Source organism: Pleurodeles waltl, chromosome 1_2 (genome assembly GCF_031143425.1).
Source record: "Pleurodeles waltl isolate 20211129_DDA chromosome 1_2, aPleWal1.hap1.20221129, whole genome shotgun sequence".
Classification (NCBI taxonomy): domain Eukaryota; kingdom Metazoa; phylum Chordata; class Amphibia; order Caudata; family Salamandridae; genus Pleurodeles; species Pleurodeles waltl.
This window is the reverse complement of record NC_090437.1, coordinates 860,537,849-860,682,027: the sequence shown is the minus strand read 5'-3', so window position 1 is coordinate 860,682,027 and position 144,179 is coordinate 860,537,849.

Sequence of the window (144,179 nt, the reverse complement as noted above, 5' to 3'; positions counted from 1 at the left end):
GTAGCTTCCAACTGTGGGGCTATTATGGGCATTACTGCAGCGAGGAGGAGCTGCTGGTTCTTGGGTATAGCAGCTATATTGCTGTAGTAGGCAGCCAGGTCTGCCCTGAGGAGGTCATGAATGCAGTTGTGCATACAGTGACATGTTTGGGATGCCAGGTGTTGTGGCAACTCCCTAACTGCTGTGGTGAGATCCCTCACACACTGTTGTAGTCCTTGCAGTAGGAATCGTTGCACTTGCATTGCTGCTGACTGTTCTGCAGATGACATCATGCACATGCGCATCCCCTCAAGGCTGGCTGCCATATTTTGCATCCCCACCCGCACCTCCGTGGCCAGCTCCCGCTGTACTCCCACTACTGTCCTCTCAAAGGTGGTACCAGTGTCATCAGAGTCCTCAGCTGGGTTGGAGCTGGCAGGTCATACTACTGGGGTGGTGGGTGGGTCCTCTGTGATGCTGCTACATCTGTGCTCCTCCTTGCGACTGAAGGTTGGGGCTGGAGGGTTCCAAGGATATATTGGAGGGTTTGCTGACTAATGGTTGTCAGCTCGTCATCCATGTCATCAGGGAAGTACAGGACAGGCATATCCACAGGAGAACCATCGTCCTCTGCAATTAGATCTTGTACAATTAGTGTGTCTGTGTTGTGGCAGTTGTAATGTGATGTCACTGACTTCCTATTAGTGGGACATTGTAATGTTGGTTCCTGTTCATTGTTCCTGTCATTAATATTAGCATTCTCACAGGCCTATGCCCCACCTGCATCTCACATGTAGTGAGGGCACTTTAGGGAATTGTCTGCATCACATCCTCTAGGTATAGGTTCTGTCCAAATTGTGTGTTGCCACCTTCTTCTCCTACTCAACCCTCCCTCTACTTCCATTAGCATGGTGAGGCCTTGCAATGGCTGTGGGTGTTCTGATGCCACTTGCACCACACTTAACAATATGGGACTGACCCAGTCTATGATATTTCACATACACATATACGTTTCTGAGACCAAGCACATACTATGCATAGCATTGGCATGGCACGATACAGGTGTCATCATTGGTAGTGTGTCTTGTTGATGTTTGCCATTGTGTGCTACATTGCATTGCACAGATGGGCCTGGCAGTGTTCCATTTTCTCTCATAACTGTGCGGGTGTGTTTCACTAGCTAGACACATATGTCCTCCCTCTTCTGTTGTCTTAGCAGTATGACAGTTGAGATGTTGCAAGGTGGCATTGCAGCTATTGTAACACAGGCACGGGTTGGACACTGGAATGGGCAGCATGGGTGTGACATTACTGCTGTGTACTTCATAATGTAAGTAACAATACATGATGTTTATTGCGCCTATAGACATGAGCATTTGACAGGATTTAAACTTTGTTAGGAACTACAGGGATTGATAAGGTCGTCATCCTGAACTCTCTATTTTGGGTGTGTTTGATCCATGGGCACTTATCTGCCATTTGCTACTTGACCAGCACACACAGCACAAGTGGTAGTGGCAACTGTTGTCAATGGTAAATGCCACTTGCAGATATGGCCTGAGACTTGAAATTGAGCCCTAGTTCATGTTGTGACAATACCAGCTGTCCTGTGACAGCAGCCCAGTTTTACATTCTACCCTACCCTCCTGGACTGGCTTTGCTTTCCAACAGCCTTTGCATGGCAGAGTACCCCCATGCAAAGGTTGTTGGTGTAGTGTTGTGTTGTTTTGTGCCCCTGGTTTCCTCTGCACAGCCCATGCACCCGTCCCGTGCCATTTGCCTTTCCACTGCCTGATTTCCATGGCTGACATGTGTTGTGTAGTAGGTACGTACCTCCCCCTGCTTGCAGTTACCATTTGGGCATTTTTGTCCCCCATGCAACTTACCCTGCATCTGTGTTGTTTCCTGGTAGTCTCTGCTGTCCTGTGCTTGAATTCCTGTGACGGTCTCCTCTGAGCTGCCACCATCTCCTCCATCTGGTCCAGGGCCTCCTGCGGTGCTGGACTCCCACCTCCAGTATGCAGTGCTGCCTTCCTGTTCCTTGCCATTTTTTCCTTGGTCCTGCGCTTGCAGTCTTGTCAAAGTTTCTTGCACTCCGTGACTGTTCTACGTACCTCTGCCACACTGTTGATCTTGTCGACAATTTGTTGCCAAATTGCCTCTCTCCTCCCAATTGGCAATTTTGAGGTGACAACAAGTTGATGCTGGTGTTCCGTCACCTCTCTGACCAGTATTTCCTGTTCCTCTGCACTGAAACGACACTTCCTTCTCTTCTTCTCCCTCTCCTGGGAATTGTCTATGCCATCCTGGCTGGTTCCTGGTCGATTGTAGTCTCCCTGGGGTCTCTCCTGGCTTCTGGGATCCATTTTGGGGCTCCTTAGCACTGTTTGCAAAGTTTGCACAGCTTTTTGACGCTATTGTGGGGAAAAATGGCACGTATCAGGTTTGTGACGTCGTAAACTGGATTAGAGTCTTTTTTTCAGCTTTAACGTCGTTTTGCTTTACAATGTGGCACAATGGTTAGAGTTAAAAAAAGGACTCTAAACCATGCTTTGCACCACAGTGCGTCAAATTTATACGCCTGGGTGGAACAAAGAAATGGCATTAGCCGGTGTTAAGGATTTTGATGCAAAACTGCATTTGTGCAGTTTTACGTCAAAAAGTATAAATATGGCCCATAGTGATACAGGACAGCATGAAATGGTGCACAGGTTGCTGTTGGATGAGAGACTTCCCCCCGGTGTTTTAGCAGCTCACCGTCCAAGCAAAAATTATTCGGACTAACCCATACAAGCCTTAAAGTTACAAACCATCAATAATAACCAGATGACACAGCAGCACAGAGCCATTGACCACACAAGTCATAGAAGGTGCCCTTCTAACCACAGAGAACAATGGCCACCTTACACCTGATATTACTGCATATCTCAGCTGTGTTTGACACAGTAGACCAGTGGTTCTTAACATTTTAACTCCTGAAGACTCCTCTAAATCATTATTGGATTCTGGGGACTCTTTAGTGAATTATTATTGAAGTTTGGGGAACCCCCCCACTGAGTCATTACTGGAAGCTGGGGACCTCCATCTAAGCAATTTAAATTATTTGAACCTCAAAACAAAATACACACAAATACAGGCACAGCCATCATACAAATAAATGAATGACTTAGGGCTAGATGTATCATTTTTCCAAATAGTGATTAACTAATTTCAATCATCTGTGAATCGCAATTACGTAATCGCAAATTGAATGTATGAAACTGCAGGAGTTTCAATTAGCGATTCCCAATGGCTCGCAAATCGACCTACCTCATTGCTATTCATGAGGTAGGTCGCAATTTGCGGCCCATTGTGAATGGCTATAATCACAGGGATGGTGTCCTGCTGGGGTCATCAGACTACCATGTCTGTGATTGCGTTTAAACAAAGCAATCTTTTCTTTTTTTAAATGCACCCGTTTAAAAATGAAAAGTTTTTTTTTTCCTTTTTCAAGAGTAGGCAGTGGTCTGTGGGACGACTGTCTGCTCTTAAATAATGTTTTTGCATGCTTTCACAAAGTGGACCCCATTCCCTTTGTGAAAAGATTGCCACCTAGTTGAAGTAGGTGGTAAAATGCAAATGTTTTGCGGCCGCATTTCAGTCACAAAACATTCTTACATACCGCTGTGATTCGGTATTAGGAAGGGACGCCCTTGCCACGCCCCTTCCAAATACGGAATCGGTATGTAGTCGCAATTCCAATTTGCGATTTGGTGACAAGTTACTGAATCACAAATTGGAATTCATACATGGCAAAATTCATTTTTGGGCCGTTTGTGATCACAAAAATGCATGATACATCTGGCCCTTAATATTTTATTTCATTCATAAACAAATAAAACAAATCAAAATGTAACTTTCAACGAAAAGTTTGGGACTTTTCTAAATTCATTTGAGGCCACCTATCTTGCATACAATATTTTATTTGATGTACCTCTACTACTCCCACAAATCAATCTGAGGATACCAACTTAAATTTCAGTTTCTAATTTTCAAATTCCTTTACATTAACAGAACATTGATTCTTTAGTTGTATAATCCTATGGATCTTTTAAATTATTTAATTTTCTATGCAGTTGAACGTCCCCCCACACGAGTAGGCATCCTGGAACCAGATGTGTACCTGGACCACATGTTAAGAAACACTGCAGTAGATCATAGCACCCTCATCTACAACCTGAAGCCATGAATAGGATTTACTTACAATGTACTTCACTGGTTATTCGCCAACCTATCTAACCTACACCATTTCACTCAGATGGGAACCTCCGAGTTCCAGAACATCCATATCATCTGCAGAGTCAAACAGTGTTCAATCTTGTACTATGTAATTTTCAATCTCTTCATGGAGGGTCTTCGTACACAACTTATTGAAAGCAACATAAACATTCACTAACAATACACAATTCTACTGGAAAGTCTTCTCCATTTTTAAACATTGAATGCTTCAAATACTCCTGGCACCTCAGTCAGACCTGGGTATCTAGTACTAATGTTAAGCTCAACCCTGTTAAATCTAAATTCCTGCTATTTTGCAACAATCTCAATGGAATTACCCTGGTGCTATGATCCACAGACTGTGATGAAGCTTTACAGCTGTGAATCATTCACCTGGTGAAACCAACAGATGCAGTCAAGGTAGCAATCCCAGAGTGCTACAGAACTCTCACCATACTGGCAATGGTGGCAGTTTTTCTAGACTCTTAAGTTTCAGTTCCTCTATTTTCTGTTGCAAGAGTTGTGAATTCACAGTACCACATCTGGAATATTCAAAGACTACCTTCTTACAGAGTACTTTGGACAGTACCTAAGATCAAGCATTTAGATTTTGATATTTCCAGGTGAATACCTGAGTCATCTATTCCAGGATTATGAACTGTAATTGCACTTACCATTTGTACAAGATGGATGAAAAGAGTCCTCAACCTGTACAGACTAGTTTATATTTGTCTTTTGACTCATCTATGCTATGAGGGTATTGAGAGGTGTGGGGAAATTGTTGTTACAACACCAATGTATATTCATTATTTTACAGTGTGTGAGCTTGTTACATTCTGCATCATTCCAAGCACAAACTTAACTTGTGAATCGCAAAAGGTAGTTATCCAAATAGAAACAAATGTTGTAGTTTTGGTATTTCCTTTCATCCGTTACAGTGGTTTCATTCTTATTCAAGGTCTAGGAAGCCTCTGAGTTTCAACCATATACATAGAGTTGAAAATACAGAAATTGCCACCTGGTACTTCACAAGGCATGTTACTTAAATTGCAATGATGAAATATTAAATGTGTTATTTCTAGTTTTACATATTAACAAGACGGCAGGCCCAGTTAAACTCAGCTATAAGAAGAGACGGCATGAAGATATCATATGTCTCTGTTTCTCTATTTTGTCCTATTACCCCCTCAGTGAATTTACTGCTGACCAGAATGGCATTTTTGTTGCGGGGCTGACGAGTTCAGGGATGTAAGCAGATTAGCATCACTCATGTTGAGAATGGATTGGCAGGTTAGTGCAAATATGACATCTAGAGGGATTTGAATCCCAACTTTCACAAACTGCCAAGTCACTTGTGTATGAAAATGACTCTTTTGCATGATCACCCACATTTGTTTAGACTGATGCTGCTCTTTCTTTACTCTGTGTACTCACACTCTCTTGACCAGACCCCAGTGTATGTGCCCTAAAGGCTAACACTTGTTGACATTGGTTGTACTGCTAATTGACATACTTAACCCCTTCTGTGCCCAGGACGTAATGGTTACATCCTGAGGCACAGTGCTCCTGTGACCAGGACGTAACCATTACGTCCTGGGCACAGAGCCCAGAGGGAGCGCTAGTGCTCCCTCTGTGGGGTTCCGCCCCCACCCCCACCAAGGCAGGGATGGAAGGGGAAGCCCTTCCCATTCCACCCCCAAACTCCCCACTACTCCGTGATGTCAGCGCGCGATCACGTGCTGATTGTCACAGGGCCACCTCCCATCGCGCTGGAAGCTCAGCTTCCAGTGCGATCGGAAGAGAAATGCAATGCATTTCTCTTCCGATCACGTGGGGGAGGCCCAGAGAGGCTTCAAAAGGAAGGAAAGGAATTTCTTTCCCTTTGAAGTCTCGCTGAGCGTTTCAAAAGCCGGATTGCAAAGCAATCCGGCTTTTGAAATGCCCACTAGACACCAGGGATTTATTTTAAAAAATGAAACTGGCATGAGGGAGCGACCCCTTGGGGGGCATTTTTTTTAAGGCCTTTTCTGCCCCCAGGGGGGGGCAGAAACCTCCAGGCACCAGGGATATATTTTTTTCTTTGTTTTGTTTTTGTTTTCTTTTTTATTGTAGAGGTGGGGAGCAACCCCTTAGGCAAGGGACGCTCCCATAGGGGGCAAATTATATTTAGGCCATTTCTGCCCCCCTTGGGGGCAGATTGGCCTATTTTTATGAGGCCAATCTGCCCCCAAGAGGGACAGAAATCACTAGACACCAGGGAGTTTTTTTTTTTTTTGTGAATTTCACGTAAGGGGAGCGACCCCTTAGGCAAGGGTCGTTCCCCTGGGGGGCACATTTATTTTAGGCCATTAAGGGGGCAGATCAGCCTATTTTAATTAGGCCGATCTGCCCCCAAGGGGGGCAGAAACCACTAGGCACCGGGGATTTTTTGTTGTTATGTTGTTTTACAGATGGGGAGCGACCCCTTAGGCAAGGGTCACTCCCCTGGGGGGCAAATTGTATTTAGACCATTTCTGCCCCCTTGGGGGCAAATCAGCCGATTTTAGTTCAATCTGCTCCCAAGGGGGGCAGAAACAACTAGGCACCGGGGATCTTTTTTTTTTGCGCCAATGTCACGCAGGGGCGACCACGTAGGCAAGGGTCGCTGTCCGGGGGGGTGGGGGGCCAAATTTATTTTAGGCCATTTTTATCAGCCTATTGTTATTAGGCCGATGGGCAGAAACCTCTAGGCGCCAGGGCTAATTTTTTTTGTGTGTGTTTTTTTTGTTTTTTTTTGTGTTTTTTCAGAGATGGGGCGCGACCCCTTAGGCAAGGGTCACTCCCCTGGGGGGCAAATTGTATTTAGACCATTTCTGCCCCCCTTGGGGGCAAATCAGCCGATTTTAGGTCAATCTTTGGGGGCAGAAACAACTAGGCACCGGGGATCTTTTTTTTTGCGCCAATGTCACGCAGGGGCGACCCCGTAGGCAAGGGTCGCTCCCCGGGCGGGATGGGGGTCAAATTTATTTTAGGCCATTTCTGCTCCCCCACAGGTTGGCTCTTTGCAAAAAACACCTCTGTTTTCTGTGAAAAAATTTGATGTGTCCACGTTGTGTTTTGGGCCATTTCCTTTCGTGGGCGCTAGGCCTACCCACACAAGTGAGGTACCATTTTTATCGGGAGACTTGGGGGAACACAGAATAGCAAAACAATTGTTATTGCCCCTTGTCTTTCTCTACATTTTTTCCTTCCAAATGTAAGGCAGTGTGTAAAAAAGACGTCTATTTGAGAAATGCCCTGCAATTAACATGCTAGTATGGGCACCCCGGAATTCAGAGATGTGCAAATAAGCACTGCTTTTCAACACCTTATCTTGTGGCCATTTTGGAAATACAAAGGTTTTCTTGATACCTATTTTTCACTTTTTATATTTCAGCAAATGAATTGCTGTATACCCGGTATAGAATAAAAACCCATTGCGAGGTGCAGTTCATTTATTGGCTCTGGGCACCTAGAGTTCTTGATGAACCTACAGACCCTATATATCTCCGCAACCAGAAGAGTCCAGCTGATGTAACGGTATATTGCTTTCAAAACTCTGACATCGCAGGAAAAAGTTACAGAGTAAAACGTGGAGAAAAATGGCTGTTTTTTAACCTCAATTTCAATATTTTTTTATTTCAGCAGTTATTTTCTGTAGGAAACACTTGTAGGATCTGCACAAATGACCCCTTGCTGAATTCAAAATTTTGACTACTTTTCCGAAATTTTTAGCTTTCTGGGATCCAGCATTAGTTTCTCACCCATTTTGGTCACTAACTGGAAGGAGGCTGAAAGCACAAAAAATAGTAAAAATGGGGTATGTCCCAGTAAAATGACAAAATTGTATTAAAAAATTGAGTTTTCCAATTCAAGTCTGCCTGTTCCTGAAAGGTGGGAAGATGGTGATCTTGCCACCACAAACCCTTTGTTGGTGCCATTTTCAGGAAAAAAAACACAGGCTGCCTTCTGAAGCCCATTTTTCCAATTAAAAAAAAAAAAAAAAGAAAATTCACTGTATTTTGGCTAATTTCTTAGTCTCCTTCAGGGGAACCCACAAAGTCTGGGTAGCTCTAAAATCCCTAGGATGTTGGAAAAAAAGGAGGCAAATTTGGCGTGGGTAGCTTATGTGAACAAAACGTTATGAGGGCCTAAGTGCGAACTGCCCCAAATAGCCCAAAAAAGGGCCGGCACAGGAGGGGGAAAAGGCCTGGCAGCGAAGGGGTTAACTGAACTGTAAGGCCCTAGTGCATGGTACAAAGTGGTCCCAGTGACTGTTAGAAATGACCAGTGGAGTATAGCAGCCATTGTGTCACCCACTACAGTTAGAGTGCAAACATCACTACAGCTTGTCTGTGCATTTTTTAAACTGCAAATATGACCCGTCAAAATAACCTTTTTTTGACAGGTATAAACCCTCCTATTAAATAATAATGTCACCCCTAATTAGGCCTTAATATCCAAAAGGCTAGGTGCATGATATTTAAAAGTAGGTTTAATGTCAAACATGGCCTTATGAAGAAAAAGCCCTAAATGTGGTGTTCACCATAGCAGGGTTAGCTGTTCCACAGTAAAAGGATTAGGATACAACATTAAAAGTAATAATCTTCTCTCCACCTAGGAACCAGCTGCAAAGGTCATTCTTTAACTTTCTAAAATATTTAATACAAGCACTTTTAACTGGTAAAGTCAGATTTGAGCTAAATATTGTATAAAAGGTACATTTACTTTGCTAAAGCCCCCAGATCCCCATATGCATGACCTTCCCACTGTCACCCCAGAATTGAATAGCCCCTTTAATGAGGTATGACGTGCGCCCAGAGCTGAGACAAAGACCTTTAGTGTGGGGAGTAGTTCTGTCTCTCTGACAGGATGGCTATCTAGGCAGTGCCCAGGAACATAAACTAAAAGATGCCTATCCTGTCACAGGCAAATGTCTTCCCCCTTGTTAGAAAATGAGTCATTAGTTGTGTGGCCTTCGCTAGTAATGGGTCCACATTTGTTCTCCACTAGGAACCAAATACCCCATTGTAGTGCTTGACTTTCACAGGGTATCGAAGCAGAGCAGTCCAATGCCTACTCAAGGTAGGTGGTGTGGGCTAGTAATCATCATTCACAGGTACACAATAATAATATTCAATAACTGACTGTCCAGTCTGTGCCTTTTCATTTGAAAAAGAAAAAAGTACATTTATTACACACACACTACTCAATACTCTGCAACAATTACAAATATACACAAGCTGATAGAAATATTTCTGGATGATATTGCATAATCATTCATGGCTCTCACACAGGGAGCTTTATACCAACATACCACATGTCAGGAACCTTTACATATATTAAAATGTAGTATCTGAGTATAATGGGGAGTGAGAGCACTTAATACTAGCAATAAATCATATTTACTTTCATCACAAGTGACTTCGGTCTCATTTACTCAAACATGTTATAGATGTGTTGGAAAGTGGATTATTGGTAAGGGCAGATAAGGGCAGGTAAGTACCTACCCTTAGCAATAGGCCACCAAACCCCACTAGGTTCAGTTCGGTCTCAATAAATTAACCCCAGCTCAACCCTTGTTAGTGGGTCAACGAGCGACATGGCTTAACTTTGGAGACAAAGGACCTCATTACAACCCTGGCGGTCGTGGTAAAAAAATGGAATTATGACCGCGGGGGAAACTGCCAACATAGACAGCCACTTTAACACTCCGACCGCCAGGGCGGTACAAACAAACAGCATGGCGGTCACCGCCAACAGACAGGCGGAAAACAATGTACTGCGCACACCATTATCAGAGGCCAATCCGCCACATTTCCGGAGCGGATTCAATGTGAACAAAAACACGGCGTAAACTGGACTTGGAAGGGAAAACTCTCACCTCTACACACCCCACGAGGAACCAGGACGCCATGGAGCCGGAACTCCATATTCTACCTGCGATTGTCTTCCTGTTCCTCTACCAGGAGCACGACCGGCGGCGGCGACGACAACGGTGAGTACTGCACCTACGACACAGGGGAGGGGGAGGAGGGAGGGAAAAGAGAGTGACACACACATGTAAAACACGCAACACCCCCACCCCCACCCCCACCCTCACACACCACAACACACACACCAATACATGCTGAAACATTACATTTACACCCCCCAATCCCCCCTGGAAGAACGCAAGGACAAAAGGAAATGAGGTGAATGATTGTAATCAGGAAAAGTACATTAACCAAATATATATATACACTATTAACAAATATGTACACCAAGAATTCACGTCCATGTACTGCACCTACATAGTCCGTGGACCACTGGGCCCAAAATGCATGGGCGAGGCCCACACTCAATACCCGATCCAAATGGAGAGAACACTGCAGGGGCATCAGATCGAAATAAAACAGGCACCTCAGGGGGAAGGGAAGGGGGGGCACCTCAGCCGGATGAGTGCACGACGCCAGCTCCACGAGGGGGCTCCATGCCCATTGATGTATCCTGGGGAGTGTAAAGCCACAGTCTCTCAAGTCTCTCCAGTTGGTGGTTTGCCCACTGCTATATCCTAGGGAGTGCAAAGCCACAGTCTCTCAAGCCTCTCCAGTGGGTGGGTTGCCCACTGCTTTATCCTGGGGAGTGCAAAGCCAAAGTCTCTCAAGTCCCTCAAATGGGTGGTTTGCCCACTGCTTTATCCTGGGGAGTGCAAAGCCACAGTCTCACAAGTCTCACCAGTGGGTGATTTGCCCACTTCTTTATCCTGGGGAGTACAAAGCCGCAGTCTCTCAAGTCTCTCCAGTGGGTGGTTTGCCCACTGCTTTATCCTGGGGAGTGCAAAGCCACAGTCTCTCAAGTCTCTCCAGTGGGTGGTTTGCCCACTGCTTTATCCTGGGGAGTGCAAAGCCACAGTCTCTCAAGTGGATAACAGTCTCCACTGGTTCTGGAGGGGGCTTTGTGCCCAGAGTGCTTCATCCTGCCAAGGACCGAGGTAGTGGATGTCATTCTCCACTGGTTCTGGAGGGGGCTTGGTGCCCAGAGTGCTTCATCCTGCCAAGGACTGAGGTAGTGGATGTCATTCTCCACTGGTTCTGGAGAGGGCTTTGTGCCCAGAGTGTTTCATCCTGCCAAGGACAGAGGTAGTGGATGTCATTCTCCACTGGTTCTGGAGGGGGCTTTGTGCCCAGAGTGCTTCATCCTGCCAAGGACTGAGGTAGTGGACCTGACATTCCACTGACGGTGGGGCAACACGGAAGCTGTCCAGGCCTCTGGAACTGACCACCAGCCTCGTACGACTGACCACTGGGGATGGTAGCCATGTCTGTGGTGGTGCCACTGGCACAGGATGTGCCGTGGCCGCTGGCGGTGCTGGCGGTGGCCTCATCAGCGGCGGTGCTTGCAGCGCTCACTGGGCAGCGTTGCTGGTGTGTGGGCTCACTGAGTGTGCTGCTGGCGGCGGTGTCTTGGGCGGCAGTGCTGGTGGGGGGCTCACTGAGCGTGCTGCTGGCGGCGGTGTCCTGGGTGGCTGTGCTATTGGGGGGGCTCACTGAGCGTGCTGCTGGCGGCGGTGTCCTGTGCAGCAGTGCTGGTGGGGGGCTCACTGAGTGTGCTGCTGGTGGCGGTGTCTTGGGCGGCAGTGCTGGTGGGGGGCTCACTGAGCGTGCTGCTGGCGGCGGTGTCCTGGATGGCTGTGCTAGTGGGGGGCTCACTGAGCATGCTGCTGGCGGCGGTGTCCTGGGTGGTCGTGCCCATGGCAGCGATGTCAGTGGCGGTCTTGTCGGCCGTGCAGGTTGGCGGCGACTTCCCTTTCTTTCTCTGCCCCTTCCCCACCTTGGATGTTGGCGCAGCTGTCTTGCCACTCCCAACTGTTGTCCTGGCTGAGCCCTTGGTGGTGGCAGGTGTTTTGGCCTTTTCCCTCCGGGCTGTGGGCAACTTCTTTTGTTTTGTAGGTGGGGGAACGTCCCTGGCCTGGCTCCTTGGGACACTGGCTGCCCTGCTGCTTGGCGCATTCCAGAAGCAGGTTACTGCTGGCACCACTGTTCCCGGTGATGTGTTGGCTGAGGTGCTGGGTTGGAAACCGGAGAGTAGAGGCGGGCCCTAGGGGATGGAAGGGGTGAGGGGGGTGAAGGGAAGAGGTCAACGTTTGACAGGAAAAGTTTTTTAGACACACTGGGATGGGTAGATGGAGGGGGTTTGGGAGTGGAGGAAGAGGTAGTGGTTGTAGGAGGTGTTCGTTTGCTGACTTTGGGTGAAGGTGCATGGGCTCGAGGCTGTTGTGAGGTGGATGGCTGTTGGGTGGGTGTGTGACTGCGTTTGTGTAGTTTGGGAGGAGGGCTCACAGACACACTGGGAGAGGACACAGGGGATGTGTGAATGGTAGTGGGGGTGGTGAGTGCACATGAGTGGTGTGTGGTGATGAGCGTGCTGGTGAGGGACATAGTGGCCGAAGATGTAGTGCATCCATGTGTGAGTGGAGATGTGACAGGGAGGGAGGAGAGAGACGTGGAGGAGGGGGACACAGTGGAGGCAGTGGCTGTTGGTATGTATGCATGGGTATGATGCTTGTGTGAGTGACTGTGGGATGTGTGGTGCTTATGTTTGCCAGAGCTACCCTTGTGTGTTGAGGTGTGTGCATGCTGGTCTGATGGTGTACTTGGGATAGGCTGAGGTACTGGGGATTGGGTCTGGGTGGAGGAAATTGGAGGGGGGAGGCTGGACATAGGGACAATGGCTGCCATCAGTGCTGAGGCCAGAGTCTGAAAAGCTCGCTGTTGGGCTGCCTGACCAGAATGAATGCCCTCCAGGTATGCATTTGTCTGTTGCAACTGCCTCTCTACACCCTAGATGGCATTCGGAATGGTAGACTGCCCAACAATGAGAGATCTGAGGAGGTCAATGGCCTCCTCACTGAGTGCAGCAGGGCTGACTGGGGCAGGGGCTGAGGTACCTTGGGCGAAGGAGATGCCTACCCTCCTGGGTGAGCGGCCACGGGACATAGCTGAGGGGCAGCTGGGAGGGCGGTGCTGGTGGGGGGGTGGTGGCTGTACCTGTAGATGCGGTGGGCACAGAGGGGCCCGCCACTGCAAGGGAGCTCCCATCAGAGGAGGAGTCGGTGTCGCTGGTCTCAGCTCCTGTCCCCGCCGTGGAGCTCCCCTCGCCTTCGGTCCCACTGGTGAATTCTGAGTCTGTAGTCTCGCCCTCCAGGGCCAAGTGGGATGCAGCTCCCTCCTGCTCCGGTGGCACAGCTCCTCCGCCTGATGATGCTAATTCACACAAGAACAGGGAGACCACAAAAAGGGGGGGAAAGAAAGTAGATGGACATGTTCAGTGCATGCAGTACTGCTACAGTTGGCGGACGCTACAGACACAGCAGCCCTGTGCACTACGCCATGCACTTAGAGTTCCCTAATTAATCCCAGGGACATGGGGTACAAGGCCTATGCCCGATTGCTGCAGACATGGAAGTCACAGGAGCCTGACTAGGGGTAGATGGCTCTTAACACTGGTGGGGTGGGGTGCCACATAGCCTGCCTCACAAAGGGACCTTGCCTACAAAACTCGCCCTGGCCTAGGGGAACCCACAGACCACCTCCCCCACCCAGACACCTATAATGCACGCTGATTCAGATGGATGTGACGGTACTTACCCCCTTGTGGCTGCTGTGATGCCCTCAAGCGCCCATCCAACTCTGGATACGCTACTGCCAGGATCCGGAACATCAGAGGGGTCATGGTGCGATGGGCACCCCTCCCACTTTGGGAGGCCATCCCCAGCTGGTACTCCGCCGTCTTCTTGCTCCAGCAACGAATGTCCTCCCATCTTTTATGGCAGTGGGTGCTCCATCTGTGGTGGACCCCCAGGGCCCGGACATCCTTGGCGATGGCACGCCAAATATCCTTCTTCTGGTTGGCGCTGACCTACACGAATAGTACAGGGGAAAGGGAAAAACTATAACCATCCAGACCGTCACAGTCATTGGCCCACGTTGACACCCTTGCACTGACACACATCCACTCACTGTTGTTTCATGCACGCCTCATTCTACCCCCCCATCTCCCATCCACACCACTCCAAACAGGCATTGCCGATACAGCATGCATACAGTGTACTCACCTGTTTGTCTGGAGGACCGTAGAGTAGCGTGTACTGGGGGAGGACCCCATCCACTAGTTTGTCCAACTCCTCCGATGTGAAGGCAGGGGCTCTTTCCCCAGACACTTGAGCCATTGTCACTTCCAGACTGCGGTCACAGCAGCACTTGCAGTGTAGAGAAATGGCGGTCACGTCCGCGGCGGTGCGTACCGTGGGACGGAGGGCGAGGGGAGCTCCACGGCGGGGACAGGAGCTGAGACCAGCGACACCGATTCCTCCTCTGATTGGAGCTCCCTTGCGGTGGCGGGCCCCTCTGTGCCCACCGCATCTACAGGTACATCCGCCACTCCACCTACCAGCACCTCCCCCCCAGCAGCCCCTCAGCGTGTGTCCCGTGGCCGCTCACCCAGGAGGGTGGGCATCTCCCTCGCCCCAGGTGCTTCAGCCCCTGCCCCAGTCAGCCCTGCTGCCCTCAGTGAGGAGGCCATTGACCTTTTCAGATCCCTCACTGTTGGGCAGTCTACCATTCTGAATGCCATCTAGGGTGTAGAGAGGCAGTTGCAACAGACAAATGCATACCTGGAGGGCATTCATTCTGGTCAGGCAGCCCAACAGCAAGCTTTTCAGACTCTGGCCTCAGCACTGATGGCAGCCATTGTCCCTATGTCCAGCCTCCCCCCTCCAATTTCCTCCACCCAGACCCAATCCCCAGTACCTTAGCCTATCCCAAGCACACCATCAGACCAGCATGCACACACCTCAACACACAAAGGTAGCTCTGGCAAACATAAGCACCACACATCCCACAGTCACTCACACAAGCATCATACCCATGCACACATACCAACAGCCACTGCCTCCACTGTGTCCCCCTCCTCCACATCTCCCTCCTCCCTCCCTGTCACATCTCCACTCACACCTGCATGCACTACATCTTCGGCCACTACGTCCATCACCAGCACGCCCATCACCACACACCGCTCATGTGCACTCACCACCCCACTACCATTCACACATCCCCTGTGCCCTCTCCTACTGTGTCTGTGAGCCCTCCTCCCAAACTACACAAATGCAGTCACACACCCACCTAACAGCCGTCCACCTCACAACAGCCTCCAGCCCATATACCTTCACCCAAAGTCAGCAAACGAACACCTCCTACAACCACTACCTCTTCCTCCACTCCCAAACCCCCTCCATCTACCCATCCCAGTGTGTCTAAAAAACATTTCCTGTTAAACCTTGACCTCTTCCCTTCACCTCCCCCACCCCTTCCGTCCCCTAGGGCCCGCCTCTCCAGGTCCCAACCCAGCACCTCAGCCACCACATCACTGGGAACAGTGGTGCCAGCAGTAAGCGGCTTCTGGAGTGCGCCAAGCAGCAGCGCAGCCAGTGTCCCAGGAGCCAGCTCAAGGACATTCCCCCACCTCCAAAACAAAAGAATTTGCCCGGAGGGAAAAAGCCAAAACACTTGCCACCAAGTGCTCAGCCAGGACAACAGTTGGGAGTGGCAAGACAGCTGCGCCACCATCCAAGGTGGGGAACGGGCAGTGAAAGAAAGGAAAGTCACCGCCAACCTGCAAAGTGGACAAGACCGCCACTGCCACATGCGCCGCCCCCACGGGCACGGCCTCCCAGGACACCGCCGCAAGAAGCACGCTCAGTGAGCCCCCCACCAGCACCGCTGCCCAATGAGCGCAGCAAGCACGGCCGCTACTGAGGCTGCCACCAGCACCGCCAGTGGCCACACCACATCCTCTGCCAGTGGCACCACCGCAGACATGGCTGCCATCCCCAGTGGTCAGTCGTACAAGGCTGGAGATCAGTTCCAGGGGCCTGGACAGCTTCCATGTTGCCCCACCGTCAGTGGAGTGTCAGATCCACTCCCTCAGTCATTGGCAGGATGAAGCACTCTGGGCACAAAGCCCCCTCCAGAACCAGTGGAGAATGACATCCACTACTTCTGTCCTTGGCAGGATGAAGCACTCTCGGCACAAAGCCCCCTCCAGAATCAGTGGAGAATGACATCCACTACCTCAGTCCTTGGCAGGATGAAGCACTCTGGGCACAAAGCCCCCTCCAGAACCAGTGGAGAATGACATCCATCCACTACCTCAGTCCTTGGCAGGATGAAGCACTCTGGGCGCAAAGCCCCCTTCAGAACCAGTGGAGACTGTTATCCACTTGAGAGACTGTAGCTTTGCACTCCCCAGGATAAAGCAGTGGGCAACCCACCCACTGGAGAGACTTGAGAGACTGTGACTTTGCACTCCCCAGGATAAAGAAGTGGGAAAACCACCCACTGGAGAGACTTGAGAGACTGTGACTTTGCACTCCCCAGGATACATCAATGGGCATGGATCCCTCTCGTGGAGCTGGCGTCATGCACTCATCCGGCTGAGGTTCCCCCCCCCCTTCCCTTCCCCCTGAGGTGCCTGATTTATTTCGATCTGATGCCCCTGCATTGTTCTCTCCGTTTGGATCGGGTGTTGAGTGTGGGCCTCGCCCATGCATTTTGGGCCCAGTGGTCCCGGACTATGTAGGTGCAGTACATGGACTTGAATTCTTGGTGTACATATTTGTTAATAGTGTATATATATTTGCCTTCTTCCAGGGGGGTTGGGGGATGTAAATGTAATGTTTCAGCATGTATTGGTGTGTGTGTTGTGTGTGAGGGTGGGTGTTGCATGTTGTGTGTTTGTGTCACTCTCTTTTCCCTCCCCTCTCCCCTGTGTCGTAGGTGCAGTACTCACCGTGGTCGTCGTCGCCGTCGGTTGTGCTCCTGGTAGAGGCGTAGGAAGACAATCGCAGGTAGAATATGGGGTTCGGGCTCCATGGCGTCCTGGATCCTCGTGGGGTGTGTAGAGGGGAGAGTTTTCCCTTCCAAGTCCAGTTTCCGCCGTGTTTTTGCGATGAATCTGCCCCTGAAAAGGTGGCGGATTGGCCTCTCATAATGGTGTGGGCGGTACATTGTCTTCCGCCTGTCTGTTGGCGGTGACCGCCATACTGTTTGTACCGCCGTGGCGGACGGAGTGTTAAAGTGGCTGTCTATGTTGGCGGTTTCCGACGCAGTCATAATTCCATTTTTTTTACCGCCGGACTGTTGGCTGTCTTACCGCCCCTTTAAAACCGACCGCCAGGGTTGTAATGAGGGCCTTAGTGTTTTTTTAGTGCATAGAAACTAATAGCCCCTATCTGGTCATCTGCATGCACCTCGACCGGGGCAAAGTTTAAGGCCAACCGCGATGGAGCCCTGCTCGGCTACAGCAAGCGGGAGACCTCAGTCAAAAGTTTACATTCGGACCTAGGGGGTCATTTTGACCTCGGCGGTTTTTTTGAAAGACCGCCGAGGGACCGCCGTGCGGTTTTCCGCTCTGCCTATTATGACCGTTGGCAGCTCTCCATCCTTTTTCGGACAGAGAGCCGCCAACAGCCATACTGGCGGGAGGCGAGGAAGTGGAGGTTGCTCCACCGCCACGCCAACAGAACACCGACCAGCGAATCACGTCCAGTGATTCGCCGTGGCGATGTTCTGTTAGTGGTGTGGTGTCGGTGGAGCTGCCCCCATGGCTCCCTTCCCCTCCCGGAGGATCGTCGGGCGAGGTAAGTCGATCGTCCTGAGGGGAGGGGGGTGGGGGGGCATTGGGTGTTGTGTGCGTGCATGGGGGTGTGTGTGTGTGTATCTGAAGGGGGGTGTGAGTGCGTGCATGCTTGTGGGGGTGTTGTGTGTATGGGAATGAGTGCGTGTATGTCTGTGGGTATGTCAGTGTGGATGTGTGTGTGAATGTTTGAATGTGGGTGTGCGTGTCTGCCTGTGTGTGTGTATGTAGGCATGTATGTTGGCGTGTGTGCGTGTGAGTGTGTAGGTGGTGCCTGCGTGCATGTTTTGTGTGTATGAGTGATGTTATGTTGGGGGTCGGGGTGGGGCGGGGGTCCTGCCACCTTTGGGGCGTGGCAGGGGTGGTGGGGGGGCAGGGGAGGGAGTCGGGTGGGGGTTGGGGGTGGGGGAGACCCCTATCAGTGCCAGGGAAGGAATTCCCTGGCACTGATAGTGCTTACCACCATGGATTTTAATGGCAGTTCAAACCGCAGGAAATCCACGTCGGTAAGCCGGGTCAAAATACCACCGGCGGTATAGTGACGGCCACCGGGCAGGAGACCCAGGTCTCCAGCCCGGCGGTCGTCCCCGCCCGGGCGGAACGGAGAACCGGCGGATGACCATGGCGGTAACCGCCATGGTATAAATTCCATGAAGGGAGACCGCCAGCCTGTTGGCGGTCTTACCGCTGGTTCTCCGCCTTCCGCCAGGGTCGTAATGACCCCCCCTAGTCATTTTCTTGAAGATTTTCTTCAGCAGGACGAAGTCGCCAGTCCATTCCGACCTCCCTGGAGCTCTTCCTCAGATACGCGTTACAGGAAACCTCGATGAAGATTTCCACGTTCGGACTTAGACGATTTTTCGAGACAAAAATACTTCGACTGGGCCAAACCTGAATCTTGATCCAATGTCACTTGAAACCTCTTCGGATACACTGTGCGGGAGGTCCCGGTCAACTTTTTATGTTCGGCCTTAGTCACTTTTTTGGAGATTTTCTTCAGTGGAACAAACCTGCAGGTCAGGCCGGAGGGTGGTTGAGGCAAGCCGGCTAGACTCCCTGCGACGGTTCGGTACCTCTATAGAGCTTTTTCCAAAAAGTTCACCAATCTTCTCCACACTTCTAGATCTTCTTCCAGGAGGTCTTTGAAGGTACCTTAGGGGTCCACAGCTCACACCAAGGTTCCACAAACTCTGAGTTGCTCCTTGAGGGTGCGGACTCCAACTCCCAGAATGCACCTGGCTCAAACTTTCAAAATGGCAACTGGACAGTGGTCAGCTGGTTAGTCTCTTCAGGATTTGATGCAGGGGACTCTGGTTAGCTGTGTTTCACCTGTAGCAAAAATGGGAGTCCCTTTTTGAACCAGTTGAAGCCAGGCAAAGTCCTTCTGGTGGTGAAGCCTAAGTTACAGCTGGTGCTCCTGCAGAGTGCAGTGTCCAGGTGCATTTTAGGGTTCCAGCAGGGCAGTCCTTCTTCCAATGTTCTTCCTTGTAGAAACATGAAGTGTGCATGCAGCTATGCCATATTTATCCTTTCTCCTGGGTGAAGAACAGGGGGGACCTGGGTATCCAATCCTTCCCCCTGTGATGACCACTTCCTGGGAAGTGTGTCAAAAATCAATCCCAGGGAGCAACATTCCTCAAAAATCTAACATGGCTGAAAGTGATTTTTGAAGGTTAGATCTAGCTGAGCCCACCCACTGGTGTGGTTAAAAATCTTAAACACACCCTTCTCCTGCCCTCTGCTAATCTAATCAAGAGGGCACCTAATTGTCTGGGGTTGCAGGATGTGATGGAGGTGCTGGGCTGCCTTAAATGTCCTTCCCTGCCTTTGAAGCCCAATTTGCCCACTCTCCCCACTTCCTGCTTCTCCATCTGCTGAGGCAGATCTGCTCCCCCAGCCATATCCTTTGTGGTCAGCCTAGGCCACTTCACACCTCATTAACGCAGCCTGGCCAGAGCTGAAGTTGGCAACTTTCAGGAAGAGTTTTAAAACTATTCACCTGAACTAGTTATATTAAATCCAACAATTGTGAGTTGTGGGATTTATTATAACAATTAATTTGATACCAACCTCAAGTTATCTGACACTTAAGGGGACTTTATTAATTAAAATAAAGTCTCCCCATTTTAGCCTATGGAGGCCATTCACTACAGTGAGGGAAAAATTAATTTGGCTATTTTACCTCACCAGGGGCCAGATGTACGAAAAAAGCAATTTGCGACTTGCAAATTGCGAGTCCCTGCGACTCGCAATTTGCAACTCGCAAATTGCTATGCAGTACGGTGTCTCAGACACCGACTGCAACTCGCAATGGGGTCGCAATGACCCACCTCATGAATATTCATGAGGTGGGTCGCAAATTGCGGCCCCATTGCGAGTATAGGCACTTGCTAACATGGAGGCCTGCTGACGTCAGCAGGCCTCCATGTTAGCGACCTGCTTGTCAATAAAGCAGGTTTTTTTTTTTTTAAAGTGTAGCCCGTTTTCCCTAAGGGAAAACGAGCTGCACTTTAAAAAAATCCGAAACCTTTAGTTTCGGTTTTTCAGGGCAGGGAGTGGTCCCTTGGACCACTCCCTGCCCTGAAAAATTAATATCTGGTCCAGTCACAAAGGGGAAGGGGTCCCATGGGGACCCCTTCCCGTTTGCGACTGGGTTACCATCCACTTCAAGTGGATGGTAACTGCGAGTCCATTTGCGGCCGCTTTCGCGGCCGCAAATGGAATTGCATACCAGTGCGAGTCGCTAATAGGAAGGGAACACCCCTTCCTATTAGCGAGTCTGAAATGCATTTTGCGAGTCGGATCCGACTCGCAAAATGCATTTCTGCATAGCAAACCCACGTTTGCGAGTCGCAAACGTCGATTTTCGCCGTTTGCGAGTCGCAAACGGGTTGCTACATCTGGCCCCAGGACTTTTAAAACTATTTTTATAAGGTCCGGTCCCTGCTTATAGTTACATGGCACACAACTCTAGGGGCACATAGGGCACAGCTTAGAGGTGACTTATATGTTACAATAAGGTAGTTTATGACTTTGGAAGTACTTTTAATTCCAAAGTAAAATTTGTATGTAACTTTGGTTTAAAAGGAGCCAGCAAGGCAGGCCTGCCTTTAAAATTACACTGGGCACCTCAGCAGTGCATGTATGGGTGCACCTTCTATGCTGTGAACCCTAAACCTACATGCCCTACCATGTACTAGGGACTTCTAGGTAGATTGATACTGCCAACTTTTATTAGCCTAATTTGCATATCCACTGTACACAGAGCACTGGCCCTGGTACACGTAACCAGTACACAGGGCACAGCCAAGAGTCAGTAATCACCAGTATCTGTCCAAACGTTTTGGGGTTGGCCAGCTTAGGGGTGACTTATATATAACAATAAGGTAGTTTATGACTTTGGAAGTACTTTTAATTCCAAAGTAAAATTTGCATGTAACTTTGGTTTAAAAGGAGCCAGCAAGGCAGGCCTGCCTTTAAAATTACACTGGGCACCTCAGCAGTGCATGTATGGGTGCACTGCCTATGCTGTGGACCCTAAACCTACATACCCTACCATATACTAGGGACTTCTAGGTAGATTGATACTGCCAACTTTTATTAGCCTAATTTGCATATCCACTGTACACAGAGCACTGGCCCTGGTACACGTAACCAGTACACAGGGCACAGCCAAGAGTCAGAAACCACCAGTATCTGTCCAAAAAGTTTGGGGTTGGCCAGGGCAAAAGGAGAACATGTTTGACCTGTTTGTGCTATCAAGATTACTAATAGCAGGAAATATACAATTTAACCACAGCCTCTTAAACTTAAAGGCAATTACAGACCTTCATCCCTAGGGCGAGTTAGCAGTGTTTCACCACATTCACAAATAAGACATCAGCATAAAAATACTGCATCTTATATACAGTCCCTGAAGGGCATCAAGCTTGTAAAAAACACAACAGTGCAATTAACCCTTTCACCTCTAGAGGGTGTCTCTCCTTATGGAAAGTCACATGGTCCCACATGGTCCCTTTACAGGCCACAACTCTGTAACAATACACTTCCTCTGCAAAAAGTAGACTCACTCCCAGTTGTAGAGCAAAAGTTCCAGCCTCGGGGTGTGCTTGAAAATACAACTAAATTCTTCAGGGGTTCTCATTTCAGTGTCCTCTGAAAATGAAGTTGGGGCATTTGAATTCCTCTTGGATGGAGGCTATACTCTTTCCCCAAAACTTGGTGATCATTTTGGTGGTAACCACGCTCTCCTGGGCCCACCACGATGACAAAACAAGTGCATTTTTCTTCAAAAATTTGGGCAGGCTCTGAGGGGCACTATGGGATGCTCTTCACGCTTTTTCATGATAATGTCTCTGGGGACAGCCGCGTTCCTTTTCTCCTTTATCGACTATCTTTTTTTTCAATGCGGCATCTCACCGTACATTTCCTTTGGCTTGGGGTTGCCAGTCCTAGCTGGGCACTCTGCGTGCATCCAATGTCGCAGGACAGCCTTGGTCTGCCCCGTGCCAGCACACTGAGGTGCTGCCGCAGGAGCCGCCAGATGAATTCTCATCTGCCTGCTCCTGCAGACAGACACGCACCCGGTGGTTAGCCTTCCTGCTCACCCCAGACTCAGGCACAGACAACAGAAAAGGTGGCTTATCTGCCAGAAGTCAGGGCCCAGGGATGGGGTACTGGGCCCCCTCCTTCTTCTCGAGGGAGCCCAATGGCATTCTCCCTAAGTATGGATTTTCTTGAGGCCCTGGGAAGGTGGTCCTAGGGCCCTTCTTAATTATCGTGGGGGGATTGATGGCACCCTCTTGTCTCATCATCACCAGGACCAGGGATGGGGTCCTGGGCACCCTCCCCATATTGCAGTGGAGCACAATGGTGCTTCTCCCTACCATTTTTTTTGTGGGGGGAGCAGCTTCTGGGCCGTGGCCCAACCCGGAGGTAGAAATAAAATACAGTGACATTGACTCATGCACTTCACTGACGGAATTAGGTCAAAGGTCACAAAAGTTTAAACAGGCATATATCATGCCCTATTGGGCCGTTTTTAATGATGTTGGTGTTGTTTTGCTCCTGGTGGTGAGCCCTTGCTACCTGGAACACTTTATTCAGGCCTTCTGGTCTCAAAGTCACCAAACTTGTCAGGGAGCAATTTTCTCTGGCACCTAGCACCAGCATTTCACTTGGTTCTTCCCTGTGCCTCTCTTCTTTGCACAGGGCCCAGTTTGTCTTCCCAACTGGTCCTAGGGTCAAATAGAAGCAAGTCCTTGATGGAGTGGGCAGCCAGGGGGCTCTTCCTTCCAATTGTCCATGGCACCTGTCTCCACTCCCTTTGTTCTGTGGGAAAGTACCTCCAAGAGAGCTCTCTCCCCTGTACAGGATGTAAGTGAGGGTGGAGGTGTCCACGAGGGATTTGCCTCTGGTCTATCCTAATGTGCCACATCACCTCTCCGCTCCGTCCCAAGTTCTCTACACAGTTCCTCCTTAAGTCCTCCTGACGTAAGCACTGATAATTGCTTCTTTTGATGGGTGAGGCCTTTGTTCCTGCGGCAGGAGAAAAAAGTAATTAACTCAGCCCAGCAGGGTCATAAAAGGCTTGAACTCTGATCCTGTATTAGATTTTGAATTTTTTATAGTACAGTCTTTTATAGTACCTTGGTTGTGCTGGGTATGAGAGGGTGTGAATGAGGTATTAACCCCTTCGCTGCCAGGCTTTTTCCCCCTCCTGTGTCAAGCCTTTTTTTGGCTATTTGGGACAGTTTGCGCTTAGGCCCTCATAACTTTTTGTTCACATAAGCTACCCACGCCAAATTTGCATCCTTTTTTTCAAACATCCTAGGGATTCTAGAGGTACCCAGACTTTGTGGGTTCCCCTGAAGGAGACCAAGAAATTAGCCAAAATACAGTGAAAATTTTGTTTTTTTTCAAAAAAATATGCAAAAAGGGCTGCAGAAGGCAGCTCGTGTTTTTTTTCCTGAAAATGGCACCAACAAAGGGTTTGCAGTGGCAAGATCACCGTCTTCCCAGATTTCAGGAACAGGCAGACATGAATTGGAAAACCCAATTTTTCAAAAATTTTGACATTTTACAGGGACATACCCCATTTTTACAATTTTTTGTGCTTTCAGGCTCCTTCCAGTTAGTGACCAAAATGGGTGAGACACCAATGCTAGATCCCAGAAAGCTAAACATTTCTGAAAAGTAGACAAAATTCTGAATTCAGCAAGGGGTCATTTGTGTAGATCCTACAAGTGTTTCCTACAGAATATAACAGCTGAAATAAAAAAATATTGAAATTGAGGTGAAAAACACAGCCATTTTTCTCCACGTTTTACTCTGTAACTTTTTCCTGCAATGTCAGATTGTTTAAAGCAATATACCGTTACGTCAGCTGGACTCTTCTGGTTGCGGGGATATATAGGGCTTGTAGGTTCATCAAGAACTCTAGGTACCCAGAGCCAATAAACGAGCTGAACCTTGCAATGGGTTTTTATTCTATACCGGGTATACAGCAATTAATTTGCTGAAATATAAAAAGTGAAAAATAGGTATCAAAAAAACCTTTGTATTAACAAAATGGCCACATTCGAAAAGTGTTGAGAAGCAGTGGTTATTTGCACATCTCTGAATTCCGGGGTGCCCATACTAGCATGTAAATTACAGGGCATTTCTCAAATAGACGTCTTTTTTACACACTGCCTTACATTTGGAAAGAAAAAATGTAGAGAAAGACAAGAGGCAATAACACTTGTTTTGCTATTCTGTGTTCCCCCAAGTCACCCGATAAAAATAGTACCTCACTTGTGTGGGTAGGCCTAGCGCCCACGAAAGGAAATGGCTCAAAACACAACGTGGAAACATCACATTTTTTCACAGAAAACAGAGGTGTTTTTGCAAAGTGCCTACCTGTGGATTTTGTCCTCTAGCTCAGTCGGCACCTGGGGAAACCTAGCAAACAAGCACATTTTTTAAAACTAGACACCTAGGGAAATCCAAGATGGGATGACTTGTGGGGATCTGACCAGGTTCTGTTACCCAGAATCCTTTGCAAACCTCAAAATTTGACCAAAAAACACTTTTTCCTCTCATTTCAGTGACAGAAAGTTCTGGAATCTGAGAGGAGCCACAAATTTCCTTCCACCCAGCGTTCCCCCAAGTTTTCCAATAATAATGGTACCTCACTTGTGTGGGTAGGTCTAGCGCCCACGAAAGGAAATGGCCCAAAACACAACGTGGACACATCCTTTTTTTTCACAGAAAACAGAGGTGTTTTTTACAAAGTGCCTACCTGTGGATTTTGGCCTCTAGCTCAGCCGGCACCTGGGGAAACGTAGCAAACCAGTGCATTTTTTAAAACTAGACACGTAGGGGAATCCAAGATGGGGTGACTTGTGGGGCTCTGATCAGGTTATGTTACCCAGAATCCTTTGCAAACCTCAAAATTTGACCAAAAAGCACCTTTTCCTCTCATTTCAGTGACAGAAAGTTCTGTAATCTGGGAGGAGCCACAAATTACCTTTCACCCAGCATTCCCCCAAGTCTCCCGATAAAAATGATACCTCACTTGTGTGGATAGTCCAGCGCCCACGAAAGGCCCAAAACACAACGTGGACACATCAAATTTTTTCACAGAAAACAGAGGTGTTTTTTGCAAAGGGCCTACCTGTGGATTTTGGCCTCTAGAACAGCCGGCCCAGGAGGGGCAGAAATAGCCTAAAATAAATTTGCCCCCCCCCAACCCCCCCTGGGAGCGGCCCTTGCCTACGGGGTCGCTCCCCCTGCGTGACATTGGCGCAAAAAAAAAACCCTGGTGCCTAGTTGTTTCTGGCCCACTTGGGGGCAGATTGACCCAAAATCGTCCGCTTTGCCCCCAAGGGGGGCAGAAATGGTCTAAATACAATTTCCCCCCCAGGGGAGCGACCCTTGCCTAATGGATCACTCCCCATCTCTAAAAAAACAAACAAACCAACAAAAAAAACACACAAAAAAATTAGCCCTGATGCCTAGAGGTTTCTGCCCCCCGGGGGAAGATCGGCCTAATAACAATAGGCCGATCTGTCCCCTGGGGGGGCAGAAATGGCCTAAAATAATTTTTCCCCCGACCCCCCAATACCCACCCGGGGAGCGACCCTTGCCTACAGGGTGGCTCCCATTGTGTGACATTGACGCAAAAAAGATCCCCGGAGCCTAGTTGTTTCTCAGCCGATCTGTCCCCAAAGGGGGCAGAAATGGCCTAAATACAATTTGACCGCCCAGGGGAGCGACCCTTGCCTAAGGGGTCGCTCCCCATCTGTATAACAACAAGAACAAAAAAAAATCCCCGGTGCCTAGTTGTTTCTGCCCCCCTTGGGGGCAGATCGGCCTAATTAAAATATGCTGATCTGCTCCCCAAGGGGGGCAGAAAAGGCTTATAAAAAAACGCCCCTCCAGGGGAGCGCACCTTGCCTAAGGGGTCGCTCCCCACCTCAAAAATACAAAACAAAACAAAACAAACAAAAGAAAATTATCCCTAGTGCCTAGAGGTTTCTGCCCCCCATGGGGGCAGAAAAGGCCTTTAGAAAAAATGCCCCCCCAGGAGCGACCCTTGCCCAAGGGGTCGCTCTCCTTGCTTGAAATTCGCAAAAAAAAAAAAAAAAACTCCCTGGTGTCTAGTGGTTTCTGTCCCCCTTGGGGGCAGATTGGCCTCATAAAAATAGGCCATTCTGCCCCCAAGAGGGGCAGAAATGGCCTAAATATAATTTGCCCCCTATGGGAGCGACCCTTGCCTAAGGGCTCGCTCCCCACCTCAAAAATATAAAACAAAACAAAAAAAGACAAAAAAAACAAAAAAAAATCCCCGGTGCCTAGTTGTTTCTGCCCCCCTTGGGGGCAGATCGGCCTAATTAAAATAGGCTGATCTGCCCCCCAGGGGTGCAGAAAAGACTTATAAAAATACGCCCCTCCAGGGGAGCGACCCTTGCCTAAGGGGTCGCTCCCCACCTCAAAAATACAAAACAAAACAAACAAAAAAATGTATCCCTGGTGCCTAGAGGTTTCTGCCCCCCTGGGGGCAGAAAAGGCCTTTAGAAAAAATGCCCCCCCTGGGAGTGACCCTTGCCCAAGGGGTCGCTGCCCTTGCTTGAAATTCGGGAAAAAAATATAAAAACTCCCTGGTGTCTAGTGGTTTCTGTCCCCTTTGGGGGCAGATTGGCCTCATAAAAATAGGCCAATCTGCCCCCAAGAGGAACAGAAATGGCCTAAATATAATTTGCCCCCTATGGGAGTGACCCTTGCCTAAGGGGTCGCTCCCCACCTCAAAAATAAAAAACAAAACAAAAAAACTCCCTGGTGCCTAGAGGTTTCTGCCCCCCTTGGGGGCAGATCGGCCTAATTATAGGCCCATCTGCCCCCAGGGGGGGCAGAAAAGTCCTTTAAAAAAAATGCCCCCCCTGGGAGCGACCCTTGTCCAAGGGGTCGCTCCCTCATGCCAATTTCATTTGAAAACAAACATCCCTGGTGTCTAGTGGGCGTTTTGACAGCCGGATTGCTTGCAATCCGGCTGCCAAAACGCTGAGAGAGACTTCAAAGGGAAGGAAATAACTTTCCTTCCCTTTGAAGTCTCTCGGCCTCCTCCACGTGATTTTGCATTTCTCTTCCGATCGCGCTGGATGGGAGGAGGCCTTGTGACAATCAGCGCGCGCTTGCGCGCTGATGTTACGGGGGCGGGGGGTTCGGGGGTGGAAGGGGAAGGGCTTCCCCTTCCATCCCTGCCTTGGGGGGATGGGGGGAACCCCACAGAGGGAGCAGTACCGCTCCCTCTGGGCTCTGTGCCCAGGACGTAATAGTTACGTCCTGGGCATACGAGCACTGTGCCTCAGGACGTAACCATTACGTCCTGGGCACAGAAGGGGTTAATGAGATCAGTAACAGTTGTTTCTTGTTATATGTGGGGGTGGGAACATTGTCCATTTTTATATTCATGGTTATGTCAAGTATTGTTTCTGTATGTTTATTGTTTGAAATCATAATAAAGAAGAAATGCATACATAAGTTTGGAAATAAAGACATGTCTGTTCAGTGATATCGTACTTATATATGTGAAAATGGATAAACGAACAAGGCAAAGTTAGAATGACACTAGATGTATTATTAATACATTGAAGTGCAGGTTGATATATATATATATATCTACTATCTAGCTCGGCGAGGATAGCACTGTGCTGATCCTATGCTTAAAAACTTTGCTAGATAAGCAGACATTTGAGGTGAGCAAATCTAGAGTGTCGCTGGTGTTGCAGGGTGCTCCTTACTAGAGCAGCTCTCCACCTAAAATCGGGAACTTCCCAGAGTTCTCCTTTGATTTTTGCACAATTTATGCGTCACTCGAACCCTAAAAGGGCCTTGGTTTTACTTATACTGGGTGCACCCTTGTATCTGGACAAAGATATAACCCTCTGAAGAGTTCTAATGAGAGCGAAACACATGTCAGGGGTTGCTTTACTCATTCCAGGTTGGCTTGGACGGTATTTGACCAGTCCAAAGCTGTAATACTGTGCCTGGATTGGTAAATGGCTTTTGTCATTTTACAGCTCGGTGAGGATGACATTGTGTCAATCCTATGCCTAAAGATTTTGCTGTACAAATGGCAAAAGACTTTGTCCCTATCTAGCTCGGCGAGGATAGCACTGTGCTGATCCTATGCTTAAAAACTTTGCTAGATAAGCAGATATTTGAGGTGAGCAAATCTAGAGTGTCGCTGGTGTTGCAGGGTGCTCCTTACTAGAGCAGCTCTCCACCTAAAATCGGGAACTTCCCAGAGTTCTCCTTTGTTTTTTGCATATATATATAAAATAATGTTGAGTTCGTGAGACAATTTCTTGATTGTTATACTCACAAGGAACTAATCTATCAATATCGTTTCTACATGTAAATAAATATAAAAAGAATGAGTAGTACCTATATATAGACTTTCAAATGCATACTGGTTAAGTGCAACCAGATGACTGTGTTTGGTGCTTAACACTTTTTGTTGCTATTTTCATTTGAAACTTTAAAGATTAATATCTCCAGTTCCCCTATTGCATTTTTGTCATTTTGTCAACATTCATTCATTCAAATATTCTTTATTTTGTATATACTGGAATGGGATTCTTATCATGATGTGTTTTTCACATTTTCACTGTTTTAGTACTTCTAAATCCATTGCATAATTTTTAAATTAACTCTATCAGTTCAGTCCCATAGCTACCAGGGATTGAGTCAGGTTTAAATTACAGAAACATTTGCTGGACTTAACAAGAATAGAGACTTTATAATTTGTGGTGGATTACCTTCCACTACAACTAATAATCCACTATCCCACAACTCAGACTCACCTTGGACACCATCATAATCTTCGAGGAACACACTGTCAAAAAACCCAAGATGGCCTGGACCCAATATCTTCTTGTAGAAAAGTGAAATATGTTGTCCCACAAAGCAAATTCAGGGCTGCTATTCAAACTCTTTTATTCTTGGATTTGAATAGTGTTAATAGTTTTGTGTACTACCTTCCACTTCCCACTCTGGTTCCCCTTTCGGGTATTCTACATTTTCACTGCATATTTCATCAAGGGCCTGAAGAAATATGGCCACATCACTACCATCCTGTTGGAACTCCATAAGTTCCTTTTGCAGACCTGCACCACCCTGAAAGCCAGCTCTGTCATCTACAATGTTAATACTCCCCACAACATCACTTATCTGCTCGGCCAACTCACCAACTCCAGTGGCTTGTAGCACTCCTGCAGCCAGGGCACCATCACAATGGTTTAAAAAAAGCAGAAAAGAAACAAAAAGCAACATCATTCTGCATCAATGAACCCAGGGTTTTGAATGGTGTCTCCGTTCCCATTAGAGTGGCAAAAACACTGCTCCAATTTAGAAAATAACTGAAGAGACATTTATTTAATGACAGCACATTATGAAACAGTAAAGGGTCTCACTTTGGTTCTCAGAACCAAGTTACTCATCACATTACAAATACTATACACATACAAACAATAAGAAAAATCCTTATCTAATAGCTTGCAATGGTGGAAATGTGTGCATACAATTTTCTGGAAGTAAGCAATGACTAACAGCAATACCCACACATATTCATTGGACGAAATCTGGTTACTGGTTGAGGGTGTGTGAACCCGTACTCAAGGAGGAACCACAATCATTGTAAGGGTGAGGCACAAGCAAACCCCAAATGTTCCTGTTTTAGACCCTCTGGTAGCTTGCCACAGAGCAGTAAGGCTTAACTTAAAGGCAAGGTTCAAAGTACTTCAAACAGTAAAACAATGAAAGCACCACACAAAAGGTCCCAAGTTAAAAAATAGAGCAACATTTAATAAACAAGCAACAAACAAACAAGTAAACAATACCAAAATGACAAAATTCCAAGCACAAAATACCAAAACAACAAACATCCAATCAGTAGATCCGGAGTTATGAATTTTTAAAGAATAAAGTCTGAAATAGCTAGTTAAACGCACAAAGCACCAACCACAGCTATCTGGTCATGCTGGATGTGTAAAGTATTTTTGCAGCACATCAAATAATGATAAAGTGAAAACAACAATCAGTAGAACCGGAGATATCCAATTTTGAAGATTCAAGTGTATATAGTGCCAAGGTGCCAACTGTGGCTATCTGGGCATGCTAGATTGGGACAAAGTCACAAGTTCAGGCTGACTGAAATGGATCATGGGCCAGCTACTGGGATCCAGTTAGGCCTGCTGAGCAAGAGTACCTCAAATCCTGCCTGCAGAGTGTTGCATGGTCCCAAGTCAAGGATGCATCAGATGCATCACACAACATCTATTATGATGAGCTGCAAAGGTGATGCAATGCCCTTGTGATGGAAAAGTCCATGTAGCAGAGCAGATGCATTGGTTCTGCTCCAGGTTGTGCCATGTACTAGAGGAGATTCATTGGTTCTGCCGGGTCCACAGATACGCTGGCTGAGCCACTTCAGGCCCACTGCTAAGGGTCCAGTACTGGAATGGCACTACTTGGGGTGCTGGATTCACAGATGGCAGAATACACATGCTTGCTTCAAGGTAGTTGTAAGGCTGCTATGTCCCTAGGCTTCTGATCTGGGTGCCAACCAACTAGCCCTTGGAGTTACTCTGGGGGAGATGCATGTACAGTTCTCATCCAAGCAAGAAGGCAGCAGGGCAGCATGTCGGCACACCTGGGCAGCAGTCCAGGAGAGTGACAGTCATTTCAGCAGCACAGCAGTCCTTCTTCCTGGAAAAGATCACAAGTCCAGAAGTGTACTGAGGAGTTGGGTCTAAGGGTACAACAGTCATATTTGGTGCCAACTTTGAAATGGAGGAACCTTCTATAGGTTTTCACCCTCTGAGGTGTCAGGCATTCCCTGTCTCCCTGTCCTGGCCCCAATTTGTCTAGGGTCACAAAAGACTAGTGACAAATTATGAGAAATTTGGTTGCTGATTGACTTGGGTATGAGCCCTTGTCAAGCAACTGCCACAATCCCTGGCAGGGTGAACGACAAGAAGTCCCTTAGCTAACGTGTGCTTAACCCTGGGTAGTTTGGCATAAAAAGCAGTCCGGCTTAAATTAGAGGTAATGTCTTAAGCATTAATGCAGCACTTATCAGCAATAAAGTGAAAACACAACACAAGAAAAATCACACACCAACTTAGAAATATGAAGTCAATTTTAATAAATTATTCGACACCAAATGGTGAAATCCAACCAGTAGAACATGAGTTATGAATTCTTAAAGTTTTTAGTGAAAGCTAATACCTGAAAGATGAAAGTTCTAACCACAGAATTATATTGAGCAACACTAGGCCAAAGGCAAAAAATGTAGCTGGTTGTGAAGGAGTGCAAGGAGTTGATTGGGTCCAGTCAGCTCTTACCTGTGGACTTGGAAGAATTTTCAAGAAAATGTTCTAAGAAAAGGTACATTTCATCGGGCAAGACTGCAGGCAATGTTCAAGATGAGAGTGTCAATGTTGGGGAGCCTCGGGACAAAGTTGCAGTGAAGATTCCACATTTCTACTTTTTTGGAAGTCTGAAGTCTTCAGCCAAACAAGGCAGGAGGCTCTAGCTGAAGACAGTTCCAGGAGGTTGGATACCCCTTTGGTGAAGGACTGCTAAACAGAATTTGCTGCGGTGTAGAAGTACTTTGCAGGAGCAGCCTCAAAGTCAGTCCCACCGGTGATGGATCTTGGGCAGATTGACAAGCAGGTTGTCTCCAGTCTTCCCTCGATTCTCAGACCAGATTTTAGCACCTCAACTAAAACTCCAGAACTGGTGGGATATCACCACAATGGGGGTCAGGAATCACTCAGACTGGGCATAGGTGCAAGTGTAAGATGGTGGGAGCCTGTTATGTCCCTGTGGCCTTGAACAGGAGGCCAGCAAACTAGCCCTTGAAATCACTTTGGTAGTCCTGGGTGCAGGTGAAGATTCAGGGCTCAATCAGCAGGGCTGGCATCTGAGAGTTCAAGTCAGGTACCAGGCAACACAACAGCCCTTCTAGGTACAGCAAAGAAGCCTTGCAGAGTGCACAACAAGACACAGCAGCAAGCAATTCTGTGAGAGTCACCCCACAGGTCCAGAAAGTGAACTGAAGAGTGGGTCTGAGGATTCTGCTTTTACATCTGGTGCCTTCTTTGAAGTTGGGAGAAGTTTTTAGAGGTTTTTTTTAAGTGCATAGAATTTCCTGACTCTCCTGCCCTGGCTCTAAGCTTGCTGCTGATGCGATGTGGAAAGGACAAGCCCTTTGTGTGAAGGCAGAGTACAGCCTACTCAGTTGCAAGTGGGGTTATACCCAGCTCCACCCCATGCTCTCCAGCAGGTGCTCCATGCAGGCACACCTAATTCCTCTATTGTGTGACTTTCTAAGAGGCATTCACAAAGTCTAACTGCCAGTTACACTGAGTCATATGACCCAGGGGAGGCTAAGGGCACCAAAAGGCTAAGTGCAAGACAATTTTCTGAAAGTGGGATTTTCAAAATTGTAATTAAAGATCTGACTTTGCCATGGAGGACCTTTGTGATGTGCAAGGGTAGTATGTGACAGCTCCTCCTCCACATTAATTCAGAGCATCTCATCCTACCAATACCCATTTTCCCTTTCTCCCACTGTCTGGGAGCAATACACAAAGACCAACTGCTATCTAGACTTAGCAGTGTGACCCAGAATCAGACTACAGGCACCAAATGCCAACTTTCTACAAGTGGCATTTTCAAAATTGCGATAAAAAATTTGACTTTACCATTAAAGTGGCTTTTAATTACAATTCTTTAGACATCAATCCCAACCTGCCCACTTGCTCCCATTCGGAAGTTAGAGCTCATTAAATGTAATCAAGCCCTTACAGCTCAATGTTAATATCTCAAACTAAACAAAAAAGGGGATAGTTGCAGGAAGAATAGAAAAGGGGCTATGCAGAACTTAAGAATGGAGAGCTTTGGAAGCGGGCTTTGGAAAGAAGCTTTTAAGTACAATTCTTTGGACACCAGTCTCAACCAGTCCACTTGCTCCCATTTGGACGTTACAGCTTATTAAATGTTTTATTTCCTTATGGCTGGATCTGGGAAGGGCTTTCTCACGGAGGGGCCTGACTTCTGTGATTTTGAAGGTTTACAGCCGAATGAAACAGGAAGTGCTTAACAGGTGGGTTGAGTTTTCATGGACATTCGAACAGGATTAGAGCAAAAGCTAAAAAAGCGCTCCATTCTGTGTAGAGGAACAAGATGCCCAGTGGGAACTGGACTACACTGAAGGTCTCTCTCAACCCTGGAGTTGGGACTGAAGTCCGTCCGAAAAGCACTAGAAAAATTGAATGTGTGAGACCATACCAGCACTGAAGAATATTGAGTCTTCTCCTTTTCTCCCAGCTCTGTGAGACAGACCGGTTTCCTGGAATTGTTTTGTTCCTCTGCTTGCTGTTTTTAAGAAATGTATACATTATTTTATATATATATATATTTGTGCTTATTACATTTTCTGTGGTTTTTAGGAAATTGTTTGGGAATTTTCTTGTTCTGTACTCTTAAATTAATGTTGCTTGGTACTACTTGATCCTATCACACGTTTGTTTGTTAAAAGGGTTGTGCAACTACTGAGGTTTGAGCAGCAAATAATTTGCTAGTCAAACCTGCAATCCATTGGACATGTATATACTCACTTAAACAAGATTGCTGTGGATATTTTACAATGTTACCAGTGCTCCATACACAAAATATGAATGATAATAATAGGTGCCATCGATATAATATTATACACATTTTCGGTAAGTGGTGAAAAGCAAAAGTATCATGCAAAAGGTTTTGCTTTAGAGACTGGGATGAAACATCTTCAAGTAAAAATGTGGCACAAAGAGAAAACGAGTGAAGTTGATTAAAGGACAGTAGTCCAAAACAAAGATGGAGAGAGGCATAAACAATGAGATGCACATTGCTCATGCTTGTGAAGATCATATAGACATGCATCAGTTGCACAGTTCAGATACTTTTGTCAGAAGACCTCTGTGTCCTGGACTACAACTGATGCAAGGGTGTCATTGACAGAATAGACATAATGAAGCAATCATCTAATGCTGCAAGAAAGACTAGTGAACGGTGAACACAACTGAGTATATACTTTGTTGGAAGTGGTCTGCACAATGCATTTATTTCCTACAAATGTTCTACAAGAAATCTCTACATGACATGTTTCAAATGCCAATTTTGTGTCATCTCATTCTGCTTTACAACGAGCATGTTGCCCCAGAGTATGGAAGCTGCGAGAATGTAATACACTTCTCAGAGCAACATTTTACCAAAATGCTGCAAGGTGTGTTGGAAAAATTGATTTAGAAGAGACTCTCAATTATGTTGTTTTCATTGAGGAATACTTTGAATTATTCCACATCAAACTAGAGTACTTCATTACATGTATTCCCTTCGGTACATAGTACAGCTTTTACATTTTGTATTGTTATTCATGCCACAATGAAATGTGTTGTCGTATATAATTTAATTGATCTAATTTTTCAGCTTTCAAAACCTGGGCAAAGAGTGTATTTTACCTTTTTCAGTCACACCCTACTCACTAGCCCGGCATACCTGGTTGTGTTATTTGTTTTATAATTATATTGATTTTGGAAATGCTGTCAGCCTCTTGGTTATTGTGCTAGCTGTGCCATTAGTAATCTTCCTATTTAAAGCCAAGCCAAGTAACAATAACTACATACCTCCGAAAGCTGTCATGCATGCAGTTGTTGGCTCTCTGGGGTGTCACCTCTAGCAATTAGTCTCTGTATTTACCCCGCCGCAGTTATAGAGTATCTTAATATTAAATTATTCTCTGCGGGGGGGGCAATGAGATCTCATGCACAGCCCTCTTGCAGCTGCACTTTATGACACGAATAATGCTTCTGTTAGAGACTACTCAAAAGGCAATCATGTTGACTGACAATTGGCCTTAAAGTTGGAATAACTACATTTGGTCCTCCAGGCTGGAGAATGCAATATTCTTTCTGCCGCGTTTCAATAATTTGTGTTACTGTGAATAACGTCGGTCTACAGCTGAAATACAATCTCACACATACTGGTAACATGATAATTTATTAGTTTTCTAGGTCCTTAGCCTCACACTTACACACACTAAATAATTTGGGTCTGATTCAGAGAAAGGAGGAGTGCCGTAGGCTATAACGCACCTCTAATAAAGTGTATGGGGTATCTGCATCAAGATACCACTCGGAGGGCTTTTGCTCTAGCTGCTAGACGAGCAATCTAAATTCCGCCACTGCCCCTCTAGACTATGCATGCCGATCTTCAGTCCTACTGATTGAGATGCACAGTGCAGCAGGGGAGAGTTGTCAGAAAGGAGAGACTATCGCACTGTCATCTTCTCAGACCACTTCTTTTTTTTATGACGAGCTCTGTTCAGTGAACTCTTCTTTGCATAGTTCACAGAATGCCCTCGTTCGGAAAGTAAAGGGCAGTACCATTAAAATATTACTCATGCAATTACATCTGCAAAGCCTTTTTAGTACCACTGTTTGTTCTCCCAATTAGCTATGTTTCCTACCAAAATTAAGTTTCCCTAGTGGGTTTATAAATGGCTACCTATTTCTTTCTGGCCATTCTTGAAAGATCTTAGTGTAGGATATTCTGGCAACGACTTCCTCATCTCAGGTTTGCAGTTATACAACAGTTTCCCCTCTACTAAAACTTGATTATGGGTGCGTGGTAGAGTCCTCAACTCATTACCTTGAGGCTTAGTTTTCACAGAGATGTAGAAGTGTCACCATTTTCCCAGTTTTTAGAGTTTTGAATTCGCTTAACTAACCATTTGTTGATGCTTGCTCTTAAACTTGTATCACACTTGTACTTTACTTGGGTCTGGGAACTGTTTATTAACTTTTAACAACTGGAAACTGTACCCAGTAAGTCAAGACATATCTCCTTCACTCATGTTGCAACTAAATAAGTTAGGCCTACCAAACAACCACAATATTATCCCCTCTAAATGCAATTACCTTAAACTCTCATCACCCCCCCAGCCTCAATAGTTCCACTACTATGGTACTCAAGCCAGGATTTACTGAATTATTGGTGCTCTGTCTGAATACACGCTTCCTGCCTAAATACCAGGCTGAAATATTCTATTTATTGGACACAGATGCTCCCGCCATATTATTATTAACCGAAACGTGGCTCGCAGATGAATCTATTCCAGATCTCCTAGCAGCTCTCCCAGATGATTATTAAGTTTCATGAACTAATAGGGCTGCAGGGATGCTGGGTGGTGGCGTTGCAGAAATAAAATAAATTAAATAAAATTGGCGTTGAAATAAATTTCAATTTTACCAAGCTGATGTCACTAAATCTTCTACTAGTGGAAAACTTGGTGATTAAGCTTGTATCTCCTACGGCTTCCTTAATGTGTGCCTTTTTGTATAGACCTCTGAACTACATGATTTTTTTTTCTCAAAATCTAGCAGATTCAATTTCACCCTTACTTATTGATCATGCCAATACTCTATTAATTGGGGATCTAAACTATTGGGCGAAGGCAGGAAGTAAGTAACCTCACAGACATCCTCAAAAATCTAAACCTGGAACAGCGGGTTTTTCAGCCTATGCATATCAAAGATCCTTAGGTCAATTTTGGGCAACAAAATTCCATTTGAGGAATCTATAGATAGTCCTCTGCGCATGGTCCGACCACTATCTGAGCTCTTTTTTTTTATAGGCTCCCAACCGTTTTCTTTCCAGGGACTGGTCCTGAGTCAACTAGAAGTCATTGTGCACTCCCCTGGGTAAATCCCTGCCATCATCTAAGGATGATATAGATGATTATGAGGAAGCAATTACAGGATGGCTAGCGGGAACCAGCAATATGCATGCCCCTTCCGCAAGATCAAACAGACAAGAAGAAATGATGTCAGTACTTGGTTCTCAGAAGACTGGAAAACAGCTAAATTGGAACTGTGTAGCTCCGAACAGAAGTGGCGCAATACTTACTTTCATGATTTAAAAACTACTTTCAAATGTAAACGGAAGGAATACAAACAGCTGATTAAGCAAGCTAAATCCAGCTACTTCACTTGTAAGATATTGAATGCCGCTAAAAAATCCAAAGAGATCTTTAAAACTGTCTCTGAACTTTCAAACCCGGATAACTTCATCCTACCAATCACACCTTCTCAAAATCTTTCCAACTCTCTTAACTCCATCTTTATCAAAAACTCAAGGATATCAAATAGTGTATTCCATCTTATGCCTTGCAGAATAGCCCCTCATGTGGCAATATAAATCCTAGCCACCTTTCATCCTTTCCAGTGATAAGTAAAGAGGACCTAATGATCTTACTCTCTAAAGTTAAATCAATGTCGTCTAATGATATCTGTCCTCCAAATGTTTTTAAAATAGCACTCACTCACTTTCCAAATTTGGCACTATCTTGCCTTAATCAGTCTCTTAAACAAGGTATATTCCCTATGTCCTTTAAAAAGACAACTGTAGTTCCTTTTAAAAAAAAAAGCCATTGAGTGCCCACTCTGCCTGAAAATGTATCAACCAAACACCCTCCTCCCCTATTTACAAAACTACTGGAAGCGCATGTAGCTTGTCACCTCTGCTCATTTATAAAGGAATCAGACTACCTTTTCCCCTACCAAGGAGGTTTTCGACCAGCACACTCAACTGAGGCTGCGATCCTCTCTGTAGTCGATGACATGCATAAGGAAGTGTTCAAAGGCAACACTCAAGCTTTAGTAATGCTCAATCTGTCAGCGGCCTTTGACATGGTCAACCATGCATTTTTGGCTGACCGTGTCAGGACTGCAGGGTTGCAAAGATGAAGTAGTATACTGGATTGTCTCTTTTCTAAAGGATAGATCTCAATCAGTCAGACTCCCTCCCTTCAACTCACGTGAAGTCCAATTGAACTGTGGGGGGCCGTAAGGCTACTCTCTATCCCCTCATCTTTTCAATCTCTATATTCGACTGGTAGTCCACTCCCAAATAAACATGAATGTTTCTATTTTCAATTATGTTGACAATATAAAACTCCTGTTTTCAATTCATAATACCCCTAACTCTCAAACGCATTTCCAAGACACTATGCTATTTATCCAGTATTGGCTGTATAGCAATCATTTGAAACTAAACTCTGATAAAACAGAGACAGTAATTACCAAAAAGAGGTTTGACCACCGAAGTCCCTCCTTCTGGCATAATGAGATGGGACCCCCTTCATCTTCAAAGAAGGCAGAAAAAGTCTTGGCATTATCATTGATGAGTGACTTTCTCTTAAACAGCAGATCAGCTCAGTGACAACTTTCTGCTTTTTCCAACTACACAGAACCAAGAAGGTAAAGCAATGCCTAGCTTCTGAGGCCTTGATTCAAGTTGTTATCACCTTAGTTATGTCAAGCATCAACTATGCTAGCTCCCTCTATTTGACTCTTCCCAAACACCTTTTGCGCAGGCTTCAACTGGTTCAAAACCAGGCTGCTAGGTTGCTTTATCAGCTTCCCTAATACTGCCATATCTCCCATGTGACAAAAAGAACTTCACTGGCTACCTGTTGCACAGAGACCCATGTGCAAGCTTTGTTGCACTATTTTAACGCCTTGCACACCAACATTCCAGATTTTATAAAACATCGGATCCACAGGTGCACCCATACTAGGCACCTCAGAACCACCCATCTACAGTACCTAGTGGTTCCTCAATGCAGGAGGAGTAGGACTTGTGGAACCCGGTTCTCAGTCACTGCTCCCCATGTCTGGAACCTCTTGCCTCTGTAAATCAGAAATACCTCAATCTATGGAAAGTTCAGACAGATGCTAACTACTTGGTTCTTTAAGCAAGCGTAATAATTAGTATTTCAAGCTGTGCGGAGACAGTTACCTAGCTCCAAGAAACCGTCTGGTGGGTATGCACTTTACAAATCAGAGTAATATAGATTATCATAACATCCAATAAACTGTTATATGACTCACTTTTGTCTTTGTAATTAAATTCTTTGGTGTGCTTCCAATTTGTTAATTACATGTTCTCTACTCAAATGTTTTTTTTTCAAAAGAAATTCTAACCTAAAACCTTGGGGGTTATTCTAACTTTGGAGGAGTGTTAATCCGTCCCAAAAGTGACGGTAAAGTGACGGATATACCACCAGCCATATTACGAGTTCCATAGGATATAATGGACTCGTAATACGGCTGGTGGTAAATCCGTCACTTTTCTGTCACTTTTGGGACGGATTAACACCTCCTCCAAAGTTAGAATAACCCCCCTTGTCTTTTCTGTTTTTCATATCTGTGGTCAATGAGCATACATCCAGTCAATGACCCCGAAAGTGATACTCGCAACACAAGATAAATTATTTCTTCTAAATGTGCACTGAATCTCCCTTTGCATTAAATTCTTGAAGTGAAGCACTGATGGCTGCTATGGGTGTGGTTTATATAGACAGCACCCAAAGAAGGGTGCCAAATCATGTGATAAGTCGAATTCTTGCATTCTCTTGGAAGACCTCAATTGGTGCATCATTTCTTGAAGGGTTATATGGAGGAATGATCTTGGGCATCAAGCAGATCGCTTATCTCAGCAGGATAAGCAATAATTGCATAATTTGAATGGGTACGGTTTCTAGAGGAAAGCAGTTGGTCTCTAGTCTTATCAAGTGAACTGGGTCAAGAGCAAGATTTATATCTCTTTACTCAAGGACCCTGATGCATGTTGGGCTAAGTTCTGACTACTACTTGACTAAAAGATATGGTGGATTTCACATTTGGCCGAGTTGAGATGGAGTATCCCATCTGCCAAACTCGAAGTCAGACATTTATGGTCCTCCATGTTGACATAACAATTGTGTATTAGCCAGAAAACACTGCACAACACAACAAACGAGCAGAATTACTTTGGAGTGTTTGACCATGCTGTGCAAAATATGCTCTCAAATATAAGACCTGCTTGTCTCCAGATCAAATGGCCATGTTGTGGCCAATCAACCTCACCTTCTTTTATCTGTGCAGCTCTAATTTCTAGAGGCAATATGGATAAGAGTTGCAAAAATAGTGCCAAAACATATATACTTAAGTTCAACCAAGGTTTATGACTTTGTCATTTAGTTGAAAAAATGCTACCCTCTTGTGGTCTTGTAGACTGCCATTCAAAACCACAACCATTAAAAGCTTTGTTCTTATTGTTTTCTAACAGATTTATTTCAACCTTTGTATATCCTTCAGCAATGTTACTCATATAAAACATTTTACATGTTACATTGTTCTTCTAATACAACTTACTGTGGATCTTTTTTTTTTTTATCTGTGTTGTAATGTGCCTGATTTGTTATAAGTCACAGTTTACACACCTTTTTCTTATGATGTGTCTTGCTTCCCAGTCTATACCAAATGTGATCCACAAAGATCACTGGGAAAGACCAGAGTGAATTTCAATTTAGGCACCCTGGGAACTAATTTGATTCACATCATGATTTTTTTGCCACTAGCCTTCCAATTAGGCTCCATGTAACAAACTACTTTAGGATGAACACCTTTTGGAAAATACATATTAATGGCATATACCTAGTTATTAACTACTCTTAGAGGATTATTTTACAAACATGTTGGGCATAGAAGTAAAATATTGTCCAGGAGCAGATTTAACCAAGCGCCAACAAGGGTTGTATTCCATTCCTGTGGACCTCATTAAATCACTGAACATACAGCACTAAAATGTACTTCTCACTTGGCATGAAAGGGAAACACAAGGCCATCATTATCTTTGGGTCAGGTAACTTTATTTATGTTTTAGAAAGTTCCAGGTAATTAGTTTACAACACCAATGTAGTCTTCTTTTCTTCCTTCTTTAGGTCTGCTTGAAGCAGAAGTGGCTTGCCGGAACATTTGACAGAAAGTGAGAGATACAGGTAGGGTATTGTCCATTATTGGTTAGCTACCATTTTGGTTTAGTATTTAGTATTACACCAGCCAAGTGCTGTTTAAATTCCAATAATGTCCCTTTAGTGCTTACAGACAGGCCCCTTCCTTCTGAGAAGTTTGTCTTAACAGAAAAAATAAAATGAAAAGATATCCTTTAAGGTTAATAGTCCGGGAAGGACCTTAGAATGGGTTGGAGGGTTTTTATGTGTGAATTCAGGCTCGGGAGGGTGAGGCATTATGAAGGCCATCAGGAGAGTACTCTGAAGTCAAAGAGTCACCTTCTCTTCCGACACGCCATGAGTCCTACCAATTAGCTTGAGTCAGCCCGCAGTGTTACAGGAGTTCCCCACCCAATCCCACTCCCCCGCAGTCTTTCCTCCCTTCCCCTTGTGAAATCAGAGAAGGTTACCCACTTCGGCAAGCATCCTGCCGGCACCCTCATTGGGAGTGCAGCCCCACTCTGTCTCCAGGCACCCACCTTCTTTGGGTTTGTCTCACCTCACTACTCTGGTGACTCCATGCAGTTCTTCTGAATCCTCAGTGGGGCTTCTCCCTCTCAGTACGTGCTGCTCTATTTCCGGCGATGTTTCAATCATCCACAATGGATCCGCCCAAAATCTCCTGATATCTTCTCCCCTTCTGTCCTTGTCTGCTGCAATTGCTGCCTGACCTTGCCCTTCTTCTTTGTCGTGCTTTGGAGGATTTCCTGTAAAGACAAAATGATCTCTGATCGTTTTGGAATAGAGCTTGTGACACTGGCTGGCAGGGTTGGTATGAATGATCATTTCTCCTCCTCTAGGCCCTCCTTGTGACAGTACACTTTAGACACTCTGCAAAACATTGTCTGTCAAGGATAATGATGAATCACACTTGCTAATATTATTACACTTTAGAGCAGCCTTTGACACAGTCCATCATTATGTACAACTTCATACCCTCTTCATGTGCATGGATATATGGCACTGTACTAAGCCCCTTAACCTTCTTCAGAAAAGGCTTATTTTGTATATGTTTAGGCCCCACAATTTCTAACTGGTTTATGGAGTACCACAGGGATAAAACCTGTCACCAATCATGTTCAATGATATCATGGAATAACTTGTTTTTCTACCAATGGGCATCATTGTAGTCATTCACCAATATGCAGATTACACACAACTATATCTGAGACAGTTACCTCAGTACAATATCAAGGGACTACCATGAATCTGGTAAACCAGAAGCGTTTATGTGTACTTTCATACTAAAACTGAACATTGACAAAACATAATTTCTCTTTCTATAATAGAGTAAAAGGAAATTTCAAGAAACAAAACATTCTTGACAAACACATCCTCCTTGATATACTTTCACAACGAAGACTATCAATTAACTAGGTATTATGATTGAGTGCAGTCACAACATGTGATCCCATTCGGAAACAGACAATGCAAATTCTGTGAATACTGAAAAATACAAGGATGATTCGATCTAGGTATTCCTCAGGAGAATTTTCACCCAAGAGTCCAAGTACGAGTGATCTTAGACATTAGAAAACTGTAATGCACCATCGGCAGCCTTCCCAAGAAAACCTCAGTCCATCTCAATAATGGAGGAGAGGCAGCAGAAACATAAGGAAGGCTGGAAATATCTATATTAAAGACATTTTTGCATATGAAAGGCCCACATTGTTTTTAATGCATTATGTCATTTATAGATAATGGAGGATGTTGTTGCTATGTTCAGAACTTGATGTAAAGGCTGTGAGAGTGTACTGCATGATACCTCATAGCAAGGTTGTGCTATAACATTAAAAAACTAAAAAATATGAACCTGCTACAGTTTGCAGCTTTGTGGGGGCTAGGGTTTTAAAGGAGGACTGGGTTGTTCCATGGTGATTCTACGATGAGGACTTAGAGGATCTAAAAATCTGAGGTGATCTGCATGTCTTCCTTCGAATTAGATGGGCTGCACAATATCACCCTAGACTGTGAAAGTACTGGAGGACCATGTACTATTTCCATGGTGATGAGATTGCCATGGAAAATTCTCTAATGGGAGAAAATGCAATAGAAGTCAATGGAAGAAGCCCAAATTGAGGCACATTACTGGAGCTCAACAAAATTGTACCCTATAGTGGCAGAGAGGCCATGACAGAATAAGCATTGTAAGAATACAACAATGCAAGTAATGTGAGTTTGGTTACTTTTAATGTTCAGTGGGCTTGTGGGCCAACCACAGTATGTAAAATCTCCTACCACAGAGGAATTTAGTGGAAAGAGCTATAAGAAAAGTAGAGAAATCCCCCCTTGTAAAAACCAGTTGCTAATATCTATCTTTGTCCATCTCTGATCAGCTCTAATTGTAGTGCTATATCGAAATTGCTAAAAGCACAAGGGTCTAGGTGGAGTACCCCTGAGAAGCTATAGAATACTTTAAGGAGGCCTTGAAGTTTTCCAGAACCATGCAAGAGTCCCTGAGTATTTTCCACAATCAAATTACTGGTGAAAGTTGTGGGTGGTGATGGGAGGGTGCTTCAAGGGAGAGAGTTAGGGAAATGCAATGTAAAAACTTGCAAAAAAACTCATGGTATAGCTTTAGTGGATGTATATTATTTCTAAGAGTGGGTGTAACTCGTGTAATCATGCAGAATTACCTAAGACTTCCATGAGATTATCCAGAATGTTGATTCTCCAATTAACATACAGAGAGAATCTTGATTTGATTAAAGATGACAGTGGCTAACATTATGCATAAACCTTTATTGCTGCCCTAACATGCAGCCTGTTAAAGAACTTTTATTACATCATAAAACATTTATTCCAAGTTGAAATCTGCAAACAGAGTATACAAGTCCTTGTCACTTAAGCATGGTCCTCTTTAGGCTTTGATGAAACACTCTTCCTCAAATGTGACAGAAAAAAGTACGTTGCAGCACAGTGCTATCTGAAATTTGCAAAATAAAAATGAACATTCATCACAGACATGTTCCTTAATAAAAAGATACCCGTACGGTACACAAGTTATTATAAGAAATGAAACAGGTCAAAATAGTCAAAAGAGACAAATAAAATGTATTAAATGTATTAATACACAGATAGAAAAACTCCATTGGTCTTAAGTAAAATATAGCAAAAGTACCATCATTTGACTATTCTGCTGCCTTCAGAATCTCAGCAAGGGTACCACCTGCTTAAAATACCTTACTAGCTATAGGGCCTTTAGAGAAGGGAACTCCAGATTTTGATGTCAGTTCCAGCTCTTGAATTTGTAGGCTTTGGGGCTCCCTTATTGTATTGTATTGTTTTGTAATAGTATTTATATAGCGTTTACTACCCCTGATGAGTTGTCGAAGTGCTTTTCAGCGAGTAGCATGCTACTCCGGAACCCAAAAGGAATTAGTGGTGGATTAGTATAGGGAAATATGAGTACAGTTTTAGTATTATTATGAGTTAATTTGAGCTGTGGATATGTGAGTTTGTTAGTTAGATTGACTGGAGTAATGGAGGGGTGGAGGAGGGAAGAATCCGGAAGTGTTAATTGGGAGTTTATGGTAATAGGATTTAGGCTTGGGATGAGTAAAGGGGGATGGAGGAGGGAGGAATCTGAAGAAAGGGTTAGGGCGATCATAGTCGCAGGATGAGATAAATGAGGGAGAATATAGTAGGGTTGTTTGGGAGATAATGGTAAAGTGAGGTTTGGTTGAGTTAGATGTGGAAGTGGAGGGAAGAGCTTAGACAGAGTTATTTAGGAGATGAAAGTAGTAGAATGGATTTGGGATGAGTCAGAGTGGGAATGGAGGATAGATTGATAGAGACATGACATATGCTGATGGGTATATAAGTGTGATATAAGATGAGAGCAGGGATTCCTAAGTATCTAGTATAACAACTTATCTAGGAGTTATGCAATGACCTATGAACATGTTAAGCATAGAATAACATACACACATATATATTTATCAACATAGGCATATGCAGTCCCTAGCTGTTTGAATATGATGGTTATGAAGAAAAGACCCAACTCTTGAGTAGTTTTCTGAAGACAAGATAGTTATCTGTGGCTCTTATAGTTGGAGGTAATGAATTCCATAGTTTGGCTGCTTGAACGGAGAATGATGCACCACCTATACTCTTGTTCTTGTATGGTGGTGTTCTAAGACGGGGTGCCAATCTTGAGCGGAGGTTTCTTTGTTGAATGTATTTGGTTATTTTATTTCTGATAAAAAGCGGTCCTGTTCCATGTATAGCTTTGTGGGTGATACAAAGCAGCTTGAAAGTGCATCTTTTGGCAACAGGTAACCAGTGTAGTGCTCTCAAGGCAGGGGAGATATGGGCTTGTGGCTTTACATGTAATAGTAGCCTGTCTGTGGAGTTCTGAATACGTTGTGGTTTTTTCATAATAGATAGAGATGATCCATGGTAGAGGCCATTGGTATAATCCAGTTTGTATAGTACAAGCAATATAGTAGCTTGCACCTTGTGTGGAAATCCGAGGTGGGGGAAAATGCATCATAGAGTCTTCAAGGTGATGAAGCTTGTTTGTGCTAATTTGTCCACTTGGGCATTAATAGTTAACTTGGAGTCCATGGTGATTCCAAGTTTTTTAACTGGATAATTGAGGAGGTGGTCCGAGATTGTCAGGCCAGGCACACAGTGGGTCATAACTTTTCCAGTCACCACATATGAGTATATCTGTTTTGGAGGCATTTATTTTGAGATGACTCCAGGTCATCCATTGATCAACGGCTCTGAGGCAACTGAAGATTTCTGAGTTTTCAATGTTTTTGGGGCATTCTAATTTAAGTAGTATTTGTGTGTCATCTGCATAGTTGTAGCATGTGAGATGAAATTCATTGATCAGTTCTGGTAATGATATCATGTAGATGTTGAAAAGCAAAGGTGAGATGATTGATCTTAGGGGGACCCCTTCTTTTGTGAGGTAGGGTTTGGACGAGAAGAGGGGAGAATAGATGATATTAGATCTTTTTTGAAGGTAGGATGTAATCCACTCGAGAGCAGTGCCTTCTATGCCAGCTTCGTGGAGTCTTTGAATTAGGGTGTCACGGTCAACCATTTTAAAGGCAGCCGAGAGGTCCAAGAGAAGTAGTGCAGCAACTCCATTGCGGTCGACTGTGTTTTTAAGATCATCCCAGATAGCTACGAGTACCGATTCATTGCTACCTTCTGGGCGGAATCCAGTTTGGAAGTCTGAAAATATAATATTGTCTTCAATGAACTGTGACATCTGGGTGAATGCTTTTCTTTCTTTCAGTTTGCCCAGGAAAGGTCCATTTGTGATTGGTCTGTAGTTGTTGGGGTCTTGGGGGTCTAGCTTTGTTTTCTTTAATTACGGTCGTATGTATGCCTTTTGCAGGTCTACAGGAAAAGTTCCTGTAGTTAAAGAGTTGTTGATGATTCTTCTTACAGGTGTGGCAGCAGAAGTAGATAAAAGAATGTTCTGGAAGATGTATGGTGGGCAAGGGTCAGAAGGGCAACCAGAAGGTCAGCTTGCTTTGACCAAATCCATAAATTCACCTTGGGATATTTGTTTGAAGGACTGTAGAGACTGGGTTGGTTTATTCTTAGAGAGTATTTTAGGAAAGGGGTTGGTGCTGATGGTTTTCTTCTGTTTTAAATAGGAGTCCAATGTGTCTGCCTTGGTTGTGTAATGAGGGGCCAGTTTGTTTGTGAAATCTTGAGTAGTGGGATGACTTCCTTCCATACATGTAGGTTTTCGAAATTCATTGAGAATTTTATAAAATTCTTTGGCTGCAGATTTAGCATTTTGAATTCTGTCTGAGTAGTACCTTTTTTTAGCTTTTTTGATTGATGATTTGTATATTCTGTTAAGTTTGTGTAGCTGCATTTTGTCTTGACCGTTGTTTGTTTTGATCCAGGTCTACTGCAACTTTCTGATTTGTTGCTTTATCTTTTTTAAGTTCTGAGTTTCTCCAAGGTGTTGGTTTTCTTTTGTCGTGTTTAGTTTTTCTGAGTGGTAATAGGATATCAAAATCTTCTTGTAGCCACTCATAAAGTTTTGGAATAGAACTATTTGTATCTAGATCTGTGTTGGCTGTTAGTTGTGTTTCTAAGTCATCAAAATTGAGTTTGCTTCAAGGTCGATAGGTGCATGTATGTAACTAGTTGTGGGGTGTGTTGATTTGTGGAGTTTTATATCGGAAAGTTATCAAATGGTGGTCTAACCATGTGATTGGCGTGATGCTATGAACGGTAACTAGTTCAGACTTAGCAAAAATGATATCTAGGATGTGTCCAGCGATGTGTGTGGGATTGTGTACAATCTGATGTAGGTTCAATGCGACAAGGCTAGTGGTGATAGCTTTTGGATGGGGCATATTGGGTTTGTCAAACCAAATGTTTATGTCCCCAAGAATGCATAGTTTGAGTATAATGTAATAAGGTTTGAGACTGTATCTAGCAAAGCATCTGGGAATGTTGAGTTGTTAGGTGGAGGTCTGTAAAGGAAGAGAAAGTTACAGGAGAAAGTTGGAGTAGGGTGGCATCTGGTGAGGAGGGCTTCATAACCTTGTATGGAAATGTTGTCTGTTTTACTGAGATTTATTCCCTGTTTGAAAATATTAGCTATTCCACCTCCTCTCCTGTCTATACGGTTTTGTGTGATGGTTTGATAGTCCGGAGGAAGGGCTTCGTGCAACACTGGGGCCATGTCATCTCCCAACTCTGATTCTATTATGAATAGTAAGTCAGGTTGTGTGTCTGTGAGCAGGTCGTAGATGTGGTGCTTGTTTTTTGAGAGTGACCGAGCATTTATGAGCTGGCAGTTTAGAAAACGTGTGTTAGTGGTGGTGTTGTTTTGTATAGGAGAAGGCTAAGCAGTATAATTTGAGCTTGAAGCAGGTGTGCTGTTAGTTGTGATAACTTTGTGAGGGTCACAATATCCTTGTTTTTCAATATAGTGTTCCTCTTCCAGCAGGTCTAGGAGGCATTTTGTTGGGTCTGTATGAGTGGATGGTGGACTTGGTGGCTGAGAGAGACATGAAGAGTGTACTGTTTTTTGTAGGGTAGAATTATTATGTAATAAACAAGGGGATGCAAAGTTGTTAAGAGTGGCATGTTGTTTATTTTGTTTGTGTCTGTTTAGTGTGGATAGAGTATGGGTTAGGGGTGGTGCAGGAGCATGTGGATCATGATGTAAGGCTCTAAATTGTGCAATGGAGGAGAGGCGAGTAAATAAAAGTTGCTGGGTTGGGGTGCGTGCAGTAGGTGTTTGTGAAGAGTGAGAATGTAGGGGTAAAGATAGGACAGGATTGTATTCTTTGTGTAGTCATGAGGGTCGGAGTGGGTGTGACGATAAGTATAATGAAAGTTTGTGTTGATTTGATGTGCTGATGTGTGTGGTCTGTATTGTTTTTGTGGAATAGTGAGAGGGGATATTGATGAAGTTGTTTTTCGGTGAGCGATTTGTAAGTGAGTTAGTTCTAGTGAGTGGAATTAGAGTCTTACATGGGGTGTTCATGTGTTTTGGAGATGAAGGTATGAGTTGTGTAAGAGGGGATAGATGTGTGTCAGTGGAGTTTGTGTTAGCTGTGATGACTGGAAGAGGTAATGTATGTGGTAGAGTGGAGTATGGGGATTGTATGATTGTGTGTAATTGGTGAAGAGAGGGGAAGGGCATTTGTAGATGGTGTGTTGGAAGGCTGGGTTTGGGAATTGCTATGATGAAAGGTGGTCTGTGTTGAGCAAACATAGGATAGTGTTGTAGGTTTGTAACAACAGGGATTGTGTATCTGGAAGGCTGAAAGTAATGTATAGTGTGGTTTTGTGTTGTGTGGGTGATGGCAGGTTGTGTTAGTGGGAGTTGACAGAGTAGTGTTTGCTGTGAGAATTAATGTGTTTGACTGTTGTTGTTGGGAGGATATGTGTGTTGTATAAGGGGTATCGTGTTGGATGATGGGACATTGCAATCTGTCTGCGGTCCGTTTGTGATGCACAAGTTGGATGTCTTTGCAGATAATGTGTTTGCATGTCGATTGATGTATAGGGAGTAAAGTCCATTCTGGTCAAAAGAGAAATGGGCAGCATTTCTGGCCCTAGGCCCTACCAGTCCCGAACAGGTATCTGCCCTTGTCCTCTTCACCCTTAGCCTCGACGCCCGGGCTGAGACGCCCTGAGCCATAATCTTAAATAGCCCTACTGGCCAATAGAAACCTATTCCTAACCCTAACCAATCAGATTTGTAACCCTGATTCAAACAACCAATGGGAGACCCAGCCCTAATCACCAATCATACCCCTAAACCTGACAACCAATCACAACCCCAACCCTAAAAACCAGGAACCAATCACAATCTCAGCCCTACTACCAATCACAAGCTCAGCCCTAGAAGCAGGAACCAATCAGAATCTCAGCCCTACCACTAATCACAAGCCCAGCCCTAGAACCAGGAACCAATCAGAATCTCATCCCTACCACCAGTCACAAGCCCAGCCATAGAACCAGGAACCAATCAGAATCTCAACCCTACCACCAATCACAAATCCAGCCCTAGATCCAGGAACTAATCAGAATCTCAGCCCTACCACCAATCACAAGCCCAGCCCTAGAACCAGGAACCAATCAGAATCTCAGCCCTACCACCAATCACAAACCCAGCCCTAGAACCAGGAACCAATCAGAATCTCAGCCCTACCACCAATCACAAGCCCACCCTCGAACGAGGAACCAATCAGAATCTCAGCCCTACCACCAATCACAAGCCCAACTCTAATCCCTAAACCAATAAAAAGTCTGGCCCCCAACAACCTATTACAATACCATATGCAACAACCAATAGGAACTTATATAACGGGCAAGTTAACTGAAGTCCAGTCCCTGTGGACAGGGAGGAGGCAGCTACTGCTCTATTCAGAATCTCCTTGGATACAGACAGGCTGAATCAACACTTCCAAGCTAGCAGAGTCTACTTTCCAGGTAAGGGAGAGATTGTTTAAAAAACACTGAAATACTGCTTGTTGCACACTCTGAAATGTGGCTTTTTTAAGGCAAAAAACAGGGGATTCAGACAGTTTCTAAACACAATTTAAATCACAGAAACAGATTAAGCAGTCTCCTCAACACACTCTGCAAGATGTATGTAGACTTTTTACTTTGAAAAGAGGGGGGTGGGCTTTTATGCAGTCTTGTGCCACAAACTAGAAGGGAAATTTCACACAGTCATGGCTACAAAAAATACCACTTTAAAAGTTCAAGCTGCCTGAAACACAGAGAGTCTACAGTAAACAGCACAGGTAGCAGTAAAAAACACTTTAAAACAAATAATACTATTTCCCAGAAAAGTCTGGGGCTCCTTACCTAGGTCTTTTAGGACTCCTTGAACACTGGGCTGTATTAGGGCACAGGGAAAATACCGGGCTCAGAAAATGGAGCTGGCTGTCTTGGACTTCCCTCCACAAACCTAAGACGCCAGAACAGGTGTGGGAGCAGGGCTCAGGTTGCCAGGTATTCAGAGAGTCAATTAGCTAAGTCCAGCCCCTGTGGACAGGGAGAAGGCAGCTCCTGCTCTATTCGGAATCTCCTTGGATACAGACAGGCTAGCAGAGTCTACTTTCCAGGTAAGGGAAAGATTGTTTAAAAAACACTGAAATACTGCTTGTCGCTCATTCTGAAATGTGGCTTTTTAAGGCAAAAAACAGGGGATGCAGACAGTTTCTAAACACAATTTAAATCACAGAAACAGATTAAGCAGTCTCCTAAACTCACTCTGCAAGATGTATGTAGCCTTTTTTACTTAGAAAGGGGGGGGGACTTTTATGCAGTCTTGTGCCACAAACTAGAAGGGACATTTCACACAGTCACAGCTACAAACAACACCACTTTAGAAGGTCAAGCTGCCTGAAACACATAGAGTCTACAGTAAACAGGTACAGGTAGCAGTAAAAAACACTTTTAAACAAATAAAACTATTTCACAGAAAGGTCTGGGGCTCCTTACCTAGGTCTTTTAGGAATCCTTGAACACTGGGCTGTATTAGGGCACAGGAAAAAATACTGGACTCACAAAATGGAGGTGGCTGTCTTGGGCTTCCCTCCATAAACGTAAGGGGCCAAAGCAGGTGTGGGAGGAGGGCTCAGGTTGCCAGGGACTCGGAGAGCTAATCAGCTAAGTCCAACCCCTGTGGGCAGGGAGGAGGCAGCTGCTGCTCTATTCAGAATCTCCTTGGATACAGACAGGTTGAATCCACACTTCCAAGCTAGTAGAGTCTGCTTTCCAGGTAAGGGAGAGATTGTTTAAAAAACACTGAAATACTGCTTGTTGCCCACTCTGAAATGTGTCTTTTTTAAGGCAAAAAAACAGGGAATGCAGACAGTTTCTAAACACAATTTAAATCACAGAAACAGATTAAGCAGTCTCCTAAACACACTCTGCAAGATGTGTGTAGCCTTTTTACTTATAAGGTTTTATATAGCAAATTAAAAATGAATTCTCCCCATCAGCTCTGAATTCCAACAACCTTTGCTCACAAACTCTCATACAACTCAAAACACACAATTTTTTACAGTCCAGAAAATATGAATATAAAATGCTGTTAGACATTGTCTTAGTTCTTTTTCAAATACCAAAATAAACACCACCTGGGAATTAAAATATGTGATAAACTTCTCGAGCCTTAACATCTGAAATCTTGTTCTAAAACAGATCAGGCAAAACAATGTCACTAATTTCAAAGACATTTGCCTCAATGACAGATAAACAATATCTGGCCAGGTTTGAAAAGATCAAAAATCAAATGTACATTCCATAAAGAATTCTAAAGTACCTTAGGTGTTTTTTTGGGTCGTATTGCTTTCATCACCCAACAGACTAAAGGATCACCACCTATAGCAAAGTTATTCAGCAAGGCATGTCCAGCTGACACGCCTGATCTGTAACAATTAATTGTTCTATTAGAAAGATCTGAACTGAACAGTTCAGCCAGATAGTTTACTACCTCTACTACAGGGGCCTTTGCAGGATCCAAATTCATATCCAAGCACCAAGTACACCAATTTTTCCAAACCAGTTTGTACCTTTTCCCGGTGTCTGATGGCCAAGATTCATCCAATAAGTTCTTAGCTTCTGCTGAGAGGTCTGAGTATCTTCCTCATCCTCCATAATTTTACAGACAAGAAGGTTCATGTTACCCTCTAGTACCAAAGGATGTGCCTCTCCTTCCAGTACTGTTAACAGGCCTAAAGAAACCAGTATCAGATGGGGTACCTCCACTGCAAGCTCCATTACCCCAGGAAACCATAATTGAGAGTACAAAACTGAGTTACTAAAACAATGCTGCACGTCGCTTTCTAAACCTTTTAACAGCACTCTATGGATCACTGAAAATGGAAGGAAGGTTTCACACTTCTCTCCCTTCCAAATTTGATCAGAAGTGTGTACTGTGACTGCTCTGGGATATGGTCTCCAACTGTAATACCTGTCCACCTGAAAGATGAATCTACTCAGAAACAAATCTACCTTGAATGAACCCCATAAATTCAGAATCTTCCAGAAATTTCTGGATTCAGTTTCAAATTGCTGGAATCCTTCAAACTCTTTAAATTTCAATCTGTCCTTTGTATCTGATGGCCTGGGATAAATTCTTCCTTTCAGAGTTTTTTCTGTACCCAATAAAAATACCAAATCTCCATGGCTAGACCCACTAGCTGTTTTAATCTTGATCCCCCTAATCAATTGATGTATGACACCAATGAAAAAATTGTCCATTTGAATTATCACCACACTGTTTCCTAATGCTTCCCTGAAACTCATCAAAGCATTCAATCCTGGTAGCATCTCTAAGCAATTTATGTGAAAGCCTGCTCCTTTCTGGACCAATTCACTCTAGTTCATGTATCCTTCAAACATGTCATCCAACCAAAATTGCTGGTATCTGAATCCACAATAAATTCTGGGACACTCCCAAAACTTGCCTTGCCGGTTAAGCTCTCTAAATTGTTCAGCCACCATTTTAAGTCTTCCTGAGCTTCTTGAAACAGGGGTATCACATCAGCATACCACAGACCCTTCCTTAACACCAGGGTTTTCAGCTTTTGAAGGGCTCTGCAATGAAGTGGGCCCAGAGAATTTTTGTGAATGGAAGAGGATAAAAGTCCAACCACCCTTGCCAGATCCTGCAAAGTCACTACTTTCTTTGCGAAAACATAAGCCACTTCCTTTTCTTATTTTCATTAACTTTTTCTATGAAAGCCAAAATTGAGCCAAAATGATGTCTAGTGAAACCTCAAGAATTCTACGTTTTGAGTTGGAATCATGATAGTCTTTTCTAGGTTGATGATGAAGCCTAAGTCCTCTAATAGATCCCTTGTCCACTTTTTGTGTCTCAACAGCTGCTCTTGATCCTGAGACATCACCAATTTGTCACCTAAATAGATTATTGAACGCACTCGCCTTTCTCTCAAAAACATTACAACAGGATGCAGCACCTTGGCGAAGCACCAAGGACCTGATGATAGACCAAATGGAGGACAGGAAAATTAGTAAAAAATACCTCTCCATTTGAAAAGCATTTCTGAGAACCTATGTCCGAGGGATTGTGAAACAAGTGTCTTTCAGATCTAGCTTCAGTAGCAAATCCTGTAAAAGGTCTCGTACAAGATGGATCCTCTCCATCCTGAAATGTCGGCATACTGAAAAACGTGTTTACCTCCTTCAGGATTATTATGAGGCACCACCCTTTGTCTTTTAATCTAAGACAGTTCTCACAAAGTCCTCTTCCATGTCTATAACCTTGGAAATTGCACACTTGTGTAACAAATTGCTCTGAATCTACCATAGGCATGTGTTCTTTGTTTATTATTAACTCCCTTGGTCGAATTATTTGAAAAGGTGTTTCCCAAAAGTCTATTTTGAATCCTCTTATGGTTTGTAAAACTCAGGACTTGTTTGTTATGTTCGTCTAGTTCTTTTGGTAAAAACATAACCTTCCCCCTACAGAAGAACAATTCAAAAGTTTGAAGCTCACCTTGATCTCATGAACCTTGAGATCTGTTTCCACAGGAACAAAGGGTTCATCCTCTCTGAGGAAAGAAGCCCATTTTGGAATAAAAGTTCCTTCCACAACCCTGCAGTTCTTGGTAGTAGAACTGGTACCTTTTCGATCCATGGATGACAGCCAGTCTATTCTTCTCAGCCCTTCCAAAAATGCTACTGTCAAAAACGTGCTTTGTATTGGACTGAGCTCTACTAAAGGCATTAAATATGGATACGTACTTGCCCAAGGATTTAACAAATCGTTTGCCAAAGAATAACCCATTAGGATCACCTGGGGCCTCCATATTGGCTAGAATTGCCAGTTTACGGTTCATCCTTATGAGGATGGCCTTCCTCCCCAGCATTTGCATTCCCAAGTAAGCAAATAGATTGCTGGCTTCAATCTCTCAAAAGTTTCACATATTCAGTTAAGGTCTTATAATTTGCCTCTTCTGCCACATTCAACATTTTAGCTACTGGCCAAATACCTCCAATAATTTGCCGTGGCATTTCTTAAGGCAATGCATAAGTCCTTTCCTTGGGTCTTTTCCCTATTAAAAAGGAAAGCTTGATCCTGAACTATTGGTTTGGGATCAAGGTTGGGAGTAATTAACAAATTTATTATCAAGGAAAGGTCTTGGACATTCTGCCCTGATTAAATTACGAGCCTCCTTATCGTGGGACTTTCTCAACCAATATTTAATAAATGCATTAGTATTCTCCATTCACCACCAATCTGAGCCACCAGGGTGTCTGATAAGGTTGGAATTTAATATATCTGCACCCTCAGGATCCTTAATTGCCCTTGAGGTAGAAGGCTGTTCTAGATCATCATCAAGTAAATCAGTCTCCAGGATCTCTTGTTGATCAAACACAGATTAATTTGGTTCTAAACCATCATCATAAAGATTTCCACTCATACTTTTTCCCATCTTTTGTGCCATCAAGGTCACTCTTTCTATTTGTGTCGCATCGGACTCCAATTCCAATTGTAGTGCCAAAATGGTCGCTCCTGCTTGTTCTGCCGATAAGGACCTCCCAATCAGTTGTAGCACCAAGGCTACTATGTACCCAGTCTCTTTCAACTATAAACTCTTCCCTTACAAGATGTTTTGTCTTTTTTGACACATAACCTCCATTAATAACTTTTACAGGGGAATCATCTTCTGAAGCTGAGAAATAATCCTCCTCTGAAGGAGTACCTTTGTTTAGAAAAAAAAGGCTCCTAATGCCTCCTTAAGGGAAGATTTGAACTCCCTGTCAAAATATCTTTTAAATAACTCCTCACTGAGGCCAGAGGAAGTGGGACCCTGAGAGGATAAATAATATCTCATGGTGAAGGTGTTTTGGACAGAAAAAGGATATAATGATATATTCCTTTCCTTCCTTCTCTTGAGGGATACTTTCTGATTCTTTCTCCCCTTTTTTTTTTAAAGATCCCATAAAAGATACTATTTCACCCCAACTGGGGATATGGACTGCCTTTACTTGTCGTAAAGACTGCTGGAGTCGCATCATCCTGGCAACGCTATGCATGTGCTGGCACAATAATTGAAAGTAAACCCAAATACAAAACGGTGCAGGCTTTTTAGTCCTCTTTTGATTGTTAGTACACATTACACATGTGGCTCAGGGCTTTCATCAGGGGAGAAGGGCAGGCATTGGGAAGAACCGCACCTTCCCCTTTTGGTTTGGCAAACAGAAGAGGAGCATGACTCCTGCACAGGCAAGTACCTCCCTCACCTCTGATTCCGAAGTCTGCATGGCGTACTGCACCCCCTGCGCCTCCGATTTTGAAGACTGACAAAGGTAGGTGGGGCGCGCTCATCAAAATCGGCAAGTCATGTCCCAAACCTTGTGCAGTGCTGGCCTAGAAAGCAGGTTAAAAACCTCTGTTTAGAGGGTCACGAGAGGCTAAAATGTCAAAATGTTTTTTTTAATAATACTACGCAGTACTGGAAACTAAAGAAGAAGGAAAAAAAGCAGGAAACCCCACCATAAATATGAGGGTCAAGAACACAGGAAAAATACCTACTGTATGTGAATTAAGGTGTTAAAAGAAACAAATTAAGTAAATATAAATGGAAGAACAGTACTTATTTTTGTCAGGAGCAGTCAATAAAACAAGGACATGCTTATGTGACAAGGGCTTATATACACCGTTTGAAGATTCCAACTTAGAATATATGTTTTATGATGTGATAAACGTTCTTTAAAGGGCTGCATGTTGGGGCAGCACTCAAAGTTTTATTCATAATGGCAGCCTCCTGCCTTGTAATGAAATTACACAAGAAGAGAAATTCTGCATTTAGTGCTATTTTCTTCTGCTCCCTCACATCCAAAATGGATGCAAAGATGCATTTTTTGTTAAGAAATATTGCTAAATGAAACATATCATGAATAGGGAGCGCAAACACTTGTGGTACTACTTTTTCCCAAACTGACTCCTGGCATTTAGTGCTAGTTTCTTAGCAGAAAATGCACCTTTGGTTAAAAATGGACATGAACCTCCACTTAGACAATAGCAACATAGCTAAATGCAACAGAAGATAAACTGCAGCATGAGCAGCCACTTGCTCTCGATAACTGTGCTCAAGTGATAGGATTGTTTTCCCCTTAATTACTCGAGCAGGCCCAATCGCATTATTATCCGTAATTCTGTTTCAATGAGTTACGCTGAATTCTTAAATTTTCTCCAATTACTCTAACACAATGAAAATTACTACCAGGCCTACTTATTTCACGATTTCAGGCCAATCTCTAAGTCAGGAATTAAAGAAAAAACATAATTGGAAAATCATGCATTCTGTGGGGCCTTACCTTCACATTTAGGGCCATATTTATACTCTGGTTGCGCCGAATTTGCGTCGTTTTTTTCTACGCAAATTCGACGCAGAACTAACGCCAACTAACGCCATATTTATACTCTGGCGTTAGACGCTTCGGGCGCCAAAGTGCCCGGAGTGTGCGTCATTTTTTAGCGTGAACCCCTTCCTTGCGTTAATGATATGCAAGGGAGGCGTTCCCGTCTTAAAAAATGACTCCCAGGCCTTTACGTGGTATTTATACTCCCGGGCAAAAGAGACGCCCGGGAGTGGGCGTGGCCAAAAACGGCGCATTTGCGCCGCTTTTTAACGCCTGGGTCAGGGATGGCGTTAAGGGACAAGTGGGCTCAAAATGAGCCCAGAGTGCCCTCCCCTGCCCCCAGGGACCCCACCTGCCACCCTTGCCCACCCCAGGAGGACACCCAAGGACGGAGGGACCCATCCCATGGACATTAAGGTAAGTTCAGGTAAGTATTTTTTTTTTTTTTTTTTGTGGCATAGGGGGGCCTGATTTGTGCCCCCCTACATGCCACTATGCCCAATGACCATGCCCAGGGGACATAAGTCCCCTGGGCATGGCCATTGGGCAAGGGGGCATGACTCCTATCTTTACAATGATAGGAGTCATGTTGATGGGGGATGGGCGTCGAAAAAAAATGGCGCAAGTCGGGTTACGACGATTTTTTCGACGCAACCTGACTTGCCCCATTTTAAGACGCCCATACGCCATTTTCCCCCTACGCCGGCGCTGTCTGGTGTACGTGGTTTTTTTCCACGCAAACCAGGCAGCGCCGGTCTGCTTGCGCCGGCTAACGCCATTCCATAAATACGGCGCCCGCATGGCGCTTCAGAATGGCGTTAGACGGCGCTAAATTTTTTGACGCTAAACTGCGTTAGCGCAGTTTAGCGTCAAAAAGTATAAATATGGGCCTTAATACGCCCCTTTCAATAAAGCCAATAAAATTAGTAAATGAAATAAACACATGGTGAGTGTTGTTAAATTGAGGGTATACATAGATGACTATAAAGTCTTCATTGTTTAATGTGCAATTAAAGTGTATTCAGAAAAAATAGGTTAAAACAATTTTAACTCTTGAAAAAACATAACAGGGATCACATTATTATATCACATAACAGCACTCCTTTGTGCACATTGAAAAGCATTACAACGTAGTTAGTTAAAGCACTTGTTTACACTTGATCTCAAGCAATTAAAAAAAAAAAAAAAAAATCAGGGAATAACTAGGCTTTCATCTAAGATTTGGCAATAGTTTTTATTATTACTGTATTGGCTTTTCCCTTTTCATAAAGCTGGCCTCCGTCAAATATACAGGCCTTTTGCTTTGCCTTTTTCTTTTAAACTTTTCTGAAATGATACAATTTTCATTGGGTAGTGAGGCCTTAAAATGGCCTGTAGATTGAGATGATCAAACCTACCATGGTATAAATCATAGTAATCATAGAACCCAACCAATAGAAAACGGTCGATCGAAATAAAGTGCGTATAAAACTATGGCTATTAAAAAGTCTATTTCCATATGCCAGAGGTCTAAGTGGCCTATTTCCAAAGACAGTAGCACAGTGCACTCAGAGATTAGATGTCACTGAAAGATCAGGCTGCAGTCGATTGCAATATTCCAGCAATCAAATGATGTTCAAAGACTTTCCAAATGGTGTATAAAAGAATCACATATACACACTGACTTGCGTAGCCTGACCCTTTGAAACTGCTTGCCCTTCTTTTGCTATTGGATAAAAAAGAACATAATTTCCACGGGAATTCTGGAGAGTATTTTTAAAAAGTGCTGGAAGAATACTATACATTCATCATGCAGAAATAAGTTTCAAGAAATAACAAAAAAAAAACACTGATGATATATATATGCATATGCTGGGAACTTTCGAAACATAATACACAATTCGTAAACAAAGGCTAAAAATTTCATTAGACTTGGAGCATTGCTTTAATTTTCAGCATAGCACAAGCATTTATTCAAACTTTCACACGGACCATCCTTTATTTTAGACAAATGTCCCTTATCCCTACATTGACTTCGATTCACACAAACGCTAGGGGTAGCGGAAGTGATATCACACACCCTTTGACTATAATGACATCACAGGTATTGAAATAATATGACCTTTGCCCCTGAATGTTCCCAGGAGTACACGTCACATGACCTTAACCCTGATGACATCATGAAAAGTAACATTGCTTAAGTTCTTTAATAGGTGCATGATTACTTTAGCAATACAACATATACATTTCTATTTTAGATATCAACAATATTAGGGTGCTGACATGACCTTCTGGGGTGTAATATTATTTACTTGCGTGTAAAATTATGGCAGGTGAGGAAAGCCAGGCCTCTTCTAAGAGGGTTCCAGAGAAAAGTTTGAAAAAGTGAGCTAACATAATTTTGAAGCACTACTTTCACAAAAATGTCATAAGCTCCGAATAGGCGCTCCTTAAATATTGAAGTGATTTCATATTGTGCCAAGCAAAGAAACCGGACACCAAGAGTTGACCCACTATTTCCAAAATGTGTTATGGATGCTCCCACATTAAAACAATTGCATCCATTGTGCCAGAGTCATTATTTTTTCATGAGTGCCCTTTTATGCCAAAATTACATACAATATACCAGAGCCTGAATTTTGCCATTAATGCCATGGGTGATGCCCTGGGTAAACATTATGTCAAAAATAACCTCAGTATATCCGGGCCAGCACTTTTTCATGATAGCGCCAATCTCATATGCCTCAGTTGTCCTCCCTCATAACAATAATTATATCCAATGTGCTTGTGATAGCATTTTGCCACAAGTGCCCTGATACCAAGTTTCCGCAATTATACAAGCTCTAGAATTTTTCCACGGGTGCTGTAGAAAGTCCGCCATTTCTATGTGGTCACTATACATTTTTCACCATTTGCTGGATCTTATATTTTTGCTGACATTAGCCCTGCTAACCAATGGTAAAGGGCCTGTGCTCCCCCTTTAAGAATGGTTAAATTTACTTTTTCCATAGTGGCACATTTAGCTTGACTCTATGCCCCTAGTATATAGTGTAAAAAGTGAAATGCTACTTGTAGACTGCAGCACCTACAGGGCCATACACTATAGTGACAGTGCAGCCATGGCTTCAGCTCTAGCATGTGTAGCCTGACAGTGTAAACCAACAGTGCGACCTGTCAAAATAATCCTTTTTGACAGATAATGACCTCCCTTTTAAGTATAAGTAAGTCAACTCTATGTAGACCTCAAGGCAGGTTATATGGTATTTAAACTCCAGACAGGTGGAAAAATAATGTTATGAAAAATGCTATGGAAGGGTGAAGTCAGATTTGTAATACTTATTAAGCAAAATTAACTTTTAGAAAGTTACTTTTTACCTGCCTGAATTGTCAGGAGGCCACTTTGCATTATCCTCTGACAGCTCTCAGCGTGTGTTCAGACATGAATATGTGTGAAGTAGGTGTAAAATGCCTCCCATGATGAAGCAATAGACTGTTCTGAATGGGCAAAGTTGACTCCAGTGAGCTCAAAATAAAAATTGGCAGGGTAGGAGCTATGGGTCTCCTTTTGATAGGACAGTTATCAAATTCTGCTTGCAAGGAAGAGCTAAGACAATTCTTGTGGATCCCCTGACTGGTTGCTGAAAGAGCTTGTTTTTGTCTTTCCAGACTACCATCATTGGTTTGTTGTGGGTATAGTGCCTGCTTCAATCTGGATTTTAGTGTTAGATGCAGGAGGACACTAGGATTGCCATAGCACACTCCCCACTCACACCCATCCCAAATTCAGTGTGGCTAAAACCTCCACCATCTTAGATTTTCCCTGATACATTGCACTGCATTAAGATAAAACAAACTGCACTGCAACTGTAAATAGGTCAAAGTCTGGGAACCTTTACACCATTGGTAAAGGAGGGGCCAGGCGTCACCCCCATTCACCGGCTTGTGCCAGACATAAATGTGGCTTTGCCATGAGAACCTCTTTAGAACACTTTCTGGAACTGGAGAAGATTGGAAGGTGACTGGAGTTGTGTTTTGATATCTGACAGATGCCCTGAAGAACTGAACATGCTCCCTTCTCCACCCAGGACAAAGAAGTCACTCCAAAGGTCAGTTGACTGACTTCCTGTGTGGTCACAGGATGACAACAAGCTTCAAGAGGCCTTTTCCTGGCAATATCCAATGGACCAGTGACACCTGGACCTGATTTGGATCCTGCTTTTTACCTCTGCCTGACAGCATGTGAGCATCTAAGTGCCTACTATGAGCTCTTGGGAATGTAGGAGCATATTCCAGTGGCTGATTGGAGCATAAAAACTAAGGGCCAGATTTATAATCTGGCTGACAGCCTATCTCTCTGCAAGGGATACAGAGTAAATTACTCTGCTGCCCTGATGGGGGTGCCATCTGCCCGATTTAGAAATGACTGCAAAGCACAGTCATGTCGTAAAGCTTAACCATAAACCGATGTCACAGTGGTTCTTGTCAATACATTTTACAGTTTGGTGCAGGGCTTCATCATGCAAGGCTTCATCACCGAACTGTTTTCTTTTTTATTCTCAAAAAGCAAATCCTGGAGCATGATTTTCTCTTAAAAAAATAACAAAATAAAGGTGGTCATTACAACCATGGCGGTCGGTGTTAAAGCGGCGGTACAACCGCCAACAGGCCAGTGGAAATAAGTTTGGAATCACAACCGTGGCGGAAACCGCCAACATAGACAGCCACTTTAACACTCCGATAGCCAAGGCGGTACAAACAAACACTGCGGCGGTAACCACCAACAGATAGGCGGAAGACAATGTACCACCCACAGAATTACAACAGTCCAACCCGCCACCTATCCGGGGCGGATTCACCGCGAAAAAAAACAGGGCAGAAACCGGACTTGGAAGGGAAAACACTCACCTCTACACACCCCACGAGCAACCAGGACGCCATGGAGCCGGAACTTGAGATTCTCCCTGCCTTTGTCTTCCTGCTCCTCTACCAGGAGCACGAACGCCAGCGGCAAAGACCACGGTGAGTACTGAACCTATGACACAGGGGAGGGGGGAGGGGGAATGAAAAGAGAGTGACACACGCAACACCCCCACCCTCACCTACTACAACACACCACACACTAGTACATCATGATACATTACAGTTACACCCCCCTAACCCCCCAGGAAGAATGCAAGGACAAAAGGAAATGAGTCAAATAATTGTAATGTATTCAAAGACATGAATCAAAAATATATACATATATAAAGATATTCACACTATAAACAAATATATACACCAAGAATACAAGTCCAAGGGATTCCACCATCATAGTCCATGGACCACTGGGCCCAAAATGCATGGGCGAGGCCCACACAAGATACCCGAACAAGACGGAGAGGACACTGCTGGGGCATCAGGTAGAAATAAAACAGGCACCTCAGGAGGAAGGGAAGGGGGGGGCACCTCAACCGGATGAGTGCACAACGCCAGATCCACGAGGGGGCTCCATGCCCATTGATGTATCCTGGGGAGTGCAAAGCCACAGTCTCTACAGTGGGTGAGTTGCCCACTGCTTTATCCTGGGGAGTGCAAAGCCACAGTCTCTCAAGTCTCTACAGTGGGTGGTTTGCCCACTGCTGCATCCTGGGGAGTGCAAAGCCACAGTCTCTCAAGTCTCTACAGTGGGTGGTTTTCCCACGGCTGCATCCTGGGGATTGCAAAACCACAGTCTCTCAAGTCTCTCCAGTGGGTGGTTTGCCCACTGCTTTATCTTGGGGAGTGCAAAGCCACAGTCTCTCAAGTGGATAACAGTCTTTACTGGTTCTGGAGGGGGCTTTGTCCCCAGAGGGCTTCATCCTGCCAAGGACAGAGGTAGTGAATGTCATTCTCCACTGGTTCTGGAGGGGGCTTTGTGCCCAGAGTGCTTCATCCTGCCAAGGACAGAGGTAGTGGATGTATCCCTCCACTGGTTCTGGAGGGGGCTTTGTTCCCAGAGTGCTTCATCCTGCCAAGGACAGAGGTAGTGGATGTATCCCTCCACTGGTTCTTGAGGGGGCTTTGTGCCCAGAGTGCTTCATCCTGCCAAGGACAGAGGTAGTGGATGTATCTCTCCACTGGTTCTGGATGGGGCTTTGTGCCCAGAGTGCTTCATCCTGCCAAGGACAGAGGTAGTGAATGTCATTCTCCACTGGTTCTGGAGGGGGCTTTGTGCCCAGAGTGCTTCATCCTGCCAAGGACAGAGGTAGTGGATGTATCCCTCCACTGGTTCTGGAGGGGGCTTTGTTCCCAGAGTGCTTCATCCTGCCAAGGACAGAGGTAGTGGATGTATCCCTCCACTGGTTCTTGAGGGGGCTTTGTGCCCAGAGTGCTTCATCCTGCCAAGGACAGAGGTAGAGGATGTATCTCTCCACTGGTTCTGGAGGGGGCTTTGTGCCCAGAGTGCTTCATCCTGCCAAGGACAGAGGTAGTGGATGTCATTCTCCACTGGTTCTGGAGGGGGCTTTGTGCCCAGAATGCTTCATCCTGCTCGTGGCGGCCTCAATAGCGTCGTTATCTTTGGCGCTCAGTGGCCTGCGGTGCTGGTGGCGGTGGTGTCCTTGGCAGCGGTGCTGGTGGCAGTGGTGTCCTTGGCAGCAGTGCTGGTGGCGGCGGTGTCCTGTTCAGCTGTGCTGGTGGTGGCGGTGTCCTGTTCAGCGGTGCTGGTGGCGGCGGTGTCTTTGGCAGCGGTGCTGGTGGCGATCTTGTCCGCCGTGCAGGTTTTCCGAGACTTGCCAGTTTTAGTGTGCCCCTTCCCCACCTTGGATTGTGGCGCAGCTGGATCCACACTCCCACCTGTATCCCTGGGAGTGGCTTTGTTTGAAGATTTTTTTCCTCTCTCCCGTCGGGCACTGGACAACTTTTGGTGTTTTTGAGGTGGGGGACTGTCCGTGCTCTGGCTCCTTGGCACACTGGCTGCCCTGCAGCCTGGCGCACTCAGCAAGCCGGTCACTACGGGCACCATTGCTCCCGCTGAAGTTGTGGCTGAGGCGCTGGGTTGGGACCTGGAGAGGCGGGCCCTAGGAGACTGAAGGGGTGGGGGAGGTGAGGGGAAGAGGTCAAGGTTGGTCAGGAAAAGTTTTTGGGACACACTGGGATGGGTAGATGGAGGGGGTTTGGGAGTGGAGGAAGAGGGAGTGGTTGTAGGAGGTGAACGTTTGGTGACTTTGGGTGAGGGTGCATGGGCTGGAGGCTGTTGTGAGGTGGATGGCTGTTGGGTGGGTGTGTGGCTGCATTTGTGTACCTTGGGAGGTGGGCTCACAGACACACTGGGAGAGGACACAGGGGATGTGTGAATGGTAGTGGGGGTGGTGACTGCACGTGAGTAGGGTGTGGTGGTGGGTGTGCTGGTGATGGAGGTGGTGGCTGAGGATGTAGTGCATGCAGGTGTGAGTGGAGATGAGACTGGGAGGAAGGAGGGAGACGAGGAGGAGGGGGACACAGTGGAGGCAGTAAATGTTGGTATGTCTGCATGTGTATGATGCTTGCGTGAGTGCCTGAGGGATGTGTGGTGCTTATGTTTGCCTGAGCTTCCCTTGTGTGTTGAGGTGTGTGCATGCTGGTCTGAGGGTGTGTTTGGGATAGGCTGAGGTACAGGGGTTTGTGCCTGGTTGGAGGAAGTTGGAGTGGGGAGGCTAAAGACAGGGACAATGGCTGCCATCTGTGCAGAGGCAAGAGTCTGAAAAGCTCGCTGATGGGCTGCCTGACCAGAATGAATGCCCTCCAGGTATGCATTGGTTTGTTGCAACTGCCTCTCTACACCCTGGATGGCATTCAAAATGGTAGACTGCCCAACAGTGAGGGACCTGAGGAGGTCAATGGCCTCCACACTGAGGGCAGCTGGGGTGACAGGGGCAGGGGCTGAGGTGCCTGGGGCGAAGGAGATGCCCACCCTCCTGGGTGAGCGGCCACAGGGCAAATGCTGAGGGGCTGCTGGGAGGGCAGTGCTGGTAGGGGGGGGGGTGGCGGCTGTAGCTGTAGATGCGGGGGACACAGAGGGGCCCACCACCGAAAGGGAGCTCCCATCAGAGGAGGAGTCCGTATCGCTGGTCTCAGCTCCTGTCCCCGCCGTGGAGCTCCCCTCGCCCTTCGTCCCACTGGTGGCTTCTGACTGTGTTGTCTCACCCTCCAGGGCCATGTGGGATGCAGCTCCCTCCTGCTCCAGTGCCACTGCTCCTCCGCCTGATGATGCTAATACACACAAGCACAGGGAGACCACAAAAGGGGGGGGAACAGAAGAAAGACATGTTGAGTGCATGCAATACCGCTACCGTTGGTGGACACTACAGACACAGAAGCCCCCTGCACTACGCCGTGCACTTGGAGTTCCCTAATCAATCCCAGGGACATGGTTTACAAGGCTATGCCCGATTGCTGCACACATGGATGTCACAGGAGGCTGACTAGGTGTAGTAGGCTCTGCACACAGGTGGGGTGGGGTGCCACAGGACCTTCCTTAAGAAGGGACTCTGCGCTGGCCTAGGGGAACCCACAGCCCACCTCCCCCACCCAGACACCTCCACTGCGTGCTGAATCAGCTGAATGAGAGTGTACTCACCCCCTTGTGGCTGCTGTGACACCCTCAAGCGCCCATCCAACTCTGGGTACGCCACCGCCAGGATCCGGAACATCAGGGGGGTCATGGTGCGACGGGCACCCCTCCCACGTTGGGAGGCCATCCCCAGCTGGGCCTCCGCTGTCTTCTTGCTCCAGCAGCGAATGTCCTCCCATCTTTTCTGGCAGTGGGTTCTCTGTCTGTGGTAGACCCCCAGGGTCCGGACTTCCTTGGCGATGGCACGCCAAATATCCTTCTCCTGGTGCGCGCTGACCTACACAAATAGTACAGGGGAAAAGGAGAAGATATAAGCGCCCGCACCATCACAGTCATTGGCCTGCATCCCTACCCTTGCCATGTCGCACATGCACTCAGCGTCGTTTCAAGCACACCTCATTCTCCCTCCCCCATTTTTCATCCACATCACTCCAAACAGCCATTGCCCATACAGCATGCTCAGAGTGTACTCACCTGTTTGTCTGGAGGATCGTAGAGTACCGTGTACTGGGGGAGGACCCCATCCACTAGTTTCTCCAACTCCTGCATGCTGAAGGCAGGGGCCCTTTCCCCGAACACACGAGCCATTGTCTCATCCAGACTGAGGTCACAGAAGCACTTGCAGTGTAGGTCCTCTCCTGTCGAAGATCAGGTATCAAGTGATTGAACAGACAGAAAATGGCGGTGACGTCCGCGGCAGTGCGTTCCGTCACCACCGGCGTACATCGTCATTGGCTCCTGGGACCCATAGGGTCCAATGTTAACCAATGCAGGTTTGCGCCGCTGTTTTTGGCCGCCTACAGCAACGGTGTACAATGCCAGCGCAATTAACTCATATCCCCTTGTCCCACCTTGCAGGTCAGGCAGCCGCCATTTCAGGGGGCCACATGGCATTAATTTTAAATGCGTCACACATATATAGGCCTTGATTATACACTAAGACAGCCATATGTTGATTTTGAAAATGTTTCATATAAAGTTGTTTTTACGTACCTCAGTGTTGTTTGACTCTCTGCTCGCTGTTCTCCTCCATAGAGCACGTCCGCTGGGGCAGGTGAGAAGATGGCGGCATCCTCCAGTGTACAGACCGCTGGTGGACCTGTTGACAATGGAGGACCGACATGTGATCATCACCTACAGACTTGATCGTGCCACAATCCAGGAACTGTGTACTCAGATGGAGCCAGACCTGATGTCAGCTATCTGCCAATCCACAGGAATCCCCCCTCTAGTGCAGGTGCTGTCAGTACTCCATTTCCTGGCAAGTGGGTCTTTTCAAACAACAGTGGCCATAGCATCAGGGATGTCCCAGCCTATGTTTTCCAACGTGTTGGCCAGAGTGTTGTCTGCCCTGCTGAAACACATGCAGAGCTACATCGTTTTCCCTCAGGTGGAGGATTTGCCTACAGTTAAACGTGACTTCTATGCCCTGGGACATATCCCCAACATCATAGGTGCCATTGATGGGACACATGTGGCCTTGGTCCCCCCCACGCAGGAGTGAACAGGTGTACAGAAACCGGAAGAGTTACCATTCAATGAATGTGCAGATGGTGTGTTTAGCAGACCAGTACATCTTACATGTGAATGCCAAATTTCCTGGCTCAGTGCATGACGCTTACATTCTGAGGAATAGCTGCATCCCTTATGTGGTGGGGCAACTCCAGAGGCACTGTGTGTGGCTATTAGGTGAGGACATGGACCCAATACAATGTGACTAGGTGTGTGGCTCTGGGGATGTCCCTAAGAGTTAGTGTGTGTCTAACATTTGCCCCTCGATATTTGCAAGTGACTCTGGTTACCCCAACCTGTCATGGCTACTGACCCCAGTGAGGAATCCCAGGACAAGGGCAGAGGAACGCTACAATGAGGCACATGGTCAAACTAGGAGGATTATAGAGGGGACCTTCGGCCTTCTGAAGGCCAGGTTTAGGTGCCTTCATATGACAGGTGGTTCCCTATTCTACGCACCAAAGAAGATGTGCCAGATCATCATGGCCTGCTGTATGCTTCACAACTTGGCTTTGCGACGACAGGTGCCTTTTCTGCAGGAGGATGGTCCAGATGGAGGTGTTGTGGCAGCTGTGGAGCCTGTGGACAGGGAAGACGAGGAAGCAGAAGAAGAGGACATGACAACAGGAACACGGTGATCCAACAATACTTCCAGTGAGACACAGGTAAGAAGACAACACTGCCTGCTACATCTGTTTGATCCTTTTACCTCTCATCTGTCTGTCATTTTCGCACAGTGTATGGACCCTGAGTTGTCACTTTCCCTTTCTATTTCACAGATGTGGGTCCCACTGTGTGACATCTGCTTTGTTTCCTCATGGACTAGAGCTGTGTGACATAGGTATGTTGACAATACAGTGGATATAGCATTTTTCCACAGTTATTGTAAATACACATTTTCGAAAGCAGAGACTGACTCCAGATAGTTTTGTGATTTAAGGGTGTTTATTTAAGTGCTAAATAGTGGAGGGGGTTGTAAAATGGTCAGGGGTGATGGTGGAGGAATGTCCATGGCAGAGTCCAGTCTAATAGTCTCACAGGTGCATTGTCCAAAGGGGCATAGGAAGTGGAGCTGGGGCAGTTTAAGGATGGACAGGGTGAAAAAGTGGGACAGAAGGATGACAATCAGGGTGGTCTCATTTGTTGGCCGGGGTCTTGGCATTGTTCTCTGTCTTTGTCCTGGATCTCAGGGACTGCTTGCGGGGTGGTTCTCCATCTGCAGGGGGTGGGGTGCTGGTGTCGTGGTCCTGTGGCGGTGCCTCCTGCCCACTAGCGCCGGCGGAGATGGTGGGCAGTTCATCGTCCAGGCTAGTGTCAGGGGCCCCTTTTTGTGCCACAGTGTCCCTCCTGGTGTTGACAAGTTCCTTCAGCACTCCTACAATGGTGCCCAGGGTGGAATTGATGGATTTGAGTTCCTCCCTGAACCCCAAATACTGTTCCTCCTGCAGCCGCTGGGTCTCCTTAAACTTGGCCAGTACCGTTGCCATCGTCTCCTGGGAATGGTGATAGGCTTCCATGATGTTGGAGAGGGCTTCGTGGAGAATGGGTTCCCTGGGCCTGTCCTCCCCTTGTCGCACAGCGGCCCTCCCAGTTCCCCTGTTTCCGTGGGCCTTTGCCCCTGAACTGTGTGCCCACTGCCACTGCCCCCAGGTCCCTGGTGTTGTTGGGGTGGTGGGTTAGCCTGGGTTCCCTGTAGTGGTGGACACACTGCTGATTGACGTGTCCTGGGTACAGAGGTATGGGCCCGCTGGGTGGGTGCTGTGCTGGTATTTCCAGAGGGGGTAGGGTCTGTGGTGGCCTGTGCCAGTGTGAGGTGAACCGACTTTCCCGAGGTCCCAGATGGGCCGGGCTGGTCATCTAGATCCAGTTGGACAGAGCTGCTGTCATCACTGTGGGCCTCTTCTGTGGGTGGAGTGGACATGTCTGGACCCTCCTGTCCGGTGAAGTTGGGTAGGAGGTCCTGCAGGGGTGTAAAGGCATAATTATTGTATCGGTGTGTGCAATGGGTGGGTGACCCTGTACCATTGTGCTTGCATTCCTGTGTAGGACCTTGTGTGATAATGGTTTAGGGGGGTGTATGGGTATGTGCAGTGGCCATGCTTTGGTGATGGGTGTCCATGCTTTGGTGTTACATGCAGGGCTTGCATTTTGGGATGTGTGGTTTGTGATATTGGGACATACATGAGGAGTTGGAGTCATGGGGGTGAGGGCGAGGGTGGGGGTATGTGATAGCATGCAGGTGGGGGATGAAGTAATGAAAGATTTGACTTACCAGCGTCCATTCCTCCAGCTACTCCTAAGAGGCCCTCAGGATGCAGTATAGCCAAGTCCTGCTCCTCCCATGTTATTAGTTGTGGGGGAGGAGGTGGGGGTTCGCCGCCAGTCCTCTGTACCGCGATGTGGTGTCTTGAGACCACGGAACGCACTTTCCCCCATAGGTCGTTCCACCTCTTCCTGATGTCGTCCCTAGTTCTTGGGTGCTGTCCCACTGCGTTGACCCTGTCCATGATTCTGCGCCATAGCTCCATCTTCCTAGCAATGGTGGTGCGCTGCACCTGTGATCCGAATAGCTGTGGCTCTACCCGGATGATTTCCTCCACCATGACCCTGAGCTCCTCCTCAGAGAACCTGGGGTGTCTTTACGGGGCCATGGTGTGGTGTGGGTGATGTGGGGGGTGGTGTGTATTGTGATGTGTGGGGTGATATTTAGAGGTGTGTTGTGTGAGGTGCATGGATGTTGGGTGAGTGATTGTGTAGGGTGCCTCTGGATGCTTTGTTCTTTCAGGTGGTGTCTCTCTCTGGCCTTCTGTCACAATTGTGGTCGAAAGGGTTTGTGGGTGATGTGGGTGTGTGTTTTATATTGTATTGGGTGTGTGGGAGTGGTGTGTGTATGTGTAACAGGTGTGTGTATTTCGAATTGTCCAATGCGGATGTGTTTTGTAAATGTGTGTGTATTATGAGCGCGGCGGTGTGTACTGCCAATGGAATACCACGGTTGAAAGACCGCCACGTGGATTCATGGGTCATGATAGTGTGGGCGTATTCCTGTTGGCGTGACGGTGTCGGTTTTGTTATCGCCAATTTATCACTGACCTTTGGTGTGGCAGACTTGTGTGGGTGTCTGGATTTTGGCGGATTCCGAGCTGTGGGTCATAATGACCGTGGTGGAATTCCGTGGCCGCAGTGGTGTGTTGGCGGTCTTCTGCACGGCGGTAAGCGGCTTTTACCGCCAATGTTGTAATGACCCACAAAATGTTCTGTTCACCATGAGAGTCGTCCCCCACGGCGAGGGTAGCATTTAGCAGTTATAACTGCCCCTTGATGCAAGGGTATTCCTGTCAGTGATGGACAATGAAATCTGCCCTCTAATTCTGTCCATCTAAATTAGGTGGGTGGAATAAGAGGTTTGCCTCTAACGTCTCTTACACCACTGGGTCATCAGAAGGGTTAAATCATGGTGAAGAACAAGTAGTCTCCACTGTGATGAAACCAAAGGCCAACCCACATCCAAATTCAATGGGAGAACCATTATGTTGGCAGTAAGCATGCTTACCTTGCTTACTTCCAATGTATAAACCAGGTTTTAGGTAAATAGGTAAAATCTTTGACCGCAACAAACCTGGTTGGTGTATCTGACCTGTGCTCCATCACAGTCAGCCTCAATTTTGCCTGCGTACTGGTCTATCAGGACCATTTAATATGTGATTGTTGGTGTTTTTTTCCCTTACATTTTTGGAAATGTATATCTTCAGTTCCTTATAGCACATTTTTATCATTGTGGTGTCATTATGTTTATTTAATTGCACTCTTTTCTACCTAATTTGAGATTTATACTGTTTTGCCTTTTGGATTTATTATAGTTGTGTTACTGTGAAAATACTTCACACATTGCCCTAAGTTAAGCTTGACTGTTCTGTGCCATAGCTGGCGGGGGGTTTATATCAGGTTAATGTATTGGCATGAATGACTTACCCTGACATGATATGTGAATAATTCATGTGGTGGTTTGTTACCTACCCCACGTACAGTTTATTACAGGTGCCCTAAATGCCAAACTGTAGCTCTTGTATACTATTATCCATATTTTCTTTTCATGACAAGAACTACCTGCAGTAGTAACAACCTCAAATATGCAGGTAGCATTTTTTTACAATTAAGCCAATATTGCCTGGCTGTATTCTGTCAGAGATGTCTGTCATGCTAACAATTTCTAGAACCAGTATTTTGCCATGGGTGGCTTCCTAAGGTGAGCCATAGGACAACATGTCGGGCTAAGGCAAACTAGACAAATAAGCCAGAACAAATGGCAGACAAACATTATGCCACATTCTCACTTACGCTTACTTACATTCACTCTCTTACACTCATTCTCTTTCTTTCTTTCTTTTTTTCTTTCTTGAAGGCATCACACCACAACTGACCATAAGGAGATTTACCTCTTTTGCTAACAAACTAAATACTATAGGTTTCTGTAATATGGAGGCTCATGGAGTTAAATTAGGAACAAGTACAAGCCTGACTGGCAGACAGTTTTTTATGGTGCACTAACCTCCTAGTCGCTGTCTGCTGCCCTCCCCATCTCCTCTGGCTGCTGCCTCTTGCCTGAGACGAACTGAGAGTCTCCTGACTCTCAGTTCAAAGTCCTGCTCCACCCTAAGGCTCGTCTCTGTGCCTCATCCCTGGTGGTCTAGTGGCCATCTCAAGTAAGTATTTTCCTTTTCTTTTCTTCTGTCACTCTTTCACTCTTGCATTTTCTGCCTTTCTCTTCTATCATTTGCCTTTTCTTTTCTTCTCTCTGTCGCTCTTTCCCTTTTGCATTTTCTGCCTTTTTCTTCTATCACTCCTTGTTTTTCCCTAGTGCTTTTTCCTTTCTCCCCTCTTCCTCTGCCCCCTCCCCCCAGTGAAGCACTTATCCCGCCCTCCTGCCTCCCACCTGACTGTTTCACTGCCCCCTCCCTTTCTTAATGGCGGCTGCAGAGCAGCTTCGTGGCGTGCCAAAAGAAAGCCTGTCGGCGCCCATCTGCACATGGACTGCGCCTACACCAGGAACCCTGGTGGCTTCCAGTTGAGGTCCCTCCCTCCCTAGTGCCTTTGGACCCTCACGGGTAGGTAGAAACACTTTATAAGCATTGATTGATGGATTGATTCATTTATTCAATTATTGAAGCCCTCTCCTGTCATATTAAAATAATAGTCAGATGCCTTCATAGATAAGGCTACAGTGGCCAATGTATAACCTTGGGGGTCATTACAACCCTGGCGGACGGTGTTAAAGATGCGGTAATACCGCAAACAGTCAGACGGACAAAAAAAGGGAATTATGACCCTGGCGGAAACCACCAACAAAGACAGCCACTTTAACACACCGCCCGCCACGGCGGTACAGACAAGCAGCGCGGCGGTCACCGCCAACAGACAGGTGGAAGACAATGTGCCGCACACAGTATCACAACAGGCCAATCCGCCACCTTTTCCGGGGCGGATTCACCGTGGATAAAAACACGGCGGAAACAGCTTTTGCTATGGGAAAATGCTCACCTTCTACACATCCCACGAGGAACGACGACTCCAGGGACCCAGAACTGCAAATACTACCTGCCCTTGTCTTTCTGCTCCTTCATGACCAACAGCGACGTAGGCGCAGAAGATACCGGTGAGTACTGCACCTACAACACGGGGGAGGGGGGAGGCAAAAGTTAGGGGGGCACCTACCAAACACCCCCACCCCCACCCTCGCATATTACAACATACACACCAATGCAGTCACAAAAAGAACAGTAACAACCCACAATCCCCCCGGAAGAATGCAAAGACAATGCGAATTTCGGGCAAACTTTGTAATGTGCCACTATACATGTCACACAAAAATATACATATATATGTATTTCAAAATCACTCATATTTACATATACAATCCGAGAAGTATTGCAGATATGTACACAACAATGTCTGTGCACAAACAGTCCAAAAATGCATGGGCGCGGCCCACAATAGATACCTGACCAAAATCGGAGAGAACACTGCCGGGGCATCAGATAGAAACACTACAGGCACCTCAGGGGGAAGGGAAGGGAGGGCACCTCAGCCAGATGAATGCAAAGCCAGATCCATGACGAGGCTCCATGCCCATTGATGCATCCTGGGGAGTGCAAAGCCACAGTCTCTCAAGTCTCTACAGTGGGTGGGTTGGCCACTGTGCCATCCTGGGGAGTGCAAAGCCACAGTCTCTCAAGTCTCTACAGTGGGTGGGTTGCCCACTGTTACATCCTGGGGATTGCAAAGCCACAGTCTCTCAAGTCTCTACAGTGGGTGGGTTGCCCACTGTGCCATCCTGGGGAGTGAAAAGCCACAGTCTCTCAAGTCTCTACAGTGGGTGGGTTGCCCACTGTGCCATCCTGGGGAGTGCAAAGCCACAGTCTCTCAAGTCTCTACAGTGGGTGGGTTGCCCACTGTTCAATCCTGGGGAGTGCAAAGCCACAGTCTCTCAAGTCTCTACAGTGGGTGGGTTGCCCACTGTGCCATCCTGGGGAGTGCAAAGCCACAGTCTGTCAAGTCTCTACAGTGGGTGGGTTGCCCACTGTTCAATCCTGGGGAGTGCAAAGCCACAGTCTCTCAAGTTGATGCAGGTCCATACTGGTACTGGGGGGTGACTGGTGCCCAGACTGGATGAGTCTCCCCGTGAAAGGTAGTGTCCTGTCACTGTCCCAGCTGCACATGGGATAAGGATGCCTGATGTGGTGGGCCATTCATTCCTACCCGGTGCATTGCCCTGTTCAGCGGTGATTTGACATGGCGGTTCTGGACTGTTCAGCGGCGCTTTGCCATGGCGGTCTTTGCCCTGTTCAGCGGTGCTTTGCCATGGCGGTCTTTGCCCTGTTCAGTAGTGCTTTGACATTGCGGTTCTGGACTGTTCAGCGGTGCTTTGCCATGGCGGTCTTTGTCCTGTTCAGCGGTGCTTTGACATAGCAGTTCTGGACTGTTCAGCGGTGCTTTGCCATGGTGGTCTTTGCCCTGTTCAGCGGTGCTTTGCCATGGCGGTCTTTGCCCTGTTCAGCGGTGCTTTGCCATGGCGGTCTTTGCCCTGTTCAGCGGTGCTTTGTCATGGCGGTCTTTGCCCTGTTCAGCGGTGCTTTGACATGGCGGTTCTGGACTGTTCAGCGGTGCTTTGCCATGGAGGTCTTTGCCCTGTTCAGCGGTGCTTTGACATGGTGGTTCTGGACTGTTCAGCGGTGCTTTGCCATGGCGGTCTTTGCCCTGTTCAGTGGTGCTTTGACATGGCGGTTCTGGACTGTTCAGCATTTCTTTGCCATGGTGGTCTTTGCCCTGTTCAGCGGTGCTTTGACATGGCGGTCTTTGCCCTGTTCAGCGGTGCTTTGACATGGTGGTTCTGATACGGACATTGGTGTGTGGCATGATGATTTCCACACTGGACATTGGTGTGTGGCATGACGATTTCCACATTGGACATTGGTGTGTGGCATGACAATCTCCATACTGGACATTGGTGTTTGGCATGACGATTTCCACACTGGACATTGGTGTGTGGCATGACGATTTCCACACTGGACATTGGTGTGTGGCATGACGATCTCAATACTGGACATTGGTGTGTGGCATGATGATTTCCACACTGGACATTGGTGTGTGGCATGACGATTTCCACACTGGACATTGGTGTGTGGCATGACGATCTCCATACTGCACATTGGTGTGTGGCATGACGATTTCCACACTGGACATTGGTGTGTGGCATGACGATCTCCATACTGGACATTGGTGTGTGGCATGACGTTCCATCATTGCCCAGCGGGGCTGTGGCATCCTGGCCCCGTCTGGGCTGTGACTGCGGTGGTGGTCTCTGGACCAGTGACGATACTTGGGCCCTCCTGGGCTGTGTCTTGTGCGGTGGTCTCAGGACCAGTGACGATACTTGGGCCCTTCTGGGCTGTGTCTTGTGCGGTAGTCTCTGGACCAGTGACGATACTTGGGCCCTCCTGGGCTGTGTCTTGTGCGGTGGTCTCAGGACCAGTGACGATACTTGGGCCCTCCTGGGCTGTGTCTTGTGCGGTGGTCTAAGGACCAGTGACGATACTTGGGCCCTCCTGGGCTGTGACTCTGGCGGTGGTCTCTGGACCAGTGACGATGGTGCTGGCGTTTGTGTCTGGACCACCGGAAATGATGGCGCACTTCTCCACCGTGACACTCACAACAGGCTGGGCAGACTTCCTCTGGACCTTCCCCACCTTTTTTGGAGTTACAGCTGACTCACCAATCGCCTTCGATCCCATTTCACTTGTTGTCCCACCAGGAGTCTTGACACGGTCCCGTCGTCCACTCTCCAATTTCGGAGCCTTTACAGGGGGTGGGCTGCCAGTGCCTTGGCTCCGGGTCCTACTGCCTGCCGTGGTGGACAGTGCACTCCAAAAACCTGGAACACACACCACTGGTACTGGAGGCTTTTTGGCTGAGGCGCTACAACGGGACTGATGAATTGGAGGGGTGGTGGGGGCAAAAAGGTCAATTTGACAGAGGGACAGTTTCTGACGAACACTGGGATGGGTAGCTGGAGGGGGTCTGGGAGTGGAGGAAGAGGAGGTGGTTGTAGGAGGTGTCACTTTAGCTGTTTTGGGTGCAGGTGCAGGTACTGGAGGCTGTCGTGAGGTGGATGGATGTTGGGTGAGTGATTGCCGGCGTTTGGGTACTTTGGGGGGGGCGTCACAGACACACTGGGAGAGGACACAGGGGACGTGTAAATGGCAGTGGAGGTGGTGAGTGCTGGTAAGCAGCGTGTGGTGCTGGGTGTCCTGGTGCGAGTCCTAGTGCCTGTAGATGTGGTGCATGCAGGTGTGTGTGTAGACGACACAGGGAGGGAGGAGGGAGAAGAGGAGGAGGGGGACACAGTGGAGATAGTGGATGTTGCTGTGTCTGTATGGGTGTGATGCTTGTGTGAGTGCCTGTGGGATGTGTGGTGCCTATGTTTGCCTGAGCTACTCTTGTGTGTTGACTTGTGTGCATGCTGGTCTGTAGGTGTGCTTGGGATGGGCTGGGGTACAGGGGATTGGGTCTGGGTGGAGGATGTTGGAGGGGGGAGGCTGGACACAGGGACAATTGCTGCCATCAGTGCTGAGGCTAGAGATTGCAGGGTTCGCTGAAGGACAGCCTGACCAGAATGAATGCCCTCCAGGAATGCATTACCGTGTTGCAACGCCCTTTCTACACCCTGGATGGCATTCACAATGGTAGACTGCCCAACAGTGAGTGACCTGAGGAGGTCAATAGCCTCCTCACTGAGGGCAGCAGGGGTGACTGGGGCAGGGCCTGAGGTGCCTGGGGCGAAGGTGATGCCCACCCTCGTGGGTGAGCGGGCACGGGGCGAACGCTGAGGGGCTGCTGAGAGGGCGGTGCTGGTAGGGGGGGTGGCGGCTGTACCTGTAGAAGTGGGGCGCACAGATGGTGCTGCCACCACAGGGGAGCTCACATCGGCGGACGAGTCTGTGTCGCTGGTTGGTGATCCGGTGCCCGACGTGAAGCTCCCCTCGCCCTCCGTCCCACTGGTGTATTCAGAGTCTGTGGTGTGGCCCTCCATGGCCATGTGGGATGCAGCTCCCTCGTGCTCCGGTGCCACTGTACCTCCGCCTGTTGATGCTGATGTACAAAAGTACAGGGAGAGCAGGAAAAGGGGGGAGACAGAACAATGAGAGTTTTAGTGCATGGCATACCGCTGCTGTTGGCGGACAAGACAGACGCAGCAGCCCCATGCACAACGCCGTGCTCCTGCCCTCTGCACATGCAATTTCTGGGATATGTCCTACATGGCAATGGTGGAAATCTGCGCACATGGATGCCACAGGGGCAACTATACCTCAACTTGCTAATTTACTGAGGTGGGGTAGAGTGCCACATGGCCTACATTATGGAGGGGCCTTGCCTACCTAACTCGCCGTGGCCTAGGGACACCCACAGCCCACCTTCCCCACCCAGACACCTCTACTGCACGCAAAGTCCGCAGAATGAGGTTGTACTCACCCCCTTATGTCTGCTGTGATATCCTTAAGCGCCCATCCAACTCCGGGTAGGTCACCGCCAGGATCCAGAACATCAGGGGGGTCATGGTACGACGGGCACCCCTCCCATGTTGGGAGGCCATCCCCAGCTGAGCCTCCGCCATCTTCTTGCTGCAGCGGCGAATGTCCTCCCATCTCTTACAGCAGTGGGTGCCCCGTCTCTGGTGGACCCCCAGGGTCCGGACCTCCTTTGCGATGGCACGCCAAATGTCCCTCTTCTGGTGGGCGCTGACCTACATGACATGCACAAGGGAAGAGGAACAGTCATTACCAATTGCACCATCAATGTGTGTGTCCCCCTCCATACTCTGACCATGTGGCCCATTTATTCCCATGCTTTACTGTAGTATGACTTCTGCCCCCTTCCCTCTTCCACCCAGCCCTGTCCACCCAGGCCTAGCCTCTACAACGTGCTCCCTGTGTACTAACCTGTTGGTCTGGAGGACCGTAGAGTAGCATGTACTGGGGGAGGACCCCATCCACAAGTTTCTCCAACTCCTGTGCAGTGAAGGCAGGGGCCCTTTCCCCGGACGCAGCAGCCATCGTCGGTTCCAGACCGAGGTCACAGCAGCACTAGCAGTGTAGGTCCTCTCCTGTCGAAGGTCAGGTATCTAGTGATTCAACAGATAGAAAATGGTGGTGACGTCCGCGGCGGGGCGCAACTTCACCGCCGGCGCACCTGTTCATTGGCTCCTGGGACCCATAGGGTCCAATGTTAACCAATGCAGCATTGCGCCGTGCTCTACGACCGCCTACCGCGACGGTGTGCAACGCCAGCGCTGTTACCCCACAATCCCATTGTCCCAGTTTAGAGGTCAGGCAGCCGCCATTTCAGGGGCCCACATGGATTAATTTTCAACTGCGTCACACATACTGAGGCCTACACTCAACACACATACAGGAAGGGTTTTGTGTCTGCTGTAATCTTGTGTATAACTGTGGGTACATACCTGGAGGAATGGTGACTGTTTCTTCGCTGTTGTCCTTCGCAGGCACCGTCAGCTGGGACATATGAGAAGATGGCAGAATCCTCCGGAGTACCGACCGCTGGTGGACCTGTTGACAATGGAAGAGAGACATTTAATCGTGACCTACCGGTTTGACCGTGCTACAATCCAGGAACTATGTACCCAGTTGGAGCCAGACCTGATGTCACCAATCCACCATCCGAATGGAATCCCCCCTGACGTGCAGGTGCTGTCAGTGCTCCATTTCCTTGCAAGTGGGTCTTTTCAAACAACAGTGGCCATGGCATCAGGGATGTCCCAGCCTATGTTTTCCAACGTGTTGTCCAGAGTGTTGTCTGCCCTGCTGAAACACGTAAGGAGATACATCATTTTCCCTGAGGTGGAGGATTTGCCTACAGTGAAAGGTGACTTCTATGCCCTTGGACATATCCCCAACGTCATAGGTGCCATTGATGGGACCCATGTAGCTCTGGTCCCCCTGCAGGAGTGAACAGGTGTACAGGAACAGGAAGAGTTATCATTCAATGAATGCCCAGATGGTCTGTTTGGCAGACCAGTACATCTTGCAGGTAAATGCTATGTTCCCTGGCTCTGTGCATGATGCCTACATCCTGCGGAATAGCAGCATCCCTGATATGATGGCTCAACTCCAGAGGCACCGTGTATGGCTATTGGGGGACTCTGGTTACCCCAACCTTTCCTGGCTATTGACCCCAGTGAGGAATCCCAGGACCAGGGCAGAGGAACGCTACAATGAGGCCCATGGGCGGATTAGGAGGGTTATCGAGCGCACCTTCGGCCTCCTGAAGGCCAGGTTCCGGTGCCTCCACATGACAGGTGGATCCCTATTCTACTCACCGAAGAAGGTGTGCGACATCATCATCGCCTGCTCCATGCTCCATAACTTGGCATTGCGACGCCAGGTGCCTTTTCTGCAGGAGGATGATCCAGATGACAGTGTTGTGGCAGCTGTGGAGCCTGTGGACAGTGATGAGGATGAAGCTGAGGAAGACGAAAACGACAACAGGGAGTCAGTCATACAGCAATATTTCCAGTGAGACACAGGTGAGAACATTTTCATTTTTACCATTACATTAACTTTCACACATCTACCTCTATCCTGTACCGACATTTCACTCACTATTTGTTAACTGAGTTGTCCCCTTCCATTTCAGTTTCACAAATGTGGTAACATACGTGTCAACTGTTTGCATCCTTGAAGGGCTTGTGATGTGTGACATAGGTATGTTAGTCTTCCAATGGGGAACCCATCATGAAACTGTAATTGATAATACAGATTTACAAATCATAGACTGACTCCATTTGTTTTTAGTGTTTCAAGGGTGTTTATTTAAGTGTAAAAAAATGAAGGGGGGTTGTAAAATGGTGATGGGTGATGGTGGAGGAATGTCCATGGCAGAGTCCAGTCTATTAGTCTCACAGGTACATTGCACATCTGGGCATTGGAAGTGGAGCTAGGTCAGTTCCGATTTGGGCAGGGTAACAAAGTGGGACAGTGGGGGGACAAACAGGGTGGTCTTATTTCCTGGCGGGGGTCTTGCCATCTTGCTCTGTCCTGTTCCTGGATCTCAGGGCCCGCTTACGTGGTGGTTGTCCGTCTGCAGGGGATGGGGTGCTGGTGTGGTGGTCCTGTGGCGGGGCGTCCTGTCCACTAGCGCCGGCAGAGGTGGTGGGCATTTCATCGTCGTGGATAGTGTCAGGGGCCCCTTGGAGTGCCACGGTGTCCCTCAAGGTCTTTTGAATGTCCGTCAGCACCCCTACGATGGTGGCCAGGGTGGAGCCGATAGTCCTGAGCTCCTCCCAAAACCCCAAATATTGTTCCTCCTGCAGACGCAGGGTCTCCTGCAACTTTTCCAGGACTGTGGCCATCGTCTCCTGGGAGTGGTGGTATGCTCCCATGATGGAGGATAGGGCCTCGTTGAGAGTTGGTTCCCTTGGCCTGTCCTCCCTCTGTCGCACAGCAGCCCTCCCAGTTCCCCTGTGTTCCTGTGCCTCCGTCCCCTGGACCGTGTGCCCACTACCACTGCCCCCAGGTCCCTGTTGTTGTTGGGGTGGTGGGTTAGCCTGGGTGCCCTGTAGTGGTGGACACACCGCTGATTGACCTGTCCTGGGTAGGGAGGTTTGGGCCCGCTGGGTGGGTGCTGTGCTGGTGTTACCAGAGGGTGTAAGCTCGGTGTTGGGCTGTGGCTGGGCAAGGGGAACCGACTGTCCTGAGGCCCACTATGGTCCGGGCTGGTCATCGAGATCCAGTGGGGCAGAGCTGCTGTCGTCACTGTGGGCCTCTTCTGGGGGTGGAGTGGTGTTGTCTAGACCCTCTAGTGTGGTGACGTTCCTTCGGGTTCCTGCGGGGGTATAAGTACATGATTATTGCATGTGTGTGTTTCATGGTGTGCAATGGTTGGGTGTTCGTGAACCCCAGTGCAGGCATTCCTGTGTGGGGGCTTGTGTCCTGATGGTTGGGGGATGTTGTGGGTCTGTGCAGTGGGCATGCTTTGGTGATGGGTGTCCATGCTTAGTTATGTCATGCAGGTCTTGGGGTTGGGATGGGTGGTTGGTGTCATGGGTAGATAGGTGAGGATTTGGGGTGATAGGGGAGGGTGTGATGGTGGGGGGGTGTGATATCATGCAGGTAGGGTGGGGGTTATGATGGTTAAGATTAGACTTACCAGTGTCCGTTCCTACAACGACTCCTCCGAGGCCCTCAGGATGCAAGATGGACAAGACTTGCTCCTCCCATGTTGTTAGTTGAGGGGGAGGAGGTGGGGGTCCGCCGCCAGTCCGCTGTACCGCGATGTGGTGCCTGGATACCGTGGAACGCACCTTCCCCCGTAGGTCATTCCACCTCTTCCTGATGTCCTCCCTATTTCTCGGGTGCTGTCCCACAGCGTTGACCCTGTCCACTATTCTTTGCCATAGCTCCATCTTCCTGGCTATGGATGTGTGCTGTACCTGTGAGCCAAATAGCTGTGGCTCTACCCGGATGATTTCCTCCACCATGACCCTGAGCTCCTCCTCGGAGAAGCAGGGGTGTCTTTGGCGTGACATGGGGTGGTGTGTGTGATGTGTGGGGTGGTGTATGTGTTGATGAGTGTGGTGAGTGTAGTGGTATGTGGTGTTTTGTGCTTGGATGTTGCATGGGTGATGGTGTTGTGTGCCTCTGTGTGATGGGGTTGTCTGTTCTGTGTATCTCTCTGGCCTTCTCTCGGTAATTGTGGTTGTAGGGGTTTGTGGGTGATGTGGGTGTGTGTTTTATATAGTATTGGGTGTGTGGGAGTGGTGTGTGTATGTGTATCAGGTGTGTGTATTTGGATTTGTCCAATGTGGCGGTGTTTTGTAGATGTGTGTGTATTTTGATCGCAGCAGTGTGTACCGCAAATGGAATACCGCGGTTGAAAGACCGCTGCGTGGATTCATGGGTCGTAATGGCATGGGCGTGTTTCTGTTGGCGTGGAGGTGGAGGATTTGTTCCCGCCAGTTTATCGCTGACCTTTGGTGTGGCGGTGTTGTGTGGGTGTCTGAATTTCGGCGGATTCCGTGATGTGTGCCATCATAGCTGTGGCGGTCTACCGCGGCCGCGGCGGTGTATTGGTGGTCTTCTGCACGGCGGTAAGCGCCTTATACCGCCAATGTTGTAATGACCCCCCTTGTGTCTAGGTTAACTAAGCCTTATTAGTCTATTTTTCTTTTGGTAACAGAAGCAGAAACTATCCGTCTAGAACGGTGACTGTGAGTGGATGGTTTGAGGCAAGAGTTATTATGCTCTCTTGTACCAAAAGATTTCCTTAACACTGATCTACGCAACTGGTGATTTTCTTTCTTAAGCCTATTTGCCTGGTTTTCTTTCTGACTTGAGTAGAATTTAGGGTGCTTCTGTGCCTGATGAAAAGAGTGGGTGTGACCAATCGGTTCCTGTACTTTAACCTAGCCTTTCCAACTGGGCCAAATTTTGGGATCCCAAGCAAATTCAACTTACTTTTTCCTCATTTCTTTTAGTTGCCAAAAACAAAGGATCAGAAGCAGGCTAAGTGGCAGTTAGCAGTACCCTTCATGTCCCATCATGGATTGAACTTTTGATTAGCAGACCGCACCTATTTAGTGCCCTCTAATTCTAACCTTTAAGTAAGAGTGCCTTTGTTGGAAATTTGGTTACTGGTTGACTGGTCAAGCAGCACCCACAATCCTTGTCATGGTAAGGCACAAGCAAACCCCAAATTCACCTGGGTTCAATCCCCAGGTAGCTTGGCACCGAGCAGTCAGGCTTCATTCTAAGGCAATGTGTAAAATATTTGTTCAACAATTCGAACAGTAAAACAGTGAAAACACCACACAAAAAATGCCCCACCAGATTAGACAAATTGAACAAAATGTAAGAATTAAAACAAGACCAAAATGAAAAAATTCCAATCAGTATAATTTTTAAAAGTATAAAGTGCAAAATAGTGCCTAAAATCACAAAAAGTCAACCACAACTATCTGGTCACATTGGACCTGGTCAATGCCAACAGTTCAGGCCAACCGCAATGGAGTATGGGTCAGGTACAGTCCCAGATTTGTCACAATAATGGCTTTCCTTCTCAGGTTTTGTGCCAAGAGTCCCATTGGTGTTGGAGAGGGCTACAAGGAGAGCATTGCTCAAGGCTGTCAGCATGGTACAAACAGAAGACTAGATTTTGCAGCTGGGTGGGCTGGAGCTTTCACTTGGTGGTCTCCAATGGGAGGTTGATGCTGAGGTGCAAAGAAATGAGCTGGCAGTGGCTTGCACTGATTCTCAGTGCAAGCGGCTTGGTTGTGGTGCAAATTTGCCCATTTACAGTCACAGAGAACTCAAAAGTTTGATTTTAGCATGCTGATCCACACCAAGGGCCCAGGATCAGAGGGGCCCCACTGGGGGGTCAGGAACTCACTGGAACTGGGTCCAGGAGTGGGTTGGGGAGCCTTTGATGTCCCTGAGGCTCAGATCAGGAAGCAAGCCAACTAGCCCTTGGGGTCACTTTAGGGTCCTGGATTCAAGATGGAGTTGCAGGTCCATTTCTTCATCCCCAGGCAAGAAAGAAACAGGCATCCGGTCAGTACCGCAGACCAGCAGTAGCACAGCAGAGTGGCAACCCATCTAGCAGCACAATAATCCTTCTTTTTTGTAGAGTACCCACAAGTCCAGAAATGTACTATAGAATTCATGTCTGAGATCCAGTATTTCTACCCCGTTGTACCTAATGAAGCGGGGGAGAAGCTACTAGAAGTATCTCTTTGAAATCCCCAGGCATCCTGCCTTCCCTATCCTGGCTTCCCCCTAACTACATGAGATATGCAGCACTTTGGCGGTCATTTTGACCCTGGCGGTAAAAACCGCCAGGGCCGTGGTCCGCGGGAGCACTGCCAACAGGCTGGCGGTGCTCCTTTGGGCATTCTGACCGCGGTGGTACAGCCGCGGCCAGAAACGGAAAGTCGGCGGTCTCCCGCCGGCTTTCCGCTGCCCAGGGGAATCCTCCATGGCGGCGCAGCTTGCTGCGCCGCCATGGGGATTCCGACCCCCATACCGCCATCCTGTTCCTGGCGGTTTCGGCCTCCAGGAACAGGATGGCGGTATGGGGTGTTGTGGGGCCCCTGGGGGCCCCTGCAGTGCCCAGGCCAATGCCATGGGCACTGCAGGGGCCCCCGTAAGAGGGCCCCACTTAGAATTTCAATGTCTGCTTAGCAGACACTGAAATTCGCGACGGGTGCTACTGCACCCGTCGCACCCCTTCCACTCCGCCGGCTCCATTCGGAGCCGGCTTCCTCGTGGAAGGGTGTTTCCCGCTGGGCTGGCGGGCGGCCTTTTGGCAGTCGCCCGCCAGCCCAGTGGGAAACCCAGAATGACCGCTGCGGTCTTTTGACCGCGGTACGGTCTTCTGGCGGTTCCCGCTTGGCGGGCGAGAATCACCCCCTTTGTGTGCATGCAAGACACAGCCTTTTCAAGCGTGAGTTGGGCTATACCCAGCTCCTCCCTCATATTCTTCCAGTGATTTTCCATCCTGGCATACCTAAGCTATCTATTGTGTGTGGCTGTCTAGAAGGTATATACAAACCTCATCTGTCAGCTGCACCCAGCCATGTGACCCAGGTACAGATGACAGGCATTAAAGAGCTAAGGCAGGAAAATGCCAACTTTATTAAAGTGGCAGTTTCAGAATTCCAATTTGAAATCCAACTTCGCCATATGTTAGGTTTTTAATTTGTGATTTCTGAGATACCAAACATGAACTCTTTATCTATTCCTATTTGGAAATTACACTTATAAAATGGAATGAGACAACTCCTGTGCTGTCCTATAGGAGAAACAGGCCTTTTAGTATTGAAAAGCCTTTTGGGCTGTCCAGGATCTACACTGGGGGGTCACTTATATGTCTTAAAAAAGAAGGGTTGGACCTGGTAAAATTTGTATTTTGCCAGGAGGAAATGGCAGTTTAAACCTGTGTACACGGAGGTTGCAATGACAAGCCTGAGACATGTTAAAGGTGCTACTTAAGTGTGTGACACAATTAGTGCTCCAGGCCCACTAGTAGCATTTAATTTACAGGCCCTAGGCACAGGTAGTGTCACTTTACTAGGGACTTACAAGTAAATTAAATATGCCAATTGAGTATAAGCTAATTGTACCATGGTTGAAGGAGAGAACACTATCACTTTAGCACTGGTTAGCAGTGGTAAAATGAACATTCCTAAGGCCAACAAAAATTAATTCAGAAAAGAATATGAAGCAGAAGGCAAAAGTCTGGGACTGAGCTTGCAGAAAGGGCCACGTCCAGCAGTTATGATGTAGCTTGGGACCCTGCAGGAACTATATAAGTGAGCTGGAAACAGAAGTAAAGTGTACACGGTGCTGTAGCTGTGGATGTCTGCTCCTGGATTGGACTAGATTCAGTGTTGTGTGGTTGGAATATTTCACTTAAGTCACTGGATTGTAGTGCAGCTTGTTTTTGCTTCCAGAGTATTTCAAGGTGATAGGCGTAAAGCTGAACATCTTAAAGCGGAACTGCAGATGCAGGTTATTTTTGAAATAGTCATCATGCTGGAATGTTTATTCCTTCTCCTTTAGAAACAACAAACCTGTGAAGTTTTCCAACTATGACAAGAAGTACACTTTCAAAACAAAAACAAAAACTAGTGGACCTATGCTCAGCAATAGAGCATGAACAAGGTACTTTTATTTATAAGGGACAGAGGGAGTCATTACGACCTTGGTGGGCGGCGGCGGTAACCGCCGTGCGGCCGCCAATGCGGCCGTACTCACGCGGCCCCCATTATGACATTCCCGCTGGCCCAGCGGGGATGAGGCCGTAACATAGGAGCCGGCTCCTAATGGAGCCGGCGGTGTTGCGGCCGTGCGACGGGTGCAGTTGCACCCGTCGCGCTTTTCACTGTCTGCTATGCAGATAGTGAAAAGCTGGCCGGGGCCCTGTTAGGGGGCCCCAGGACACCCCTTACCACCAGCCTCTTCCTGGCGGTGCAAACCGCCAGAAACAGGCTGGTGGTAGGGGTGTCATAATCCCCAGGGCGGATTATCACCGCCGGGGCTAAAACGGCAGGAAACCGCCGGCCCCGGCGGTGCGACCGGGTCGTAATAGGGCTGGAAGTACCGCCAGCCTGTTGGCGGTGCTTCCGTCCTTTTAGCCCTGGCGGTCTCGGACCGCCAGGGTCAAAATGACCCCCAGAATCCTTTAACTATTGTCACTTACATTAGATGTTTTTGAATATTTAAATAGGTTCAAATCACTATGTATAATGGATAAAACCTGCTATGTACGATACAAACAAAAGAAAATAAGCCCGGTTTTTACTTGCACTTGTGTCAGCCTTCTGTTTATGTACTTTTATATTATTGCTTGACATCCTCAGATGTGTCTATAAAGTTGACATTTTATCCTGAAGAACTCTTTATGGGACTTTCTGGTGTACAAAACGAATACACAATTTAAGGCTGCCACACTCAAATATTTGTGTTTGGAACATAGCCTGAAATATATAATTCCACTAAAATGTGAACAATGTAAATGATTGTTAGGTTCACGGTGGCTATGTGTGAATGTACAAGTAAACATCTGACAATTGTGTGAAAAGTCCTCTTCTTTCATGATTACTCCCATCTTTCTGGACTGATATAACTTCGGTTGGTTTTACTCTGTGCATTGGGACTCTGTTAACCAGTCCCAATAAATTTGCTCTGACCGTTAAACGTTTTGAAATTGGCTATGTTCCTAATTTGGCATACTTAACTTACATGTAAGACACTAGTAGAAGGTAATTAGTGGCCCAGAGTCTGTAAGTTAAATCTCACTAGTGGCATACACTATGCATTGTGCCACTACAAGGGTGATACCATTTACCATGCTCAGCAGATTTTACCTGCAAATTCCACCTGGTAAAACAGCCCTAATTGACAGGCCTAATCCCCCCTCTCAAATATTAATGTCACTCCTAAGTAGGTCTTAATGCCCAATAAGACAGGGTGCATGATATTTCCAAGTAGGATATGTAGAAGCTTAATATAAAACATGTCCTTACAGTGACAAGATTCCAAAGGCTATTTTCAGTTAGCAGGGTATTCCATAGGAACACAATGGAATACACATTATTAACGTTAATAAAGGTAGCTCAGCCTAGGAAACAGCTAAAATGTTCCTTTGTGGACTTTTTAAAATATGTATTACAAACCTAATTCAATAGTAAAGTCTGATTCCTACTACATATTTTACAAAGGGTACTTTACATGTTTCTTTAACCTGCCAAAATCCTCTAGAAGTGTGAAGCACTAACCTGTTCGTCCCACAGAGACGCAATGCTGACCCATGTTGCTTGTTCCCAACTCCACCTAGAAGTTACGTGCCTCCCACTTACTTGTACATGATCGGGGGAAAGGGGCTGGATGAGAGAGAGAGAAACAGGGATGTCGTCTGGCAGGATCAGGATGGCTAGCGGTGATCTACGAAGAGCAGATATCTCCTATGATGAATCAAACATTTAGTCAAATAACACTTTTCATGCAACTGATATTCTAAAACTACTCTTCGCCTATTCCCATAAACTAGGTGTACCTTTCAGGGTCCCCTTTACAGCTTTTGATAGCTCTCCCCTCTCTCTAGATATTTTTAAGAAACAGTTTGGAACCTGCAACCAGATACAATGTTTAGCCTTCTATACTATCTACATGAATTTCCACCCTGTTCCCAAGTCAATGTGGCCCTACTGGAAGACCTACCTAAAGTGTTCCAGAAATTCAGTATATGTCTTGCTTGTTGGGTCTTGATGGGACTTTCTAAAACACAGTCACGCTCACAATCATAGACATATAACAGGCGATAAAGAATGAAAGTCAATTCTAAAGTATTTTGATTTCTCAAATATTCAGGGATTAATCAGCTCAGCGTATTAGTATTGGAAAGAACACAGTTCATTGTTTTAACCACACTGAGAGCATAGGGTTAATATACTAAAGCTCACTTTTAGATATTATATTGGTGTCATCACTGTTACATCACAGTGACAATGGAACATGAAAATAACCGACATTTGATTCACTAGCATGTGCCAAGCACTGGGTGTTCTTTATCATAGGGCAATGATTGGTATCATAAAAATGCTAAATAAAAGTCAACTATAACAAACATGTTCATAGTACATCGTTGAAATAACAATTGTCCAACACGCGCTCAAATCTGTCCTGTCATTGCAAGCTAGCAACAATGAGTGTTATTATTCAGCAAACAAGTATTCAAGTAACCAAAGACATTGATAACATGCCCTTCTACTGCACGCTGCCTGTCTGAACATCTGGCAATCAACTGTCTAAGGTAACCGGTAGGAAGCCTTTCAAGCATGTGCAGAGTGTTACCGCCTTTTATTTCAGCATCCACGACCGGGGTTGTGGAATAGATGATCCAGGAACAAGTGCAGAGGAGCAGAGAATCCTACCTCTGCATCTGAAGATCTCTGACAGCAAGCAATCACCTCAAGACTATTGTGTGGCTTTAAATACCTGCTGCACCTGGCTACACCCAGTCTGACTCAAAAGGCTGCTGTACCTGGCCACACCCAGTCTGAGTCATGAAGATGCAACAAGCTCAGGCACAAAGTTGACACAGGCCAAAGATTCCTACCTGAGTTCTAAAGCAAGCATTGGCTCAAGTAAACATTTCTGAAAGGCAACAACAAACATTGGCCCCTGCAAGTGGAGGTGTGTTGCTTAGGGGCACACTTTATTAAATGGCAGATGTGGTTTCTGGAGTACATTTAGGTTTGCAGGCTTGACAAGAAGCCTCTTTGCATGAACATTCAACTCTCACCCCAGAGCTGAATAATTCCTTGATGAGGTGTGAAATTGCTCCCAGATATGTTATAAAGGCCTTGAGAGTGGGGAGGTGTTCCGTTCCTCTGACAGGATGGACGTCTGGGAAGTGTGCAGGAACATATTTAACTTCAAAGAGGCCTTTCCTGTTACTGCTAGATGTAGCTGGCACCAGGAACTGCCCACTTCCTTTTCCCCCAGCTAGTCAGTCAGCAGGGCAAGTGAGAAAATATATGCCCCCAGATCCAGTTCAGAGTAACTACAAAGGTTAATTTGCTGGCAACACTATTAGGGTGGGCACAGGAGTTTTGCACAGGGGAAGACATGTTCTGCCATCTTGGGGCACTGTGGGATTGTTTGCAATAGGACATGCAGGAACTAATGCAAAAGTAGAGAAGGTTACCCTGGGAACTTTATGCCTATTTTTTAGTGTTTTAGTGAGTGGGCAGATCCCCTTCCAGGGCACTTACAGGCTAATGTCAGGCATGAATGTGGCATGATTTGGCACCCTCTCCAGAAAACTACTAGTACTATGGGAGACAGATGAAGGATTGAACCTGTTGTTGAGACCTCTGAGGAGAACCATAAGGCATGGTATTACTCCCACTTTCACCAAGGACCAAGAAGTGGACTCCATAAATTGCTTGCCTAACCACCTGTTATGCTACAGGGATTCAAAAGGTGAAAAAAAAATCAATTTTCTAGAAGGTCCAGCTGACCAGTTGCAACTGGCCATGACATAGACCCTACTGGTGGCATCTGTTGGAGTAAGTCCTGATCCCTAAGTGGTGGTCCCAGGCCATGGTAACTTGGCCCCTTCGCTATTGTAGAGTGTACTCCCCTGTCTATGAACTGCAAGAAGTGGGACTTAGAACATTTTGCCTACTTTTTGCTTTATGAATCAGTGAAGACTGAGGTCTCCATCGAAGTCACAGACTTTGAATCGTGGTCAGGCTCAAGGTGTGGGCTTGCCCCACTGAAGGAGATCACTTGGATCAAAGTGAGCAGCATTCAGTCAACGTTGAGTCCATTTTGGGCACAGACTTCAAACTTCACCCGCTCAGAGGTTTCCCATCTTCTCAACAACCACACCAGGACTCCACCATTCAGCAACTCACTATCATCAAGTCCTCCTTTGGATCCAGCTTGAAGCTTGCGCCGCCGATGACTTGTAAATGACCACATTTTTCCCATAAAAGTTTCTGTGTCAGAAGGTAAACTTTCTACCAGAATAAAGCTGGGCCCTGTATCCAACTGATGATCTATAGTGGTCGGTGTTAACTTTTGACTATAGTGCACCAGACACCTGCAGTTGGCGCTTTTTCCCTATTTTTATGTAAAACATTAAAAACTCCTATCTTTGTTTCTCTTTATTAGATTTTCGAATTTGTGGTGTCCTTTTGTTTATAAAATGTCCCTATTTTATAATTTGGTGTGGGAATTTTATTGTATGTGCTTCCAACTTTTTTTTACTGTTTTGGTACTTCTAAATGCTTTACACATTTTCTTAAGTGAAGCCTGTCTGCTCTATGCCATAGCTATTAGGAGTTAAGATCAGGTTTAAATTATTAAATCCTTTACTAGACCTCATAAGGATAATGAAATTATTACTTGTAAAGAATTATATCCACCTGACTAATCATCCACATCCTCACAAGCTCCCACTCTCCAATTTCAAACTTTCTAGTGGAGAAACACATTGGAGAGACCCATTTCCTTTACAAATTACAAAGTCCTGAAGCCTTTACTTGAAGTTGTATGATGTGACAAAAAATCTGGTGCAAACATATTTCTGAGGATGGGTGGAACATAGAGGTGTTCAATGGTTTTGAATAGACATTTCTTCATATTTCCTCTTCTTTTGTAAGACATTTCTGTGAAAACATTTTTCTGAGACAATAATGAAATATTTGTATCTGATGAATGGAAGCCTGCTTTAAAATGGGTATTGTTACATTATATTTAAGAGGTATAGACACCATGGATTGCCAGAGGGTAGAAAGTGATATATGGACACCTTGACCTGCCAGAATCAAATTATAGTAAATTGATAGAGAGTGAAGTAAGCGCATGTTCAGCAGATAAACCTGGGGTTTACTCAATATTTTTATGGTCATAGCTTTTTTAAGAGGACTAGACTCTCCACTGCAATTAACTTATTTTAAACATGAAATGTGGGATGTTGTTGTTGTGTGCATTGGGGAGCATGGGGAGCTGGAAAGAATCATAGAGCCCACAATCCCCTTGGAGGCCTTGAGGTTGAGCCTGACCTGCACTTTTTAGTGCAACCTTACCTCCTGCAGTGCACTATGTGCATGGGCTGGGCCTGGTCAAAGACCTGACCTTGAGCAGGCCCTTCTTCATCAATCAACATCCGAGAAGAGGCTGTGTTGAGCCATTCCTCTTGGCTCTAAGCTATCTGATGTTGATTAGCTGGCCTCCGTTGTAAAATTTGGCATTGTCACGTTGCAAGAAAAATGGTCCCTAGAAGACATCAGTTGGGATGGGTAACAAAGTTTCTGCATCCCAGCCACTCCTCAATAGGAGGTGGGGCACAGAGGAGGGGGGGTCAGTAACAATGTTTTGAATGTCAAAGCTGTTTAAGGTCATACCTATTGCCTTACATCACCTCGGAATTTAAATCCTTTGTGTAGTCCTCTCAAACACATTTAGGCCCTCATTACAACTCTGGCAGTAAATGCTGCCTACCGCCATGCTGACCTCCGCCAACATACCGTGACCGCGACGGTAATCTGCTACAGGTATTATGACCCACACATAGAATAACGCCACAATACAGACACCCACACAAGTCTGCCAGTCCAAAGGTCAGTGATAAACTGGCGATAGCAAAACCCACACTGTTACGCCAACAGGAATACGCCCACAGTATCACGACCCACGAATCACCACAGCGGTCTTTCAACTGTGGTAAACCATTGGTGGTACACACCGCCTCCCAAAAAATACACACAAACTTAAAAAACTACACCACATTGGACAATTCAAACTACACACACCTGACACACATACACACACCATACCCACACACTCAGACCACTATAAATCACACACCAACAATACCCAGAACCCCTTACAACGAAAAAAAGATAGCTAACTGAGAGAGACAAGCCAGGAGCACCCACTCAATCTGAGCCACCATCACCCATACACCATCCACGCACATCACAGCATACACCACAACACATCACCCCACACATCCTCACACATATCACTCACAACACATCCATGGCACTCCAAAGACACCCTAGGTTTTCAGAGGAGGAGCTAAGGGTCATGGTGGAGGAAATCATCCGGGTAGAGCCACAGCTATTCGGATCACAGGTCCAGCAGACGTCCATTGCAAGGAAGATGGAGCTATGACGGAGAGTCGTGGACAAGGTCAACGCCGTGGGATAGCACCCAAGAACCAGGGATGACATCAGGAAGTGGTGGAATGACCTATGGGGAAGATGTGTTCCGTGGTAGCAAGACACCAGATTGCTGTACAGAGGACTAGCGGTGGACCCCCACCTCCTGCCCCACAACTAACAACATGGGAGGAGCAAGTCTTGGCGATCATCCATCCTGAGGGCCTCACAGGAGTATCAGGAGGACTACTTCATCCCCCCACCCTACCTGCATGCCATCACAAACTCCTACCCCTACCCTCATCCCATCACTCCACCAACTCACACATACCCCACTAGCACAACATACCCATCCCAATACCAAGCCCTGCATGCACCACCAATGCATGGACACCCATCACAGACCTGCATGGACACCCATCACCCCAGCATGCCCAATAGAGAGACTTACCCAGCCCAAAAACTCACCACTCACACAAGGCCAAGCTGACAGGGCAATCCAAATCATAGAGGGAAACACACCTACGCACAAGATGGCACACACAGATACATTTACAATGCATTTGCATTCCCACAGGACCCATACTCCACATCACCGGAGAGGAGATGCCAGCTACATCCAGTCCCCCCCTGGAAGAGGCCCACAGTGACAACAGCAGCTCTGCACACCTGGATCAGGATGACCAACCTGGCCCATCAGGGGCCTCTGGACAGTCAGTTTCCCTGCCACAGTCCCAACCCACCACAAAGCCTCCCCCTTAGGAAACACCAGCACAGCACCCACCCTGCGGACCATGCCACTGTCCCCAGGACACACCAATCAGCAGTGTGTCCACCACTACAGGGACCCCAGGCAGCCCCACAAACCCAAGACAATCAGGGACCTAAGGTCTGTGACAGTGGGCACACGGTTCAGGGGACAGAGGCACAGGACAACAGGGAAGCTGGGAGGACTGCTATGCTACAGGGGGGGGGACAGGCCCAGGGAACCCAGTCTCCATGAGGCACTCTCCAACATCCTGGGAGCATACCACCATTCCCAGAAGGCCTAGTTGCAGGAGACTCAGCGGTTGCAGGAGGGACAGTACCTGGTGATCAGGGAGGACCTAACAAAAATATACACCATCCTGGTCACCATTGCAGGGGTGCTGGCTGACATGGGCCAGACCATGAGGAACGCAGTGGCACAACAAAGGGTGCATGACACTAGCCAAACCGAGGAACAGCCTTCCACCTCTGACGGCGCTAGTGGACAGGAGGCCCCTGTCACAGGACCAACAGGCAACCAGCACCCTATCCCCTGCAGAAGGAGAACCACCCCGCTAATTGTCCCTGCAATCCAGGCAGAAGCCAGAGAACATTGCCAAGACCCCCGCCAGGAAATAGGATTCTCCTGATACTCACCCTTCTGCTCCCCTTCCTATGCCCCACTGGACCATGCACATGTGATACCAAGAGACTGTACTCTAACTGGACATTCCTCCACCATCACCCCAGCCCCTTGCACATACCCCTATACTTATGGGCACAAAAATTAACACCCTTGAAACAAATACCATACTGAAGTTAGTGTAATGAATCTCAAATCTATTAGTACAACATTCTAAAAGCATTGCAACGTGTATATATACAGTGAAATATACTACAGGATGACCTTTGGTAGGCAGCAGTACATATAGCAGGAGCCAGAATGGGGCCCACAGATCTGAAAATAGAGGATCCAAAGGAAACAGTCAGTGGCCATAGACTTAGGGTAAGAGGGTGCCACGTACAATGTCCAACAGATTCCTGAAATGTTAAGAGTTACTTTGTCTGACCTGTGTGTCACTGGAAGTACTGCTGTATTATGTTTGTTCTGTTGTCCAGATCTTCTTCCCCTGCCTCCTCTTCGTCAATGTCCACATCCTCCACCACTGCCACAAGACCATCTCCAGGCACATTCTCCTGCAGAAAAGGCACCTGGCGTCTCAAGGCCAGGTTGTGCAACATTCATCATGCCACGATGATCTGGCACACCTTCTTGGGTGAGTAGTACATGGATCCACCTGTCAGATGGAGGCACCGGAACCTGGCATTCAGGAGGTCGAAGGTTCTCTCAGTTATCCTCCTTCTACGACCATGTGCCTCATTGTAACGCTCCTCTGCCCTTGTCCTAGGATTCCTCACTGGGGTCAGTAGCCATAAGAGGTTGGGGTAACCAGAGTCACCTGTAAATATCGAGGGACAACTGTTAGACACACACTAACCCTTAGGGGCAACCCCATACCCAGACACCTACTTATACTGTGGGGGGACCATGGGCTCACCTATTAGCCACACCAGGTGCCTCTTGAGTTGGCCCATCACATATGGGATGCAGCTATTCCTCAAGATAAATGCGTCATGCACAGAGCCAGATTATTTGGCATTCACATGGGAGATGTACTGGTCTGCCAAACACACCATCTGCTCATTCATCGAGTGATAGCTTTTTCTATTCCTGTAAACATGTTCATTTCTCCGGGGGAGGACAAATGCCACATGTGTACCATCAATGGCACCAATGATGTTGGGGATATGTCGCAGGGCATAAAAGTCAGACTTCACTTTGGCCAATTCATCCACCTGGGGGAACACGATGTAGCTGCACATGTTTCAGCAGGGCAGACAACGCTCTGGTCAACATGTTGGAGAACATTGTCTGAGACATCCCTGATGCCATAGCCACTGTAGTTTGAAAGGAACCACTTGCCAGGAAATGGAGCACTGACAGGACCTGCAGTAGAGGGTGGTGATTCCTGTGGGCTGGCGGATAGCAGACATCAGGTCTGGCTCCAATTGGACACACAGGCCCATATTTATACTTTTTGATGCAAAACTGCGCCAATGCAGTTTTGCGCCAAAAAAATTAGCGCCGGTTAGCGCCATTCTGAAGCGCCATGCGGGCGCCATATTTATTGAATGACGTTAGCCGGCGTTAGCCGCCGGCGCTGTCTGGTGTGCGTTAAAAAAACGACGTACACCAGGCAGCGCCGGCATAGGGGGAAAATGGCGTATGGGCGTCCAGAAATGGTACAAGTCAGGCTGAGGCAAAAAATGTGCCACAACCCGATTTGCGCCATTTTTTTACGACGCCCATCCCCCATAGAAATGACTCCTGTCTTAGCAAAGACAGGAGTCATGCCCCCTTGCCCATGGCCATGCCCAGGGGACCTCTGTCCCCTGGGCATGGTCATTGGGCATAGTGGCATGTAGGGGGGCACAAATCAGGCCCCCCTATGCCACAAAAAAAAATTAAAAAAATACTTACCTGGACTTACCTTAATGTCCCCGGGGTGGGTCCCTCCATCCTTGGGTGTCCTCCTGGGGTGGGCAAGGGTCGCAGGGGGTGTCCCTGGGGGCTTGGGAGGGCACCTCTGGGCTCATTCTGAGCCCACAGGTCCCTTAACGCCTGCCCTGACCCAGGCGCTAAAATCCGGCGCAAATGTGGGTTTTTTAGACCCGCCCACTCCCGGGCGTCATTTTTGACCTGGGGTATAAATACGACGCATATGCATCGCAGTCATTTTTTAAGACGGGAACGCCTACCTTGCATATCATTAACGCAAGGGAGGTGTCCACGCTAAAAAATGACGCTAACTCCATGAACTTTGGCGCTAGACGCGTCTAACGCCAAAGTATAAATATGGAGTTAGTTTTGCGTTGAAATTGCGTCAAAAAAACCGACGCAATTTCTGCGCAAACGGAGTATAAATATGCCCCACAGTTCTTGGATTGTGGAACGATCAAGTCTGTATGTGATGATAATTTGTCTGTCCTCCATTGTCGACATGTCCACCAGGGGTCTGTACACCGGAGGATGCTGCCATCTCACATGCTGCCTCATCGGTTGTAGCCTATGGAAGAGAACGGTGAGCAGAGGGTCATATTTTCACATATACTGCACTAATATTGCTGAATTTACTTTACAGAAGCAGTATGTGAAGTTGAGTGTCAGTTTATGTGCCAATGTCTGCTGTGACGCACGTTAGATGCCATGCCCAGTGCCCCCTGAAATGGCGGCTGCCTGACCTGTGAGGAGGGACAAGTGGAAATGTGGTAAGTGCGCTGACATTGTGCGCCGTCACGGTAGGCAGTCGATGACTGCCGCGCAGATTCGCATTGGTTATTATTGGTCCCTATGGGTTCCAGGAGCCATTGGCGATGTACGCCGGAGGTGACGTTACGCACCACAGTGGACATCACCGCCATTTTCTAACTATTCACTCACTTGCTACCTGACCTTCAACAGGAGAGGACCTACCCTGCAAGTGCTGCTGTGACCTGAGTCTAGAAGCAACAATTGTCACGACTCACGTGCTGCTTGCGCCTGGAGTTTGCAGATCTTGAGGCGTGGATCTTGAGGGTTCGACTTTGGCCCAAAAAGGGGCGACTCTTTCTGGTAGCCACGGTGCTGTAGGCGAGGAAACGCCAAGGACAGACCGTGACCGTGAGAAAGTAGCGCCAGAGGGAAAAACCCCTTCAGAAGAAGAGGAAAAACCTCCCAGAAGATTCGCAGGGGATTCCTGGAACAAGAACAGAGGAACAGGAATCAAAGGAACTGACGTAACACAGAAATGGCGAAATCCAGAGCCAAGGGCTAGGAAATCAGGAGCGAGGACACTAACTGAAACAGAGAGTGTTGCAGCGCAAAGAGGAAAAGAAAAACCACCCTTAAATACCATAAAACAGGAAGTGACCCACAGGAAGAAAAAGGACACCATCTTGAATAGGGAAAGGTAGATAGAATAGACTGGAGCAGAAACCATAGAGAATAGGGAAGGAGGAATGCTGGGAAGACAGAGGTAACCTGGGAAGGGGAAAAGACATAAAGGACAGAGGAGAAAACAGACCCAAAAAGGAAGAAAGACAGAAGAGAAGAAAAAGGAGCCCCAAACAGGTAAGAGGGGTCAGGAGACCCCAACAAGACGGAGGGAGAGCGCAGCGCGAGGCCCCTAGTAAGTCCTGGGGCCTCGCAGGGTGCAAGAAAGGCTCGGGGCGCGCCGCGTCTTAGAGACGCGAAGCGCGGCCCGAGCCGAACACGCGGCTTGTGCCGAACGCTCGGCTCGCGCCGCGCGGTGCGGCGCGACAACAATTGGTCATGTGTCTGGGGAAAGGGCCCCTGCCTTCACTGCGGAGGATTTGGAGAAACTGGTGGATGGGGTCCTACCCCAATACACATTGCTATACGGTCCTCCAGACAAACAGGTGAGTACACTGTGAGCATGAAGTGTGGGCAATGCATGTTTGGAGTGGTGTGGATGTAAGCCACATGTTGGTGAGTGCTGCGGCATCCTGGCCTGAGTGCTCCATGAGAGGTGGTCAGTGTATGTGCGTCAGGGCATGGGTGGGAACTGGTGGCCAATGGGTATGCTGGTCCGGACGTGTGAGTAATTTCATTTTCTTCTGTCTATTCCCTCCAGGTCAGCGCTCACCAGAAAAAGGGTATTTGGGGTGCCATCGGCAAGGAGTTGCGGACCCTGGGGGTCTATCACAGGCAGAGCTCCCACTGCCGCAAGAGAAGGGAAGACATGCGCCGCAGGACCAAGAAAACGGCGGAGGCCCAGCTGGGGCAGGCCTCCCAATGTGGAAGGGGTGCCCAATGTGGAAGGCGGTGGCCTATCTGGAGTTAGATGGGCGGTTGAGGGCAGCAGCCACAAGGGGGTGAGTAGTGATTCAGAAAGCTGACTTGGAGCACTTTAGGAGGTAGCTGGGTGGGGGATGTGGGCTGTGGGTGCCCCTAGGCCAGGGCGATGATGGCAGGGTAGGTCCCTTATGTGCAGGCTCTGAAGCACTCCTACACCAATAGTGTTAGTGGGCATCTACTACTGGGCAGGGTCCTGTGAGTTTCAGGTGTGCAGCTAATGGCGTTAGGCATTGTACCCCATGGGCTGGTGACTATCTTAGTGACTGGTTGGGCATGGCCTAGTGCATAGGGCTGCTCTGTGTGTGTTGTGTACGCCAACTGTAGAGGTGTTGCTGGCATTGAACAAGTATATCCTCTGTCTCCCCCCCTTTTTGTTTTGTCACCCTGTCCTTGTGTGCATTAGCATCATCTGGTGGAGGAGCAGAGGCACCGGTGACAAAGGGAGCTGCATCCCACATGAGCCTGGAGGCCGAATCCACCGAGGGTGAAGGCACCAGTGGGACGGAGGGTGAGGGGAGCTCCACGACGGGGACAGGAGGGAAGACCACTGACAGCGACTCCTCCTCCAATGGACGCCTCCTGGTGGTGGCAGACACCTCTGTGCCCCCCCCACAAGCATTGCCCTCCCAGTAGCCCCTCAGCATGATTACCGTGCCCACTCACCCAGGATGGTGGGCATCTTCTTCGCCCCAGGCACCTCAGGCCCTGCCCCAGTCAACCCTGCTGCCCTCAGTGAGGAGGCTATTGACCTCCTGAGATCCCTCTCTGTTGGGCAGTCAACCATACTGAATGCCACCGGGTGTCTAGCAGGGCATTCGCAACAAACAAATGCATACCTGGAGGACATTCACTCTGGCGTGACAGCCCAACAGAGTGCATTTCAGGCTCTGGCCTCAGCACTGATGGCAGCCATTGTCCCTGTGTCCAGCCTTCCCCTCCTACTTCCATTACCCAGACCCAATCCCCTCAACCTCATTCTATCCTAATCACACCTTCAGACCAGCATTCACCCAAATCACCACACAAATGTGGCTCAGGCAAACAAAAGCACCACACTTCATCTCACAGACACTCACACAAGCACCATGCCCATGCAAACACACCAATACCCACTGCCTCCACCGTGTCCCCCCCCTCCTCCTCCTCCATCTCCCTGCCAGTAGCGTCTCCACTCACACCTGCATGCACTACATTTTCATCCACTACCTCCATCACCAGCACGCCCATCACAACACACCCTTCACGATCAGTCACAACCCCCACATCCATGCACACATCCCCTGTGTCCTCTCCCAGTGTGTCTGTGACCCCCTCTTCCAAGCTTCACAAACGCAGGCAGCCACCCACCCAACAGCCATCCACCTCACGACAGCATCCAGCCCAAGCACCTGCACCCAAAGACACCAGACTGAAGACTCCTACAACCACAACCTCTTCCTCCACTCCCATACCCACTACACCTACCCGTCCCTCTGTTCCTAAATTGCTTTTCCTTTCCAAACTTGACCTCTTTCCAACAACTCCCCTACCCCGTCCATCTCATAGGACTCCAGTCAGCACCTAAGCCACCACAAAAGCGGGACCTGTAATGACAGTGTGCCATGGACTGTGGAGTCCCCCACCCTCAAGGGCAGCCAGTTCAGTAAGGAGCCAAGGCACGGCCAGCCCACCCCTGGTAAAACATCCGAAGATTGTCAGTGGCCGGCGCGAGAGGCCGAAGACACCAGGGACCAAAATCCCTACCATGGCTCCGGCAGGAAGTGTGGTGCCACCTGGCACACCGCCAAAGGTGGGGAAGGGCCACAGGCGAACAGGGAAGGCTGAGAAGGGCAGCACGCCCGACAAGTCCGCCAGCAGCCCAGCTGGCCAGGAGGGGCCCGCCAGCCCCATCCCAGGTGGGCAGGAGGACACCCACAGGCCCGGTACTGCAGCCCAGGAGGGCCCCGCAAGCCCCATCCCAGGTGGGTAGGAGGACACCCACAGGCCCGGTACTGTAGCCCAGGAGGGCCCCGCAAGCCCCATCCCAGGTGGGCAGGAGGACACCCACATGCCCGGTACTGCAGCCCAGGAGGGCCCCGCCAGCCACACGACAGATGGGCAGGAAGGCACCGCCAGCCACAGGTCAGGTGGAGAATTACCTCCATGCCATGGCCGGATCCGCTGAGCTGGACACTCATCCGATGCACCGCTGCACTGGGCACCGCCGTCTCAAGCACTGCTGAACTGGGCACCGCCGTCTCAAGCACCGCTGAACAGGGCACCGCCGTCTCAAGCACCGCTGAACAGGGCACCGCCGTCTCAAGCACCGCTGAACTGGGCACCGCCGTCTCAAGCACCGCTGAACTGGGCCCTTCATCTCAAGCACCGCTGAACTGGGCCCTTCATCTCAAGCACCGCTAAACAGGGCACTGCCGTCTCAAGCACCGCTGAACAGGGCACCGCCGTCTCAAGCACCGCTGAACAGGGCACCGCCGTCTCAAGCACCGCTGAACAGGGCACCGCCGTCTCAAGCACCGCTGGCCCATTGGCGGAAGGGGCAGGCCCGTCTCTGTGTCGGGCAGGGCTGCACGAAGCACTCTGGGCACCAGTCCCCCTCCAGAACCAGTGGAGACTGTTATCCACTTGTGAGACTGTGGCTTTGCACTCCCCAGGATGAAACAGTGGGCAACCCACCCACTGGAGAGACTTGAGAGACTGTGGCTTTGCACTCCCCAGGATGTAACAGTGGGCAAACCACCCAATGTAGAGACTTGAGAGACTGTGGCTTTGCACTCCCCAGGATGGAACAGTGGCCATGGAGGCCCCTCGTGGATCTGGCGTCGTGGACTCATCTGACTGAGGTGCCCCCTCTTCCCTTCCCCCTGAGGTGCCTGTAGTTTCACTATCTGATGCCCCTGCAGTGGTCTCTCCGTTGGAGTCAGGTATCCTGTGTGGGCTTTGCCCATGTGATTTGGGCCCAGTGGTCCACGGACAATGCCTGCTACAATGATCAGACTTTAAAATTTATGTATATAAAGGTTTTAGATGTGTGATATATTTTTAAGCCAGTGATAAAATATATTCCAATGTTTAGAATCATTTCCTTTTGTCTTTGCATTCTTCCAGTGGGTTTGGGGGGTGTAACTCTGAGTTGTTGCTATGCATTGATGTGTGTGTTGTAGTGGGTGAGGGTGGGGGTGGGTGTGTCGCGTATGTGTGTCCCCGTAATTTTTTCCCTCCCCCCTCCCCTGTGTCGTAGGTGCAGTACTCACCGTTATCTTCTGCGCCGGCGTTCGTGGTAGAGGAGTAGGAAGACAATCGCTGGGAGGATGTGGAGTTCGGGTTCCATGCTGTTCAGATTCCTCGTGGGGTGTATGGAGGTGAGTTTTTTCCGTTAGAAATGGCTGTTTCCGCCGTGTTTTTATCGGCGGGGCTACCGCCCCGGAAAAGGTGGCGGATTGGTAGTTTGTGATGGGGTGGGCGGTACATTGACTCTCGCCTGTCTGTTGGCGGTGACCGCCGCGCTGTTTGTTTGTCCCGCCGTGGCGGGCGGTGTGTTGAAGTGGCTGTCTCTGTTGGCGGTTTCCGCCAGGGTCGGAATTCCATTTTTTTTACCGCCAGACTGTTGGCGGTTTAGCCGCCGCTTTAACACCGACCGCCAAGGTTGGAATGACCCCCTAAATCTCCGATAGCATTAGGCCAAGATGGCTAAACAATTTTACCTTCTCAAGTGGAATACCTACAAGTGTAACCTTCCCTTTAAAAGGTCTATGGGAAGTGAACGTCATCTTCTTAGTTTTGGAGGTGCTCATTTCCAATCCCTGAGCGGAACAGAATTCCTCAAAACACATAAGGAGTTTTTGTAAACCACTCCTAGATATCAAAGTGGTATAATCTGCAAATAGCAAGACAGGAACTTTATTTGTGCTTAAGAATGGTGTGTCCACCTCCACCTTGAGTAAAGAAGAAACATGTCATTAATATGTAAAGTGAACAAAGTAGGAGAAAGGACATATGTTTGGCGTAGTTCCCTTGACACTGGAATTTTATCTGTAAGCTACCCCGGATCGCCCTACCTGACACGAGCATAGTTGCCCTCATAGAGCTGTACTATCAAGGATATATATATTTAAAAATAAAAAAAAATACATTTGTTTTTATTAGAAGCCCTTACGTGTTATCTGGCACCTCGAGGGCTCCCTCGCGGTTCCAACATATTATTTTATTAATGTATTTTATTTAAATAAAATGCCTTTTACAGTCTATCTCGCACTGCAGGGGATGCCATAAGATATGCATTGTGCCACGTTGAAAATCCTTTTCCACATTATGCATGCACCAGGCATAATGTATGCAGGGGGAGCATTACCCAATTAAGGGCAGATAAAATGGTGCAAGGAAATCTAAGAGATTTCCTTGCACCATTTATTTTGGCACTTTTAATGCCTGCTCAGATCAGGCATTTAAAGGGGCATGGTAAAGAAAACAGTTGTCCCCTATGTATTCTGCAGGAGTAGCACCAAAATATTGGTGCTACTTCTGCAGAGTGCATCAGTAGCGTCAGGAATTCCACCCTGCACCATGGTGCTCTGTATTTTAAATATGGTGCATGCATGGTGGCGGTAGGGGGCACTAAGGGGTGCGAAGAACGTGATGCTGCACTGGGTGCAGCAAAACATTATTTTAAATCAGGCCGTTTCTTTTTTAAGGGAATATATATAAATATATATCTATATATATATATAGTCTGAATTTACTCATTTGGAGTGAAGTGCTACCCCAAACTGCTCAGATTGTACCACCCACCAGTACTGTTTTTTAAGGTCGAGTTCGATGGGAAGGGAGCTGTAGTTGGGGAATCTCAAAGCTCACTGAGCCCAAATGCGCCTGTGCCATGCACTGTTCTTTCTTCAATAATTTGACTTCTAATATTTCATTGATAACTTTATTGACATAATAAAAGTTTCCATGAGTGCTGCAATATGTGGAGTGTTAGACCTGACAGCCTTAGGGTAGTCACCCCTACATTGTTGCCTGCCTCCCTCCACTTTTGGACATTGTTTTTGCTGGTTTTAGGACTCTGCACACTTTTAACAATGCTACCCAGTGCTAAAGTGCATATGCACTCTCCCTTCAAACATTGGTTCACATCCAATTGGCTTATTTAATCTACTTATAAGTCCCCAGTAAAGTGCACTACATGTGCCAGGGCCTTTAGATTAAATGCTACTAGTGGGCCTGCTGCACTGATTGTGCCACCCACATAAGTAGTCCCTTAACCATGCCTCAGGCCTGCCATTGCTAGACCTGTGTGTGCAGTTACACTGCCACTTCGACTTGGCATTTAACAGTACTTGCCAAGCCTTCAACTCCCCTTTTTCTACATATAAGACACCCCTAAGGTATGCCTTAGGTAACCCATAGGGCAGGGTGCTGTGTAGACAAAAGGCAGGACATGCACCAGTGTAGTTCACATGCCCTTGTGGTGTAAACTCCTAAATTCGTTTTTGCACTAATGTGAGGCCTGCTCCTTTCATAGGCTAACATTGGGGCTGCCCTCATACATTGAGTGGTAGTTGCTGATCTGAAAGGAGTAGGAAGGTCATATTTAGTATGGCCAGAATGGTGATACAAAATCCTGTTGACTGGTGAAGTTGAATTTAATGTTACTATTTTAGAAATGCCACTTTTAGGAAGTGAGCATTTCTCTGCACTTAAATATTTCTGTGCCTTACAATCCACGTCTGGCTGGGTTTAGTTGACAGCTCCTTGTGAATTCACTAAGACACTTCCTAGAGATGAGAACCTGAACTAGAACCTGCATCCTGCCAAGAAGACCTGCCTGGCTGCTCAAAGGACTCACCAGTCTTCTTTCTGTGAAGGACTGCTGCCTTGCTTTTGCCCTGCTGCCTTGCTGCTCTCTGGCTGTGGTGAAGAAGTGCTCTCCAACGGCTTGGATAGAGCTTGCCTCCTGTTCCCTGAAGTCTCAGGACCAAAAAGACTTCATCTCTACAAGAAGGACTCCCTGTGCAGCAAAATTCTAAGCACAGCCTGCCAGAAATGACGCATAGCCTACACCGCAGTGAAAATTTCACTGCACGCCGACCCGGAATGAAGCAGCCTGACTTTGCAGTGAGAAGATCGATGCAGCGCCAGCGTAGCCGCCGGAAATTCGATGCACGGCCTCACCGGATCGCTGCACAGCCTAGCCGGAACAATGCAGCGGAAAAAAAAAATGTTATCACGACTGTGGCGAAAACCGCCAACAGAGACAGCCACTTCAACACTCAGACCGCCAGGGTGGTACAAACAAACAGCTTGCCGGTCACCGCCAACAGACAGGCGGAAGACAAAGTACTGCCAACACTATTATGACAGGCCAATCCGCCACCTTTTCCGGGGCAGATTCAACGTGAACAAAAACACGGTGGAAACAGGACTTGGAAGGGAAAACTCTCACCTCTACACACCCCGCAGGAACCAGGACGCCATGGAGCCGGAACTCCAAATCCTCTCTGCGATTGTCTTCCTGCTCCTCTACCAGGAGCACAACCGACGGCGGCGACGACCACGGTGAGTACTGCAGCTACGACACAGGGGAGGGGGGAGGGAAAAGAGAGTGACACACACACACACAACATGCAACACCCCCACCCTTACCCACAACAACACACACACAAATACATGCTGAAATGTTACATTCCCCCCACCCCCCTGGAAGAACGCAAGGACAAAAGGAAATGATTTGAACGAATGTAATCAAGAAAAATCCATTACTTAAAAATGTATATACACTATTAACACATATATACAGCGAGAATTCAAGCCCAGGTACTGTACCTATATAGTCTGTGGACCACTGGGCCCAAAATGCATGGGTGAGGCCCACACAAGATACCCGATCCAAACAGAGAGAACACTGCAGGGGCATTAGATTGAAATAAAACAGGCACCTCAGGGGGAAAGGAAGGGGGGGCACCTCAGCCTGATGAGTGCACGACACTAGCTCCATGAGGGGGCTCCATGCTGATTGATGGGACACTGTGGCTTTGCACTCCCCAGGTTACAAGTCTCTACAGTGGGTGGGTTGCCCACTGATTTATCCTGGGGAGTGCAAAGCCACAGTCTCTCAAGTCTCTCCAGTGGGTGGTTTGCCCACTGCTTTATCCTGGGGAATGCAAAGCCACAGTCTCTCAAGTCTCTCCAGTGGGTGGGTTGCCCACTGCTTTATCCTGGGGAGTGCAAAGCCACAGTCTCTCAAGTCTCTCCAGTGGGTGGTTTGCCTACTGCTTTATCATGGGGAGTGCAACGCCACATTCTCTCAAGTCTCTCCAGTGGGTGGTTTGCCCACTGCTGAATTCTGGGGAGTTCAAAGCCACAGTCTCTCAAGTGGATAACAGTCTCCACTGGTTCTGGAGGGGGATTTGTGCCCAGAGTGCTTCATCCTGCCAAGGACTGAGGTAGTGGATGCCTTTCTCCACTGGTTCTGGAGGGGGCTTTGTGCCCAGAGTGCTTCATCCTGCCAAGGACAGAGGTAGTGGATGCCATTCTCCACTGGTTCTGGAGGGGGCTTTGTGCCCAGAGTGCTTCATCCTGCCAAGGACAGAGGTAGTGGATGTGATACTCCACTGGCCCTGGAGGGGGCTTTGTGCCCAGAGTACTTCATCCTGCCAAGGACAGAGGTTGTGGATGTGATACTCCACTGGCCCTGGAGGGGGCTTTGTGCCCAGAGTACTTCATCCTGCCAAGGACAGAGGTAGTGGATGCCATTCTCCACTGGTTCTGGAAGGGGCTTTGTGCCCAGAGTGCTCCATCCTGCCAAGGACTGAGGTAGTGGATGCCTTTCTCCACTGGTTCTGGAGGGGGCTTTGCGCCCAGAGTGCTTCATCCTGCCAAGGACTGAAGTAGTGGATGCCTTGCTCCACTGGTTCTGGAGGGGGCTTTGCGCCCAGAGTGCTTCATCCTGCCAAGGACTGAGGTAGTGAATGGCTTTCTCCACTGGTTCTGGAGGGGCTTTGTGCCCAGAGTGCTTCATCCTGCCAAGGACTGAGGTAGTGGATGTGATACTCCACTGACGGTGGGGCAATGTGGAAGGTGCCCAGGCCCCTGGAACTGACCACCAGCCTCGTACGAATGACCACTGGGGATGGCAGCCATGTCTACGATGGTGCCACTGGCTCAGGATGTGGTGTGGCCACTGGCGGTGCTGGTGGCGGGCTCAGTAGCGGCGGTGCTTGCGGCAGTCATTGGGCAGCGGTGCTGGTGGGGGGCTCGCTGACCTCGGTGCTGGCGGCGGTGTCATGAGCGGCGGTGTTGGTGGGGTGCTCACTGACCTTGGTGCTGGCGCAGTGTCATGAGCGGCGGTGCTGGTGGGGAGCTCACTGACCTCGGTGCTGGCAGCGGTGTCATGAGCGGCGGTGCTGGTGGTGGGCTCACTGACCTCGGTGCTGGTGGCGGTGTCATGAGCGGCGTGCTGGTGGCGGGCTCACTGACCTCGGTGCTGCTGAAAGTCACAGTGTCTACGGTGCTGGTGAAGGGCTCAGTATCTTGGGTGCTGGCGGCAGTTGCCGTGGTGGCGGTGCATGTGGCGGTGGCAGTCTTGTCCACCATGTAGGTTGGCGGTGACATGCCTTTCTTTTTCAGGCCCTTCCCCACCTTGGATGGTGGCGCGGCTGTCTTGCCACTCCCAACTGTTGTCTTGTCTAAGCCCTTGGTGGCAGGTGTTTTGGCCTTCTCCCTCCGGGATGTGGGCAACTTCTTCTGTTTTGGAGGTGGGGGCATGTCCTTGGCCTCGGTCCTCGGGACACTGGCAGCCCAGCTGCTTGGCGCACTCCAGAAGCCGGTTACTGCTGGCACCACTGTGCCGGGTGATGTGGTGGCTGAGGTGCTGGGTTTGGTCCTGGAAAGACGGATTGTAAGGGACAGAAGGGGTGTGGGAGGTGAAGGGAAGAGGTCAAGGTTTGACAGGAAAAGTTTTTTAGAGACAGTGGGATGGGTAGATGGATGGGATTTGGGAGTGGAGGAAGAGGTAGTGGTTGTAGGAGTTGTCCATTTGCTGACTTTGGCTGTAGGCTGTCGTGAGGTGGATGGCTGTTGGGTGGGTGTGTGACTGCATTTGTGTACTTTAGGAGGAGGGCTCACAGACACACTGGTAGAGGACACAGGGGATGTGTGAATGGTAGTGTGGGTGGTGAGTGCACGTGAGCGGTGTGTGGTGATGGGCATGCTGGTGATGGAGGTAGTGGCTGAAGATGTAGTGCATGCAGGTGTGAGTGGAGAAGTGACAAGGAGGGGGGAGGGAGACGTGGAGCGGGACACAGTGGAGGCAGTGGATGTTGGTATGTGTGCATGGGTATGATGCTTGTGTGAGTGCCTGTGGGATGTGTGGTGCTTATGTTTGCCAGAGCTACCCTTTTGTGTTGAGGTGTGTGCAAGCTGGTCTGATGGTGTGCTTGGGATAGGCTGAGGTACTGGGGATTGGGTCTGGGTGGAGGAAGTTGGAGGGGGGAGGCTGGACACAGGGACAATGGCTGCCATCAGTGCTGAGGCCAGAGTCTGAAATGCTCGCTGTTGGGCTGCCTGGCCAGAATGAATGCCCTCCAGGTATGCATTTGTCTGTTGCAACTGCCTCTCTACACCCTGGATGGCATTCAGAATGGTAGACTGCCCAACAGTGAGGGATCTGAGGAGGTCAAAGGCCTCCTCACTGAGTGCAGCAGGGCTGACTAGGGCTGGGGCTGAGGTGCATGGGTCGAAGGAGATGCCCACCCTCCTGGGTGAGCGGTCGCAGGGTACACACTGAGGGGCTGTTGGGAGGGCGGTGCTGATAGGTGGGATGGCAGCTGTACCTGTAGATGCGGGGGCACAGAGGGGCCTGCCACCGCAAGGGTGCTCCCATCAGAGGAGGAGTCGGTGTCGCTGGTCTCTGCTCCAGTCCCCGCCGTGGAGCTCCCCTCGCCCTCCGTCCCACTGGTGAATTCGAACTCCGTAGTCTCGCCCTCCAGGGCCATGTGGGATGCAGCTCCCTCCTGCTTCGGTGGCACAGCTCCTCCGCCTGATGATGCTAATGCACACAAGAACAGGAAGACCACAAAAAAGGTGGGGGAAAGAAAGTAAAAAGACATGTTCAGTGCATGCAACACTGCTACCGTTGGCGGACACTATAGATACAGCAGCCCTCTGCACTACGCCATGCACTTAGAGTTCCCTAATTTATCACAGGGACATGGGGTACATGGCCTATGCCTGATTGCTGCACACATGGAAGTCAAAGGAGCCTGAAAAGGTGTAGATGACTCTTGCTACTGGTGGGGTTGGGGCGCCACTTACTCTGCCTCACAAAGGGTCCTTGCCTACAAGGCTCGCCCTAGCCTAGGGGAACCCACAGCCTACCTCCCCCACCCAGACATCTCCTAATGCGCGCAGAGTCAGATGGATGTGACTGTACTGACCCCCTTGTGGCTGTTGTGATGCCCTCAAGCGCCCATCCAACTCCGGATACGCCACCGCCAGGATCCGGAACCTAAGGGGGGTCATGGTGCGACGGGCACCCCTCCCACGTTGGGAGGCCATCCCCAGCTGGGCCTCCACCGTCTTCTTGCTCCAGTGGCAAATATCCTCCCATCTTTTACGGCAGTGGGTGCTCCGTCTGTGGTGGACCCCCAGGGCCCGGACGTCTTTGGCGATGGTACGCCAAATATCCTTCTTCTGGTGGGCGCTGAACTACAGGAATAGTACAAGGGAAAAGGTAAAACATTAACCGTCTGGACCGTCAAAGTCATTGGCCCACATTCCCACCCTTGCCCTAATGCACATACACCGTTGTATCATGGATGCCTCATCCCCCCCCATCCACACCACTCCAAACAGGCATTGCCCATACAGCATGCTCACAGTGTACTCACCTGTTTGTCTGGAGGACAGTAGAGTAGTGTGTGCTGGGGAGGACCCCATCCACTAGTTTCTCCAACTCCTCCGATGTGAAGGCAGGGGCCCTTTCCCCAGACATTTGAGCCATTGACGCTTCCAGACTGAGGTCACAGCAGCACTTGCAGTGTAGGTCCTCTCCTGTCGAAGATCAGGTATCAAGTGAGTGAACAGAGAGAAAATGGCGGTCACGTCCACGGCGGAGCGTACCGTCACCACCGGCGTACATCGTCATTGGCTCCTGGGACCCATAGGGTTCAATGTTAACTAATGCAGGATAGCTCCGCGGTCTTCCACCACCTACTGCAACGGTGTACAAGGCCAGTACAGTTACCTCATATCCCCTTGTCCCACCTTAGAGGTCAGGCAGCCACCATTTCAGGGGGCCACATGGTATTAATTTAAAATGCGTCACACATATCTAGGCCTTGCATACACACCAAGACAGGCACATAGCGGACTGACAATTGTGTGCAATAAAGTTGTATTTTTGTACCTCAGTGTTGGCTGACCCTCTGATCGCTGTTCTCATCCATAGAGCACGTCCACTGGGGCAGGTGAGGAGATGGCGGCATCCTCTGGTGCACAGATCGCTGGTGGACCTGTCGACAATGGAAGATCGACATGTAATAGTCACCTACAGACTTGACCGTGCCACAATCCAGGAACTGTGTGCCCATTTGGAGCCAGACCTGACGCCATCCCACAGGAATCCCCCCTCTAGTGCAGGTCCTGTCAGTACTCCATTTCCTGGCAAGTGGGTCTTTTCAAACAACAGTGGCCATAGCATCAGGGATGTCCCAGCCTATGTTTTCCAACGTGTTGGCCAGAGTGTTGTCTGCCCTGCTGAAACACATGCGCAGCTACATAGTTTTCCCTCAGGTGGAGGATGTGCCTACAGTGAAAGGTGACTTCTATGCCCTGGGACATATCCCCAACATCATAGGGACACATGTGGCCTTGGTATCCCCGCAGGAGTGAACAGGTGTACAGAAACCGGAAGAGCTACCATTCCATGAATGTGCAGGTGGTGTGTTTGGCTGACCAGTACATCTCCTATGTGAACGCCAAGTTTCCTGCCTCAGTGCATGCCGCTTACATTCTGAGGAATAGCAGCATCCCTTATGTGATGGGGCAACTCCAGAGGCACCGTGTGTGGCTATTAGGTTAGGACAAGGACCCGATACAGTGCGAATAGTTGTCTGGGTCTGGGGTTGTCCCTAAGGGTTAGTGTGTGTCTAACAGTTGTCCCTCGACATTTGCAGGTGACTCTGGCTAACCCAACCTGTCATGGCTACTGACCCTTGTGAGGAATCCCAGGACAAGGGCAGAGGAACGCTACAATGAGGCACATGGGCAAACTAGGAGGGTTATAGAGAGGACCTTCAGCCTCCTGAAGGCCAGGTTCCGGTGCCTCCATATGACAGGTGGTTCCCTTTACTACTCACCAAAGAAGGTGTGCCAGATCATCGTGGACTGCTGTATGCTGCACAACTTGGATTTGCGACAGCAGGTGCCTTTTCTGCAGGAGGATGGTCCTGAAGGAGGTGTTGTGGCAGCTGTGGAGCCTGTGGACAGTGAAGAAGAGGAGGCAGAAGAAGAGGACATAGACAACAGAAACACTGTGATCCAACAATACTTCAAGTGAGACACAGGTAAGAAGACATCACTGCCTCCTACATCTGTTAAAATCGTTCGACCTCTCATCTGTCTCTCACTTTCACCCAATGTATGGTCCCTAATTTGTCCCATTCCCTTTCGATTTCACAGATGTGGGTCCCATTGTGTGACCTCTGCTATGTTACCTTATGGACTAGAGCTGTGTGACATAGGTATTTTGACAATAGAATGGACATTGCTATTTCCCGCAGTTATTGCAAATACACGTTTGTGAAAGCACAGACTGACTCCAGATTGTTGTGTGGTTCAAGGGTGTTTATTTAAGTGCTAAATAGTGGAGGGGGTTGTAAAATGGTGAGGGGTGATGGTGGAGGAATGTCAATGGCAGAGTCCAGTCTATTGGTCTCACAGGTGCATTGTCCAAAGGGGCATAGGAAGTGGAGCTGGGGCAGTTTAAGGATGGACAGGGTGACAAAGTGGGATAGAAGGATGACATTCAGGGTGGTCTCATTTCTTGGCAAGGGGTCTTGGCTTTGTTCTCTGTCTTTGTCCTGGATTTCAGGGACCGCTTGTGGGGTGGTTCTTCATCTGCAGGGGTTGGGGTGCTGGTGTCGTGGTCCTGTGGCGGTGCCTCCTGTCCACTAGCGCCGGCGGAGGTGGTGGCCAGTTCATCGTCCAGACTAGTGTCAGGGGCCCCTGGTTGTGCCACAGTGTCCCTCCTGGTGTTCACGAGGTTCTTCAGCACCCCTACAATGGTGCCCAGGGTGGTATTGATGGATTTGAGTTCCTCCCTGAACCCCAAATACTGTTCCTCCTGCAGCCGCAGGGTCTCCTGAAACTTGACCAGTACCGTTGCCATCGTCACCTGGGAATGATGGTACGCTCCAATGATGTTGGAGAGGGCCTCGTGGAGAGTGTGTTCCCTGGGCCTGTTCTCCCCCTGTCGCACAGCAGACCTCCCAGTTCCCTGGTTGCCACTGCCCCCAGGTCCCTGTTGTTCTTGGGGTGGTGGGTTAGCCTGGGTTCCCTGTAGTGATGGACACACTGCTGCTTGACGTGTCCTGGGGACAGAGGTATGGGCCCGCTGGGTGGGTGCTGTGCTGGTGTTTCCTGAGGGAGGAGGCTCTGTGGTGGCCTGTGACTGAGTGAGGGGAACGGACTGTCCCGAGGTCCCAGATGGGCCGGGGTGGTCATCTAGATCCAGTTGGACAGAGCTGCTGTCATCACTGTGGGCCTCTTCTGTGGGGGGAGTGGACATGTCTGGAACCTCCTGTCCAGTGACGTTGGGTAGGGATCCTGCAGGGGTGTAAAGGTATGATTATTGCATCTGTGTGTGCCATCGTGTGCAATGGGTGGGTGACCCTGTACCCTAGTGCTTACATTCTTGTGTAGGACCTTGTGTGTTAATTGTTTAGGGGTCTGTGTGGGTATGTGTAATGGACATGCATTGGTGATGGGTGTCCATGCTTTATTGTTGCATGCAGGGCTTGGTGTTGGGATGTGTGGATTGTGATAGTGGAACATATGTGAGGAGTTGGAGTGATGGGGGTGAGTGCGAGGGTGGGGGTATGTGATAGCATGCAGGTAGGGTGGGGGATGAAGTACTTAAGATTTGACTTACCAGAGTCCATTCCTCCAGCTACTCCTGCAAGGCCCTCAGGATGCAGTATAGCCAAGACCTGTTCCTCCCATGTTGTTATTTGTGGGGGAGAAGGTGGGGGTCCGCCGCCAGTCCTCTGAACTGCAATGTGGTGTCTTGAGACCACAGAATGCACCTTCCCCTGTAGGTCGTTCCACCTCTTCCTGATGTCATCCCATGTTCTTGGGTGCTGTCCCACTTCGTTGACTCTGTCCACGATTCTGCGCCATAGCTCCATCTTCCTAGCTATGGTGGTGTGCTTGACCTGTGATCCGAATAGCTGTGGCTCTACCCGGATGATTTCCTCCACCATGACCCTGAGCTCCTCCTCAGAAAACCTTGGGTGTCTTTGCGGTGCCATGGGGTGGTGTGGGTGATGTGTGAGGTGTTGTGTGTTGTGATGTGTGGGGTGATGTTTAGTGGTGTGCAGTGTTTTGTGTGTGGATGTGTATGTGTGATGGTGTTGTGTGCCTCTGTATGCTGGTGTGGTCTTTGCTTTGCTGTCTCTCTGCTTCTGCCAAATTTTTGGTTGTAAGGATTTGTCGGTAATGTAGGTGTGTGTTTTATATTGTATTGGGTGTGTGGGAGTGGTGTGTGTATGTGTATCAGGTGTGTGTATTTGGAATTGTCCAATGTGGTAGTGTTTTGTAAATATGTGTGTATTTTGAGCGCGGCGGTGTGTACCGCCAATGGAATACCGCGGTTGAAAGACCGCCGTGTGGATTTGTGGGTCATGATAGTGTGGGCGTATTCCTGTTGGCGTGACGGTGGAGGTTTTTTTATCGCCAGTTTATCACTGACCTTTGGTGTGGCGGACTTGTGTGGGTGTCTAGATTTTGGCAGATTCTGAGCTGTGGGTCTTAATAGCTGTAGTGGATTTCCTCGGCCATGGCGGTGTGTTGGCAGTCTTCTGCACGGCGGTAAGCGGGATTTACCGCCAATGTTGTAATGAGGGCCTTTATATCACTCTTCAGTGATATCTCAACATATACTTATTGCATTTTAATCATTTTGACCTGCATTTATCCAGATATATTTTCCTAAACACTGTGTGGTGTATATTTATGGTGCTATGTGGTATTACTGAGCACAGGATAATTTGGTTTGTGTGTGACTTACCCTGACTAGAGTGAGGGTCCTTGCTTGGACTGGGGGTAACCTGACTACCAACCAAAGACCCCATTTCTAACATGGGGTAATTAGCAGTGCATGGCGAGGGCATGAGTTATAGTTACTTGAAATAACTCCAATTGTAATTGCTGAACTTCTCTGGTTTTGTGTGAGTAAGTTTAGAGCCTAACCATAATGTCCCTGTAACCTTTGTATTTTTTTTTTCAGTATATATATATATATATATACATATATATATATGTGTGTGTATATATATATATATATATACATATGTATATATATATATATATATACACATGTAGAGAGAGAAAGAAAGAAAGAGGGGTATTTTTATAAGAGATATAGATAGATAGATAGATAGATAGATAGATAGATAGATAGATAGATAGATAGATAGATAGATAGATAGATAGATAGATAGATAGATCTTTCATGCTTAGGCAGCAAAGGCAGCAATACAAATATCAAAATAACTCTTGTAAGTAGGTTCCTGCTAGAGAAAGTCATCAGACTTTTGTCTACTGGCAGTTTTGACGCCATAAAGTAGCGCAGAAGGTTTATATGCCTGCCTGGCAAAGAACAGATCTGTATTTTATGTGAATAGCTGAGTGGATTAGTAAAGCCAGCGGTTACCTGCACTTTAAAACAAATGAAATGTGTGTGTGAGGGCGGCTATGGAGAAATGAATGGCACTTTTGCTGGGTGGTAGACATGGAATACAAGGAGGAAGTCAATGAATGGAAGCACCAAAACGTCCAAATGGTGGGAGGTTGAATCACTACAAAGATATATTGACGTGGAGCGTGTCCCTAGAGGACTGAGGATTTACACTATACCAACTTACGAGGATCCCAATCCGGAGATGCTCAAGGAGTGGGCTGAGAATTCGAAACAGAGCTCAATGAACATGATGCGTATACTGAGCAAATATGCGATGAAGGATAGGAGTAAAATTTTAGATGAGATAGAAAAAGTTAGACTTGAACTATTGTCATTAGTCAAACAAGAAGTATTTGATGAATATATGAAGAATTTAGAAATGAAACTCGACAAATTGGAGGAAGAGATCACCGGTAAAAAACAGAGAAAATTCATACGGGACTACAAGGATTATCAAGATGGTCGTATTCTTACTTTCCACCGAAAATACGACCATATGTATAGTGGGGAAACCACTGAAATACACATAAGGGAATCTGAACGGGTTAACCAACCAGTTGAAGAACAGGTAGAAAGTGACATCTCGGATGGAAACCTTTCGGATATATCAGACACGGCCCTATCGGGGGCTGCAATATCAGATAAAGAAGTGGATAGAATGAATTTTTTAAAACAATTCAGACTGTTGAACCAGGGAAGGATGGGACAACACAAAGAAGCTTACCCCAGAGGGGCAGAGGACGAGGAGCCAGGGGAAGAGGAAGAGGAACAGACAGGCCAAAAAGAGGGGATGTAGGAGACGATGCAAGGCCCTTGGGAGTGGTGACTCGGGCACGCAAGTAAAAACTATGAATGTTGTAAATCTCTCTAGGAGAGTGCTGTCAGCTGTGGAAGAGGACCTCTTGTCTCTTGGCCTGTCATTCTGCCCAACTGGCTGCTTCAACTATACTCAAACTAGGATTGACACATTTAAATTCATTAGGAAATTGAAATTGAAGAAGTGGTATCATACCAAGGTTAAAAGTGATGTGAGGTTAGATGTGAAAGATAATGAGAGAAATGTTAGTAATTTATGTATTTCTGATATTGATTTGCTACATACAGCAACCGACCTTTGTGAGGGGATGGTTGCCCATGAGGATCCCATCTTGAACTTGATGGGATCAGGCATTGCCCTTGATAATACTTGCCCGAGTAATTTCAAGCCGAAATCCACTTTTTTACCTGTTATTCATTGTGATGCACTTGATGTTTTTGAACGAACAGTGACTAAACAATTGAAGAAATTGAGATATGGTGCAAGTAATGCAAAGAAGAGCAACTTATCAGGTGAACAGTGGCAAGCTCTCAGGGGATTGAGGGAAGATCATGCTATTGTCATTAGACAATCTGACAAGGGGGGCAATGTAGTAATTCAAGACACCATAAAGTATGTGGCAGAGGGAATGAGACAGCTCAGTGACACTCAGTGTTATGAAGAAACAAGCTGGGGAGATGTCAAACTAATGAATGTAAAATACTATGACATGCTTATTGATTGGAGAGATCAAGGATTGATAGAATGGGATGAATTCCTGTTTCTCAAGTGTGACCATCCAAAGATTCCAATACTCTATCTTCTCCCTAAGATTCACAAGGAGTTAGTCAATCCCCCAGGGAGACCTATAGTTTCGGCTATGGAGTCTCTCCTAGAGAACACATAAAAATATATTGATTATTTTTTACGTCCCTTTGTGGAATCAATACCTTCGTACATAAGGGATACTACACACTTCCTTAAGATTATTGATGACATTCATTGGGAAGATGATTTCCTATTGTTAACATTGGATGTGACCAGCCTTTATACCAGCATAGATCATTCTCTGGGGGTAAAAGCTATTAGACATTTTCTTCGAGCTAGATCATTGTCCTTCTTTTTCCATTCAGAGATGTTGTGTACTATGATAGAATTCTGCCTTAAAAATAATCTGTTTATCTTTGATAACCATCTTTATAGGCAGTTACAAGGGACAGCTATGGGCACCTGCTTTGCCCCCAGCTATGCGAATTTGTTTATGGGCTGGTGGGAGGAGCAGGTGTCAGATAAATTAACCCAATTTGAGTCCAATGTGGTCCTATGGTGTCGTTTCATTGACGATATTTTTGTAATTTGGAGAGGTGATGAGGAAGCAGCTCTACAATTTGTGCGGGATCTAAACACTAATGAGTACAATTTGAGATTTACTGAGCATCTGAACCCGAGGTGTATTGAATTCCTCGATGTTGAAATCGCTGTAAGAGACAACAAATTGGTATCTAAATTGTATAGGAAAACAACAGCTGGTAATAACTTGCTATGTGCTCATAGTGCTCATCCGGGGACTTTGATACGCAGTATACCGTTCGGGGAGCTACTGAGAGCTCGGAGAAACTGTAGTGAGACAGCTGATTACCAACTAGAATGTGAAGTCATGTGTGAGAGGTTTAGGAATAGAGGTTATGGGGCGAAGGTTATTGATCAAGCCAGACGGAAAGTTGAATCTTTGAATAGAGCTGATGTCCTGTATGGGACTAAAAGGGGTTGTGTAAAGGAGAATAACTCCATTAGATTCATTACAACTTATAACAATCAGTCATATAAAATACGCACCATTCTAATTAAGAGTTGGCATATTTTACAGACGGACCCCCATCTGACAAGTTGGATTGAAGATAATCCTCAAACAACTTTTAGGAAAAGTAGATCTCTCAAGGACAATCTATGTCGCAATGATGTGACATTGGGAGGTTGCCTACAGAATACCATAGTGGATGGTTTTGTTTGTTGTATGAAATGCAAAGCGTGTAAAACCAGTAATAGCTGCAAGACATTGACTGTTCCAGGTAGATCAGACACTTTTGCAATCAGGGGAAGTTACAATTGTAATACGTCTTACTGTGTGTATTGCCTGATATGCCCGTGCAATAAGCTATATGTGGGCAGTACAATTCACAATGCGAAGAAGAGAGTTCTGGAACATAGACGAGCTATTAAAAACTATGATAAGAATTATCCAGTAGCTAGGCATTTCTTTAACCAACACTTTGGCAACGAGAATTTACTTAAGTTTGTAGTCATTGATCAAGTGAAGATCAGCAAAAGGGGTGGTAACAGAGAAAAACTGCTACGTATTTTAGAGTCTAGATATATAATAGACTTTGAGACGTTGGAACCTATCGGGCTGAATTCAAGTGAGGAGTTGAGTATCCATTTAGGGTAGTTATTTGGCATAGAATTTTTGATACAAGGTGAGGAAGTGAGGCGGCATTTTTTAGAATAACACTTTGATCAATGGTGACATGTATGGGAAGGTAAAAATAATATTTTTTTGAAAAATATTCAGTGGTTTTTCTTATCAATTGCCACAGTAAAAGAACATGTATATCTGACTATGTAATTTGAAAAGGTCCACTATATGAGTTAGATCTGCTGATATAACATCTAGGGCAGCAAGATATCGTCCAAATAAATCTTTTTAAAGTATATATGTCCATCAAGATGGTATGTCAATCAATGGTATTCATTCTAATATTGGTACAAATATTTAATATATTTAAATTACCGAAGACCTATAAGGAATACAGTAATACTTAAATGTATTTATACCCACTTGGGCGCTGTAGGATTAAATGGTAATAATGGTATTAATTCCGATTTGGGTGCCAATAGAGGATATAGTTACAATATCTGAGAATATTTATAGTTTTTTAAGAGGATGATTAACTTTATGGAATATTTATATCTTGTATACTTTAATGTTGGATTAACACATTTTAGAATCTATTAACATCATTTAATATTGTATTCTTCCTTTTAGATTTTATATGTTGAGCAATAACATCATGATATATTTTACGAAAGGATGGCAATGGATATTAGAACAAACTGGAGCAATTTTGTAAAAAAATGGGGTACAAATTAATGTGTGAATCAATTCTTTGGACACTTTGGCCGCCACACTATGTGTTTTATGGTTGATGTATTTAAGAATTGTCCGTCATCTATGTTTGTGATTAATTTGGTTTTTAAGGTGAGCACTTTAGCAAAAATTTATCCATGAGTAAGGCGGATGCCGAAACGCGTTGGATGTTTCATGCTGGAATAAATTAATTCAAGGAATACTGTATTTTGGAGGTGTCCTGGTTCTCCTGTTATTTCAAGGGAGTGTTTGAAGATATATTAGGGCTTCTCGGAGCCCATCCAGGACAGCTGTATGAGCTCCTGTATTCCGGGACTTGTGTTTGGACTATATATATATATATATATATATATACACATGTAGAGAGAGAAAGAAAGAAAGAGGGGTATTTTTATAGGAGATATAGATAGATAGATAGATAGATAGATAGATAGATAGATAGATAGATAGATAGATAGATAGATAGATCTTTCATGCTTAGACAGCAAAGGCAGCAATACAAATATCAAAATAACTCTTGTAAGTATGTTCCTGCTAGAGAAAGTCATCAGACTTTTGTCTACTGGCAGTTTTGACGCCATAAAGTAGCGCAGAAGGTTTATATGCCTGCCTGGCAAAGAACAGATCTGTATTTTATGTGAATAGCTGAGTGGATTAGTAAAGCCAGCGGTTATCTGCACTTTAAAACAAATGAAATGTGTGTGTGAGGGCGGCTATGGAGAAATGAATGGCACTTTTGCTGGGTGGTAGACATGGAATACAAGGAGGAAGTCAATGAATGGAAGCACCAAAACGTATTGTCACAATTGGCTCCACAAGCACTAAAGGCTGTGATGATGGGTATATGGCAAGATAAAGTAATACTTTGTCATTTTTGTTTTTTTTTCAGTGTCTTTAGAGAACCTGCTGATTGAAGGAAGAAGCGAAGGTAAGGTAACTGACATTTATTGTTTCACGCATTACACACTCTCACACACACACCAACCAGAACTTTTGCTAACAACATATCTGCCTTCTAAGTAGGCTGGTGTTTCAGAGGGACAGTTTAACCAGCAGCAGAGATAGCATCTCCTTGGATGACTGCTGCTGAAGACGTAACTCTGGTTATGGCAGACAGCTCTGAAGCAGGATCAGAGACGAAGACAGCAGATACTGAGACAGCATCTGAGGAAGAGGACAATGGAGCAGAATCTGGGAGTGATTTTTCAGTCGGGGAGTCCCATCTGATGACACCTCTTCCATTGATTCTTAGGGAGACAATGAGGACAGTCGTCCTGTCCCTTCACAAGCACAGTCTGTGCAGCGGGACAACAACAGGTTAACCCAACCCAGAGAGGAGGCGCGTGCTGTGGCAAGCACAGACAGAGTGCTTTCTTGGCAGTCCCCCAATTTAGCTCAGCCCCATAATCCACGTTTTACTGGTGACACTGGATGTAAAGTCGATGCAGCCAACTTTTACCAGTCGACTATGTCAATCTCTTTTCGGATGTTGATTTCCTTCAAACAAATTTGCTTGCAGAACAATTTCTGAGGGAGCATGGAGGAACTCTTGGGCCCCATTCTAGGGCACACCAGTGGACTCCCAATTTGCTGGCGGAGATGAAGATATTTTTGGGCCTTACATTCAAAATGGGGTTAGTGCAGAAACCAACCTTGCAGTTCTACTGGACGACTCGCACATTTTGGGTAACCCCCATCTTCCCACCGTACATGAGCAGAGATTTGTTTTTGCCATTTCAGCGCATGCTGCATTTCAATGACAGTTCTCCTGCAATGCCCTGGGACCATGACAGGTTGTTTGAAATTTGGCCTGTTTTAGAACATTTGTCTGCCAAGTTTCCAAAGATCTATATTTTTGGAAAGAATATAGCAGTCGATGAGTCCTTGATCCTGTTCAAAGTGGGGCTGCTGTTCAGGCAGTACATTGCGAGCAAAAGATCTTGCTTGGCATTAAGCTGTACATGCTGTGTGAGAGCTCTTCTGGCTATATGTACAGCAGGAGAGTGTACACACGGAAGGACTCCATCCTAAACTCTGTAGGTTGCCCTCCCATGTTAGGGGTCACAGGGAAGATAGTATGGGAGCTTGTCCAGCCACTCCTTCACAAGGGTTATAACCTTAATATGTACCATTTCTATACAGGAGTAGAGCTGTTCAATGAGCTCTACAAAGCTGGCACTGTGGCCTGTGGTACAGTTCATTGTGACCGCCAAAGATTCCTGCAGGAACTTGTTTGCAAGAAGCTCCCGAAATCCCAGAGTTTTGCTTTGCGTTAAAACAAACTGCTCCCAGTCAAGTTCTCAGATAGGTGTGATATATATGTGTTCACTACAATTCATGATGAGAGCACTTCCCCCATCATGGTTTGGAGTCAGATGGCCAAAGTCCACAAGCCCAGCTATGTACTTGATTACAATAAGTACATGGGTGGAGTGGACAAGAACAAGCAGGTTCTTCAACCATACAATGTGTGTCATAAAACTTGCACTTGGTACAAGAAACTGTTTACCCACCTGATCCAGATGACAACATACAATGTGTATGTTGTTTATCATCAGACAGCCACAGGAAAACTCATGTCTTTCCTTGACTTCCAGTTGTCTGCGACTGAAAGCCTCGCCGCAACAGAAGCAGCAGCCTCCACTTTATATGTTCTGGAGAATATGGCAAGGCTGCAGGAGTGACACTTTGCTGATCGCATTCCTAAAACACCCAAAATGGGTCCTTCATATTGTCGCTGTCAAGTGTGCTCTAAGCATGGAGAGTGGCAGGAGAGTCATTATTACTGTCCCCAGTGCCCATCTCAGCAAATTTCTGGGAAATCGACTGAGGTGGAGCTGCCGTTGGGTAAACCTTTCAGTGGCTGTGCATGGATGGATACCGAACGTCCATGGGCCACTGCTTCATTAGGCAAAGTGGCCAAAGACTATTAGTTCATCTACTTCAGAAAATCATAGACTTCCTTATGGCCTGCTTGACACCTTTATCCACCATCAGAATGTGGTAGGAACTCTGTTCGATTAACATGCATTATAGTCCCCACACTGCACTTACCAGTGGACAGAACAAAGGTCACATTGTCACTGAGCACCCTGTCTGGCAAAATGTTAAAGGCGTGACTGAATTTTGAAGTGCTTGTTATGGAACTTATGTATGCTACACAAAGACTACCATGATTGCCAATGAGAACCAGAGTGTAAGAAGTCAAACAAATGCCCTGTGTGACATATTCACCAACATTTCTATTTTTTTAAAGTGTGCAAACTCAATTTGTAGCTTCACTTTCAAAGCAAAAATAGAAGTGTTGATGAATGAGTCCCACAGTATATTTGGCCTCAGGTAGTGAACACCATCCATGTCTGCCTTAGTTTCAGCAGTAGATATGCTTGCTCAGTTCAAGGAATGGGCCTCTCAAGGCATACTTGGACACCCCCAATTTGCATCCACAAACTGGAAGGAGTTGGATTTATCATAGTAATGCCCATAGTTATACTTTTTTGCACCAACTTTGTGTAATTTTTTTACGTATATGCGGCGCAAACTTACAAAATATAATTGTATTTTGTAAGTTTGCATCACATTTGCATCAAAAACTGACGCAAATGTGGTGCAGAAAAAGTATAAATATGGGCCTAAGTGTGCTGATAGCACATGAAAGACATGTTTTCCAGAGCTTCAAGTAGCTAATGGAAGAAGGCATTAGTATAGGTTCACTTGGCATACGGAGAAGGCTGATAGTAAAGGTAGTATAGATGCACATCATCGACATCACTGGATTCAAACCCATTGGTGCTATGCTGGCACTGAAGGGCAATGACACATATGGGTAAGTGTTTGATCTGCTTGCCATGTTCATCCTCTGTCAGAACTTCGTAGATGTTCAATTTGCTGTATGATAAGTGCATTACAGTCCCAGCTCTGCACATAACGGAGGTTGGGACACATGCTACGTTCTCAAGGACTACCCTGTGTGTCGAACACTACCCTTCTTCATAGTTTATGACGTTCTCTTTAGTGAACTTCGTGAAAATTTCCCTGCATGTCTGCCTTAGTTTCAAAAATAGATATGCTCACTCATTTTGAGGCAAAGGCCTCACAAGGCATAGTCAGAAACCCCCAACTTGCATCCAGAAACTGGAAGGAGTTGGATTTAGCACAGTGAGTGTGCTAAAGGAGCATAGAAAACACGTCTTCCTGAGCCTCATGTGGCTGTCATGGGAGCCATTAGTAAAGGTTCCTTACGCATGCCTTCTGTAATGTTCAGGAAGAAGGAGGTGGTTGCTTCACAGGTGGTAAAATGTAGTCAAATGTATTTCATCCTGTGGAGTTTGAATGTGATAGGCCCTGGTCTGGCAGCATAAGTTGATGGGAGTGGAGTGATTGGTTGGATTGGGCCCATGGCCAGCGGTATGAAAGTGTATTATGTTGTGCGTGAATGGTGTGTGAATGGTCCATAAAGCTGTTGGTGCTGTGAAGTGGCTTTTTAGGTCACCTTCAGGAGGCTTGGTTTCAATATTCAGGTACTTTGAAAAGTATTCATGCTTTGAAACCATTATTTATGCATGTGCTAAAACCAACCAGTGTGAGTGGTGGATTAACTTTAACATACTAGTACCAGGAGAGTCCAAGGGTGCAGGACTTGTGTGGCTTTCATCAGTTTTCCGTCACCCAGAATCCCTTTGAAATCACATACCTTGCTTAAAAAACACGTTTTCCTTGCATTTCTGTGAGGGAAAGTCCTGCAATCTGAAGACAGCCACACATTTTCTAATACCCAGTGATCTCCTAAGTCTCCAGAGAAAAACGTTACCTCACTTGTGTGGGTGGGCAAGTGATAGCAATATGGAAGGGCCCAAAATGCATTGTGGAGACATCAAAATTACCCATCACAAAACAGTCTGGTTTTGTAAGACAGTCACCTGTATCTTTGGTCTTTGCCTTGGCGGCCATATAGGGAAACCTAACAAACCCAGAGAGGCCTGAAAACTAGACACCCGGGTCAGTCCACGGAGGTGTGGCATTGGTGAAAGTTTTCTTTCCCAGAATAACCTGAAAATGTGAAATGTTGATAAAAAAAAAATGTCCTTCCTTTTCTGTCACGTAAACTACCGGAATGTGCATAGATCCACAAAATTCCTACAACCTAGTGTTTCCCCACCTGTCCTGATAAAAACACAAACAGGGTCAACAGTAGCCCTCATGCAAGGACTACCACTGACCCTTGTTTGATCCATTCCTGTTATGGGCACTAGGCCCAGGCACACCAATGGGGCAGTGTTTTTATTAGGACAAGTTGGGGAATTGTCAGTGGTTAGAGGTTTGTGAATCCATGAATATTCCTGCAGTTTACTTCACAGAAAAGCAAGGACAAATTGTGTTTTTATTTAACGTTTCACATTTGCAGGGTATTCTGGGTAGAAAAAGGTTTGGGGAATCCACACAAGCCACACCTCTGTGGAATCCCCTATGTGTTTATTTTTTAGAAATGTCTGGGTTTGGTAGGTTTTCCTAAATGGTTCCAGATTCCAGGACTAATTAGTACACTCACCTCAGTAATCATCATTGCCACAGTACATTTTGGGCCCTTCCCTGTTGCAGGCACTTGGCCCTCCCACACAAGTGAGGTTCCACTTTTATCAGGAGACTTTGGAGAATGCTGGGTGGAATGGAAGTTTGTGACAAATCTTGTGGTTTGCAAAGTATTTTGGGTGACAGAACCTGGAGAAAGCCCCACAAGTCACCCCATTCTGGATTTCCCAAAGTTTTTGTTTTAAAAAATGTATAGGTTTGCTAGGTTTCCCTAGGTGCTGGCTAAGCTAGAGGCTAATATCCACAGCTAGGCACTTTGCAAAACAAATGTGTCCGTTTTCATTGGAAAAATGTGATGTGTCCATATTATGTTTTGGGGCATTTCCTGTTGCTGGCACTAGGCTTACCCACACAAGTGAGGTACAATTTTTATCTGGGGACTTGGGGAAATGCTGGGTGGAATGAAGTTTGCGGCTCCCTTCAGATTCCAGAACTTTGCATCACTGAAATTTGAGGAACATGTGTTTTTTAATCATATTTTGAAGTTCGCAAAGGATTCTGGGTGACAGAACCTGTTGAGCGCCCCACAAGTCACCCCATTCTAGATTCCTCTATGTGTCTAGTATTACAAAATGTATAGGTTTCCCTAGGTGCTGGCTCAGTTAGGGGCCAAAATCCACAGCTAGTCACCTTGCAAAAAAACAGTCCGTTTTCATTGGAAAAATGTGATGTGTCCAAGTTGTGTTGCTGGCACTGGGCCTACCCACACAAGTGATGTTCCATTTTTGTTAGGAGACTTCGGTGAATGTTGGATGGAGGGAAGTTTGTGGCTCCCATCAGATTCCACTGCTGCATCGCTGCAATGTGAGGCAAATGTGTTTTTTTAGACACATTTTGAGGTTTTTAAAGGATTCTGGGTGATAGAACTTCACACATCACCCCATTATAGATTCTCCTAGGTGTCTAATTTTAAAACATTTATAGGTTTGCTATGTTTCCTTAGGAGTTGGCTGAGTTAGAGGCCAAAATCCACAGCTAGGTCCTTTGCCAAAAACAAGTCAGTTTTCAGTAGAAAAATGTAAGGTGTCCAAGTTGTATTTTGGGGTGCTTCCCTAGTGGGGGCAATAGGCCTACCCACATAAGTGAGGTACCATTTTTATCGAGAGACTTGGAGGAACACAGAATAGAAGAAAAAGTGTTATTGTATGGGTATCGCTGAATTCAGAGATGTGCAAATAACCACTGCTTCTAAACTCCATATCTTGTGCCCAATTTGGAAATACATAGGTTTCCTTGAAACCTATTTTTCAATCATATTTTATCAAAAGAATTGCTGTATATCTGGTATACAATAAAAACCCATTGCAAGGTGCAGCTCAGATATTGGTTCTGGGTACCTTGGGGTCTTGATGAACCTACAAGCCCTATATATCCATACAACCAGAATGGTTTATTGCCTTAAAAAACCTGCCATAGCTTGAAAAATTTACAGAACATCAACAGAAATGGCTGTTTTTTTTCCACTCATTTTCAATATTTTTTTTATTTCAATTGTTACTTTCTGTAGGACAACCTTGAAGGTTCTACACAAATGACCCCATGCTAAATTCAGAAATGTTTAGTTGTCTGGGATCCACCATTGGTTCCACACCCATTTCTGTCACTAACTGGAAGGAGGCTGATAGCATAGTTATAGTAAAAATGGGTTATGTCCCAGTAAAATGACAAAACTGTGTTGAAAATGTGGTTTTATGATGCAAGCCTGCCTGCTCCTGAAAGCTTGGAAAATGGTGATTTTAGCACCGCAAACCCTTCATTGATCCCATTTGCAGGAAAAAAAGATGCTTTCTTCTGCAGCACTTTTTCCCATTTTTTTCAAAAACCCACATTTTATCTGTATTTTGGCTATTTCTTAGTCTCCTCCAAAGGAACCCTAAAACTCTGGGTACCTTTAGAATCCCCAGGATGTTTGAAAAAAAGGATGCAAATTTGGCATGGATAGCTTATGTGGACAAAATGGTATTGGGGCCTAAGTGCAAACTACCCCATATAGCCAAAAAAAGGGCTCAGTTCTGGGGGCAAAGGCCCAGCAGCTACGGGATTATTAGTCAGGTATTCAAGACGATTTGAAAATACTGTTGCAGTTAGATGAAGTTGTATCGCCAGTATATTTCTAATTCATGGCCATTCTAATTTAAGGTTACACATCTAAAGACTCATAAAATTTCCCTCAACCAAGTTTTTTTTTCTTTGGCTACTAATTGAATCCTCTGCTGTCGACTGACAGATTGCACTTGGGGTGTGAGTGTGTTTGGGCGTGTGTGCATGAGTGTGGGAGTGTGTGCGTGAATGACAATGTATGTGTAGTGTAGTTTGCGTGCATGCGTGTATGCATGTGTGAGAATGCGTGTAAGTATGGATATGTGAATGTGTGTCTGCGTGTCAGTGAATGGATACATGCGTGTATGAATGCGTGTATGCCTGTGTGAGTGGGTGTGTGTATGCGTGGGGAGTGTCTTCATGTGTGTGTATAGGAGGTGTGAGGGATTGAAAGGGGGAGAGTGGATGGAGGGGGGGGTGGAAGGGCGTCTGGAGAGTTGTTAGGGGGGAGGGGTCCTCCTATCGGTGATAGGGAAGGAATTCCCTATCATTGATAGGGCCTACCACCATGGTTTTCATGGCGTTACGAATGCCACGAAAACCATGGTCGTAGGCACAGTCAAAATGCCTGAAGCGGTACAAACGTGGCCGTAGGGGTGGAGATACTTATCTGCGTCTGCTACCGCAATGGCAGTCGGAGTGGAACATTAGCCAATGTTATAATGTGGCGGAATGTACCGACCAGCCTGTTGGCGGTACTACCACCACATTACCACCAACTGCCGGGGTCATATTGACCCCATTAATGTCAAGTCGACTGCAAGCAGCATCTTCCAGAGTTCAAGGAAGCAAAAACCAGACATAAATGTACTTCAAGTGCATCAACAGAGAATACCAAAACATGGTCATGATCCAACCAAACCACTTGCTTTTCTAAGGAATATAAGGCCATATGTACGAACACATTTTCCCATAGACACAGAATGGGTAAAACCCTTTGATACATATGGCCCATAGAATCTCAATGCAGTTAATTATAACCGTTTTTGTGCATGGACTAATTTGTTGAATATGTCACAGAAAACAATCTGAAAATCTAAATTCTGAAAAAGGTCCACAAAGTGCTTGACAAATCGATTCCAAATCCCTTCCAACCACATAATAAAAGTATTCTCCACTGAAACATGATCAGATGCTAAAATTAAAACACAACTAAAAAATAGCTTTTGCTATAACATCATTTTTCTAACATACTGCTGATGTGAAATAACATTACGTGGAAATATAAATGTTGGGTGCTGTGTGAGAGCCTTGGGACACAGCGAAGCAGCAATGAGGACTCAGGACATCGTATGTACTGGGGGATTGCCTGTGGCGTGAAACACAGGTCTCTTTGTTTTCCTCGCCCCTTACATCAGGGGAATACCTTTATTGCCATGGGAGCAGGGGTAACCAAAACCTGGGGGGGTGGTGAAAACCCCTCTGCAACATAACATTCCTCCCTTACCCATGAACAACAAAAAACAATTAAATACGAACATTGTGACATAACAATACTTCTGGTCCTCACTTAGTTTGTCAGGGGTACTACCCATTGAAGGACATGAAATATTATTCAACATGCCTTGTCATAACTATACAAAGTCTTGTAGCTTACTTGATCGCAGAGGGCGGGGCCTTAAATCATAAATTCCAGACCCAGCCTTCGGAGGTTCACTCACCACCACCTCATCAGAGACATTTTGTCCAGTGCTTTCTCGCTGATGGTTTCTCTCCCGTCCATCAGATGGGCTTCCAGGATGGACTAGGTTCTTCTCTTGGAGATCACCCAGGGTTGTCATACTGTCAGACCCGGGAGTGCAGATCAGATCCTCAGCAGTGTTCTCACCATCCGAGTCAAAAAGGGTGAGTGGGTCACCTCCCTCCTCAGAGGCAGACACCTGGTGGTAGCGCTTGAAAAACAAAATGTTCCTATTCACTGACTCCTGTCCTTTCATGGCAGTTACCATGGTGCCTTGAATCATCACCAACGGTCCATGACATCAGCTCAAAAGGGAGTTTGAACTTTAGTTACTTTAGCTACAAACCAACACCTGGTCCCTCACTGGAGAAGCGTAGCATGGGCACGTCTCTTTTATGACATACGGTCTTTGGCAGACCCATGCTAGCACATCCTCTCAGTCGCCTACTCCTGCAGTGCAGTGGGGGTGTCACAGTCGGGGATGGTATCTCCCACCTGTCGGTTCATGCACAAAGAAGTAGGGGGTACTTGAGTAGTAATGTGGGGGGTTGTTCTGCTTTCCTGCTCTTATCTCATAACCGAGCTTACAGAACCTCTCTGGAATGCACTTCTGAGTTTAAAGAAGACATTTATTGTTATTATTACTTCACCACGAGGTTCCTGAGAGACGCAATTAGTAGATTGGCAGCACACGTTCAAAAGTAGTTGCAGCAATGAAAGCAAAATATATCAAAGTACTTCTCAGTTGCAATGTACACAGCAAATACATGTGATTATATTATAGCATAACTTCAAAGCAAAGCATAAAAGTCCAAATTACATCACCGTAGGACAAGGCTGTAGGGCCAATAAATCAGCTTCATCTTTCTGGGACCTGCAAGTTGATGACTCCGTTCAACTGCGAGAAAGAGATTTTCTACCCAAATGAGAGACAGGCAACTGACGTCTCCGTTCCTGTCTGAAGTCAAGCAGATTCAATCTAACCCTGCTGTAGTCCAGAGTCATCCTTAAAAGCAAACTCAGTGTGAGAACCGAAGAAACCTGGAGAGCGGCCAATTCTCCCAAGCCTCACTCGTTCTCAGACTGGATTGAGAGGTAAACACAAAATCTACGTGTTCTTACCAGCTAAGGTCTGGTGTGAAAAACACAGCTTGGTCTACCATGTGGAAAAACATAGCTTGGAAAAACACAGCTGATCTGCAATGTCTCAACTGCAATGTCTAACCCCACGTTAAAGCCAATAGGCAGCTAACCTAAATATCAAATGTAATGTCTAAGGCCATGTCAAAGCCAATAGGCAGCTAAACTGAATACAGAATGTAATGTCAAATGCCATGTCAAAGCCAATAGGCAGCTAACCTAAATACAGAATATAATGGCTAACGCCATGTCAAAGCCAAAAGGCACCTAAACTGAACAAAACATGTAATGTGTTACTGGTGAACATTGAGCAAGTAATATGCGCAGTGGTGAAACACAAAGTCATTGGTTAAACACAATTAAAAGCATCACAGGCATGAGGCTGTACTCTCTAAAGAAAGCATATAAAGCGCAATCAATGTTGTGTGACTTGGCCACCGCAAACCCCAAGACTTTATTCAGTGACCGCATGAAGCGCTCAGCTTCACCATTAGCTTGCAGCCAACATGGTGTGATATTCCGGTGATCAATGCCATGTAGGGCTAGATATTCTGCAAATTTCTTTGTAGAGAACAGCGGGCTATTGTCAGTACGGAGCTCCTGAATGATGCCAAGAGTAGCCATTACTTTCTCGAAACAAGGAATGACATGTTAAACCATGGTTGTGTCCAGTATCTCCACCTCTAGATACTTAGAAAAATCGTCAATGACCACGAGCATGTGCCTGCCATCCAGCATAGCACCCAAATCAGCACTAGCCCTGTTCCACAGGCTTGACGGGATTGGTTCTGTAATGATGGGTGCCCACAGCATGGCAAAGTTGACATTGTTGCACCACTCGCTTCACATGATGATCCAGCCCCGGAATACACACTTTGCATAGCAGTCTTGCTTTGATTTTGACCACCCCTTGGTGGTCCGTGTGAGCTAGATCCACTATGCGAGACTGTAGTGACCTGGGAACCACCAATCGCATACCGAGGAGTGAACATATCTCTGGAGACACAGATAGATCCTGCCGAACATGATGAAAAGCAGCTAATGTACAACAAGCATCGTCAGCTCTTCATGAGAGATCACGGACCATCTCATGCCACCTTCCAGTCACTGGCTATGGCTAGTTGGATGCATTCATCATCTTGGGACGCACTCTGGAAATCTTGCATAGACACAGGTAGTGGTCGAGACCTATCAACCACCAAACACACATAGAGACATTAATTTGAAGTAGGCCTACTTCAAAGGAGAAATTGGGAATAAGAAGGGCACTTTAGAAACACTTCTGGAAACAAGAGGAACCTCTGCCTGGAGAAGAGCTGAAGAGCTGAGGAAGAAGAGCCGCCATGCCTGTGACTGTGCTTTGTGGAGCTATCCTGCAGTTGCTGCTTCTGCCAGAGTAAGAGGGCAAAGACTGGACTTTGTGTGCCTTCCATCTTGAGAAGAACTCTCTAAGGGCTTGATTTAGAGCTTGCCTCCTGTTGTTTGAAGTCTCAGGGACATCAAAGACTTCTGTCTGTCAGCACCTGGAGTCTCTGGAGAGACTCCTACTCTGCCCTGTGGTGGCCATCCAGTTCCTGGGACCCTGAAAGATTAAGCTGGCAGCCTAAGAGGAGGAAATCCACGCACACAGTGTCACGTGGGGAAGAGATCGACGCAACTCCGATCTGCGGCTGAAGAAACAACGCGCCGCAGGGTCCGTGGCTGAAAATCGATGCTCACTAGAAACGTGACCGAAGAATCGATGCACAGAGCAGGAGAAATAATGCGCAGCATCGCTGACGGAGACTCGGAGATCGAAACTTGCGGTGCGTGTTTTTTTAATCATCGTGCGGCTGGATTTCCAACTCAAGTACCGCTGGATGTGTAAAAACAACGCAAGGCCTGCCTGGACCCGAGAGTGCTGACCGGATCAACCCATCGCTCTCCTGCAGAAAGAAGGAACAACACGCCCGACCCGACGAAAGGAGAAACGATGCATGTCCCACTTATGAGTGGAATCGACGCATCACAATCCCTTTTTGATGCACACTCGCCCGTGCAGGGTTAATTTTGATGCACCCAAGGTACATTTTCACGCTAACAGTGTTAGTGTGTGTTTAAATCTACTTAAAGACTCTTTTTGATTTTCAATTGATAACTTGACTTGTGTATTGTGGCTTTTTGTTGTTTTGGTCTTGCTTTGTTTAGATAAATAGTTCCTATTTTTTTGAACCTGTGTTGTGTCATTTTGTAGTGTTTTCATTAAGTTACTGTGTGTGTTAGTACAAATACTTTACACCTAGCACTCTGAAGTTAAGCCTAGTGCTCTGCCAAGCTACCAAGGGGGTAAGCAGGGGTTAGCTGAGGGTGATTCTCTATTACCCTGACTATAGTGAGGGTCATTGCTTGAACAGGGGGTAACCGGACTGTCAACCAAAGACCCCATTTCTAACACTGGTCAATATAGCAAGGTGAACTGATATTCTTGTAATTACAAGATCCACTTCTCTATCCTAGGAGGGGAGGTGGACGTGGACTGGTTGAAAATGGGTATCAGGGGTTTGTGGTCCGTCACCACTGTGAAAGGCTGGCCATACAGATAAAGGTAGAAATGACAACAACACCAGTGAACAGCCATGACCTCCATTTCAATATGGGAGTAACGTTGTTTGGTCTCTGTTAAGGCTCGGGTGGCATAGGCCACTACATTGAGACAGAATAGCCCCTAGGCCCAATGGGCTCATGTCAACAGACAGCTCAGATTCCTTTGCCGGATCGAAGTACCTCAATGTGGTGTGAGCAGATAGCATACTCATAGTGGCGTGGCAGGCTTCTTCTTGTACGAATCCCCACTCCCAGGGAGTGTGGGTTTCTGTCAAATCTCTTAGGGGAGCAGTGAGAGATGCTAGGTTCTGAATGAACCTCCCACAGTACGTGACCATATCCAGAAAACTGCGGACACCTGTGACAGATGTACGGGCAGGAGGCATCTGGATGTCTTGTACCTTCTCATAGTCTGGCATGACTCTCCTGTCAGAGAAGTGATACCCAAATAATGCATTGTGGGTTTGTAGAAAAGCACACTTTTCTCAATGTAACGTAAGTCCATGTTCATGTAAACGCATGAATGTGGCACAAAGTCTTTCAAGGTGTACCTCCACTGTGGGGGCACATACCCTGATATCATCACTCACGTTGATGACTCCCCCTAGCCCTGCCAGCACTCCCCTTATGGTACCACTAGATTCAAGCTGGCCTTGCTGATGAAGAGTGATACCCTGAAACTGTTCCCAGGATGCTTGTTTCTGGTCCAGGGTGGACCTGGCCTGGCAGTTCAGGCTAGACTGTTCCCATGTGGAACAGGGCCAAGACTGATTTGCATATGGCTTGGTCCAAAGTGGGGTGGCATTGTGAACAAAAGAACAATGGATTTAACCCAGATCTGAGACTGGGGGTGAGTGTTTGAAAAGTTCCAACACTCCATCCATCATCCTCTTGTGTTCCTAAAGTGTCCCAACATGGGAAGGGTATGCCCAGATGTGGGTCCCTTGCTCAGTGTGCCAGTGGATACAAGCAAGCCTGGCTGATGGAGGGTGATACTCTGAAACTGGTCCCAGGATGCTTGTTATCAGTCCAGGGAGGACCTTGGCTGACAGTTTAGGCCGGACTATTCCCATGGGGACCAGGGTTAAGACAGATTTGCATATGACTGGGTCCAAACTGGGGTTGCATGGTGAGCAAAAGAAGTATGGATTTAACCCAGATCTGAGACTGGGGTGAGGGTTTGAAAAGTTTCAACACTCCGTCCATCATCCTTTTGTGTTGCTAAATTTGCCCTAAGTGGGAAGGGTATGCCCAGATGTGGGTACCTTGCTCACTGTCCCACTGGACAAAAGCTAGCCTGGCTGATGAAGGACGATACCCTGAAACCGGTCCCAGGATGCTTGTTTCCGGTCATGGAAAGATCTGGCCTGGCAGTTTGGTCTAAACTGTTACCATGGGGACCAGGGTCAAGACTGATTTGCATATGGCTGGGTCCAAACTGGGATGGCATGGTGAGGAAAAAAACAATGGATTAAACTTAGATCTGTGATAGGGGGTGAGTGCTTAAAAGGTTTCAACACTCCGTTCATCATCCTTTTGTGTTGCTAAAGCACCAGTCTTGGTGACATAGACTTTGTGCCTCATGCGTGATGTCTGGCCATGGGAAGCAGAGTGGATGGTCCAAAAGCAAACACTTTGGGGGTGGTGGGGTGCAGCACCGGTTGAATTTGGAGTGCCTTGAGCATCCAGAGAGCCATGCTTGCCCTCACTTGTATGTTGCATTTCGGGTTGCGCTTCCTGGGACAACCTCCTGGTTGCATTGCATGAATCACATGGTCAGCCCCCTCGAGGTAATCGTCATCCATGTCTCCCTCACCCTTGTCCGATGTGTGTTGCTGTGCATCACAAACTGTCTTAGTCCTAGCAGGCTTTTTCTGTGCACCCGACCGGCAGACTTTAGCGAAATTATTGAATTTGTTACAGTTCGTACACCTCTTTCCTAGGGCAGGGCACTGATCTTCAAGAGGGTAGACCCCACCACACATGTAGCAGGCTTGGGCTTCCGTGCTCGACTTCAGGCAGGACTTCTTTTTGTCTGAGTTGGCTGCGGTGACTGCGTTCACCGGTTCAGACTGGCCGCTGCAGACTTGCCTCCATTTGAGCAGCGCGCACCTTTGACAGCTATTTGGATCTTCCCCGGGTGAACATGTTTGCCATTGACATCCCAGGTACTTGTAGAATGTTCTCCTGGAGCTTCATTGAGTGACAGCATCCTCCGCGTTAGGTAGTATGCACGTGCTTGCTAACTCCCGGAGTCTCGCATAGAAGATGTCCACCGACTCCTCTGGGAGCTGTCTGGCCTGACGAAGAAAAAAACCTCTCATAATCCGGATTGGCTAGCAGCTCAAAATGTGCAGTGAGAGCACTTTTTAATGATTGATAGGTGAATGGTGGCCCTTCCTCAATGAGTGACTTGCTAATTTTGTGGAAGGCCACCTCCCCCAGATGTAATAGCATGGGACGGCGTTGATCATTATCTAGGGCCACAGCTGCAAAATATGTTTCCAGTCTCTTGACCCTGTCTTTCTACCTGGCTGCCTGTGTGAAAGGTGGGCCGTCGATTATGAAGGGTTTCAATGATGTTATGAACGACATGGCTTGTCACTGATCGTGTGGACGCTGTTCCCAATGATCCTTCAGCTGACCAGGCATGCTGCACGAGGTAAGGAATGAGTTATGTGTCCTTTCAATTTTGTCTCTTTTTATTTTCTTTTTAGTTTGTAAGCAGGCCCCTATCCCCTGTCTTCATTCTGTGTAGAGTTGTGAGGTTTAAGTTGACTGGGGCTCCCCAGGACCCACCCGGTCTCATGTGTGCATCTTGCAAGCTGGACCTCCCTGGGCTAGCAGCATCCGATGCCTCTCCCTGCCATGAGGTTTCTGTTCTCTTGTTTCTTTTTACGTTGTTTTTGATAGCACCAGGTGCACGTGGCTGAGGCGCTCTGGTGCCTCGAGAGGTCCTTCCTCCAGAACCGCTGTTGGTCCTCAGCCTCCCAGATTGCAGCGCACCGCCCTCCTGCTCACCAGGCCACATCACGCTTCACTCAGTGCGTGGGGGTGGGGCTGCACACGTCATCAGCCGCACCCTCGCGCCTCAGTTTCGGAATGGAGGGGAGACGGGTAATACACAGCCGCTACCTGCTGCCTGCCACAGGACACCGGCATGCAGGGAGCGCGATACGTCAGTCACACAAGAGTTCACCGAGACACCCTCGGAAAGGTGATTGCCGCACGTCTTGAGCAGTGCGATGAGGAAGTAATAGGAGCAGTGAGGTGGGAATGCCCTTTGGGTGATGAAAATAGTAATTATCATCTCAGGACAGATAAAATCTGTTTTGTGCACATAAAATATGGTATAAAACAATGCTGTTATCCCCATTATTAATCAACAGTTAAAACATAACAACAACAAAAAAGAGTTGGGAATAAGTTTCGTGCTTAACCTGTTTTGTACAATACATTTATGCGGCAGCCATTCAAAATGCATACAGTTTCCTTCACATTTGACTTGGTAAATATTTTATGATATATGCCCTCATACATCTTAATTTACAAACTTTTGACCAGTGCCAGTTCTGCAGTGTACAAGATTTATTTTGTATCCCTAGTGAATATTTATACTGATGATGAATGCAAAACCTCTGTCGGAATTCTATGCAAAGAAGATACGGTTTAAAGTGACAAAGTGCATAAGAATTCCCATGGGATCTGTTGTATTATTGATGCATTACGTGTTTTCAGCTGTAACAGCTCATTTTTTCTTGTTGTATTTTAGAAAACCAAAACCAGATATGACACTCTTCTTTTGATCTTCATCTAATCATTTGAGATATGTCTACATATTAGATTGTGCCAGCGCATGGTAGAATTAATTTTGCTTTGAACGTTTGTGAATAAGGACATTTGCAGCTGATACATTTCTGATGAGCAAAGTTTACATCTGAGAATTATTCATAAGTTCTGTATGTTAAAAAGACTGTATCATTCAACACCCAATGTATAATGAATTTAGTTGCAGAGGATAGTTTTAGATAAATTGGTAACACTCAAAATTGGATTAAACATTTTCTAATGGACTGGAATATTTGTTCATATATCGATTCTTAAAAATAATCTTCTATTGACCTATTGTTATTAAGTTATTGCAATACAATTCAGCTGTCATATCAACAAGGAATACATCTATGAACTGATTTTGTAAACCTTTGTGTAACACTTTTTTGAGATTTGAGCATTACAAAGGAGAGAGGGGCTCAATAGATATAAACCCATTTTCATTGAACTATCAAAGTGAGAGATATTTAAATGACTGGGTGACTCCTATTCTGGAAAGTGAAATGATTTATTGACATATTGATGACAGGCTTTATTTCAGAAAACCAAGAACACGAGATGGATTTGAGAGCAGGGATAACTTTACCATGGAGATCCCTAATACCCATCTCTCACTGGGGTCTGTGGAAGCAGAACATGGTAGTCAGAGTAAAGCAAATACCATGAAATAGTCAAACGCCTATCCTGGAAGGCATTGCTCATGTTACCTCAATATAAGTGGATGCTCACTAGCTTATTACTCCTCATCCAAACTCGCAGATGTCTCCTCTTAAGTACAATACTTTTTGCCTTATCAGTCTGCTCAAGTCTTGAATTTTAAAATCTTTCCTCACCTCCTAGTGGATAAACAAGCAGTAACCAATTAGAGCCTGCTGCCATTGATTTCAAAAGGACCTCAGGAACTCCATCAAAACTTTCACTAGAAAACTTTACACTTCCTTGCCACATTCTCTGCCTTATTCACTCTATATGTTGTCATATTCATTGTGAGGGTGGAAGGTAAAATCTTTCTATGTAGTACATTTGTATTTAACAAGTAGCCTTTCTTTTCAGGCTGTCAGAATCATAATGCTAATTAAAATAAATCTGCAACTTCCATCTTTGAAAAGTTACAATTAATCACTATTATGGTGTGTCTTTTGACCACATAGGTGGTCATTCTGACCTCAGTGGTAAAAGGCGCCTACCGCCGGTCAGAAATCCTCCATAATTCCGCCGCGGTAACCCGCCACGGTCATTCTGACCCGCAGCAGCCAAACCTCCGAAAATCCGACAGCCACAACAGACCGTCAGACCAGCGGTCGGCGGAAAAGTGGAGGTGACCAAACCTCCACCGTCACGCCAACAGAAATACGCCCATGCCATTACGACCCACGAATCCACGCGGCGGTCTTTCAAACGCGGTTTTCCATTGGCGGTACACACCGCCGCGGTCAGAATACACACAAACGAACAAAACTCAGCCACATTGGACGATTTGAATTCCACACACCTGATACACATACACACACCACTCCCACACACACAATACAATATAAAACACACACCCACATCACCCACAAACCCCTACGACCAAAAATTCAGAAAGAAGCACTGAGAGACACATCAGCGATCACAGAATACCATCACACAGAGGCACACTACACCATCACCCACACAATATCCACACACAAAACAACACACACCACCACACTCAACACACTTAACTACACATACTCCACCCCACACATCATACACACCACTCCATGGCACCCCAAAGACACCCCCGCTTCTCAGACGAAGAACTCAGGGTCATGGTGGAGGAAATCGTTCGGGTAGAGCCCCAGCTCTTCGGCACACAGGTCCAATACACCAGCATTGCCCGGAGGACGGAGCTATGGCAGAGGATTGTCGACAGGGTCAACGCTGTGGGACAGCACCCCAGAAATCGGGAAGACATCAGGAAGCGATGGAACGACCTACGGGGGAAGGTGCATTCCATGGTATCCAGGCACAACATCGCCGTGCAGAAGACTGACGGAGGACCCCCACCTCAACCCCCACAATTTACAACATGGGAGGAGGAAGTCTTGAACATCCTGCATCCTGACGGCCTCACAGGAGTCGCCGGAGGAATGGATTCTGGTAAGTTGAAGCTTCAATACTGCTTCCCCCCCACCTGCATGCCAAATCATACCCCAACCCTCACCCCCATCCTCGAACCCCACCCTCACCCCAACCCCCATCCTCACCCCCACCCTCACCCCCACCACCATCCTCACCCCCACCACCATCCTCACCCCCACCCCCAGCACACCTATTCCCTGCCAATGTCTCACCATCACAACCCACACATCCCAAAACCTAGGCCTGCATGCGTCCACTAAGCATGGACACCCATCACCAAAGCATGCCCAATGCATATACACATCCCCCCCACAAGCCACCCTCACCAAAGCACCCACACACGAATGCCAGCACTTGGGGAAACGGGAACCCACAGATACACCCATATGCCACACATTGAAACTATAACCATACCTCTATACCCCTGCAGGACCCGACCGTCAACACACCGCCACGGAGGGCCCAGAATTCTCCACACCCCCCACCCAAGAGGCCGTCAGCGATGACAGCAGCTCTGTCGACCTGGACACTGATGACCAGCCCGGACCATCGGGGACCTCTGGACAGTCGGTTCCCCTCACACAGGCACAGGCCACTACAGACCCAAACCCCTCTGGGAACACCAGCACAGCTCCCACCCAGCGGGCCCATGCCTCTGTCTCCAGGGCGCGTCAATCTGCGGTGTGTCTACCACTACAGGGCACCCAGGATAACCCACCACCCCAACAACAACAGGGACCTGGGGGCAGTGGTAGTGGGCACACCGGCCAGGGGGCAGAGGCCCAGGGAAACAGGGCAACTCGGAGGGCAGCTGTGCGACAGGGGGGGGACGGGCCCAGGGAACCCACTCTCCACGAGGCCCTCACCACCATCATGGGAGCATACAACCGCTCCCAGGAGACGATGGCGACGGTACTGGCCCGGTTCCAGGAGATCCAGGTACTGCAGGAGGAACACTATCGGGGGTACAGGGAGGACATCAGAGCCCTCACCTCCACCCTGGTTACCGTGGTAGGGCTGCTGCAGGACCTCATCAACACCAGGACGGACACTCAACAACAACAAAGGGCCCCTGCCACTAGCCTGGACCAAGAACAGCCAACCACCTCCGCCGGCGCTAGTGGACAGGAGGCCCCCACACAACAGCAGCCCACCAGACCCCCACCTCCTGCAGGAGAAGAACCACCCCGCAAGAGGGCCCTGAGATCTCGCAAGAAGACAGAGTAGGATGTCAAGACCCCCGCCAGCAAAGGATACCACCTGATGTCATCCCACTGTCCCACATTGTCACCCTGTCCATCCTTGAACTGCCCATGCTCCATCTCTCCACAGGCCTATGGACAATGCACCTGTGTGACTGTTACTCTGGACTCTGCCATGGACATTTCTTCACCATAGCCCCCACCCACTTGAAACCACCCATCCCATTTTGAGCACTGAAATAAACACCTATTTTGCACAAAACTATCTGGAGTCTGGCTGTGATTTCAAAATAATGTAATTGACATGACAGTGCAAATATGTCCTTGTACATAGTGAAGTCAACAAACAGCTGCCACAAAGCTGTAGTCCATGGGGAAACGAAGCACAGGACTCGTAGTGGGGACCCCAGATCTGAAATAGGGAGGGAAAAGCCACAACTCAGTCATCATACACTGGGGCAAATAGACAGGCAGCAGAGATGCAGGAGAGTAGTTCACATTTACTAAATTATGTTTGAATTGTTACCTGTGTCCTATTGGAAGTACTGTTCAATGATTCTGTCCCTGTTGTCTGTTTCAGCCCCGTCGTCTTCCTCCTCGTCACTCTCCACAGGTTCCACAGCTGCCACAACACCACCGTCTCGACCATCCTCCTGCAGGAAAGGCACCTGGCGGCGCAAAGCCAGGTTGTGAAGCATGCAGCAGGCCACGATGATGTGACACACCTTCTTAGGTGAGTACATTAGGGATCCACCTGTCATATGCAGGCACCGAAACCTGGCCTTTAGGAGGCCGAAGGTGCGTTCGATCACCCTCCTAGTACGCCCATGGGCCTCATTGTACCGTTCCTCTGCCCTGGTCCGGGGATTCCTTACTGGGGTCAGTAGCCACGACAGGTTGGGGTACCCAGAGTCCCCCAATAGCCATACACGGTGTCTCTCTAGCTGTTCCATCACGTAAGGGATGCTGCTATTCCTTAGGATGTAGGCGTCATGCACTGACCCTGGGAATTTGGCATTTACATGCGAGATGTACTGGTCAGCCAAACACACCACCTGGATGTTCATGGAATGGTAACTTTTTCTGTTCCTGTACACCTGCTCCCTGTCTCTTGGGGGAACCAAAGCCACATGGGTCCCATCAATGGCACCAATGACGTTGGGAATATGTCCAAGGGCGTAGAAATCACCCTTCACTGTAGCCAATTCGCCCACCTCAGGGAAAATGATGTAGCTCCTCACGTATTTCATAAGGGCAGACAACACTCTGGATAACACCTTCGAAAACATGGGCTGAGACATCCCAGAAGCAATTCCCACTGTTGTCTGAAATGACCCACTTGCCAAGAAATGGAGTACTGACAGGACCTGCACCAGAGGGGGAATCCCTGTGGGTTGGCGGATGGGGGACATCAGGTCGGGCTCCAGCTGGGCACACAGTTCTTGTATAGTGGCACGGTCAAGCCGGTAGGTCAGGATAATGTGGCGTGCTTCCATTGTCGACAGGTCCACCAGCGGCCTGTACACGGGAGGATTCATCCGTCTCCTCGCCAAACCCAGCGGACGGTGCCTAGGAAGGACAACATGGAGCACACAGTCAAGCAACCCACAGGTACGTACTCACAGCTTGCACAGTAAACGATTCTCTATGCAGTGAATGGCGTGTCTGAGTGGCTATGCAAGGCCTAGGCCTGTGTGACGCAGTTGAAATTGAGCCATGTGGACCCTCGAAATGGCGGCTGCCTGACCTGTGAAGTGTGACAATGGGATGTGAGGTCAATGCGCTGGCGTGGCACACCGCGGCGGTCGGCGGTCGAAGACCGCGGCGCGAAGCCGCATTGGTTAACATTGAAGCCTATGGGTTTCAGGAGCCAATGGCGAAGGGCGCCGGCGGTGGCGGTACGCACCGCCGCGGTACGCACCGCCGCGGACGTGACCGCCATTTTCTATCTACTTATTCACTTGCGACTTGAACTTTCACAGGAGAGGACCTATACTGCAAGTGTTGCTGTGACCTCGGTCTGGAAGGGACAATGGCTGCTGCGCCTTGGGAAAGGGCCCCTGCCTTCACTGGAGAAGAGTTGGAGAAACTTGTGGATGGGGTCCTCCCCCAGTATGCGCTACTCTACGGTCCTCCAGACCAACAAGTGAGTTTAATTCAATATGGATTTGGGGCCACTGGCTGGCTTGGGGTCCTGGCGGGGGGCCTGGCGGGGATGGGGGGCATGTTGGGCCTGGCGGGGGGCCTGGCGGGGATGGGGGGCATGTTGGGCCTGGCGGGGGGCCTGGCGGGGGGCCTGGCGGGGATGGGGGGCATGTTGGGCCTGGCGGGGGGCCTGGCGGGGGCCTGGCGGGGATGGGGGGCATGTTGGGCCTGGCGGGGGGCCTGGCGGGGGGCCTGGCGGGGATGGGGGGCGTTGGGCCACTGGCAACGAAAATGCAGACAAACTTGAACGTGGTATTTCTCCCTCCCTGTACGTGTCACATAGGTCCGCGCCCATGAGAAGATCGGGATTTGGCGTGCCATCGCCAAGGAAGTCCGGACCCTGGGGGTCCACCATCGACGGGGCACCCACTGCCGCAAGAGGTGGGAGGACATCCGCCGCGGGACCAAGAAGACCGCCGAGTCTCTGCTGGGGATGGCCTCCCAACGTAGGCGGGGTGCCTGCCGTCAACTGACCCCCCTGATGTTCCGGATCCTGGCGGTGGCCTACCCTGATTTGGATGGGCGCGTGAGGGCAGCACAGCATGGTGAGTACAAGCATTATCTACTCTGTTGTCGCGCAGTGGAGGTGTCTGGGTGGGGGAGGAGGGCTGGGGGTCCCCCTAGGCCAGGGCGATATCTGTAGGCTGGGCACCCCCGTAAGCCCCTGTGTCCCCAGCCACCACCCTCAGTAGTGTGTCAGTACAGCCATCCCTGGGCCGTGTCATCCATGGGTGCAGTTGTCAACTCTAGGCGTGTAGGGCATGTTCCACGGAATGCGTAGCGGACCCCAAGTGCGCAACTTAGTGCAGACAGGCATCTGTGTCTGTCATGTCCGCTAACTGTACCGGTGATCCATGTACTCAAAATCTCTTTATTTCTCTATCCCCCCCCCTTTTTGTTTGTCTTTCTGTGCTTGTGTGCATCAGCATCATCAGGCGGAGGAGAAGTGGCATCGGGGCAGGAGGGAGCTGCATCTCACATGGCCCAGGAGGGCCATGCCACAGAGTCTGACTGGACCAGTGAGACGGAGGGCGAGGGGAGCTCCACAACGGGGACGACTGGACCCTGCAGCGACACGGACACGTCCTCGGAAGGGAGCTCCCTTGAGGGGGTGGCACCATCCGTGCCCCCCGCCATTACAGGTACAGCCGCCACCCAGCGCACCATCTCCGCCCTCCCAGCAGCCCCTCAGCGTTCGCCCTGTGCCCGCTCTGCCAGGAAGCCGGGCATCTCCTTCGCCCCAGGCACCTCAGGCCCTGCCCCTGTTACCCCCGCTGCCCTCAGTGAGGAGGTCATTGACCTCCTCCGAACGCTCATTGTTGGGCAGACTACCCTTTTGAATGCCATCCAGGGGGTGGAGAGGGAGGTTCATCGCAGCAATGCGTACCTGGAGGGCATTCATTCGGGTCAGGCTGCCCATCAGCGATCGTTCCAGGCTCTGGCCTCAGCACTGACGGCAGCCATTGTCCCTGTCTCCTGCCTCCCTCTACTAACTCCCTCCTCCCAGTCTCCTGTTCCTCTGCCTGTCCCACCCACACCATCAGACCAGCCTGCACACACCTCAACACCCAAGAGCAGCTCATCCAAACATAAGCACCACAGATCACGCAGACATTCACACAAGCAACATTTCGATGCAGACATGCCAACAGTCACTACCACCTCTGTGACCCCCACCTCCTCGTCTCCCTCCTCCCTCCCTGTGACGTCTACACTCACACCTTCATTCACCTCACCATCAGCCAGTGTTTCCATCACCAGCACACCCTCCAGTACAGTCCGCACACGTGCAGTCACCACCCCCACTGCCATTTACACGTCCCCTGTGTCCTCTCCCACTGTGTCTGTCACCCCCTCTTCCACACCACACAAACGCAGCCACCCACCCACCCAACAGCCATCCACCTCATGACAGCCTCCCGCTCCTGCACCTGCACCCAAAGACAGCAAACTTGTCTCGCCTACAACCACATCCTCTCCCTCCACTCCCATACCCACTGTACCTACCACTATCCATTGTCCCAAGAAAATCTATCTCTCTACTGCTACCTTCTTTCCTGACCCTGAGCCCCCCCCTCCTTCTCGTCGGGGTAAGAAGAGCACCTCAGCCACCACAAGCCCTGCAGCCCCCTTGACAAGGGTGCAGGGGTATTGGAGCCCACCAGCCCGCAGGTCTGGATCTTCGCCCAGCAGCAAGGGGACAGCCAGCCCACCCCCTGGGAAGAGGAGCAGAAGGCGGAAGGGCCGCCGCCGGAGCCCGGATTCTATATCCCCCCAGGACACTAGCCAGCCACCGTCAACAGCCACAGCTCCAAAGGGAGGAAAGGGCCACAGACTCCCGACTAAGGAGGGCAAGGGCAGCAAGGCGGAGAAGTCAGGCAGCAGGCCTGCTGCCCATGGAGGACCCGTCACAGCTGCCCAGGAGGAGCCCGCAACCCCCATAGCCGCTGCCCCAGGAGGAACCGGCACAGTTGCCCCGGGAGAGCCCACCACCCCCATAGCCGCTGCCCAGGGAGGACCCAGCCCAGCTGGCCAGGAGGGCCCCACCACCCACAGCCCAGGTGGGCATTGAAGGAGCACCATCCCCGCTGCCCAGGAGGGCACCACCAGGCAATGAGCAGTTGGCCATTGAATGTCCGCCGTCTCCAGCACCGCTCCGCTGGGGACCGCCGTCTCAAGAACCGCTGAACTGGGCCCTTCAAGGCAAGAACCGCTGAACTGGGCCCTTCAAGGCAAGAACCGCTGAACTGGGCCCCGCCGTCTCCAGCACCGCTCCGCTGGGGACCGCCGTCTCAAGAACCGCTGAACTGGGCCCTTCAAGGCACGGACCGCTGAACTGGGCCCTTCAAGGCAAGGACCGCTGAACTGGGCCCTTCAAGGCAAGAACCGCTGAACTGGGCCCTTCAAGGCAAGAACCGCTGAACTGGGCCCTGCCGTCTCCAGCACCGCTCCGCTGGGGACCGCCGTCTCAAGAACCGCTGAACTGGGCCCTTCAAGGCAAGGACCGCTGAACTGGGCCCTTCAAGGCAAGGACCGCTGAACTGGGCCCTTCAAGGCAAGGACCGCTGAACTGGGCCCTTCAAGGCAAGAACCCCTGAACTGGGCCCTTCAAGGCAAGAACCGCTGAACTGGGCCCCGCCGTCTCCAGCACCGCTCCGCTGGGGACCGCCTTCTCAAGAACCGCTGAACTGGGCCCCGCCGTCTCCAGCACCGCTCCGCTGGGGACCGCCGTCTCAAGAACCGCTGAACTGGGCCCTATAAGGCAAGAACCGCTGAACTGGGCCCTTCAAGGCAAGAACCGCTGAACTGGTCCCTTCCAGGCAGGAACCGCTGGCCCTTTGGCAGATGTGGCAGGGCAGGATCTGTCTCGGGCAGGGCTGCAGGATGTCCTCTGGCCAACATGCCTCCTCCAGTGGCAGTGGAGTCTGTTATGGACTGTTTTGACTGTGGCTTTGCTCTCCCCAGGATGGCCCAGTGGGCAGGCCACCCACTGTATGGACTGTATGGACTGTGGCTTTGCTCTCCCCAGGATGGCCCAGTGGGCAGGCCACCCACTGTATGGACTGTATGGACTGTGGCTTTGCTCTCCCCAGGATGGCCCAGTGGGCAGGCCACCCACTGTATGGACTGTATGGACTGTGGCTTTGCTCTCCCCAGGATGGCCCAGTGGGCAGGCCACCCACTGTATGGACTGTTTGGACTGTGGCTTTGCTCTCCCCAGGATGGCCCAGTGGGCAGGCCACCCACTGTATGGACTGTTTGGACTGTGGCTTTGCTCTCCCCAGGATGGCCCAGTGGGCAGGCCACCCACTGTATGGACTGTGGCTTTGCTCTCCCCAGGATGGCCCAGTGGGCAGGCCACCCACTGTATGGACTGTATGGACTATGGCTTTGCTCTCCCCAGGATGGCCCAGTGGGCAGGCCACCCACTGTATGGACTGTTTGGACTGTGGCTTTGCTCTCCCCAGGATGGGCCAGTGGTCATGGAGTCCCCTCGTGGATCTGGCGTTGTGTACTCAAGTGGCTGAGGTGCCCCCCCTTCCCTTCCCCCTGAGGTGCCTGTCCTTTTTTCTTTCTGATGCCCCTGCAGTGTTCTCTCCGTGGAGTTCTTGTCGTGGGACTGGGCCTTGCCCCTTTGCTCAGGACCCCTGTGGTCCACGGACAGTGGTTG